This window comes from Akebia trifoliata, chromosome 15, assembly GCF_017979445.1.
Source record: "Akebia trifoliata isolate Shusen 1 chromosome 15, ASM1797944v1, whole genome shotgun sequence".
Classification (NCBI taxonomy): Eukaryota; Viridiplantae; Streptophyta; class Magnoliopsida; order Ranunculales; family Lardizabalaceae; genus Akebia; species Akebia trifoliata.
This window is the reverse complement of record NC_141389.1, coordinates 6,287,679-6,431,857: the sequence shown is the minus strand read 5'-3', so window position 1 is coordinate 6,431,857 and position 144,179 is coordinate 6,287,679. Positions and strand designations below refer to the sequence as shown.

The window sequence follows — 144,179 nt, the reverse complement described above, 5'->3', positions numbered from 1 at the left end:
TATTTCATGGAGTGCCAAGAAACAACAAATAGTAGCTCGATCAAGTACAGAGGCAGAATATCGCGCTCTTGCCTCAACAGCCATTGAAATTACTTGGTTAACTTTCATCTTGCGTGACATCGGCATTTACCTATCACAACCTCCTACTTTGTTTTGTGACAACATCTTTGCATTGCATATGAGTATCAATCTTGTGTTTCACGCTCGAACAAAACATAGACATTGATTATCATTTTGTACGAGAAAAGGTTGCACTTGGTTCTCTCGTTACACGTTATATTTCCTCCTCCAATCAAGTTGCTGACACACTTACAAAAGCATTGCCAAGAAAGAGTTTTACGGACTTAAGGACCAAACTGGGCCTTTGGTTTACTCCCAAGCCCAGTTTGAGGGAGCATGTAGAAGATCCAACTCAGATTCTAACTCAAGATCTAGAATATTCACAAGCAAGATGTGTATGGAAGACTCCTTCATTATGTGGAAACAAAATCTTCTCCTCAATCTCCTCCACTCAAAATTTAAATAGTTTCCTTTCCTTTATTAATAATCTGTAAATATTTATTTCCAATCATAGGAGGTAGTCATAACTAAATAGGAAATTACTCCAACAACTCTTTTATTGCATTCCAACGGATCTATAGTACTGTAATACTTGTTTTCTTATAAATAAAGCAAATGCCTCTTCTTGTTCTCATCTTGAGAGAGAGAGACCTTTATCCTTCTCACAACTCTCAAAGTCTTTACAAACATCTTTTAATCTTCATTCCCTATTTCATAAAAATATTTTTAATTATTTTTATACAAATATGCATGTATAAATAATTGTGAATCGAGGTTTTATCTTGTCCAAGATTAGTTGATTGGAGACAAAGATTTGAAACCATGGCATGAGTCTGTCAAAAAGTACAGTTGTTCGTTAAAAAAAGTGAGGAAAATATGAAACCAAATTTGCACAATCAATTGTACAATACATCAATTAATTCAACGAATTGGTAATTAATTCAGTGAATTAGTCTGGCTTGACCCTATATGAATTACCAGTTTTGGTCCCACTGACCCGTTCTTTATCCAATGTGGAGACGAGGCATGTTCATTAAACCTTTCATGACCCGTTTAGTAAAAATCAATTCATGGGGCTTCTTGGAATATTAAAGACGATACTATTAAATAAAATAAAAAGTGTCTAAAATTTCTACTTTTTGAAAGAATTTGAAGAATTTTGTGATGGTGGTGGTTAAGTGTCCAAAATTTTCCATTTTTTAATTATTTTTAAATATAGTTGAAAAAAAAAATTGATAGAAGCTAACTTATGATGTTTGAATCTGTAAGTGATGAAGCTATGAAGTATTACGATAAGGAGTTCATTTCTTCTTTAAACAACGAAGCATTCACAATCATGATATTTTTGGATGGTTGTGCTGTTTTAGATTTCATTTATCATATCCTGTCTGGTAGCAATGAGGACGAGTTGTTCTTGCTTGAGAACCCAACTTCCATACCCAGTTTTGAAGGTCTTGATGGACTTCCAAAAAGACCCTAGAGATCAAAGTGAAAATATGATTTATAGTTATGTCTACTAAGAAATGGAAGAGAACTTTAGGAAAATGAATAAATTAAGACAATGAGCAAGTTAAAACTAAAAAAAGGTGTTTGCCTGAATTTTTTATGAGTTAAAGATTTTGGTGAAAATCCACATGGATTTCACTTTCTTGAATCTCAAAGTTCTCTTTAAAGGTTATGTACTTAGTTGGGAGCATCTTTTTATTGGTTTAGCCTTTAAAATGTGTCAATGAGTTGGACACTACCATGGAAAGACTAGGGACCTTATGCATGAGTTGTGTCCTATTGGAGATTATGTTTTTTAGCTTAGAGAGTTAAGTTGTGTCCTATTGAAGATTATTTTTTTTAGCTTAGAGAATTAGGTGTAGATCTAGATCGATCCCTACCTTTAAACCTTAGACATTTAAAAAAAACATAGCGAGGTGTATGCACATAATGTATAAATGTAATGGACTTAGAAAGAGAAGATTGCCTCCAAGGAAGGATTATTCTCTAGCTCTTAAGTCATTAGAAAGAAATTAAGAAAAATCATATTCTATGAATTTAAATTTGTAAGGAAAGTAAATAATAACTAATCTAAGAATTTAAAGTTTATAAGGAAAATAAAGAGTAACTAATCTAGGAATTTAAAGTTTGCAAAGAAAATAAAGAACAAATATTCTAATGCACTTGAGAGCTTATTGAAGACTTATAGGAGCAGATTACTTCTAAGAGGTTTTACTTTCTACCTCCAAACCTTACTAAAACAAGTTAAGATTTATATTGCTACAAGCAAAGAAAGCATGAAAATAAACTTACTTAAATGTAAAATAAACTTAAGGATTTTTTATTTATTGTTGAGTTTATCACTTTTTATTACTATCTAACTCGACACTTTTTTATTTAGTGTAGAGCTCATAATTTTTACTATCAAACTCATTATAATTTACTGTCGAGTTCACCATTTTTTATTGACTATCGAACTTGACACTTTTTATTTATTGTCGAGTTCACCAATTTTTATATATAAAAACTGGTGAACTCGACACTGGTAAAACCTACCCATTTTCAATTTTTAATTTTATTTTGACTAAAATAGATGATAAATCAACTAAAAACTTGAGATAACTACTTGTTTAGATGATTTCAACTTAAAAGAAACATTCTTGATCGATTTTCATCTAAATATTACGAAAAGAGTGAAAAAACCCTAGTTTTTTACATACATTATCAAAATATTTGAAAACAAATCCTAGAAAACTGTTTTGGCAACAATTAGATAAAAGAAAAAAAGTCTGCTAGGTTGAAAATCTGAAAGAACAACTTAGACAAAAATTAAGGCAAGCTCGTAAGATTGAAAATCTAAAAGGACAGCCTTAACAACAATTAGAACAAACAAAAAAATAAAAAAATGTTAGCTCGTTAGATCGAAAACCTGAAAAGGTGATCTAGGCAAAAGTTAGAGCACGTTCGCTAGATTGAAAACTTGAAAAGGCAATCTGGGTAGAAGTTAGAGCTACAGAAAAAAAAAATCAAAAGAAAATCACCGTTGAGTTGAAAAGCTAAGAGGCAGTCCGAGCCAACATCAGAAGTTCGAATGACCAAGTTTTAATACCCAGCTTAAACCAAGTAAAGACTGAGAAGCCTCGAGTATCTTATCTATGATTGATCTGAAAATGTTTACTTCCCCAAGTGAACCAAGAGGGAGAATGATGGATTCTACGATGAATCTCAAAAGGAAATATTTTGTTCTCTTGAGCCTAACTCAAAATGTTTAATATAAAAAGTCAAAATTAAAAGTTGAATATTTATTGCGCTTGTGGTAATCAAATATTTCAAATCTTCATAATAAGGGGCACCTCTTTTTTCTATAGCCTGTAGCTTTCTCCTTTATAGTAGGGGCATTTATTTTTTTCCTCGAACTGTGTTCAATTATCTCCAGTGCAATGTTTCCTGTTAAACTAGGGGCATTTTGGTTTCAAGATTGATCAATGTTAATCCTAAAGGATAATGGGAACCCTGAATTTAAGGTTACCTTTTTTATAGCAATTTTTTGGAAAACCCCTGAGGTTCAAATGAAGTTAAAATTCAGGTTTTAAAATCATAAATTTTTTGAAAAACCTTGAGATTCAAACAAAAGTTTTTTGATATTATATTTGGTTTTGCCCAGAGAATAACTCATTACCCTTTCACCTAGAACAATAGATAGGGTATTCTTTCTTTCCTAGATTCATTCATTCTTTCCTAGATTTATTCATTATTTCACAGATTCGTTCATTATTTTTCAAATTTATTCATTCTTTCTCAGATTTATTCATTTTTACTCAGATACTGCTGAAGGTTTTCTCGAATTTTACTCAGACGCTATCGAGGATTTTCTCAGATTTTGCTCTGATACTACCGAGGGTTTTCTTAGATTTTTCTCAGCCAGATACGACCGAGGGTTTTCTCAAATTTTGCTCAAATAGCGTCAAGGATTTTCTCGGATTTTGCTTAGATACCACTGAGGGTCTTCTCGAATTTTGCTTAGATACCATCGAGGGTTTTCTCGGATTTTGCTCAGATACTGCTGAGGGTTTTCTCGGATTTTACTTAGTTTTGCTCAGACACCGCTGAGGGTTTTCTCGGATTATGCTCAGATTTTTCTCAGATTATACTTAAGTTTTACTCAATTTTTGTTTAGACCTTCTAAGATTTATCTTAGATTTCAAGTACACATTTGCACATTTGTTCCATTAGTCAAGGAGAATTTTCTAAAATTCAAGGATCTGATACTGTCGATGAGTGCTCGTGCTTAAGGACTTGACAACTTGGAGTTTGGGGAGAGTTTTACCCTTATGGATCTGAACGTTCCGACAAATTATTAAATCAGGCTGCAAAATGAACTGTTATTAGCCTTGGCAATCGGATATCGCACTATCTACCAAAGTAGATTTTCTATTTAGTTTGCCGCAACTCTCTACCAAAGAAGGGCATCTGTAGAGACCCCATTTTTGTATTTGCCTGATTAATTAACTCGTCAACCAATTGTGACGGTTCCCAATGATGGATGAATATTCCAATATTTTTTATTTGTTACTAGATATGTTTCAGAAATTTAGATGAGGTAGCACGTAAAACTTTAGAAATCACGCTACACTTGGAAAATATGACTCAAAAACATAGAAATCATCATTTTGAGACAAAAAGAAGCTTTACGAGAAAAACCACTAAAAAATGACTAAATTACCAAAATACCTCTGACATCAAAACATCCTTAGAGCCTATATTACACTTAGGAAAATCCTTTCGAATACATAAAATAACAAATTACAATCAAATAAATCATTTTGCCAATTTTCATAAAATTTGATAAAATTACGAAAACGCCCCTCATAAGGCTCACAATCACTTCATACCAAAAATTCATAAATGACTCAAACAGATACTCCCATTGAATTTATTACGAAAAATCGATTGAAAAATATTCCAAAATATCAAAAAATGATCTTGAAACTCAAAAGCCCTCTTTGAGGGTAAAACGATAATTTTTCGACCCTAAAAATTTAAAATTTCTAAATTAATAATTAAAATATTAATTAACTTAAAATAAAATCTTAATAAATGAAATTAAATTTTTAATCAAATGAAATCAATCAATCAAGCCCACGGGCCAAATTTTAAGTGGTGGCTTACTTATTCAAATAGGACCCACCTGATATTTATTAATAGACCCCTCCATTTAGGAGCCCAAAGAATTAAAGATATAATTAGGGGGATTCTCCAAAAAAACTTAAAAAGTATTCTTTCATTGTACGTAAGAATTAAAACTCTAATTTAAAATCCTGATTCCAAACTTTAATTCAAAATCCTAAGTAAACCATAATTAACATTTTCTTAAAGAAACATAGTAAACTAAAAAGCTCCCAAATTTTTTTTAAAATAGGAGCCTCCACAACCCAATCTCGCAGGTCAAGAAAAATCCTAGGAAAGAGAGGCCAAAAACTCTCCCAACCTTCTCAAAACCCTAAATCTGAAGTCCCAACTCCCTACTTAACACCCAAACCTTGTTTTTTACTCAAAAAACACTCATAATTCCTCAAAAAACACCCAGAAACCTTGAAAACACTCAGAACATCTAGAAAGTACTCAGATCTAGGAGGAAAGTACTTTTTCTTGGAGATTGGAAGCGGATCTAGTGATTAAGAAAAAATAGGAAAACTCACATGAGGATGCTCTCCGCCAGCTCTAAGGGAACCAATTGTCGCAATCACCCGGATAAGTTAGGTTTTTATTTTATTTTTATTTTATTTTTATTTTTTTAAGTCATTTTTAGCAATATAATAATTTTTGAGAAAAGTAGAGACCGACGTTTGTCGAACGGGATTAGTGCCTAACACCTCTGATCCTATAACGTGATCCCCCTTTTTTTTTAGATTAGAACATTTTTTTTTTCCAGTTTTGAGTCATGTTTTGTTTCCTAGACCGTAAAACTAGGTGGCAACTTTCAAAAAAAAAAAAAAAAGGATCCGCAACCCTCTGTTCCTCCCATCTTAAAATAGTTACTAAACCCGTTGTCTTAATTAAATTCAGCGTGGTCATTTTGGGATTATTATTAAGTTGACTCATCACATAAGATGACAATCAAATCCTTATGAGGAATGAAATGAGTCAACTCACCAGTTTTGTGTTGCAAAGTTTCTTTCAAAAAATAAAATAAACTATGAGTAGACTGACTGATTTTTGTAACCATTGGTTGGAAGCATAACTTTTTCAAGGTTCCTTGAATTAAAAACTTGGAATGTTTTATTTTATTTTTGAGGAAATCGTAGCCCTATGGTTCGACTGATTGATTCGATATAAAATGATGACATTTTGATTGACTGATTTCACATAAAATGATAATGATGATTGGATCCTAACTTGACTCTAGTATTTGCCCGTTGACTATAGGATTTTCTTAGATCGTAGTAGAAATCGATCACCTTGATCGGGCGGGTTTAGTGTCTAACACCTTCAAAAATCGATAACTCGACCCCTTACCCATTTTTCTTATCCGTTTTAGAGTTATTTTGGTTCTTAGACCTAACGTAGGTGGCGACTCCCCATTCACTAAAAATCCCCCCCAATTATCCATTAAATACTTTTTATTATCTAGTAAAGGGTGTCAAGGCGCTTTCATAATTATGGGTTTGCATTTTATTATTTTAGTGATTGATGAGCGTTATTCCGTGGGATGAAACTCGTTATTTTATGAGGCCGTTCATTGTCATTTTCTACAATGAAAAAGTGTCATTCTGAGTAAATAGAAATCGTCATTTTATATGATGAATTTCATCATTTTATATGGCCATATGTTTCCAAGTAAATAGAATTCGTCATTTTATGTGATGATTTTCATCCTTTTATGTTATGATAGGTGTTATTCCAAGTAAATGAAAATCGTCATTTTATGCGAAGATTCGCCGTTTCATGTGAAAGTTTGTCATTCCACTTGAAAATTCGTCATTTTTATTTTTCTAAACATTGAGGGTCTCTTGATTTTATTGATTTGCATAATTATTGGTGAAAGACTTAGTTTTATCTTGGGATCTAATTTTCTTAGCGGGGAAAAGTTTCTAATTGCTAGTCGAATGTAAGAGGCATTTTGGTCATTTTATCAATTTATGTGAATTTCGACGAGAGGCTTTTTTTCAATCTCATGTGATTATTTCTAAGTCATGATTTCCTAGCGTTACAAGGTCCCTATGTTATTGAAATGTGTAGCAATCCTAAGCATACAAAGTTGTTAAATCAAGTGTAGAGTGAGAGAGATCCTCAACATGCGTAATCTCTAAGTCGAAAGCGCCAAAGAAAGAGATTATAAATTCAAAGAGAATTGCAAGGTCAAGGAGGCGCAAAAAATGAAGGGGAAATCAGAAGATCATATTTCACAAGCTTTCAACTTTTCGAATGTATTTTGTGCTCATCATTAGGAATCTAGAGTAACCGGATGATAGATTGTCAGATCAGGCGGATGTAAAATGAGGTGTCTACAAAATCCAACGATGAAAAAAATCTCCTTTTCAAATTATGTTTTTTAGGGTTAGTAAAATTTTATGCTCTACTTACATGTAGCACCCGATGATGTATTTGGGTGCCACGTTGACATGTGGTCCATAGAGACAGTTGGTCATTTGGTCCATATAACCTAAGTTTATCCTATGTTTAGCCATACGTGGTTTGTCCTCTCCTCACCAAAAATCAGCCCATTCCAAAACTTCTAACCCCAACCACAACTAATTAAACTCTTGAGAGATGCTATTGGTAACCCAACTTTTATTTATTATGCCCCAAGTTTGAGAGATGCTATGAGGAAACAATTTGTCTCTCTAGAACTTATCATCCAACCTATAATGAAGTTGTACTTATTTTATTACATATTTGTTTTGTTTTTACAAAATATAAAGTATAGTTTTAGCATTTTATGGAAATATTTATCAAATGGAAACAAAATTTCAAAAAATATTTGGAAGGAATTCCATTATATTTTTTGATAGCAACCATTTTAGATTCTACAAATGAAAATAAAAGGTTTAAAAATAACAAAAGGAATTATTAATTAGAATTATTATCACATTGGACGATGTATTATGAATGAAATTAAAACAACGTTCTTTGAACTTTTTAATTAATAAATATCAAATTAACTTTGGTAGTAATCCAGGTCATAATTTTATTCTTTTGACACTTAGGCATGATAGAAGGGATAAAAATGGAGGTATCGATTCTTTTTGTCATGATCCATGATTTACTGATGGCTCCAAATGAGCTTTTAGTAAAGGTAGATATGTGTGAGACACGACTATTGAAGCCAGATGCATCAATCTACTATGGAGTATTGTATTTGTCTAAAGGAATGGTTAAGATCTGATAAGATGACACAATATGAGCTTGTTGAAAAAGAAGTTTGATATGAAATGGAATAAGTAGATATATAATATGATGGATGAATATTTTATTTTTAGTTTTTAAATTTTTTTTACATTTGCTATATTATTCAAATTGTTATTATAAATTTTAATTTTTGATAGAGTTGTGCAATTGATTAATAAATGAGTAAGTAAGAACCAAGTTTGGATGTACTCATCTTATTTAGATGCAGTCCCCACCCATAATTTTGTTATAATTGTTTAATAATATTTGTGATTTGTATGTTAAAATTGTTATATTCTTATTATTATATATTGTTATTTTACTTCAAATCAGCCATTGTTAATCTTAAGATTCAATTTATTTCAAGGAAAAATTACTTAAAGGAACCTCATAGAAGGGTTTCTTTCTAAATAATCCCAAAGTTTTGTGCAGTAGTTGGATAGGACATTTAGTAAATTTTTTCTTTCTTAATGGTCCTTTCTTACTCGCTAACTCACAGATTTTTTATTGACTATTGAGTTCACCACTTTTTACTACTGTCGAACTCGACACTTTTTTATTTAATGTCGAATTCACAATTTCTACTGTCAAACTCACCACAATTTACTGTCAAGTTCACCACTTGTTATTGACTATCGAACTTGACACTTTTTATTTATTGTCGGGTTCACCGATTTTAAATAAAAACTGGTGAACTCGACTTTGGTAAAAGTCACCCATTTTCAATTTTTGAGTTTTTTAGACTAAAATAGATGGAAAGATCAACTAAAAACTTGAGATAACGGCTTGTTTAGATGATTTCAACTTAAAATAAACATTGTTAGTTGATTTTCATCTAAAAATCAAGAAAAAAAAAATTGAAAAAAACCCTAGTTTTTTTACATGCATCATCAAAATATTTGAAAATAAATACTTTGAAAGTTATTAAAATTTATGTGATATCTGATCAGGGTTTTGGATTCCATGCGGAGATTGGTCGCAAAATTTTCCTTACATACTAAGGAAAGTGTTTTTCTAAGTTCTAAGTTATTAAAATTAACGACAAGCTGCACATTTTTCGTTAAAAAGTAAACTTATTTGTTAAATAAGTTAAGAAAAATATGTAATCAAATTTGGCTTTGGGGATTATTCTGAGGAGATCAACTGGATTAAATACGCTAGAGAATGAAAAAGATGTTCAGAATATATTTTAGAATCAATGAAAAAAAGCTGTTATTAGCACGCCAACTTTTACCTATTATACCCCATTTAAAAGAAGAAAAATGAGTGAGTGGTAGAGACTAAGTAAAAGTTGGAGTGCTAACAGAATCTCTCTCCCTCTCTCTCTCTCTAGCTGTAATTTGAGCTTTTTCAAAATGATATAGTACGCTCTAAAATGTTATATTTGAGATGTCCCCTGTTTTCAAAGTGATGCGATGCCTCTTGCTCCCTCTCTTTTGCAAAAGTTGTTTGCCCCTAACCAATCTTTTAGTTTTTTTGCTCTCATAAATATTTGGGGTGATTTAGACACCGCCTCTTAATTTTTTATGAATATTAGACATACCACTATTTTATAAAACTGATGACATACCCTTTTGTCTTCCTGGCACCCCCCTGCCTTCCCCTCTACATTTTTGCAAATATTGCAGATACCCCTATTTTGAAATAGATGAAATGCAGTCATGCACCCTTTGACATTGTTCTTCTATTCCGAAAAACATAAAATAATCTAAATACCCTCATATTAAATCACTAATCAATTTTTTTTTCTAAGAGATTTTCGTCCTAAAAATATTTATCTTCAAATTGTAAATTAATTTTAACCTATTTAACTTCATGTTCAATTCGTCGTTACCTCACCTTGATTACTTGTTGAAAACAATATAATTTTCTATCAAAATATCACATCATCTTCTACTCCAAAAATCTCACCTTCTTCTTTAGGCTTGAAGGTTAGGGTTAGGGTTAAAATTTTGCTCAATCAACTTTGGAAAGAAAAATCAAATGGATTTTGATTTCAAATTGAAAATGAGGTTAATGAGATCATTTTGCTTTAATCTATTAAAGAAGAGCCAGATCAAAGGGACATGTAGGTGTTTTGGTGAATATTTGAGGTACCCTATTTTTTGAACTGATGACACTTGAATTAGGTCCTCTTACATAGACTAATGAGAAATGATATAAGTGTCCATTTTCTTCAACTTCTAACAAAAAACCCTTGTATTATATCCCCAATGTCAATTCTCCTCTTACATGAAAATATTGGCTCCACCCCTGACAAGTGTTATAATGTTCTATAATGTTGAGATTATAATTTGTGGAAAACCCTTGTAATGTTTGAAGAGTGTGTTGGAAGCTTTAATGCGGGTTAGATAAATGATTGAAGAAATTGTGGTGTAATAAGTAAAAATAGGGATGGCCATAGCAACTCTCTTAATTTTATTAGAATTTTAGTATTTATTATCTAAATTAAATATGATTTTACGATTAAACATCTTTTAATCTTCATTCCCTATTACATAAAAATATTTTTAATTATTTTTATACAAATATGCATCTATAAATAATTGTGAATCGAGGTTTTATCTTGTCCAAGATTAATTGACTGGAGATAAAAATTTGAAACCATGGCATGACTTCCGTAAAAAAGTACAGTTGTTTGTTAAAAAAGTGAGGAAAATATGTAACCCAATTTGCACAATCGATTGTACAATACATCAATTAATTTGACGAATTGCTAATTAATTCAGAGAATTAGTTTGGCTTGACCCTATATGAATTACCAATTTTGGTCCCACTGACTCGTTCCTTATCCAATGTGGAGATGAGGTATGTTCATTAAACCTTTCATGACCTGTTTAGTAAAAATCAATTCATAGGGCTTTTGGAATATTAAAGATGGTACTATTAAGTAAAATAAAAAAGTGTCTAAATTTAGCGTCATAATACGCCAAAATCGACTGCCCCTACAGTCGGGAAAAACGACGGTTTTTGACAGTCGTTTATTTACAAATGCCCACATACGACTGTCACTGTTTGTATTTTTATTTTTTTATAAATAAAAAAAATATTTTTTATATTTATAAATTAAAAAAAATTTCAATAGCTAAAAAGTGCAAATTGAGGCTGTATTATCATTTGTATTATCCATTTCAATGTAATAATTTTTTTTATTAAAAAAATGTGTGAGATCCAATAGAAAACCCCACAATGTCACGACAAATTAATGCTACGACAATGACTTAATGAAATAGTTTGGGTATTACTTAATGAAAATGGTTCCATGATAGGTTTGAGTCCAGATTCCTATTGAAGAAATTTGAGAGATGCTGCTCTCTACACTTGTTATCCAATCTCTATCCAACTGCACCCGTTATTTCTTCTCAACCTCCTCCTCTTCATCATCTTCTTCAACTTTTCAGCGTCACCTCAATCGCCATTATCCGCTTAAGTTCAACAACAGCAAGCAGCACCCTACACTCTCAAGCTCGAGCTCATACACATTCTTAGCCGCTATTTCTGCAAGTTCAATGTCTCCATGATTCCTACATGCCCTTAACAATGCTCCCCACACAAATGAATCAGGTTTGATAGGCATTTTCTTAATCAAATCATAAGCTTCATTGAGATCACCTGCTCGACTTACAAGATCCACCATGCATGCATAATGCTCTAACCTTGGTTCAATCCCATGTTCTTCTCGCATCAAATGGAAAATTTTCCATCCAACTTCAACCATTCCAGCATGACTACAAGCTGTGAGGGCTGTTATGAAAGTCAGGTGATCCAGTTGTACTTCTTCCTTCACCATCCGATTGAAGAGCGCAATTGCTTCATTACAGTATCCGTGATTTGCATATCCAAAAATCATAGAGTTCCAAGTAACCGTGTTTTTCTTGCTCATCTTGTGAACAACGTCCCAGCTTCGTGTATGAAACCACACTTAGCATACATGTAACAAGAGAGCTACTCACGAATATGTCTTCTTCGACTCCAGCCACCAATGCATAGCCATGAATCTCTTTTCCACGTTTTGAATCTGCCACAGTTGCACAAGTAGGCAAGATGCCCTAACTGTAAATTGGGCTTTTCTCCTGTTAATTTCAATACCAAATCAGGTCCTTATCATATTCGAGGTAGCAATTCAGGACCCCCTGAGTCTTAAATGCAAATCAAGTTCGGGAAGATTTAGCTTCTAATTTACGCATATCCCATATGGAGTCCTCTGGCAAGGCCTGGATAATGACCATTCTACTATGATCATACGGAAAACGAAATTAGTTAAATGATATTTATATGGAAAGTGCTACTTACTCGAAGCATGGCTGCTACTTCTTCCTTGGTGATGCATCTTGTCCAGTTGTATCATACATCTGATAGCCACATAAAAAACATAGCAGATATTAAGTCATGTAACTCCAAAAGATTTAATACTCAATAATTCTGCAAGGTTCAATAAAATTTATCAATAGATATATAAAGTAGAACATCAATTAAACTCGGCTGCAGGATGGATTGATCAAGATAAGAGGAAGAACAATGGTCTCGAGATGCTTACGGAGGAACATTCAGCAACGAAATGGAGAGCTTGACAGGCACATAAAGCACCCCATTGAGATTCAAGAACCTCATCTAGGAGACATATATTTACAGATGGAAAGCAGACATATTAATACAGAAGCCAACATGGTTACTAATGTGGAGCTCACAAACATGTTAATACATTCACAAACACTTTGTGAATGTGGAAAGTGTACTGGCATTGGCTGTTACCATCCTGAGAACAAGTCTTCCATTTAATCTATATAAGCTTTGTAAAGTCAAAAGTAAGAGGTGGGAGTAGGGAAAAAAAATATCACCTAGAAACAGAGATTAAGAGCATCATCTCCTTGTGAATTCCTGAGGCTCGAGAATCCACAAAGTCCCCAGTTGTTGATGAATTGGACCATGATTCATATGGACAATAAGTTTGAGAAGCCTACAAAGCAATCATTCCCACAACTTAGAAGAAGTTCTGGCTGAAGAAGATTGCAGTGAAGCCCCACAAGTTTTGTTGTTCGAGCGCATATCCACCCTGCAAAAGCATAGGAGAATAATAGAACCCAATTCAGTATAAATACTTGTATTTTATAATAATAACTGTGCTATAATAATAAAATAAAGTGCCAAGTAAACAAAAAAAAAAAAAAGAGATTACTCACAAGTACAAATAATAAAATGGTTCAACTTCAAGAAAACCCCAACAAATTGGTTTGCTCTGTTCCCAAGCCCTATCATCACTGTGTTGCAGCAAGAGATAAATATTTGTACATTAAGGATATTCATCACCTACAAATAAAAAACCACGACACAAAAATGGAAAATATTCATATCTCATCAATTCGATCTCTATTTATTTCAAATCCCTTGGAAATGAAATTATACAATTGGAAATTGTTGCAGGTGTTAGTACTCTGTTATGAAGGAAGTAAGAGCATCGTAATAGAAGAAGTGGGAATCTGATTAACCTAAGATATCTAAAATTGTGGTTTCTTAAGTTAGAGAAGCTTCCAGAGAGTATAGGCAATCTTCGAAACCTCCAAAATTTGGATATAGATTGTTATTCGCTCAAAAAAGTACCAAGTGGAATTCGGAATCTATTACAATTAAGGCACCTTAAAATAAACAGATACAATTATGGGGAGGAATGAACCTTAGCCCTTATAGGGATAGGGCAATTGACAAACCTCCAGACCTTGAGTGGTTTATACGTCGGTGATGGCATTGCCAGTGAGTTAAGTAACTTTACCCAAATCAGAGAGCTTCGAATTCTTCAGTTAACGGAAGAAGATGCAAGTGAGTTATATGCTTCTATAATGAAGATGACTGGACTTCTCTCCTTATCTCTATCAGCATCAGCTTCGAACAACTATTGTTTCAGCCAAGAAGAGTTGCTACCTTCTTTTGAACCATTCTCGCCTCCGCCTCTCCTTCAAAAGCTTTGTCTAGTAGGGTGCTTACAGGAAATGCCTGATTGCTTCAGCTCCATGAAAAACCTCACTCGATTAGTTTTAAGCTATTCTAATCTATTGGAGACCCAGTTTCTGTCCTTGAGTCTCTTCCTAACTTGTAATTTCAACAGCTTGGCCTTAATCATTGCCACCATCTCCACTTTTTACTTTCAATGGGAAACTATAACCAAATATGCAACCAGATTTGGATTTAGTCAATAAAAAGAAGGATAAATATTACATAAGAATAATGTAATTGCCATCATCACTTATCATGGATTAAGAACGCTAAGGATAGTGAAAGAAATAGTAATAAAAATAAGCAATACAATTGCTTGTTGTAATGAAAGGGGACTTTCGACCAACATTTAGAACACCCAGAGGAGCCCTAGCCTGCCATAAATATTACACATAAGAATGTAAGATTGTCCCAAATGAAAAGGAATGTCTGTGGGACTAGCATTTCCACATAATCCGTATAAAATTTAACTTGAGACTCAAGACAAGCACATAAATAAATACTACTAAAAATGTGTCAAACTAAATAAGGAACCAAAGTACAGATATATTCTAACATCAACGACTGCAAACTACTAACAATATTGAACCAAGCAAGATAAATCTTAGGTCAGAAAATACAGTGTAAATCAAAACAAAAGCATTCTCCCGGAAGTTGATTGTATCTTTCCTGACTCCCATTCACCATTTGATAGTTGACACCAAACCTAAAGTTTCTGAAACAAAACATTTCAGCTCTATGAATCATGTACTTGACGATCACCTTATGGCAGGGGCAGCTTTACAGTGAGGGCACTTGCCCCACAAGAATTTTTAAAAACTATAACAATCAATACAAGTTACAAGATGAAAATAAACAACATTCCTACAATAAGAACCTGCACCATGGATAAATGCCATGTGGCACATTCAGGCCAACCGGTACCATGGATAAATGCCTCAGCTCTCAGTGGGCCTACACAAAATCAGTCCGATTGGTGATTTCAAGATGTTGATTCGAATACCCAAAACGCATGGTCAAATCAAATGACTGAAGACCACCTACGAGAATGATAAAATTCAAGGGCTAGAAATCACCATTCAGGCCATTGTTTGCTGTCTAGGGTCACCAAAGGGTAAGTCCAATATCCACTAGTAAGTTGGGCACAAAAGAGTGTTTGCCATGGCATTAAGGGATGCAAGTGTCAAACTTATGACACGGACATTCATATAAAAGTTGAACTCCCAATCATGTCCGACTAGTTGAGAATCTCATCTACTCACCATTTTGTTGAGAGAGTTAGGCCCCCAATTGTCTAGTGCTGGCTTCCATTGAATTACTACAGTAATCTTCCCCTTTTCTCCACACGATATGTAACTCGTCAAGAATTTTCTTCAAATTCTTCTTTATTTCCTTCTTTTTCTTTTATTTTTTCTTTTTTTTTCCCTTTTTTTTTTTTTTTTTTTGCTAAGCTACACGCTATCCATTTTCAATTTACAATCATTTCTCTATTTCTTGTGTTGCCTGCAAAAATAAAGAAAGATACTTAACAATCTCACACACCATACAACCACTAACAAGATATAAATAAACCAGAACAAAAAGGTAAAATAAAGAAACATTAAATGCTACAGGTAAACACAACACCAATGTGGAGATAAAGTGCATGCTTAACACCTTTAGGGCTTTGGATTCATGCCTGGATTGGTCTATACATAGGAAAGCTGCATGAAAATTATTTAAATTTAGCTATATTCTCCACCAATTGGGGTGGAACAGAGGGTATAAGAATGCCATCTGAACCAAGCCCAAAAAAGTGGAAAATGAGCCCCAAGCTCCCAACAAATCATTCCACTGGCAATCCTGCAGAAATAAAAAGAATGTATATACAGATGAGAGATTTAAATTTAGATTACTGAAAATATGTTTAAGAAAGTTACACGAACCAATGCTGTCAGAATCAAATCGGATTTTAAAGTCACAAGGAGTATGATTCAGATCAAATTGGAATTCAAATAAACGAAGCATACGATCCACAAAGTTTTTTCTCTATAAGTTAAACAAATGTGAACCAAGCCTAATTAAATTACTCCTGAATCAATCATATAATGACAAGGTTTTGAATAAATACTCAAATATTAACAAAACAATATACCTTGCAGCCTCTATAAGGACAATATATGAACAAAAGATGTATTCTCGAGAAAATCAAAATCATGTATCAACATGTAAGCAGTCTAAATAGGAAGGGGGGAAAGAACTATTAGCATAACCCTTGCCATCAACGGCATCACTTCAGTCTCAAATTAAACAAGCTTTGATTTCTCATCAACAATCTAAATTATAAACTTTTGAGTTTGCATGGATGGACATGCATGTATTGTCCTTACACCTCTGTGTTAGACTGTTAGGTTATCCAAAAAAACAGAATACACTAATTTTTTTATTTTGTATTATTTAGGGTCAAGAAAAACAAAAACGAATTGAACACTTCAATGTTATTAAATCCTAAGATTGTGTGAATAGAACACTTCAATATGAAGTATGAATTTCTATTAAAATTGTGTGACTAGAACACAAAAAACAATTGGCCCACTTTAGTGAATTGTATGAATTAAAATTGTAGGATTTTTTTTACTTTTTAGATTATAGCATTTAGGTTCTAAGAAAAACAAAAATGAATTTTATTCAGACCATCAAAAATGAATTGTATGTTTGGGTCAAGTTAATCTCCATTTTGAATAGAACACTTGATATCTAAAATGATCTTTACCTTAATTATCTTCGAACATCAAATGTTGATGCAAGGTGAATCTAAGATTGTCTCCCATCACTATGCAAAGGGGGGGAACCAGATACCGAGGAAATTGGAAGATGCCTCTTCACAAATGGATGGTCCAAGAGCTTAGAAGCAGAGGGCCGATCGTTTGGGTTAACTTGTAAGCATTGGTGGATGAAGTCCCGTGCATCACTTGAAAGGGTATTAGGGACTGGTGGTGGGATACCCCTGCCAATCCTAAATAATGATGGCATCTGTCATACAAGAGAAATCTTAAGAGAAAAAACTACTAAAGCTTGAAACCAATACCACATACTTGGGATAAAAACCCCTTCACATTTAAACCTACAAAAAATAAAAAATAAAAATAAAAAGAGGTTGGAAACAATATCCAAAGTGGGTGCATGCAAAATTTGTATGGAAGATTGAAAGGGTGAAATATTTGCCTAAATATTATCAGATATGTGGCACTTGAAGAATTTGGCACTCTTGACACTTGAAGTTCTGAATCATCAGATTGCCAAATAGTGCAAGGGCAGAGATAAAGCAAGTTAAAAAAAATAAACTTAGAAAAGACCAATTGCGTACACATTCCAAAGGAGTGTAAGGAAGTCGACGAGTTAACATCTCTAAGATAGTGCAACCAAGGCTCCATATATCTGCTGCAAGCCCATAGCCATGGCTCTTCTGATTAATAACTTGAGGAACAGATTTGATAATTAGAGAGACAGCTATATCATCCTCATCTGGACAGATTCCATTACAATGAGGTATCTTTATTGGCTGATATTTAACACCATGCTTTGAGATACAGATATATGTTCGATTGACCTGACACAATTGCCAGCACTTGATGCATAATATAACACTATCATAAAGACAATGCAAACCTCAGGGGCCATCCAGAATGCAGTGCCTTTGCAAGATTTCACATCGTTTAGTTTGGTTGCCTGAGAAGGTGCAAACCAGCAATGTAAGATAAAGAAGTTTACAAATAAGAAACATGGAAGAGATAGCAAGCTGAGAAGAAAGAAACCTTTGCCAATCCAAAATCTGCAAGTTTTACAGATCCATTTGCATCCACCAATATATTAGCACATTTGATATCCCTTGAAAATGAGAAGCAAAAAAGAAGATTACTTAGAGAAAAAAGAATAAAGTTTTTAATGATGTTCCTATATCATCAAACACTGGAAAACTGGCAACACACTTATACATCCAAGTCATCATATGTAAACAATCCTGAATGCTAAAAAAAAGTTCATGATTTAGATGCAAGCGAATGAAAGAAAATATTTATCGAATGCAATCCATTTGATTGGCCTAGGTAAAAAAAATTGTTTAGCGTTGCAAATGCGTAAGCCTGTTTATAGTGAGATCAGTAACTCAAAAGGTGCAGACAGATCACAAACCCAAGATCTGTTTCTCAACAACTAGGCCGTCACCTACCCAAACAAGTAGGTTTATTCTTAAATGTCTAGTATTGCCATCTCAAGTCAATGTAGGATACCAGGACATGAATCCGAGTAAAAGTTACATGAATGAAAACTAATGGTTCCTTGAACTATATCCAACCTTTCCACAAGGAAAAGCCTAGGTAGAGAAGACCATATTTCCTTAGGTAGTCGTAATCATATAGAGCAAGAAATATTGCATAAAATCAAATCCGACGGAAATGAACCTGAACCAATCACAATAACTAACTCTATATCACATAAAACTAGGTAAATCCTCATACGCTAGCAATTCAAATCATTCAAAAAAAATTATAAGAATAAACTATATGACATAAAAAAAATTTCTCCAATATTTTCGTTTTTTGTTTAGGAGTTAAATCTGTGGACATAAACAAGAAACAATAGAAGGTGACAGTAGTTGGGTATGTTGAGGCAAACAAGGTCTTGAAGAAGGTTAAATCAACAAGACACAACAGTATTTGCTCTAACAAGGAAGAAAACATTTAAAACCCTAAATTAATTAAGGAAAATCTGATATTCAATCAAAAACTTTAACATACCTGAAGATTCGATCACAAACCAAGCAAAGGGAGAGAGATCGAACAAAGCCCTAAAGCTTTCGATCAAACGCCGATCGATTTCTTTCCAAAAAAAAAAAAAATCCGATCAATTTACTTTCCAAAATGAAAAAGACTCTGATCGATTCTCAGAGAGAGAGAGTCGAGTGTGAGCGAGAGAGAGATATGCTAGATCGAAATCGAGACAGAGTCGACTAAGAGAGAGAGATAAATTTGAGAAAAGCGACGGATTCAAGAGAAAGCGCGAAGACAAACAAAGTCGAGAGAGAAGAGCAGTAGAGTGAGAGTGAGAGGAGAGACAGAGACGAGTAGAGAGAGAGAAGAGCAGTAGAGTGAGCGTGAGAGCAGTCGAGCGGGAGAGATATAGAGGAGAGCAGTCGAGTGAGAGAAGAGAGAAGAAGTTCGACAGAGATCGAGCTTCTGTAAACGAAGGTCTCGAAACAATTTTTCTTAAGAGTGACTATTGGCACCCCAATTTTTACTTATTAACGTCAGTTTCGTTGAAACGACGGTTAAACGACAGCTAAAAACTGTCGCAAAAAAGACAGCCTTTAGCAGTCGTTTTTAGCGCAATTTTGGCGTCGCAAAAACCCCAATATGACGTAGTGAAAATTTCTACTTTTTGAAAGAATTTGAAGAATTTTGTGATGGTGGCGGTTAAGTGTCCAAAATTTTCCATTTTTTTATTTATTTTTAAATATAATTGAAAAAAAAAAAAACTAATAAAAGGCAACTTACGATGTTTGAATCTGTAAGTGACGAAGCTATGAAGTACTACGATAAGGAGTTCATTTCTTCTTTAAACAACAAAGCATTAACAATCATGGTGTTTTTGGATGGTTGCTTCGTTTTAGATTTCATTTATCATATCCTGTTTGGTAGTAGAAACCATGAGTTGTTAGCATTAGGAAATGACATACATTTTATATTTAGAGATTTGTTATTGCTTGAGAACCAGCTTCCATACCTAGTTTTGAAGGTGTTAATGGACTTCAAAAAAGGCCCTGAAGATCAAAGTGAAAATATGATTTATAGCTATGTCAACTAAGAAATGGAATACAACTTCAGGAAAATGAACAAATTAAGACAATGAGCAAGTTAAAAATAAAAGAAGGTGTTTGTTGGAATTTTTTGAGTCTAAGATTTTGGTGAAAATCCACATGGATTTCACCTTCTTGGATTTCAAAGCTCTTTTTAAAGGTTATGTGCTCACTTGGGAGTAATTTTTTGTTGGTTTAACTTTTAAAATGTGTCAATGAGTTGGACTCCTCCATGGAAAGACTAGGGATCTTATGCATGAGTTGTGTCCTCTTGGGGACTATTTTTTTTAGCTTAGAGAGTTAGGTGTAGATTTAGGTCGATCCATACCTTTGACCTATAGACATTTTAAAGAAAACATAGTGATTTGTGTGCACAGTGTATAAATGTAATGGATTTATAAAGAGAAGATTACCTTTAAGGAGGGATTACTTTCTAGCACTTAAGTCATTAGAAAAGAAATTAAAAAAAGTTATATTCTATGAATTTAAATTTGCAAGGAAAGTAAAGAACAACTAATCTAAGAATTTAAAATTTATAAGGAAAATAAAAAGCAACTAATCTAGGAATTTAAAGTTTACAAGAAAAATAAAGAACAAATATTCTAATGCGCTTGAGAGCTTAGTGAGAGTTTATAGGAGGAGATTATCTCTAAGTAATTTTACTCTCTACCTCCAAACCTTACTAAAACAAGTTAAGATCTACATTGCTGCAAGCAAAGAAAGTATAAAAATAAACTTACTTAAATGTAAAATAATCTCGCGGATTTTTTATTTACTGTTGAGTTCACCACTTTGTATTACTGTCGAATTCGACACACTACAACATATCTGATCTACAACGGTGGTTTATAACAATGGATACTTTTATCTGTCACTATACATACATGTTTTGCAACGAATAATATTATCCGTTTCTATAAGTAGATTTTTTTGCAGCGGATAATTATATCCGTCGCTATAGGGACCTGACATATCATTTCCTGCTTATTCAGTGCATATAGCAACGGAAAAATATATCCGTTACTAAAAAAATTCAATTTATTATAAAAAAAAATGGCCTATTGCAACAGATATTGTAATCCGCCACTATATATGTTATATATATATTTTAATGATCTATTGCAATAGATATTAAAGTCCCTCACTATATATGTTATATTTTATTTTTCTTAAAAATGATCTATTGCAGCGGATATTAGTATCCGCCGCTATAAGTGCTATTTTTTTATTTTTTTTTTAAATTCCCTATTGCAGTGGATATTAGTATCCGCCGCTATAGGTATTACTTGCGGAACATCCCATCTGCTGCTACATTTAACGACTGAGGCAACACCTTCGGATCTCTTTTCCGCTGCTCATCGTCGCAATAGTTTTTATCGATGGAAAATCTCCCTTGTAGCAGTGGAAAAATCCGCCACTATACATCGAAAATGTTGTAGTGACACTTTTTTATTTAGTGTAGAGATCATAATTGTTACTGTCAAACTAACTACAATTTACTGTCAAGTTCACTATTTTTATTGACTATCAAACTTGACACTTCTTATTTATTGTCGAGTTCACCAATTTTTAAATAAAAACTGGTGAACTCGACACTGGTAAAACCTACCCATTTTTAATTTTCGAGTTTTTTCGACTAAAATAGATGGACAAATCAACTGAAAACTTGAGATAACGACTTGTTTATATGATTTCAACTTAAAAGAAACATTCTTGATTGATTTTCATCTAAAAACTATGAAAAAAGTGAAAAAAACCCTAGTTTTTTACATACATTATCAAAATATTTGAAAACAAATCCTTGAAAATGACTTTTTCTTCTTTCTTATTTCTTTTATGAAGGAATGAAGTCTTCGAAACTCAATTGATATGTCAATACTCCAATTTTTGGATGAAAACAATGAATTCAAACGGTTAGGGCATTCAATCGGGAGAAATGTGGGAGATGAGGTCCAAGGACACTTTAGAAAGAAAAAATTTACTAAATGTCCTTCCAAGCTATTGCCGAAAACCTATGGACTATTTAGAAAGAAACCCTTCTGCGAGGGTCATTTAAGTAATTTTTCCTTAGTTCAACCTTTAAATATCAAGGTAAGCTAGATTTTTTGGGAAAGTAGGAAATGCTAGAATTATTTTATAAAAGGGCTAAAGTGAGGTTGTAAACGATGAATTGAAGAAAATATTGATTAGCATAAAAAAAGAATAATGATTTTCTAACTAGAAAGTCTGCACTAAGTCAATACTCAGATGATGTGGCAAGGACACAGAACCATAGATGTTTTTCACCGGGATACACAAATGCACATCCCCATAAAAGATGTGAAGTTGTTTATCTCGAGGAAAAAGATCTATGGTTCTGTGTCTTTGCCACATAGGCGAGTATTGATCGAGTGGAGATTTTCTAGTTAGAAAATCAAGACTCAAAAAAAAAAAAATTATCATAGAGGTTAAAGTGCTTTAAATTAGTAGCTTTTAGGAGAAAATTCAATGATAATGTTTTATCTATAGGTTGAAGATGAGGGCTTTTATGTCATTTAATGTTGTTCTCACTATGTGAAAAAAGCTCATATTTGACAGTCTTAGTCCGTAAAATATTTTCTTGTAGAATTTTTTTTTTTTTTGACGGCCCTGGACTATCAAAATTATTAGAGAATGAACTTAAAAAAAAAATAATAAAAAAAATTCCATAGAGCATGACCATCGAATTTGGAGGTTTAACAAACAATAGCATAGTCCACTAATCACAATAAATGAAATAATAATAATAAAAAAAATCAAAAAGAAAAAACAAAAGAAAAATCATAAAACAAGTTCCAAATTAAGCTAAACAACTCAAAATTCATATTCGAAGGTCTGAAGTTTCTTACATGACCTTAGAAAAGCTTCAATCTTGAATATAAGGTTTCCTTCTTCTAAATCTTCTGTCATCTCAAGATACTTTGCAACACATCTCAACCCAGATATGTTTCCAACAGTTAGATCAACAGCTATGCTGTAACAAAATTTTGTGATGAGCTCAAAAGCTTCGAGTCCTTCTGGAAGATCATCTAATTGAATCTTGTTTAGCTCTACATCGTATGAATCATATATGATTCTGTTCATCCTTCCACATCGGGAAATCAGAGGGTACTTCAACACAACACAACACCACATCAATCAAAAAATTAAACAAACAAACAAATTTATTGAATTTTGTAGAAAAAATGAAAAAATAACAACCGTTTGTAAATGGAAACTAACACCTCCAACTTGGACAAGAAGGTCACTTGGGATTTCAGTATACACATACCTATTTATAGGAAATATATATATATAGAAATAAAACCCATCATTAATTTTGCAAATAAAATATGCCCAAAGATGTAAATCTTCAAAAATAAATAATAAATAATAAATTACCAAGATTGATCTCTTCTTTCGAACCCATCGTTTCTGACTCCATGTTCAGTCTAACTAAGGATTCCATTCCCATAATCTCTCCCTCTGACTGACTCACTCTCAGATTCCCACATAATGGTAACTACGAATGTAGCTGAGTGAAAGAAGAATTTTCTCTGGAAAAGTAGAGAGAGAAGAGTAGTAGTTAAGGAGAAGAAGTACAAAAAGAATAGACCCACACGAAGGAAGCTTGAAATCATGTGAAATTGTCGGGAATTTGAGTGGAGTGTGTAGACACCCCATTTTTGCACTCGCTTGATTAATCAACTCGTCAACTCGATTGCAACGGTTCCCAATGATGAATGATTATTCCAATGTTTTATTTTGTTACCAGATATGTTTCAGAAATCCGGATGAGGTATCTCAAACTGACAAAACTGTAGAAACTATGTTACGCTAGGAAAAAATGACCCCAGAAACATAGAAATTATCATCTTGCAAACAAAAAAAAGCTTTACGATAAAAATCACTAAAAAATGACCAAATTACCAAAATACCCTTAATATTAAAACATCCCTAGAGCCTACATTACGCTTAAGAAAATACATTCAAACACATAAAATAACAAATCGAAATCAAATAAATCATTTCGCTAATTTTCACAGAATTCGATAAAATTACGAAAATGCCCCTCATAAAGTTCACGATCATTTCACAAAAAAAATTTCATAAATGAGAAAACCCAACATTCCTATTGAATTCCTTATGAAAAATCGATTCCAAAACATCCTAGAACATTGAAAAACGACTTAAAACGCAAAAAGTCCTCTCTGAGGGTAAAACGATAATTTTACAATTTTAATAATTAAAAATTTCGAAATTAATAAATAAAATATTAAATAATGTAAAGTGAAACATTAATAAAATTAATTTAAAAATTTGAACCAAAAAAATTGATTCATAAGGCTCTCAAGCAAAATTATTGATGGTTGCCAAGATATTTATTCAAGGACCCCTCCATTTGGGGGCCCAAAGAATTAAAAATATAATAAAGGGGGTTCTCCAAAAAATTAAAGTAAGACTAAAGTCAAGATCTTAAAGTCAATCAAGTAAGACTAAAGTCAAGATATTAAAAGTCAACCAAGTAAGACTAAAGTCAAAACCCTAATAGAGTTCTAATTAAATAATAATTCTATTTAATAGAATTCTAATTAAATAATAACTCTATTTAATAGAATTCTAACTAAATAATAACTCTTTCTAAAAGAATTATAATTAAACAATAATTCTTTCTAAAAGAATTATAATTAAACCTTAACTCTATCTAAAAGACACTTAAAAAAGTTTATAAATAGGAGCCTCCACTTTCGTATCTAAGAAAAAACCTTAAGAGAAGTAAGTCAAAAAGCTTCCCCAGTCTCCCATTGAAGTCCCAACTCCTTACCTAACACCCATTCTTCGATTTTAGCTCGAAAAAATATCTAGAAGCCCTTAAAAAACACCCAGAAATCTATAAACAAATCCGAAAAATTCAAATCTAAGAAAGAGATACCTCACCTCGGAGATCAAAAATCAGATCCGGAGACAGAACGAAGTGAGGAGTACTGTATAAGGAGTTACTCTGTCAGATCTGAAGGAACGAGAACGTTGTCTTCGGAAAGGTATAAATTTCTTAATTTTTTTTTATTATTTCCTAGGTTTTTAAGCAATATAGTTTATTTGGGAATTAGTAGAGACTAGCGTTTGCCGAGTGGGGTTGGTGCCTAACACCTTCCAACCTCATAATTTGATCCCCGAACTCAGTTATTTTGGAGTAGTTTAGTTATTTTTATCCGTTTTGAGTCTATATTCGGTTCCTAGACCGTAATAACTAGGTGGCGACTCCCAAACCTCAAAGGTCAAAAGCGGATCCGCACACCCCACGAATCGAGGGTACTGTCAGTGGCGACTCCACTGGGGACTTTTGAGGATCAGACTTGAAAAACCCAAAGGTTGGGAATATTGCCATTTAGACCTAATTTTTTATCATTATTTTTGTTTTTAGTTTACTTGATTCGATTATTTGTTAGGATTATTGCATTCTCTCGGCGTTGTTTGGATTAGTTGCTATGATTTGTTTAAGGGACATTTGGGATAACCCCAAATAAAGCATGATATCAGGAGGTTAAGGACATGAGAATGGTTGATAGCCCATTTTTATTTATTAAGATATCTTATTCTTTTTATATTATCCTCTATTGATTCAATTTTATTTATAATTTTCTTATGATTCAATCGAGGGTTGTTTAGAATGACCCTAAATAGATAAAGAGATCAAGAGATTTAATTGAGGATGGAGTGATGACTAATGAATCTTGAAGTTTTTTTTTTTTTTTTTAAGGGTTCTATTTTGAGCATTTTTTTTTCTTTTTCTTAAAAAAAGTATAAAATAAAATTCGTTTAAGGGTGTGCGATGTACCCTTCGACAACTTTTTTTATTTGTTTTTTTCCAAAAATAAAAAAATAAATTTGTGTGCTATCTATTGACAGCAAGAAGGAATTAACAAAATAGTATAAAAAAAAAAGAAAATTTTTTAAGGTTCTGTCAACAGCCGTAACGTGCTGATGCGCATGGTGTGCCATGAATAAGTTGTTTTTTTTTTGTTTACACCAACAATACATGATGATATGTTTGGTGTGCCAAAAATAATACTTTTTTTTTAAATCTACACATCGTCTTCTTCCCCAATGGAAGAAACAATAAACCAGTAAGAAAAAAAAAAAACAGCAAGAGAGAGGAACGCCTCTCTCTCTCTCTCTCTCTTTCTCTCTTTCTCTCTCTTTCTCTATCCCTCTCTCAAGAAATATTTGGTCAGTGTTGATTTTCGTTGTCCAACCCAAAATCTGGTTTCGCAAAGAAAAAAAAAACGTAAATCATTGATCTTGATCAATGTATCATCAGAAGCAGCCGGATGTCTAGTTGGCATCATGAAGATCATCATTGTATATTTGGGTTTAAATCAAGTTTTGTTTTTTATTTTTTTGTTTTTCTCTTTGTTTTTTGTTTGAGGATTTTTGTTTCTTTTAGGTTCTTTAGATTCAAGTAAAATAGTTAGGAAGAGTAGAAGGAATCGGTCTAATTTCCTTACGTTGCTATTACGATTTCCTTGACCAAATCTCAAATTGAGTGTTGCAACGGCAGCATAGATTGTATGGGCACTTATCAACGTTGTAAGCCAAAGACTTACGGTTCAAGACAACAATAAATATCGTTGTCGGATCAATGTATTCTGAGTTCTGATAGGATTCGTGGTCCTTATAGGGGATTTGGTATGTCAATATAACACACCATCGAATGCGGTTTTGTGGGCATCATGGTCGATTGAACAACAACTCATTTGAGAGGGATTGGGTTGTATTTAATTTATAATAAAAAATACCTTACAATAGCATTAGTTTTTTGCCTGGTTCGAGGACCTTAGTGGCGATATAGAGGTTGAGTGATGCCATGACCGATAGTGTTTCAGTTTTGATTTAGGTGCCTCTAGATACAATTCATTTGAGATTGCATGCTAAGGACAAAAAAAGAGAAAAGTGCAGATTTGAGTCTTTTATCTCTCGGTATCCCGTGGTATAATTTTGAGACCTTTTTGCTCGAGACATTACCACACCAACTTTTACATATAGTAGACCATATTTAATTATTGACTAATGTTGTTTGTGATCGCAAACTATAAATTGGTGTGACATTAATAAAAGGTGGTACAGCAATAACGAATCATTTGTTGGTTACATAATTTTTTTTTAATTTATTATTATTATTATTATTATTATTATTATTATTTTTTAGACTTTTGCTTTTAGTGTTTTTATAAAAAAAAAAAATCTCCCCATCCTCAAAAATCATTCTATTTTCAATTTAACATCCTTGGAAAATCTAAATTATTTCCGGCCATCCAAAATAACCCTTGATTGGACCATAGAAAAAAAAATCCATTTGATGTGGATAAAAAAACAAATTTTTTGTGTGCTTGTTTCAATATCGGATTTAGTTAGGGTCACCCCAAAATAACTTTTGATTGGACCATGAAAATTACAAAATTTAAGCCTATTACGATGATTGGATCTAATTAATTATCATAGGCCATTATTCATTGATTGATTTGCTATAATTGATGAATGCTAGAGATGTGCATGTTTAAATCTCAAATTGAACCATATGAATATGTTTCTGATCAATGTATGCCTTTACCTATGTGGTATAAGACATTTGCTTGTATGGTTTAATTAAGCCCATCGGCCCATTTGTTTGAAAAGGCCCCGGGCACACCCCACCCTATTTTGCACACACCACATGCACGCTTACTGTTTTGCACGCTTGCACATCCCATATAGCCAACGTGGCACTAGTGCGTGGTCCGGTCTCTTCGGAGATGTGACGTCATTCATGAAAATCACAACTCCAGCCACGTACCTTAGGGTATATCAAACTGGGGCATCAGTACTGTCTGATTAGGTGACTTTGAAAGGTATATCGATGCACTCAGGCTGGAGCAACCTGAGCTTTTGACCTATTGTAAGCCACACAGTCACATGTCCCATTTGCTAACGTAGTACTAATACGTGGTCAGTCCCCTCGTGGGATGCCAAACCATTTATGAAAGCTACAACTCTTGACCCGTACCCGTAGGTATATCAAAGATAATCCAAGTACATCAAATTGCACTTCTTGGTCAAAACGGGTGCCTAAGCGAGATCCTACCCCACTGTACCCTACTTTATGAGGGAGATAGACTATGTCTATTCTAGACGAGAGGTATTTAAGTGGGCTCTTACTCAGCATCGTGTGCCACCTCTCAACTAGGGATCAAACTGGCTGTTTTTTGCTTCAGAGAAGTAAGTTGAAGTTTTAGATTATCACCTATACGGTATATCAAACCAAGTCACCACGTACCATTTGATTGAGTACGCTCGAGAGATATATAGGTCTACTTGGACAAGGGTAATCAGATAAATTGTATTGCACGTAGTAAACGTAGAGTCTAGAAGCCTTCCTATAGGTCACGACCTGAACTGACTATGGGTGTTTCCGGGTTGCTCTATTTAATCTAATAAACAGGTAAGTGGGTGAATTGATCCAGACTGTTCAAAATTAACCCACTATATCAGTTCGACCCAATAGGTGAAATGTACTGATCAATTTGAACCAATTAAACCAGTTGTCCTAATTGACAAATGGATCAAACTGATCAATACCAAATCAGTTGGACTAATTGGTTTCACTTTTAAAGATCCAGACCACTTTGTATAGAAAGATTCGATCTTAGGATCAAATTAATTTGTCTGATCAAAGGTTCAATTCCAATCAAGGGTAGACCTGTGTCTAACCTTTCTCACTTTCTTGGTCACCATAGACTTATAGTGTATTTTGATTTAATATTTCCCACCGGACTTGGGCTATTCTATGTCGAAACTTTAATCATGTGGTTAAGAGTCAAACCTTCAGAGTCAATGGTTAACCTTGGTTTATTTTCAATCAGGTGATAATTAGTCCTAAACGTTCTAAACCTCCATCTATACCACTTTGGGTTCGTGAAAAGAGTCATCTTTTCAGAGTACCATTGCCAAGTAGTCAGTCTTTGCCACAAGAAAAAACGAGTACCATTGATGAAGCTGCGCTCCATCAGATTTTAGAATCTTTTCAAGCACAGATTATTGCTTTTGTCCAAACACAAATTGAATCCCTAAAAATTGAAAAGGGAAAAGATAAAGCTATAGAACCTCAGGATGTGTTTGACCTCGTTGAAAACCAAGAAGATGATCAGTTACACGTCGACCCTGTCCTAGCTCATCGAATAACTCAGGTTGAAACTGCTTTGAAGAACATCAAAGACCCTGATGATCTTACTCTTGGATTTGGGGCAATGACGTTATTTCCCATGGTCCGTCTGCCAGAGAAGTTCACAATGCCAGATATGGAGAAGTTTGATGGGATGGGATGCCCTAGGACTCACTTGAAAGTATATGTCAGCATCATGCAATCTCAGGATTTGAGTGAAGAACAGATGACACAACTTTTTCAAAGAACCCTTACAGGTCCTGCCCTAAGCTGGTTAATGTCATTGGACTTATCTCGGGTAAGAACATGACATGAATTGATGAAATAGTTTATTGGTCGGTATTCATTCAACACGGATATTGAACTCACAAGACGAGATTTAGAAACTACTAAACAGTAACCCGGGAAAACTTTCACTGAGTTCATTGCTCGATGGAGAGCTAAAGCCATTCAATTGTGGGACCGACCTCAAGAGAAGGAACAAGTCATGATAATCCTCAGGAATCTCACTCCAAATTATACCAAGTACTTGATGCCTCAGTACTTTCCCGCTTTTCAATCCCTCCTTGAGGCTGGAAATCAAGTTGAGGATGCTTATTCTTTGGAACTTTTTGGTAACCTATCTGAGTCAAAACCCAAACATTTCAAACCTAATGTCAATTCCTTACAAGTGGCCAATACCTCCTTCGCACTATCTCCTCAAGCTATTCAGCCTTCACAGGCCAAGCCTATGAGATAATTTGCCAATCTTGGAATGTCCCTTAGTGTTGCTTATCAAAAATTGATAAAAAAGGGATTGTTGACACCTTTACAACATAAGCCTTTGTCTAATCCTCTTCCTTCAAACATGGATAATGGACAATTTTGTGAATTCCATAAGATGTCTGGTCATGTTCTTGACAGGTGTATTACTCTTCGTCATGCTATCCAAGACTTGATTGAACAAGAAAAGGTTACCATACCCACTCCTACCACACCCAATGTTAAGATTAACCCCTTGCCTACCTTTCAAAATTAACCCCCTCCTATTCTAAACCTAATATCCATATCCAAATCCGAATTAGTTGATCCAGTTTCCTTCATTTATCCAATTGGTTTTAACAATGCATTCGCTCCACGTCAGAATGAGCTCAATTACCCTAAGGCAGTGGCAAAACTAAAGAACAGAAAGATTATTGAAGCAACGGGTTGTCCAACATATGACAGACTTGATTCGGAATATGAAGAGATAGTAAAAGCAGGCAAGTTCAAGTCATCCATCGAAGATAATCGAAATGGCATAGACCTTAGAATTGTGTCCCTTCATTCTGAATGATGTCGTCTTTTTTTTAAGTCTTTTTTATCTTCAGTTGTTGATGAGTAGGTTTTATACCCACGAATTAACTACTTTTAGATATAATATTTTGTTAAGTTTAGAGTCTTTTAGTTGTTTTTAGTTAAGTTTAGTTTATTTTATATTTTTTATGTGATTTTATGTTTTTATTTGATTTTTATGCTTATTTTACAGATTAGGAACAATATGGAACATTGGGATGTTTGCTTACGTTTAGGAGAAATTCTGGACTCAAATTTGTTCACTCTCAGAAGAATGAAGCTAAGCATACAAGCTAGAAAGTCTTCAAGCCGCAGCTTGATAGAAAACGAAACCGCGACGGGAATTCAAGAAAGGCATAACAGAAATATAAAAATACAAGCCGCGGCATGATATATTGGGAAGCCATGACCTACTTACGTTTCTAGATTTACATGTTAATTTGTGATGATCGAATTAGAGACAGATTTTGGAACTCTTAAACCCTAATGACTCCACACCTATAAATAGGAAAGTTTAACCCTTATTTAGGGAGAGAAGTTTTGGGATTTTTCTTGGAGGCAGAAGATTGAGAAGGAGGACGGGAATTGGAGATCGGCTCTTGAATTTTATCTTCTTTAACTTTAACTCTTCTCTTAATTTTGTAATCTAAGAATGGCTAAATACTTTTATGATTTTGTTTTCTTTTCAATGAAGAACTAATTTCTATTCTAGGGTTATAATGGAACCCATTCATGATATTTGATTAGTTTTCTTTCTTTCTTCTATGATCCCACATGTGATTGTTTATTCTATCCAATGTTTAATGCGATTTGATTAACTGATCATTGATTGAATTGATTTGGTGAATCTTAATAATATCGGCAAAGTTATTTTGTGTTCATGACCTAGATAGATTAACATATGGTAACTTGAGATAGGAATATACTCAGGTTGCATGTGCATTCCTTATGAGAACTTATCCTTAATGAATTCTTCTTGATTTGATTCTCATAGGCATGTAGGGAATTAGTCTAGAAGGGTATTTTTACATGATCATCGGAAGAGACTTGTAGAGAATTTAGTGTTCTTGGATGACAAGCATAGTGGATTAATTTATCATAGAGGGAAGGAGAATTAAATCAAGTGGATTGTTTGGGGGAAATTATAAACCTAGATTTTATCACTCATTGATTTTAAATCTGCAAGTTTATTTTCTCCGTTAGTTTTCTTGTTTAGTTTTAATTCCTATTTTTACTTTTGTTTGGATAAAATTAGAGTGAGATAAATTGGTAATTAGCAATAGATTGGTATTTAGTCTCCGTGGGAACGATACTTTCTTATCACTTTATTACTTGTTTCGATATGTATACTTGCGTGCGTAAATTTAGACAATAAGTTTTTGGCGCCGCTGCCGAGGACTAATTTATTAATCTTTTTGTTAATATTAATTCAATCATATTTGATTTTAGACCAAACTTTTTTTTATTTTGTAGGAGTTTGGCTAGTGTATGCGTAGTACGGGAAATTCAGAACTTATTCCTGTGGATCTTGAGATCGAGAAAACTTGTTGAAGAAATAGAAAGAATAAGCAAGAAGCTTCTCAACACCATACAATGGCCAACCAAACTAATGGTAATGAAGGTCCTAAGTTTATGCGGGACTATGCTGTTCCATTATTAGATGGGATTCATACTAGTATTCGTCGTCCAACGATACAAGCCAACAATTTTGAACTCAAGCCGGCGATTATTCAGATGGTACAAGCATTTCAGTTTGGGGGTTCACATGTCGAAGATCCTAATGCACATTTAGCTAATTTTCTAGAGATATGTGCCACGTTTAAGTATAACGGTGTTGAAGATGATGACATCCGGTTGCGGTTATTTCCATTTTCATTAAGAGGCATGGCTAAGAATTGGTTGAACTCATTGCCAAGGGAATCTATTACCACTTGGGATGACTTGGCGAAAAAGTTCCTCACTAAATACTTTCCACCGTCAAAAACTACAAAGTTGAGGAATGACATCACTACTTTCATGCAGTTGGACAGTGAGTTTCTCTATGAAGCTTGGGAAAGGTATAAAGATTTACTTCGGAGATGTCCTCATCATGTTCTACCGGAATGGTTGATCATCCAAATTTTCTACAATGGGTTGGTTGGATCTATCAGAACAATTGTTGATGCTGCAGCAGGTGGATCTCTTATGGCAAAGACATTTGAGGATGGGTACAATTTATTAAAGGAGATGGCCTCTAACAACTTCCAGTACCATACAGAGAGGATGAATCCAAGAAGAACAGCAGGAATGCATGAATTAGATATTTTTACTACTTTGACTGCACAAGTGGCCTTTCTATCTAAGAAGTTGGATTCATTTGGAGTTCATGTCATTCAAACTCCTACTGTTATATGCGAGGTTTGTGGAGACAATCATTCAGGAGATATGTGCCATAATAATCCAGAGTTTCTAAATTTTGTTGGTAGTAGGCAAAATAATCCATATTCCAACAATTACAATCCGGGTTGGAAAAATCATCCGAACTTCTCTTGGAGTAACAACAATCAAGTTGAGGTCTTTTCATCTACAAAACCCATGTTTCAATCGGGCTATCATCCTCAAGCTCTCCCTAGAGAAAAGAAGCCTTCTTTGGAAGATCTAGTACATCAGATGGGAAACAACACTAATTAGTTCATGACAGATACTAAGCAGTTCATGACAAACACTAATCAGTTCATGACAGAGACTAGAACTCAACTCCAAAGCCAAGCAGCTTCTATTCACAATATGGAAATTCAATTGGGTCAACCTGCTTCAACAATTAACAACCGTCCTCAAGTAACCTTGCCTAGCATTACATAGACTAATCCAAAAAGAGATGGTAAGGAGCACTGCAATGCTATCACATTGAGGAGTGGAAAAGAGTTGAATGATGTTGTTAAGGAACCAAAGCAATCAGATGTTTTAGTGGTAGATGAAACAATTTCTAAAGAGAAGGGTGAGTAAGAGAAAGAAACTACAAACCAGGAGCATAACAAGCCGAGCTTAGAAAATATTACTCCCTACAACCCACCCCCACCATTTCCTCAACGTTTCAAGAAACAAAAACATGACAAGCATTTTGCAAAATTTCTGAATGTCTTCAAGAAGCTGCATATTAATATCCCATTCGCTGAAGCACTAGAGCAAATGCCAAGTTATGCAAAGTTTTTGAAAGATATCTTGACTAAAAAGAGGCGATTGAGTGAATTTGAAACAGTGGGTTTGACTGAAGAGTGCAGTGCTATCATTTAAAGGAAACTTCCAGCAAAGCTTAAGGATCCAGGGAGCTTTACTATACCATGCACAATAGGTAACCAATTCTCTGGTAGGGCTTTATGTGATTTGGGGGCTAGTATTAATCTAATGTCGCTGTCTATATTTCAAAAATTGGGATTGGGAGAAGCCAAGCCTACTACTGTGACACTCCAATTAGCAGATAAATCATTGAAGTATCCAAGGGGGGCAATAGAAGATGTGCTTGTTAAGGTTGACAAATTTATATTCCCCGTAGATTTTATTGTTCTTGATATGGAGGAGGATAAGGATGTTCCAATCATTCTTGGTAGACCATTCTTAGCCACAGGTAGAACTCTTATTGATGTGCAAAAAGGGGAGCTTACTATGAGAGTTCAAGATCAAGAGGTGAAGTTTAATGTTTTCAAAGTTAAGAAGTTCCCCACTGAAGAGCTTGAAGATTGCTATAGAATTGATGTAGTGGACACATGTGTTCGGCATAATCATGAAGAAACATCCCCATTTGATCAGTTTGAATTAGCAATAATTAATGCATACAATGAGGACAGTTTAGAGTTGGTGAATTACTTAGAGGCTACGCCAAAATTTACTCGTTCTAAGCTGAAGTTTGAATTGTTAGACATGCCATCATTGGGTTCTCATTCGAAGCCTTCAATTCAAGAATCACCATCACTAGAGCTCAAGCCTCTTCCTAGTCATTTGAGGTATGCTTTCCTTGGTGAATCATCCTCTTTGCCGGTTATTATTTCTGCTTCTCTTGAGCCTGAACAAGAAGATAAGTTATTAAGGGTGTTGCGAGAGTACAAGAAAGTGTTGGGATGGTCCATAGCGGATATAAAGGAGATTAGTCCTTCTATTTGCATGCACAAAATCCTTATGGAGGATGATCATAAGCTCTCTATTGAGCACCAACGTCAACTTAACCCAATTATGAAGGAAGTATAGAAAAATGAGATTCTCAAGTGGCTTGATGTAGGTATAATTTATCCTATTTCTGATAGCTCATGGGTTAGTTTGGTGCAATATGTACCGAAAAAGGGAGGAATGACTGTTGTGACGAACGATAGTAATGAGCTTATCCCAACAAGGACAGTAACTGGGTGGCGTGTTTGTATGGATTATCGGAAGTTAAATAAAGCTACTCGGAAAGACCATTTTCCCTTGTCGTTCATTGATCAGATGCTTGATAGACTAGCGGGGCACTCCTATTATTGTTTCTTGGATGGATATTCAGGATATAATCAGATTGCTATTGCACCAGAAGATCAGGAGAAGACAACGTTCACCTGTCCCTATGGAACTTTTGCATTTCGAAGGATGCCTTTCGGACTGTGCAACGCACCGGCAACATTTCAAAGGTGTATGATGGCAATTTTTTCTGATATGGTAGAGCATTTTATAAAGGTATTAATGGATGACTTCTCGGTATTTGGTGATTCTTTCGATATTTGCTTGGAGAACTTAGCATTAGTTCTCAAAAGATGTGAAGAAACGAATCTTGTGTTGAATTGGGAGAAATGCCATTTCATGGTAAAAGAAGGAATTGTCCTCGGCCATCGAATATTGTAGACACCCCATTTTTGCACTCGCCTGATTAATCAACTCGTCAACCCGATCGCAACGGTTCCTAATGATGGATGTTTGTTCTAATACTTTATTTTGTTACCAGATATGTTTCAGAAATCCGGATGAGGTATCTCGAACTGACAAAACTTAGAAACCACGCTACGCTAGGAAAATACGACCCTAGGAACATAGAAATCATCATTTTGCAGACCAAAAAGAAATTTCACGATAAAAATCACTAAAAATGACCAAATTATCAAAATACCCCTAACATCAAAACAACCCTAGAGCCTACATTACGCTTAGGAAAACCCATTCAAACACATAAAACAATAAATCGAAACCAAATAAATCATTTCGCTAATTTTCACAGAATTTGACAAAAATACGAAAATACCTCTCATAAAATTCACGACCATTTCACACAAAAAATTTCATAAATGACAAAGACCAACATTTCCATTGAATTCCTTACGAAAAATTGATTCCAAAACATCCTGAAACATTGAAAAATGACTTAAAACGTTAAAAATCCTCTACGAGGGTAAAACGGTAATTTTACAACTTTAATAATTAAAAATTTCGAAATTAATAAACAAATCATTAAATAATGTAAAGTGAAACATTAAAGTCAATCAAGTAAGACTAAAGTCAATCTTAAAGTCAATCAAGTAAGACTAAAGTCAAGATATTAAAAGCCAACTAAGAAAGACTAAAGTCAAAGTATTAAAGTCAATCTCATAAGGCTAAAGTCAAAACCCTAAATCAAAACCCTAACCTAAACTAATCAAGTCAATCTCATAAGACTAAAGTCAAAACCCTAAATCAAAACCCTAAAGACTAAGTACATCTCATAAAACCAAAGTCAAAACACTAAATTAAAACCCTAAAGACTAAGTACATCTCATAAGACTAAAGTCAAAACCCTAATTAAAACTCTAAAAGAAACCCTAATCAAACCCTAATGCTTCTAAAAAACTTTATAAAAAGGAGCCTCCACACCCTATTTTCGGATCAAAGAAAAAACCCTAGAAAAAGTAGGTGAAGAAGCCTCCACAACCTCCCCAAAACCCTAATTTTGGAGCCCCAACTCCTTCCCTAACACCCCTACTTTGATTTTAGCCTAAAAAATACCTAGAAACCTTTCAAAAACACCCGAAAAAACCATAATAAATTCAAAACATCCAGATCCAAGAAGAAAATATCTTGCCTCGGAGATCAGAAATCAGATCTGGAGACAGAACAAAGCAAGGAGTACGGTACAAGGAGCAGTTTCACCAGATCTGAGGGAATAGAACCTTTGCGTATCGAAGGTAGCATTTTTCTATTTTTTTATCTAGGTTTTGGTCATTAGCAATATAGTCTTACTTGGGATAAGTAGAGACCGGCATTGGCCGGGTAGGGTTGGTGCCTAACACCTTTCAACCCCATAACATGATTCTCGGATTCAGATTTTCTGTAGTAGATTAGTTTTTTTATCCATTTTAGAGTCAGTTTGGTTCCTAGACCATAATAACTAGGTGGCGACTCCCTAACCTCAAGGGTCAAAAGTGGATCCGTACACCCCGCAGATCGAGGGCGCTTTCAGTGGCGACTCCACTGGGGACTATTGAGGATCAAGCTTGAAAAACCCCAAGTATGGGAGCATTACCAAGATGACCTAGTTTTTTTATTATTATTTAGTTGGATTTATTTTATTTATTTTTTCTGTTTATTTATTTTTTTGTCTTGATTGTAGATGATTTTGGGTATTGCATTTTTTTTCCAATTAAGGATCACTTTTTGATGACCCCTAAATAATGAAAGATTCAAATTGACCTATGAAAATGATGATGAAGGTTGGATAGAAATATTAAAACGTTTTTAGAGAATATTCTAGTGAGAATTAAGTCTAGGAACCTCTTAATAAAATGTAGATCTCATCGAGTAGATTAATTTAGAATCTGAGTTCACTCGATTTCGTTATCGGAAGCCTTAGATATCATCGATGCAAGTTCAATCTGTAAATCTGAAATTATTTCTGAATGAAAGTTGGGATAGCAACGTTAAAACGTTTTTACAGAATATTCTAGTGAGAATTAAGTCTGAGAGCCTTTAATAAAACATAGATCTCATCGAGTAGATTAATTTAGAATCTGAGTTCACTCAATTTCGTTATCGGAAGCCTTAGATATCATCGATGCAAGTTCAATCTGTAAATCTGAAATTGTTTCTGAATGAAGGTTGGGACAGCAATGTTAAAACATTTTTACAGAATATTCTACTGAGAACTAAGTCTAGGCTTCTCTTAATAAAATGTAGATCTCATCGAGTAGATTAATTTAGAACCTGAGTTCACTCGATTTCGTTATCGGAAGCCTTAGATATCATCGATGCAAGTTCGGATAGTATTTTTCTAATTCACAGAAAATCCGAATTTATATAATGTTAGCACAATTAATGTTCTTAAGAGTGAGCTCATCTCAATCATTGTCATTCTATCATCAATGTAACATCTATTGGAATCTCGATTTATTTTGGATCATCCAAAAGTGATCATTGATTGGACCTTAAAAATTATAAAAATTATGCCTATTGCAATGTTTGTTTGATCAATTATTATATGCCATTCTCATTAATTGATTTGCCATGATCTTGACAGATATATTTGTGATGTATTTGCTTTCATCTTAATTTCGATGTGATGGGCTTTGTATTATTTTCTTGATCAATATTCATTTGATATCCATATGTGATGACATAATCTGGCCCATGGGCCCATGTGTTTGAAAAAGGCCCCGGGCACACCCCACCCTGTGTTGCACACACCACATGCACGTTTACTGTTTTACCCACTTACACGTCCTATATAGCCAACGTGGCACTAGTGCGTGGCCCGATCTCTTCGGAGATGCGACGTCATTCATGAAAACCACAACTCCAGTCACGTACCTTAGGGTATATCAAACTAAGGGCATCAATACCGTCTGATCAGGTGATTCTGAGAAGTATATTGATGCACCCAGGCTGGAGCGACCTGAGCCTTTGACCTATTGTAAGCTACAAAGTCACATGTCCCGATTGCCAACGTAGTACTAGTACGTGGTCGGTCCTCTCGTGGGATGCCAAACCATTTATGAAAGCTACAACTCTTGACTCGTACCCATAGGTATATAAAAGATAATCCAAGTATATCAATGGCACTTCTTGGTCAAAATCGGTGCCTAAGCAAGATCTTGCCCCGATGTAACCTACTGTATGAGGGGGATAGACTACGTCTATTCTAGACGAGAGGTATTTAAGTGGGCCCTTGCTCAGCATTGTCCGCTACCTCTCAACTGGAGATCAAACTGGCTGTTTTTGGCTTCAGAGAAGTGAGTTGAGGTTTTATATTATCACCTATACGGTATATCAAACCAAGTCACCACGTATCGAGAGGTATATAGATGTATTTGGACAGGGGTGGCCAAATAAAATGCATTGCACGTAGTAAGCTTAGAGTCTAGAAACCTTTCCTGTAGGCCACGACTCGAACTTATCGTGGGTGTTCCTGGGTTGCTCCATTTAATCTAACCAAAAGGTAAGTGGGTGGACCGATCCACACCGTTCAAATTAAACCCGCAATATCGATCCGACCCAACTAGTAAAATGCACCAATCAATTTGAACCAATTGAACCAGTTGGCCCAATTGACAAATGGATCTAACTGAACAACATCAAATCGGTTAGACCAATTGGTTTTTAGGTTCAAAGATTCAACCTAGCTCATATCGAAAAGATGCAATCAGGAGGTCAAACTAATTAGTCTGACCCAAGGTTCAACCCCAACCAGGGGTAGACCCGTAATTAACTTCTTTCACCCTTGTAGTCTTTATAGACTTATAATGCATTTGGACTTAATGTTTACAACCGGACTTGGGCTAAATCATGTCAAATTTCTTTTTATCATGTGATTAAGAATCTAACCTTCCGAGTCAATAGTTGATCCTGATTTACTTCTAATTAGGTAATAATTGCTCAACGACATTCTAAACCAACCGTGCCACTTTGGGTCCGTGAAAAGAGTCGTCTCACCAGAGTACCTTTGTCAAGTCCAAATAGTCAACACTTTCCACAAGAAGAAACAAGTACAATAGATGAAGCAACACTCCGTCAGATTTTGGACTCCTTTCAAGCACAGATTATTGCTTCTGTCCAGACACAAATTGAGGCCTTGAAGACTGAAAAGAAAAAAGATAAAGCTGTAGAACCTCAAGCCGTGTTTGACCTGGTTGAAGATTTTGAAGATGATCAAGTACCCTTTGACCCTGTATTGGCTCATCGAATAACTCAGGTAGAAACCGCATTGAAGAATATCAAGGACCCTGACGACCTCGCCCTTGGATTAGGGGCAATGACATTATTTCCTACAGTCCGTCTATCAGAAAAGTTCACAATGCCAGATATGGATAAATTTGATGGGACCAGATGCCCTAGGACTCATTTGAAAATATATATCGGCATCATGCAGTCTCAGGGTCTAAGTGAAGAACAGATGGCCCAACTTTTTCAGAGAACCCTTACAGGTCCTGCCTTACGCTGGTTAATGTCACTGGACTCGTCTCGAGTAAGAACATGGCATGAATTGATGAAAGAATTCATTAGTCGATACTCCTTTAACACGGACATTGAACTCACAAGAAGAAATCTAGAAACGACTAAGCAGAAGCCTGGGGAAACCTTCACAGAATTCATTGCTCGATGGAGAGCTAAAGCCGCTCAGTTATGAGACCGATCTCAAGAAAAAGAGCAAGTTAAGATCATCCTCAGGAATCTTACTCCCAATTACACTAAGTACTTGATGCCTCAATACTTGCCTACCTTTCAATCTCTCCTTGAAGTCGGAAACCAAGTTGAGGATGCCTATTCTTCGGGACTCTTTGGCAACTCGTCTGAGTCAAAACCCAAACACTTCAAACCCAGTACAAATTCCTTGCAAGTGGCCCACACCTCTTTTGCTCTAGCTCCTCAAGCTAGTCAATCCTCACAAGCCAAGCCTAGGAGACAATTCTCCAGTCTCGGGATGTCCCTTAGTGTTGCCTATCAAAAATTAATGAAAAGGGGACTGTTGACACCGTTACAACCCAAGCCGTTGCCTAACCCTCTCCCTCCAAACTTGGACAATGGGCAATTCTGTGAATTCCATCAGATGCCTGGCCACGTTCTTGATAGGTGCATTACCCTCCGCCATGCTATCCAAGACCTTATCGAACAAGGAAAAGTTACCATACCCGCTCCTACCGCGCCTAATGTCAAAACTAACCCTTTGCCTGCCTTTCAAAATCAACCCCCTCCTACTTTAAATCTAATATCCATGTCCAAACCCGATTCAGTTGACCCAGCTTCTTTTATCCGCTTGAGTGGTCTTGATAGTGCATCCATATCATGCTAGAATGGGTCCATCTACCCTGAGACAGTGACAGAATTGAAAAGCAAAGAGAGTATTGAAGCATTAAACAAGCTTGAATCAGAACATGAAAGTATGACAAAAACGGACGAGCCCGAATCATCCCTTGTGAAGATATCCAAAGTGGTATAAACCCCAGCATTGTGCCTTTCCATTCAGAGTCACATCCCTATTTTGAGTTTTTTCTTCTTAAGTGTCAGTTGTGTCAGTCTTTAAATTCAATTGATCAATTCCATTATGTTAGGATTTATTATTTTTTAACTTTTAGTCAAGTTGGTAGGTCTATGTCTTTTTATTCCAATAAAGTAAAGAAGCTTTTGATTATCATGCGTGCAATAATAATGTGAACATAAAATCTAACATGAATAATGACTCAGAGCTCACTAATTGAACTTGATAAATATTGGAATAGGAGAGTACACTCAAGAAGTGCATATTGGTACTACATTATCCTCAAAAGAACATGAGAAAATGATGAATTCATTTAAGAAATTCAGCAGTGTTTTCGCATGATCTCATGAGGATATGGTAAATGCGAACACTATCTTACCTTTCGGATTGCACCAAAATGGATCAGAACTTACTGTCAAGAGTCAACATCAAAGTCAAAGATCATCAGGAATGATGTAATTGAAACCGTCGACAAAGATGCCAAGATTTGCAAGAAGGAATCCTTCATAAAGGATAAAGGATTTTCTCGGAGTTATAGAAGAAGTGAACAGTCGAATGCGGAAAACTTTTACAAAAGAAGATTGAAAGCAGTTCATTCTCAAAAGAAGATTGAAAGCGGTTTATTCTCAAAAGAAGATCTCGCTCGACAAAGTAATCAAGACATTGAGTTCCCAGAACCTTGACCAGATCAGGTAACTTTCACTAAAGGAGGCCTTCTTTGGCCAAACTATTCTCTTATCTTGCCAAGAAAGAAAAATGACCCTCTTTAGCCCCTTGCAGCCTCTAAAAAAATTCAATAATCTTTCTCTTTCTAAACCATACCAACTAACCTTGGGAGGGAAATCTTGTATGAACTACGTTTTGACCTGATCCCAAAAAGAAAAAAAAAATGATTTGGGGTACGTAGGCAACCTGAGAAGTTACTTCAGGCCCGGTCACAACAAAAAACAAAATATACATTCTCTTAAGGAAAGTGTCATCGAAAGGGAAAACCCCTGTTGAAATGTGCAAAAGAAAATAATACAAAAAAAGGGGTATTAGAAGAAGAGAATCAAAAGAATTGAAGGAAAAGAAAAGAAACCCAAACTAGGGGCATTGAAAAAAAAAGAATAAAAAAATGATGAAAAAAATGCCTAATTAGGGGCATTAGAAAGAAAGAGACTTAAGAGAGTTGTCTAAAAAAGAGAATGTCATACTAGGGGCATTTTGGGAAGTTGAGCCTTATACATTTTCTTTCTAAACCATTTCCTAAGCCCACCTACTAAGTCCTCCTGAATGTTAATTGATTTGGTTAAGGTCTAGAGAACCAAAGGTTGTCAAGTTGAGTATCCAAGATCATCAAAAACAAAGAAGCCCGCTAAGTTGAAAATTCGAAAGGACGACTTAGGCAAAAGTTAGGGCATAACAAAAAAAAAAAAAAAACAAGACTGCTAGGTTGAAAACCTGAAAAGGCGATCTAGGCAAAAATCAAGGCATCTTCAAAAAAAGAAAAACAAAGCCCGCTAGATTGAAAACCTGAAGAGGCGATCTAGGCAAAAATTAGGGCATCATCAAATCGAAGGAAAGATCCCACTAAGAAAGAAAATTCAGAATAAAAGCTTACACAGAAGTTGGAGAATGTAAAAAATTATTCAAGACAATGTTGAAATTGAAGAAACTCAGAAGCCTTTCTTTTGAACATTGCAAGATCTTTAGTAGCGTCTGCTAATGGGAAATGTAGATTCATTGACCACTTTAAAGAGGAAGATCTTATATTTCAATATTTATCAAAGTCCAGCTCAAGCATTTTTCAAAAAGAAATTCGAAAGAGAATGATCATTTCCTTATTGCACATATGATAATCTCAAGAGTCTTGAATTTAAAGGAATGTCAATTCTTTTGTCTTTCATTTATTGGAGTCCGTAGTCTCTTTTCCATACTTTTCAAATGTAATCCAGTCCATCAGTTTCACACTCAAATTTCAGATGTAAGTCAACCTTGAAACTAGGGTCATTTTTTAGACTAACTTCGATTCTGAAATTTGCATTCTTGATCCCATGATCAAAAGGAAAAATCTTATTCAAAAGCTTAAAAGTCCGACGAAGCCCAATCATAATTATGAATCCAGATGCATGATAAGCCAATAAACGGTCAATTTCTTAATCGTTGAGTTCGATAATACTGAATCTTTAATTGATCCAAGCCCGAGAAGCGTGGCTCTATTGAGTTCGAGTCCGAGAAACAAGACTCCAGCTCCTTTGAATCATAAAATGAGTTAATAGGATTGTTTAAGTTCCTACGAACCCAAGCCTGAGAAACGTGGCTCCAGCAAGTTCGAGTCCGAGAAACGAGACTTTAACCATTTTTGAATCATAAAATGAGTTAACAGGATTGTTTAAGTTCTTGCGAACCTAAGCCCGAGAAACGTGGCTCCAGCAAGTTCGAGTCCGAGAAACGAGACTCTAACCGTTTTTGAATCATAAAATGAGTTAACAGGATTGTTTAAGTTCCTGCAAACCTTAACTCGAAAAACGTGGCTCCAGCAAGTTCGAGTCCGACAAGCGAGACTCCAACTGTGAATTAACAGGATTTTTTAAGTTCCTATAAACCTTAGCCAGAGTCCGAGAAACGAGACCCCAGCTTTGTTTGAATCATAGAATGAATTAACAGGATTGTTTAAGTTCCTGTAAATAGTTCGAGTCCGAAAAACGAGACTCCAACCATTTGAAATAGGATTGTTTAAGTTCCTATAAACCTCAGTTCGAGTCTGAGAAACGAGACTCCAATTTTTAACAGGATTTTTAAGTTCCTATCAACCTTGACACGAGTTCGATAAACGAGACTCAAACTTTTTCTCACTCTAAAAAAAAAAGAATTTTGATAGGATTTAATGAAGTTCCTATATTACCTGATTCTGATTCTGATTGTGTTATGATTATCTCATTTTTTCAAACTTGTCATAATTCAAATATCGTATGATTGATTTCATTGCATATATACATTCCAGTTTGAATCATCATTGTCGGCGAGAGAAGATCTCTAGGACCTGACATTTGTTGTTATCGAGGAGGGATTAATCTCAATGATCCGATAGATTATTTCGTGAGCGTCACACCATTGCACACACGTGCATGTTAGCATAAGTCAAGGAGAATTTTTCAAAATTCGAGGATTTGACATTTTTAGTCCAGGGAGAACTTACCTTCAAGGATCTGGACGCCCTGACTAACCACCAAATCAGGCTGCAAAAATGAACTGTCACTAGCTTTGGCATTCGGATATCGCACTATCTACCGAAATAGATTTGCTATCTAGTTTGCTTCAACCCTCTGTCAAAGAGGGGCATCTGTAGACACCCCATTTTTGCACTCGCCTGATTAATCAACTCGTCAACCCGATCGCAACGGTTCCCAATGATGGATGTTTATTCTAATACTTTATTTTGTTACCAGATATGTTTCAGAAATCCGGATGAGGTATCTCGAACTGACAAAACTTAGAAACCACGCTACGCTAGGAAAATACGACCCCAGGAACATAGAAATCATCATTTTGCAGACCAAAAAGAAGTTTCACGATAAAAATCACTAAAAATGACCAAATTACCAAAATACCCCTAACATCAAAACAACCCTAGAGCCTACATTACGCTTAGGAAAACCCATTCAAACACATAAAATAATAAATCGAAATCAAATAAATCATTTCGCTAATTTTCACAGAATTTGACAAAATTACGAAAATACCCCTCATAAAATTCACGACCATTTCACACAAAAAATTTCATAAATGACAAAGACCAACATTCCCATTGAATTTCTTACGAAAAATTGATTCCAAAACATCCTGAAACATTGAAAAATGACTTAAAATGTTAAAAATCCTCTACGAGGGTAAAACGGTAATTTTACGACTTTAATAATTAAAAATTTCGAAATTAATAAATAAATTATTAAATAATGTAAAGTGAAACATTAAAGTCAATCAAGTAAGACTAAAGTCAATCTTAAAGTCAATCAAGTAAGACTAAAGTCAAGATATTAAAAGTCAACTAAGAAAGACTAAAGTCAAAGTATTAAAGTCAATCTCATAAGACTAAAGTCAAAACCCTAAATCAAAACCCTAACCTAAACTAATCAAGTCAATCTCATAAGACTAAATTCAAAACCCTAAATCAAAAGCCTAATCTAAACTAATCAAGTCAATCTCATAAGACTAAAGTCAAAATCCTAAATTAAAATCCTAAAGACTAAGTACATCTCATAAGACCAAAGTCAAAACCCTAATTAAAACTCTAAAAGAAACCCTAATCAAACCCTAATGCTTCTAAAAAACTTTATAAAAAGGAGCCTCCACACCTTATTTTTAGATCAAAGAAAATATCCTAGAAAAAGTAGGTGAAGAAGCCTCCACAACCTCCCCAACACCCTAATTTTGGAGCCCCAACTCCTTCCCTAACACCCCTACTTTGATTTTAGCCTAAAAAACACCTAGAAACCTTTCAAAAACACCCGAAAAATTCATAATAAATTCAAAACATCCAGATCCAAGAAGAAGATATCTTGCCTCGGAGATCAGAAATCAGATCCGGAGACAGAACAAAGCAAGGAGTACGGTACAAGGAGCAGTTTCACCAGATCTGAGGGAATAGAACCTTTGCGTATCGAAGGTAGCATTTTTCTATTTTTTTATCTAGGTTTTGGTCATTAGTAATGTAGTCTTACTTGGGATAAGTAGAGACCGGCATTGGCCGGGCGGGGTTGGTGCCTAACACCTTCCAACCCCGTAACATGATCCCTGGATTCAGATTTTCTGTAGTAGATTAGCTTTTTTATCCATTTTAGAGTCAGTTTGGTTCCTAGACCATAATAACTAGGTGACGACTCCCAAACCTCAAGGGTCAAAAGTGGATCCGCACGCCCCGCGGATCGAGGGCGCTTTCAAATATCAAGTAAGGGAATCGAGGTGGATAGAGCAAAAATTGAGACTATTGAAAAACTACCACCGCTATCTTCCATCAAGGGTGTTCGAAGCTTTCTTGGACACGCTGGATTCTACCGGCGTTTTATTAAGGACTTCTCGAAGATCTCTAAAACGCTTTGTAGTTTGTTGGAAAAAGAAGTGGTTTTCAAATTTGATGAAAAGTGTCTTGAGGCATTTCAGATCTTGAAAGCAAGATTAGTGTCAACACCCATCATTGTTGCCCCAGATTGGAATCTCCCGTTTGAGCTTATGTGTGATGCTAGCGATTTTGCTGTTGGCGCGGTTCTAGGCCAACGAAAAAATCAAAATTTTCATACTATATATTATGCTAGCAAGACATTAAATGATGCACAGTTGAATTATTCCACCACTGAGAAGGAGTTGCTAGTAGTTGTGTTTGCATTTGATAAGTTTCGTGCATATCTCGTCGGGACAAAGGTAATTATTTTTACTGATCATGCAGCTATCAAGTATTTAATTGCCAAGAAAGATGCAAAACCTCGACTTATCCGGTGGGTGCTCTTGTTACAAGACTTTGACTTAGAGATTCGGGACAAAAAGGGGATTGAAAACCAAGTGGCGGACCATCTCTCAAGGCTAGATAATGGGGGGAAAGCTAATGATGAGACTACGATAAATGAGTCATTCCCAGATGAACAACTATTTGCTTGTAATCAAAAGAACTTGCCTTGATATGCAGATTATGTGAACTTCATCGTTAGCAAAGTGTTCCCTCCTGAGATAAGCTCTCAACAAAAGAAAAAATTCTTGCATGATGTCAAGTATTATGTTTGGGACGAACCTTTCTTGTTCAAGCAATGTGCAGATCAGATTATAAGAAGGTGTATTCCGAAAGAAGAAATTGAAGACATACTTCGACATTGTCATTCGTCTGAATATGGAGGCCATTTTGGGGGAGAGAGAACCGCAGCCAAGGTGCTACAATCAGGTTTCTATTGGCCTACATTATTCAAAGATGTGCATTTCTTTGTCTCAAGGTGTGATCGATGCCAAAGGGTTGGTAATATTTCAAAGAGACATGAGATGCCACTTAATAACATTCTAGAGGTGGAGATCTTTGATGTGTGGGGAATTGATTTTATGGGACCCTTCATCTCTTCTTATAATAATCTCTACATTCTAGTGGCAGTTGATTATGTCTCAAAATGGGTGGAAGCGGCTGCATTGCCCACGAATGATGCTAAGGTGGTGCTGAATTTTTTGAGGAAGAACATTTTTACCCGTTATGGCACTCCTCGAGAAATAATCAATGATGAAGGCACTCACTTCTGCAATAAATATTTTGAAGCCCTTCTAACTAGATATAGGGTAACACATAAGATCGCTACGGCCTACCATCCGCAAACTAGTGGTCAAGTAGAGATTTCAAATAGGGAAATTAAGCGGGTTCTGGAGAAGACTGTGAACCCATCTCGCAAGGATTGGTCCAAACGATTAGACGACACATTATGGGCTTATCGGACCGCGTACAAAACACCAATTGGAATGTCACATTACCGATTGATTTTTGGCAAGGCATGTCATCTCCCGGTCGAACTAGAACACAAGGGATTTTGGGCAATAAAGAACTTGAATTTTGATTTAAGAGCCGTAGGTGAACCAACAGTCTCTTCGTGCCTCAACGATAGAAAACTCTTTATTCTCTCCCTCTTCTCCAGCATTATTTTTATATCTCCCTCTCAATATCCCAGGGTAACGAAAGAGAGATCAAATTCGTGAGCATGATTTCACTAAATTTCAACGGATATTCCGAGTACTTTCTTTGCTGATTTGACCAAATCAAGTGAAGCACCATCAGGTTTTGTCTATAAGTCTTACATTCAATTAACCTATGTTGCATATTGTGAATAAATATTTGATTATTTGGATTGAAAAATTTGAGTTTTGATTACACTTGTGGTTGTGTGGGAGTGTTTGATGGATTTAATTGGTGATTGATGTTGAGTGATTGGTAGAGTGATTGATGTTGGAATGGGTGTGTGGAGTGTTTGATTGGTGGAGTACTATGTGCTGCAATATGTACGGTCTTTTGTGACAGTAGCGGGTATTACTAAATTTTGGGGAGATCATTAAATTTTTGTGCACACCAGGTGTTTGTGAAAAGTTCAATGACAATGAGAGAGGTTGGGAATGTTAAGTTGTTGAAAATTTTGGGGGTTGTTTGATATACATGGTGCTTGCTGGATATAATTAAGTGCAGCTGCGATACTTGTCATTTTGGTTGTGGGTGATTGGGTTACTATTACTTATTGTGGAGTCGTGATTTTTAACCACCGATTGTGAAAAGTAACAGAACACGAACTTCAACATTTCATCACTACCACCAGGACTGCATGATAATAACAATGAAGATGGTACGGATGATGCTGATGATTCCTGACCGCCAATAAATATTTCAGGAAAGTTCTTTCACCTACCTTTGATTCTAATTGATTACATTGGGGACAATGCAATAACTAAGTTTGGGGGTGGGAGTAGTATTTTTCTGAAATTTTTTTTGATTTGCTGGTTTACTTTCATGTGTTTAAGTTTAGGTTTTGGTGTGTTTAAGTTAGTTAAAAAAAAAAAAAAATTTGTGATGATTTTTGCTTGATAATCTGTAGCCAATGATAATGATCTTGATTTAGTACATACATGATTCTTAGAAAATGATGGAGGTTGAACTTGTCTGTGTGCTTAACTATGATGAAATTCAATCTTGTTTTGAACTCTTTTACATTGAGCTTATAATCTTGATGCACTTGGTTGTTTGATACACTTGAAAAATGTTTATGCCTTTGAGTATGATCCATGATCTCAATGAACTCTAGAACTTATTTGATTGTTACACGAGACGAAATCCTAGGTTGCACTTGATTAGGGACATGATTTAGGCCATCCTTGGATCGATTGAGCCTTTTAAGCTTACCTATGTTGATTTTATCACTAATCTTCCCCATTGAGCCTTGTTTCCAATTTTCTTTGGCACCCACAACTCTAACCAAGCCTTTTTGTCTAATTTTTCCAAGATTTGACCCATCACCTCTTAGGCATATTGATTGCTACTGGATAATTTTGAGCTATGTAAATAAGGGTTGAAGGTGAAGTTCATGGAATGTGAAAGGCAAAGTTTCAAGAATATTTAGTTGAGGGTTCAGAAATCCTTACGTTGAAAAAAAAAATTAAAATTCTTATTACTACATCCCTTCTTGTAAAAGAATGCATTGAATCAGATAAGTTTGGGGGTGCAGTGGACTATAAAAAAAAAAGTATGAAAAAAAAAATGGTGAATAAAAGGTTGTCAAGAGAATGAAGTGAGAATGAAGTGAAACAAGATTGAGAATGCAGAGTGACTTGATGTTGAAATGTAAGTTTGCGCTCTATGAGAATTCTAAGAGATTAATGTGTCTAAGGGGTGATTTGAGCTACAAAATTTTCTTTTATCCTACCTTTAACCCAGCCATACATTACAAGCTGAATAAAAGTCCTATTGATTTTTGATTGAGTGACAACTTACATTAGTGGAGAATAGCATGAAAAGTAAGCCTATGGAGTTCATCAATTTTAATATCTAGAGATTACTCGTATTTATTCTTGATTGCATAAACTGATTTGAGTTGAAAACTGATTAAGTGATAAGGGGTTGTTTGCACATATGTGGATGGTTCAAGGTGAGGTTGAATGACATTTGGGTTGAAAATCTAGACTGTTTCAATTTCTAAAGTTTTTCTTGAGAATTATGAAATTTACGTAATCTTTGAGGCAAGTGTGGAGAATCAAGCTAGTATCATCATTTTTGTTTTATTTGTGTTTTAGATTTCTTTCTCGTAATTAGGTTTTTCTTTGTTTTTGTTTTGCTTGAGGACTAGCAAAATGTTAAGTTTGGGGGTATTTAATGAGTAGGTTTTATACCTACGAATTAACCACTTTTAGATATAATATTTTATTAATTTTAGAGTCTTTTAATTGTTTTTAGTTAAGTTTAGTTTATTTTATACTTTTTATGTGATTTTATGTTTTTATTTGATTTTTATACTTATTTTACAGATTAGGAACAATATGGAACATTGGGATGTTTGCATACGTTTAGGAGAAATTCTGGACTCAAATTTGTTCACTCTCAGAAGAAGGAAGCTAAGCATACAAGCTAGAAAGTCTTCGAGCCACAACTTGATAGAAAACAAGGCCGCGGCGGGAATTCAAGAAAGGCATAACAGAAATATAAAAATACAAGCCGCGGCATGATATATTGGGAGGCCATGACCTGCTTACGTTTCCAGATTTACACGTTAATTTGTGGTGATCGAATTAGAGACGGATTTTGGAACTCTTAAACCCTAATGACTCCACACCTATAAATAGGAAAGTTTAACCCTTATTTGGGGATAGAAGTTTTGGGATTTTTCTTGGAGGCAGAAGATTGAGAAGGAGGACGGGAATTGGAGATCGGCTCTTGAGTTTTATCTTCTTTAACTTTAACTCTTCTCTTAATTTTGTAATCTAAGAATGGCTAAATACTTTTGTGATTTTGTTTTCTTTTCAATGAAGAACTAATTTCTATTCTAGGGTTATAATGGAACCCATTCATGATATTTGATTAGTTTTCTTTCTTTCTTCTATGATCCCACATGTGATTGTTTATTCTATCCAATGTTTAATGCGATTTGATTAACTGATTATTGATTGAATTGATTTAGTGAACCTTAATAATATCGACAAAGTTATTTTGTGTTCATGACCTAGATAGATTAGCATATGCTAATTTGAGATAGGAATATACTCAGGTTGCATGTACATTCCTTATGAGAATTTTTTCTTAATGAATTCTTCTTGATTTGATTCTCATAGGCATATAGGGAATTAGTCTAGAAGGGTATTTTTACATGACCATCGGAAAAGGCTTGTAGAGAATTTAGTGTTCTTGGATGACAAGCATAGTGGATTAATTTATCATAGAGGGAAGGAGAATTAAATCAAGTGGATTGTTTGAGGGAAATTATAAACCTAGATTTTATCACTCATTGATTTTAAATCTGCAAGTTTATTTTCTCCGTTAGTTTTCTTTTTTAGTTTTAATTCTTATTTTTACTTTTGTTTGGATAAAATTAGAGTGAGATAAATTGGTAATTAGCAATAGATTGGTATTTAGTCTCCGTGGGAATGATACTTTCTTATCACTTTATTACTTGTTTCGATACGTATACTTGCGTGCGTAAATTTAGACAACAGTTGCGTCAGTCTTTGAGTTCAGTTAGTCATTGTTAATTTTAGGCTTTAGTCAGGTACGTCAGTCTATGTTCTTTTTTATTCTAATAAATAAAGAAGCTTTTAATTATCTTATATGCAATAATGATGTGAACATAAAATCTAACATGAGAAATGACTTAAAGCTCACTAATCAAATTTGATAAATATTGGAATTAAAGAGTACACTCAAGAAGTGCAAATTGGTGATACATTATCCTCTGTAGAACATGAGAAAATGGTAAACTTACTTGAGAAATTCAACAATGTTTTTTGCATGGTCTCATAAGGATATATGGATAGATCGCATAAAAATAGATCAAGACATAAAGTCAAGAATGATTTCAAAGTCAAAGATTATTGTTCAAAAATGATATAGCTGAAAACATCGATAAAGACGTTAAGACTTACAAGTGGATCTACTATGATTTTCATTCAAAAGAGGAGAGTTTTCATTCATAAGAGAATAAAAGATTTTCTCGAAGTTTTAGAAGAGTTGAATAGTCAGAAAACTCAATCATACTCAATTTCACAAAATAAGACTGAAGAATATTCATTCTCAAAAGAAGACCTTACTCAACAGAGCAATCTAGATATCGAATTCCTGAAACTTTGACCAAGTCGAACAATAATCATCAAAGGAGGCCTCCTTTGGTCGAACCATTTCCCTGTCTTACCAAAAAAAAAAACTTTTTTTAGCCCCTCGCAGCTTTTAAAAAAAAAAAAATCAATAGCCTTTTCTTTATAAATAACACCGACCGACCTTGGGAGGGAATCTTAGTATAAATCACGTTTTAACCTAATCCCAAAAGAAAAAGAAATATTTGGGGTACGTAGGCAACTTGAGAAGTTACTTCAAGCCTGGTCACGCAAGAATAAGTGTATTCTCTTAAGAAAAGTGTCATTTAAAAGGAAAATCCCCTATTGAAAGGTTCAAGAGAAAAGAATGCCAAACTAAGGGCATTAGGAAAAAGAATCAAAAGAATTGATAAAAAGAAAAGAATGCCAAACTATGGGCATTTAGAAAAAATCAAAAGAATTGACAAAAAGTATATAATATCAAACTAGGGGCATTTTGGGAAGTTGAGCCTAAGTCATATCCTAAGCCCACCTGAATGCTAATTGACTTGGTTAAGGTGCAATGAACTAAGAAGTTGTCGAGTTAGTTATTCAAGAAAAAAAAAAGCCCGCTAAGTCGAAAACCCGAAAAGGTGACTTAGGTAAAATTTAGGGCATAACCATAAAAAATCCTACTAGGTTGAAAACCTGAAAGGTGACCTAGGCAAAAATTAAGGCATCATCAGAAAAAGAAAAATAAAGCTCGCTAGATTGAAAACCTGAAGAGGCGATCTAGGAAAAAATTAGGGCATCATCAAATGGGAGGAAATGTCCCATCAAGAAGAAAAATTCAGAAGGAAGTTTGTATAGAAACTATAAAATGCAGAATCATTCAAGCCATAATATTCGTTTTTCAGCCGAGAGCTCACATCCGATGAAGACAATGTTGAAGTCGAAAAAATCAGAAGTCATCTTGAACATTGTAGGATTTTCAAAAGTATGTTTACTTGTTCAAGTATTCGTTAATGGAAGATGTAGAATCATCAACCACTTTGAAGAGAAAGATCTTCTATTCTAATATTTATCAAGATTTTTTAAGTCCAGCTCAAGCATTTTTCAAAAGAAATTCGAAAGAAAATGATCAATCCCGTATTGCACATATGATAATCTAAAGAGTCTTAAATTTAAGGGAATGTCAATTCTTGTATCTGTCATACATCAGAGTCTATATTTTTCGAGCGTAATCCATTCCATCAGTCTCATAGTCAAGTTCCAGTTAAAATCAACCTTGAAACTAGGGACATTTTTGAAATTCATTTTATCCCAAAGTTTTGTTTTTAATTACATGATAAAAAGAAAATCTTATTTAAAAATCCGATGAAGTCCAATGACAATTATGAATCCAGATGCATGGTAAGCCAATAAAGGCCCAATCTTTCAAACTTTGAGCTCGATTTTGAATCATATAATGAATTAATAGGATTGTTTAAGTTCCTATAAATCTAAGCCCGAGAAACATAGCTAAGTTCGAGTCTGAGAAACGAGACTCCAACTTTTTGAATCATATAATGAATAGGCTTTTTGAAGTGCCTATAAACCTAAGTTCGAGTCTGAGAAACGAGACTCCAACTTTTTGAATCATAGAATGAGTAGGCTTTTTGAAGTGCCTATAAACCTAAGTTCGAGTCCGAGAAACGAGACTATAACTTTTGGAATCATAGAATGAGTAGGCTATTTGAAGTGCCTACAAACCTAAATTCGAGTTCGAGAAATGAGACTCGAACTTTTTAAATCATAGAATGAGTAGGTATTTTGAAGTGCGTACAAACCTAGGTTCGAGTCCGAGAAGCGAGACTCCAACTTTTTGAATCATAGAATGAATAGGTTTTTTGAAGTGCTTATAAACCTTAGTTCGAGTCCGAGAAATGATACTCCAATTTTAATAGGATTGTTTAAGTTCCTATAAACCTTAGCCAAAGTCCGAGAAACGAGACTCCAGTTTTGTTTGAATCATATTGAATTAAAAAGTTTGTTTAAGTTCTTTAGCCCAAGCGTGACTACAATAGGTTCGAGTCCGATAAACGAGACTCAAACTTTTTCGAACTTTAAAAAAAATTTCAAAGAGGATTTAACGAAGTTCTTACAATATTATGACTTCAATTACCTCATTGTTCAACCTTGCCATGGTTGCTTTCGTTGCATAAGCACATTTTAATTTTGAATCATTATTGTTAATGAGAGAAGATCTCTAGGACCTGACACATTTTTACTCAGTAAGCATCACACCATTGCACATACGTGCACTTTTGCATTAGTCAGGGAGAATTTTTTAAAATTCAAGGATCTGACATCGTCAGTAAGAGTTCAAGCTCGAGAACCTGACAACCTTTTAGTTCGAGGAGAGTTTTACCCTCAAGGATCTGAACGTCTCGACGAATTGCTAAATCAGGCTGCAAAATGAACTGTCACTAACTTTGGCATTCGGATATCGTACTTTTTACCGAAATAGATTTATTATCTAGTTTGCTTCAACCCTCTGCTAAAGAGGGGCATCTGTAGACACCCCATTTTTGCACTTGCCTGATTAATCAACTCGTCAACCCGATTGCAAAGGTTCCCAATGATGGATGATTATTTCAATACTTTATTTTGTTACCAGATATGTTTCAAGAATCTGGATGAGGTATCTCAAATTGACAAAACTATAGAAACCACGCTACGCTAGGAAAAAATGATCCTAGAAACATAGAAATCATCATCTTGCAGACAAAAAAAAGCTTTACGATAAAAATCACTAAAAAATGATCAAATTACCAAAATACCCTTAATATTAAAACATCCCTAGAACCTACATTACACTTAAGAAAACTCATCCAAACACATAAAATAACAAATTGAAATCAAATAAATCATTTCACCAATTTTCACAGAATTTGATAAAATTACGAAAATACCCCTCATAAAGTTCACGACCATTTCACACAAAAAACTTCATAAATGATAAAAACCAACATTCCTATTGAATTCCTTATAAAAAATCGATTTCAAAACATTTTAGAACATTGAAAAATGACTTAAAACGCAAAAAGTCATTTCCGAGGGTAAAACGATAATTTTACAATTTTAATAATTAAAAATTCTGAAATTAATAAATAAAATATTAAATAATGTAAAGTGAAATATTAATAAAATTAATTTAAAAATTTGAACAAAAAAAATCGATTAATCAGGCTCTCAGGCAAAATTGTTGATTGTTGCCAAGATATTTATTCAAGGACCCTTCCATCTAGGGGCCCAAAGAATTAAAAATATAATAAAGGGGGTTCTCCAAATAATTAAAGTAAGACTAAAGTCAATCTTAAAGTCAATCAAGTAAGACTAAAGTTAAGATCTTAAAGTCAATCAAGTAAGCTAAAATCAAGATATTAAAAGTCAACCAAGTAAGACTAAATTCAAAATCTTGAAGTCAAAACCCTAATAGAGTTCTAATTAAATAATAATTCTATTTAATAGAATTCCAACTAAATAATAACTCTTTCTAAAAGAATTATAATTAAAAAATAATTCTCTCTAAAAGAATTATAATTAAACCTTAACTCTATTTAAAAGGCACTTTAAAAAGTTTATAAATAAGAGCCTCCACACTCTATTTTCGTATCCAAGAAAAAATCCTAAGAAAAGTAGGTCAAAAAATTTCCCTAGCCTCCCATAAACCCTAATTTTGAAGCTCCAACTCCTTACCTAATACCCATACTTTGATTATAGCTCGAAAAACATCTAGAAACCTTTAAAAAACACATATAAATCCATAAACAAATTCGAAAAATTCAGATCTAAGAAAGAGATATCTCGCCTCGGAGATCAGAAATCAGAGCCGGAGACAGAACGACGCGAGGAGTACTGTACAAGGAGTTACTCTGTCAGATCTGAGGGAACGAGAACGTTGTCTTTGGAAAAGTATAAATTGCTTAATTTTTTTTATTATTACCTAGGTCTTTAAGCAATGTAGTTTAGTTGGGAATTAGTAGAGATTGGCGTTTGCCAAACGGGGTTAGTGCCTAACACCTTCCAACCCCGTAATTTGATCCTCGAACTCAGTTATTTTGGAGTAGATTAGTTGTTTTTATCCGTTTCGAGTCTATATTCGGTTCCTATACCATAATAACTAGGTGGCAACTCCCAAACCTCAAAGGTCAAAAGCAGATCCGCACACCTCACGGATCGAGGGCGCTTTCAGAGTGATGGGTTCTTCCTAATCTTTTGGGTTCATTAGACTCCATTTTTATTTTCTTTAACTCTAGAGTCTAGGCTTTCTGGCTTTCTAACAAACTTTTTTTCCTACTTGAAGTCCATTGTAATAATGAGTTTCCTCTCTGTCACTCTGATCTTTTTCTTTCTTTTAGTATCCCCATCTCATTCTACTACAAGATTTTCTTGCTTTACCACTTACCAGTTGCCACTACTGCTATGGTTATAATCCATCAACTCCATCTAGAGCAAACAAAGGAATGATTAAAAATAAAATGATGAAATTTAAGTGTTGGTGATAGGAATCGAAATGGACACGATATTTTTATGTAATAGAACATTGATTTTTAAATAATGAAACTCATAGAAACTTCCAATGGTATACCTTGCTATCAACTTTAAGAAGAAGTTTGTTGCTCATATAAATTGCACCCATCAATTGAAGAGCAGGAATCTCTAGAGGAAAATTGAAAGGAGTAACAATTACTACCTGCATGTTTCAAATTGTCAAGGAAAAAATATCATGGAAAGGTGATATTGAAGTTACGAAGAATAGCAAATTTTAAGAAACATACAACTATACTTATAAAATAGAGTGTTTTCATATTTGTGTTTCACAATGTTGATTAACCTTTCATCATCTCAAGACATATTTCTGAACAAATATTTAGTTCTTAAACATCAAATGGGTAAAGGAGTTACTCTTGGATTTCTTTCACAAGTTCTTAAAAAAACTAGTGTTAAAATGATAGAAAACCCTTTTCTTTATAGGTTAAGTGTCGAGGCAAGGTTTTGATCCCAGTTCTGTAGTATTATCTTTCACAGACTTTACCACCTCACCAAGGTGGCACCATCCCTTAGCATAACCTAACTATACAATATGTGATTTTTTCTTCCTACAAAATTGAGACTTGTCATTGTTAAAGAACAAGAGGATTGTTCTTCTACAATTAGTAATGCTTTGGGGTTTCTTTCTTTATTGGCTGTCCTAATTGCTTGAGTACCTGTACATATTCCACAAAGGCGCACCTTCCTTGTCAATCAGACCTACCCTTTGAAAACACATCTTTTCACTCAGCCAAATAATATAGGAAGTGTCCTAAAGAAAAAGAATGCAAGGAAATATCCCAAAGGATATATGTGGAAAAAAAAAATTCCCCTAGTGAGAATAGAATACATGAAGTACTAAAAAAAAAAAAAAAGAGTATAATGCACTCCATAGTCCATAGTATGTATTTCCATGTGTCTATCTAAGCATCATTAATGAATGGAAAACATGCAAATTACTATTAAGCCGTGAAATACAAAAATACATGTCTTCCTTAGGAATTCAAACATCAATTTTTTTTCCAGGATTTGCTGGAGAAATAAAAACTTCTTATAAAGGCCTAACAATAGAGCTGTTAATAAGATAAAATTAAGTAGGTTTAAAGAAATTGGGTTTTGGTGGACCATATGGCCAACGGAAACCATGACTTTGTTGCTCAAGATGATTACCAGGTATCGCAAAAGACCTTGCCAGGAAATGAACCTGACAAATCAGTAGAAAAAAGAACAACTTCATTAAAGTCATAATAGAGTTTACTACTGAATGATGTTCACTGGATAAAATAAAATTGGTCATCACTTTGTTCATGTGTAACATGGGCTTGATAAAAATCAAAGGGGGAGAAGACAAAGTGAAAAAATATAACTATTCTACACGTGAATGATACATAGTGCTATTAAGCAAAGCTGATAAAGAGGGCTTGACCATATCTAGCTAATGTGATAATATGTAAACACCACCACCAACTAGGTTGGGCACCTCCAACACATAAATACATGAATTGACAAAAAGAACCTTGAATGGGGAAAAGTCTAAAAACAAGTTTCCGTGAAACACATCTTCATCTTATATTTCTGTTTTAAGTTCTCCAACACCTACGGATGCAAGCACAGCTTATTTAGCTGTAAAATATTGATATATTAATATTTCACTAACTATTCTCTTCATTTACCTGGTCACCACAAAAATTCTCCGAGAATTTTTGGGTAACATAAACCTCACCAAGGGCCCGCTGATAACTCTTTGGAGAAACCCTTTGAATTAGCCTTGTGAAGAAATTGGACACTGAAAATCATGGAAAATCTAATCACTACAAACTGCAGATGTGGATGCCCGTGATATTGCAGAATCTTATTCTAAAAGGTTTTGAATATGGAAAAGAAGACATTCCACCTTTACTGTAATTGGTAGATGTTACCTCTAGTTGAGAAAGTATGTGAGCATCAGCTCTTGAGAAAGTATCTGAGAAACACATTATTTATGAGTAATTACAATATTAGAGATTTAGTCAAATACTTGGAATGTCATAATCAAGTTAAACAAAATATATCAAGCAAATTTTCTATTAAAAGATCTGTAAAACTATGAATTGAAAAAAACAAAAACAAAAAAAAACAATACTGTAAAATTTTAACTCTTACTAAGAGTCCTTGAGCTCAAATGGATTACCACATTGGCAATCCAACAACACCGCCCTCTAGATTTCATGGAAAAACTCTAATTAAAAAAATATGTATCAATTTTTTTTTTTTTTTTTTTGGTGGGGGGGGGGGGGGTGGGAGGGGGACTTGATTCAATGTTCTGAAAATGGATGGCTACCTAACTTCCACAGAACTCCCAAATTTCACATTAAAATTCAACGGCAACAAATAACATTTTTCTGAAATTTTTTTTTTCAAAGTTCATATAATTTTGTCCTCTACAACCCTGTGTCATCCGATCATGCTTTTGGATGCCACAAGGTGAGCTCAACGATACTTAGTAAGATTTCAAATCTAACTAAATTAGTAAGGCTAGTCGGACTGAACCATAAAGTCACTTCTTCAAGAAATTTCTGAAGTACCATGAAAAGAAAAAGAACTTCAAAAATAATAAGAATGAGAAAATTAAACCTCTCTGGAGCTTGAAATGGATTGTGAAGACCATATTTTGGGCACATGGACAAGTTCTCCACGAATGGCTACACAAATAGGCGTGTCAACCAGTTGGAAAGATTTTCTTAAGGCATGTACCGTAAGAGATATGCCAGATCTATATGAATTTAAATTTCATAGATGTAAGAAAGAATGAAATTAAACAAGATATGATTCTGACATGAATACCTGTACCCCTGTTTCATCCACTTCAGCAACTTTGATGAATGACTCTCCATTTAGCGGATCAACAAGTGTACTCCAATTAGACAATTCCTTCCAACTATCCTGCATTGAACAAAATTGAAATCCATTTTCATGCCATTTGAAATTTTAGGGGTAATTTTAGAGGAACAATGATCAAGAACTAAAAAATCTTCTAGGGATCTCTTGAATTCCAGTAATAATCTATGCCGAAGGGAATTTGATTACTCTGTCTTGCCGATTGGACAAAATAAATCAAAAGTTAATTAGCATAATTTTATAAAGAAATGAACTAAATTAAAGAAAATGAAAAAGGCGATAAATGAATTAATAGGACAACAAAATTTTCAGAAATTCAATATAATTAGTTTGCACATAGAATTTTATTTTTCATATTCTATTTATGGTTAAGGATGATCTCAGAATAAAAGAGTTGCAGTAAAGTAGAGAGATATTGGAGAGAAAAAGAAGAACTTGCATTATATTCCTTATTATTTCTTTTTTACATGAATCAGACCTCTATTTATACACATACATTGATAGCTAATTATCATAATAGACTAACAAAACAACCAACTAACATAACTGATTAATAGACTGATTTATATAGCTAACTAACATAACTGACTAACAGATTTGTACAGCCAACTGACTAACAGACTGATTTGTACAGTTAACTAACATAACTGACTAACAGATTTGTACAACCCACTAACATAACTGACTAACAAACTGATTTGTACAGCTAACTATACTGAATTTTGACTTATAATTTAATACTCCCCCTCAAGATGGAGTGTAAATGTTAATAACACCCATCTTGGAAAGAATATTAGAGAAGAGATTGTAGCCAAAAGGCTTAGTCAAAATATCGGCTAGTTGCCCAATTGAAGAAACATGTAATGTTTTCATAGTTCTTGCCAACAGTTTTTCTCGAACAATATGACAATCTATATCTATATGTTTTGTACGTTCATGAAAAACTGGGTTGGCTGCTATGTGCAAGGCAGCCTGATAATCACAAAAAAACATAACTAGTTTGGACTGTGGTACAAATAAGTCTTTTAACAAGTGTTGCAGCCAAGTAATTTCATATGTTGTTGTAGCCATAGCACAGTATTCAGCCTCTGCTGTAGACCTAGACACTGTATTTTGCTTCTTGGATTTCCATGAAATGAGTGATTGTCCAAGAAATACACAGAAACTAGTAATAGATTTTTTAGTATCTCTGCATGCAGCCCAATCTACATCATAGAATGCCTTCAGTTGTAGATCATTTGCTGAGGGGAAGAGTAAGCCTTGGCCAGGATTGCTTTTGATGTATCGTAGGACATGATGAGCAGTTGCCAAATGAACTTCAGTGGGATTTGCAACATACTGACTTAATTGTTGAACAGAAAATGATAAATCAGGCCTTGTAATGGTTAAGTAGAGAAGTCTACCCACTAATATCCTGTAACAAAGTGGATCTGGAAGAGGTTTTCTGTCTGTTTTGGATAATCTCAAATTCTAGTCCATAGGAAATGAGGCCGATTTACATGCCAAATAACCTGTATCAGACGATATTTCAAGAGCATACTTTCGCTGTGAAACTGTAATGCCTTTTGTGGAACGAGTAATCTCAAGACCAAGAAAATGTTTCAAAAGCCCAAGGTCTTTGAGCTTAAATTGGGAAGAAGAAATCTCTTTAAAACATCTACAGCAGCATCATCATTACTGGTGATGATTATATCATCTACATAAACCAATAATGCAATGAATGAATTCTTTTTCTAGCGAGTGAATAAAGTTTGATCGGCTAAAGATTGGATAAAACCATGAGCTATCAAAACAGAGGAAAACTTGGAAAACCATTGTCTTGATGCCTGCTTGACGCCATATAAAGACTTACTCAGTTTACACACAAATTGAGAGCTAGTGGAATGAGCGTGAGCAGAAGGTAGAAACTCCCCCTGAGCAAATGATTCCTTTGAATGGCAATGAAATCCAGGAGGTAAAGACATGTACACCTCTTCTTCTAAGTCTCCATGCAAAAAGACATTGTTGACATCCAATTGGTGCAAAGACCAGTTTTTGGATGCAACTATAACTAAGAGAACTCGTACAATGTCAAACTTGGCAATTGGTGAAAATGTTTCCAAGTAGTCCAATCCTTCTTATTGTGTATAGCCCTTGGCAACTAATCCGGCTTTGTATCTTTCCACAGAACCATCTGATTTATATTTGATCTTGTAAACCCACTTACATCCAACAACTTGCTTATTGGGAGGTAAGTGAGTTATAGTCCAAGTTTTATTATAGCCCAAGGCTTTAATTTCATCAACCATGGCATCACACCACTGAGTATGTTGAATGGCTTGTTTAAAAGATGTTGGTTCTTGTTGAGAAGAAAGGGAGAATGTAAATGCTTTATGAGCAGAAGAAAGATTAGAATATGATAATAAAATAGGATATTGGATATTGAATACCTTTACTCAAAGAATCAGATGATGAAGTGGCCTCTGCTGCATTGGCTAAGTTACAATGATAATCTGTAAGATATGATGGAATTTTGTGAACTCTAGTAGATGTTCTAATTTTAGGCTGTGGAGTTACTGAATTTGGCTGAGAAACAATTGGAACTGGTATGTGATTTGGAATTGGATTATTTGTGGATTCATTCATGGAGTTCGGAAGAATATCTTAAACAATCTGAGTTGTAGGAGATGTGAATGTATCAATAGGAATAAGAGCATCTGTTTGAGAAACGAGTATGACCACTGATTGAATGGAAAGATCATGTCCAGTTTTGAATGGAAAAACAGATTCTCGAAAAATGACATCTCTAGATAAGAAGATGGGCATTTGTTTCTAAATCATAGAGTTTGTATCCCTTGGTGCCATATGGATATCCAAGAAAAACACAGGGATAAGCTCTAGGTGCAAATTTAGAACGATTATGAGATAAGGTTGATGCAAAACAAAGACAACCAAATGCTTTAAGATGAGAATAATTTGGTGATTTGGAGAATAAGACCACATATGGTGTTTTATTGGGTAGTAGAGGAGAGGGTGTTCTATTGATTAAGTAAGCTATTGTGAGAACACATTCAGTCCAGAATAGAAGGGGTAAATTTGCATGGAATCTAAGAGATCTTGCCACATTTAAGAGATGTTGGTGTTTACGCTCAACTACACCATTTTGTTGAGGCGTGGCAACACATGTTTGTTGATGTAAGACTCCTTTAGAAAAATAAAATTCGGGCATATCAAACTCAGCCCCTTTATCAGTCCTTATAGTTTTGATATGAATATCAAATTGTGTCTCTATGAGTTTAAAAAATGACTGAACTAGAGAGCGAGTGTCAAATTTATTTTTATTAGATATATCCAAGTACAACGTGAATGATCATCCACAATTGTAAGAAAATATCTAAAACTAGTGATTGACTCAACAGAGAAGGGACCCCAAATGTCACAATGTATCAAGTCAAAAAATTTATTTCTGATAGAATGACTAGTATTAAATGGCAATCTTTTATGTTTTGCCAATGGACAGATATTACAATTGAAATTTGAAGAAGTATGTATATCAGGCAACAACTTTTGTAGTGCTTGAATCTTATCGAGAGAGGGATGGCCTAGCCTAAAATGCCAAAGATCAAAGGAAGAAAGGTTTACAACAGAAAATACACTAGAATCCATAACAGATGCTTGCAACAAATATAACCCAGCTACTTGCTTAGCCACTCCAATCATCTTCCATGAGTGTAGGTCCTGTATGAAACAAGAATGAGATAGAAACAAAAAACAATAAGAATTTTCTGTGAGCCTTTTGACTAAGATGAGATTAAAAGAAAAAGATGGAACATATAGAACATATAGAACATATAGAACATTATGAAGAACTAATGAGTATGAAAGTTGTATAGTTCCAACATGTGTGACAAGGACACATGTTCCATTTGGTAATTTTATTGAAGTGTTTATAAAAGAGGTAATTGTAGTGAGATGCGAAATATAACTGACGATATGATCAGTAGCACCACTATCATTTATCCAAGAATTTGATTGCTTAGAAATAAAATAAGGTGAATTAATCATACTTGATAAACTCAAAGAGTTTGAAATAGAAGATAAGCTGCTCATAGCATTCATTGCTGTAGGCGGAGTTGTTTGTGAGGAAGGTTGTAGAAAGGAAAGAAGTTATTGACATTGTTCTTTGGTGAAAGGGAAATGAGGAGTTGAATCTGAAGTCATGGATGCTTCATCAAAACCAGTGGAAGATAATGAAACTTGATGTATAGAAGATGTTTTGGTTCTTGGATTCTGACGATATCCAAGTGGATATCCATGTAACTTGTAGCATCTATCAACTGTATGCCCAGTAAGACCACAATGAGTACAAATTGGCTTAGGACGTTGCTTCTGATAATTCTTGATCATTGCGCCAAGAACATTAATATTCTTGTTAAACAAAGCAGCATTTTCAGTCATCAAAGATGATCCCACCACCTTTCTTTGCTTTTCTTCTTGTAAAGTAAGGGATAAAACTGTATCGATGGATGGCATTGGATCCATTAATAGAATTTGCCCTCAAATGTGTGCAAAAGAGTCATTTAGACCCATCAAAAATTGAACAACATATTCTTTTTTATGTTGATCTATTACTGTATTTAAAGCTCCAAAAAAACACCCTGGATTACAAGAACAACTAGGAATTGGTTTCATAATAGAAAACTCATCCCATACAACTTTCAATTTCGAGTAATATGAACTTATTGAAGAGTGATGTTGAACTAATGAAGCAAGATCTTTCTTGAGTTGAAATAGGATAGGACCATTACCTTGAGTGAATCTTGTTTTTAGATTCCTCCGGACTTCTTCAGCAACTGAAGTGCTGATGACCCTGGCAACAATTTCTCTTGTAAGAGAATTAAGGATCCATGAAAGGACCATGTTGTTGCAACGAAACCACAAAATATACAATGTATCAGATTGATTTTGAGGTCGAGAGAACGTTCCATTCACGAACCCCATCTTGACAATAATTATCACATAAGATGCACGTGATCCATGATTCTCTCCTAAACTCCATGACATAAATTCTATCTGATCCCCCAAAATTGGAGTTTTTATCTTTACTTTTGCCTATCAAGAATGCACACACACATATGATCCAAAGAAAATCACACACACAAAAAAGACAAGACCTAGGTAGGGTGCCTAACTTTAGACAACTCCTCATTATTTCAAATGGATAGTCTAAGTCTCCAATCCAGTTCTCTAAAATTAAAGTCAATCAATTCAACCCAGTTCTCTTCAAGCACCTTCTCGTCTAGAATAGACATAATCTATTCCCTTCGTACAACAAATTACAATGGGGCATGATTTTGCTTAAGTACTCACCTTAATCAAGAAGTGTAATTTGTGCAACTTAAATTAGCCTTGCATATTGAACTCGATGGGACCTAAGGTCAAGTCTAACCAGATTTTAATTAATTTTGATTTATTGTGAGTTCCCTTTCCTAATAGGGCAAGAGTTCGATAATGAAAGTCGATTCTTATATTATAGCGCCATCCTCATAAGGGTGCCCTGTTTACTAAGTGCAAATTTGGAATGTGGAGATAATTCAACCAAAAGCAATACAGAAACCCACTTACAAGAGCTACATGGGAGTTCGAGTCTTACTTCCCGTTTTAGATGAGTGATAAACTAATTGAGTCGACTTAGGCCCCCAACACCAATCTAGATGTACGAATTTGAGAGGCCGAGATAGTTACTTCCTATTATTATACTTCCCTAAATCTATTACATTATGAGCCTTCTTGAATAAAATAAAATTTTCAATTTGTAAAATTAATACAAGTTTAAATCTAAAAAGAAAAGAAATGAAAAGAAAAGAAGAGAAAAGTTTTTTTTTTTTTTTTTTTTTTTTTTTTTTTTTGCGGTTAAAGAACCAGATTTGGGTGGTCGAATAAATTATCCAATTACATCATTCCTCGTCAAGTAAAAAAAATTTAAAAGTTTACTAGTTCATTAAATTCCTATAATCTGCAGAAAGTTACTGTCAAAATTCAAGATGAGAATTTTAAGGTTTGATCGCGCCCCGATAAAATTCTAATGAAAATCAAAAATATTTTAAGTTTTGCTTGCTCGTGATTCAGAAATCCAATGAAAGTTTTTTTTTTTTTTTTTTTTAAAACAAAACTTCAATTCCTAGAAATCCTAATCGAAATTCTGTTAAAAAATATTGGATCAAACTGTTGTCCCCGGTAGCGGCACCAATTTATTGATTGTGTAAATTATCAATGAAAATAATAGAACAAAAATATATAAATCCTGGTAAGCAAGGGTTGATTCACAAAGATAATGTTATCGAATTATCCTTCTAACTTAAAAATTAAAAACTATGAGTAACTAATTAAAAACTTATTTAAGAATATTAAATTACACTAATGAAATATAAAAATTATAAAAGAAAGGTTAGATCAGTCAAATCGACCTTAGCAAATATAATAAATAAAACAAGTTCAAATCGTTTTTATCTCAATCTGCTCAAACAAAACTAATGCCCATAGATCGAAAAGTAAATCTGGTTTAATACACATAATAATTAAAAAGTATAATTTCTTTTAAATTAAACAAATATAGACATCTAAATCAATTACCGGAACTAAGCATGATTTAAATTGACCTTATCTATGATTAAACCATTAGAACTCTCGATAATTTAAAATAGACATTCAATACTTACAAACAAAAAGTAAATCAATTAAGAACAATAAAACATGATAGATTCAAAACAAGTTCATTCATTATATTTTACTTCGGCTTCATTGACTTCTCTAACGTTGATTTAGCCAAGAAACATTGAAAAATCAATTTAAAAAAATTAAATAAAAATGGAGAGATGAGAAAAGAAGAATTTATTGATCTTGGAATCAAATCTAGTAGAGTCTCTTTCTATTTATAAACCTTCCATAGAAACTTACCTAAAAACCTAAAAAATAGAAAATAGAAAATAGAAAAAAACTAGAGAAGATGATCTCAAAGGAGATGGAATAATTTGTCTCTAATCTGGTCTCTTATTTATGAAGATCAAATTAGGGTTTCTTTAGGATTCGAAACACTTTCGTGTTTTACAAAAACTCAAAAACCTAATTCGTTTGGATATAAATCATGCTGCTTTACTGATGTACAAATCTCGAGGAAATTATGCACTATTCATTGCACTCCCCAAGAGGTTCATCATGCCCCGATCCATGAGGGACCACTGGGTCTTGGTCTTTTTTAGTTGACTTTGTTCGGATCTTGGATCATAATGAATGCCTCAAATTTTTCTAATTCGTTTTCAAAAATTTATAATTTTTCCTGTTATACAAAAATAATTGTAATTAGTGCAAAAATACACAATATATTTAAAAACAATAATAATTATGGACTATCAACGTATTTTGTCTATTTAAAGGATTTTATGAATTTTTCAACCTTAAAGTCTCTATATATAGGGCCATAGCTAGAATCAAATTTCTAAGCCCTGATCATAGATAATGGTTTAGTTCTGGATTTAAGTTTTTAAAAATCAATTGATTCGGTTCGATTCTTGATTTAATTATGTCCTAGACGTGAATCAAACTAAGAATTGAACCAAAATGCTTATAGGGGATGGTTTGACAGTTTGGTGCAAAAGATAATAAATGATTTTTTTTATTGTAATGGGTCTCACTTTAAAGTAGGTAGGCTGCTTCAAAATTATGAAGAAATCTCATTACATGACACGTGGTGTCTTGAATTTATTTTACGCATTTATATTTTCATCAAAATTTGGAATACCTCCTTAGAAATGCCACGTGTAATCCAATGGAGAAGGTGTCATCAAAATTTTGATACGATATATCGATTTAAAATTTTTTCTTCATTCAATCATTGTACACAATTGTAACCCAAATTAAAAGAAACAACTTTATGTCAAATCAAACCCAACCGTTACCCAATTAAAAGAGACAACACAACTTCATCTCAAATCAAACCCAACCGTGTGGACCCTAATTACACTTTCATCTATAAAATTCTAAGACAGCTCTTTTTTTTTCGACATCTGAAAATTAGGATACAGGGGATGGTTTGACAAACTGAGAACCGAACCAGAATGCATATAGGGGATGGTTTGACTGTTTGGTGCAAAACATAATAAATGATTTTTTTATTTTAATGGGTATCACTTTAAAGTAGGTAGGCCGCTTCAAAACTATGAAGGGACCTCCTCATTACATGACACTTGCTGTCTTAAATTTATTTCACGCTCTTATAGTTCCATCAAAATTTGGAATACCTTCTTAGAAATGCCACATGTAATCCAATGGAGAAGGTGTCATCAAAATTTTGATACGATATATCGATTTAAATTTTTTTCTTCATTCAATCATTGGACACAATTGTAACCAAATTAAATTAGACAACTTTATATCAAATCAAATCCGACTGTTACCTAAATTAAAAAAGACAAAAACCCGTGTGGACCTCTAATTACACTTTCATCTATAAAATTCTAACAGAGCTCTGTTTTTTCGGACTTCTAAAAATTAGGATTTTTGTATTGTGTGTAAACCTAAACAGTTCGTAGGCATGAATGAGGGTTTTAATGAGGGGAGTTCACACCCGAAGACCAATGAGTCTCAATCTTATAGTAGTCAGTAAGTTATTTATATTCTATTATATTTTTTTTTATTCTTTTTTTTTTTTTACAATTATATTTTATGTTAAATGTTGTTAGAAAGATTGTTTATTCAATTATAATTAGTATTAAATATTGTAATAAAGAATTTATAATTTATAATTAAAATAGCTTCATGTCATGTTTGGGGCTCCTCATTAAACAAATGTTATTAAGTGAACTTTGTAACCCCGACCCAAGGTTAAGACCTGGAAAGTCCTCCTTAATGGATATAATTTATGGGTCTTTTAGAAAGTCCCTCTATTAAATTAATGATATTAAGCTTATCCCTTGCAAAATGCTACATTAGGTTTGCACCTTACCTTAAGTTAAGGTTGCATTTTCTTAATGATTTAACAGGTGAGATATTTGTAAAGTACCCTAGATTTATTTAAGGTGTATTTGATTATCTAACAATGGAGGAAAATTGTACTTCTTTTATTATGAAAAATAACATCTTTTATAAATAAAAAATGATATTTTTTATATGTTTGATTGATATTTTTCATGAAAAATGAATTCAACCTAATCTAAAAATCCAGCTAAGGTTTTAGATTTCATTTTCCCACCGTGTCAATGGAAAAATGAAAGTCACCCAACCCTGAGAAAAACATAGCTCATCTTATTTTTCCCCTTTACCTTTCCACCACCACCACCATCACTGCCACCACAGTCATTAGCAAGCACCGCCGCCGTCGAGATCCTCCCTCTCTCTCTCTCTCTCTCCTTATTTTTCTTCTCCTTTGCACCTTTATTCACTATAACCCTATTCCGCCTTCTCTCCTCCTTTCACTCTTCTATTCTTCTTGTTCTTGTTCTTCTCTTTGTTTTTTTTTTTTTTTTCCAAACACAAATCAAACACTCTTTTTAAATTTTCACCCTACAAATTTTTACAACCAGTTTTACACATTATTAATAAAGGATCTCATACGAATTATTTGTTTTTGTTGGTGTAATGGTAACTTCTCACACACAGTTTTATACAGTGAACAATAAATCTCCATTCCTTGTAGGCTGACACAGAATATAACCACAATTAGGATGAATTGCTCTTTTCCCCTACTATTAAATTTTCTTTAGAAATGGAAAAAATAACTGAAAGAAATCAATTTTGAGTTCAATTTGTGTTTTCTCACATGCCTATTTTATGCCCTACTGAAAATTCTAAATAAATCCCCCCCCCCCCCCCCCCCCCCCCCCCGCCCCACCCTTATTCAAATTTTAGAGGTGATACGTAGCGTAGACTGTCTGTAGAAAGACTTGAGATTTTCTATTAATAAATGATAGTTCTAAGTTGCAGTTTAAATTAACGACAAGCTGCATGTTTTCTGTGAATTTGGACAATTGATTAAAACATTCATCAATTAATTCAGTGAATTGCCAATTAATTCAGTCAGGTCCTACATGAATTAACAGTTTTTGATATCTCTCTGACATGTTCTTGATCCAATGTGGAGACAAGGTATGTTCGTGACAGGTTTCATAACTCGTTTAGGAATAACCAATTCATGAGACTGTTGGAATATTAAATACAATACTATAAGAAATCTCGGTAATTGGAGTTATGAAGGAGGTGATTAAGTGTCCAAAATTTTCCTTTTTTCGTAATTTTTATATTGATTGGAAAAAAAAAACAAAACAAAACAGAGTGATAGAAAACAACTTTTAGTTTTAATTGTCTCCTCACATGCCATTTGTATCCCAGTTCCATGATCACAGAAGAATCTATCAACCGGCTACGAGGTCTGAAGGACGAGTTGTCCCGCACAGACACGGACACCACAAACAAAAAAATGGAACGTTGCATTCATATTCCTAGAGTACCGCTATGGATGCGGGAGAATAAAGCTTACAGTGAATGCTTTGATCCTGCAGTGACCTTATCACCATGGCAAACTTAAGTTAGCAAGGATAGAAGAGCTCAAGTTCACGTCTGCTCGGCAATTTGTTGCTAATTATGGTTCTAGCATGAAAGATATCTACAGTAAGCTTGAATCTAAAACTAGTGAGGCTAAGATGTACTACGATGATTCCATCATGGCTAGTTTTGACAATGAAGCATTCACAGTCATGATGCTTTTGGATGGTAGCTTTATTTTGAATTTCAGTGAACAAGTCATGTATGGTATTGGATCGAACATGTTCATGACATTAGAAAATGACATACCCTTGATATCTAGAGATTTGTTCTTGCTTGATAATCAACTCCCGTACCTAATTTTGAAGGTGTTGGTGGACAATAATGATGACCTTAAACATGTGGTTAATAAGTATATCAACTCAGAAATTGGTAAAACCTATGGGATGAGTTCATCACCATTTGGTGTTCTAAATCATTTTCACATCCTAGACCTTTTTCATGCCAAACTAGTCGGTGGCAAACCTATTTTCATCCCCAGCGTAGGCTGAAGCGATCGAAGTGATCATACCCTCCAGTCAAGGAGCTTCTAGCTATGGGGATTACATTCAAGAGAAAGAATTCAATTCGTTTATGTGATGTTGAATTCCGAACTCATTTGCTAAGTGGAGAGCTATTACTTCTTCAAATAGAAATCAACCACTACACCAAAGACAGGTTTCTCAATTTAATTGTATGAATTGAGCTATGATACCATTGAAAAGCTTGCATTCATCACCTTCATTTGTTTCCTAGATACACTCATTGAGAATGCTGATGACATGAAAGTGTTGCGCTCTGAGGGCATAATTTGCAATTACCTTGGCAGTGATGAGGAAGTGGCTAATCTCATTAACCAATTGGCAACAGGATTGATTCATGATCCTTCTGCCTATTCAAAAGTTGTAGATGAAATTCATTCATATATACAAAAAAAGTGAAGGGTCCACATAGATGAATTCATGCACACTTATTTTCGTAGCCCATGGACCACTATCGCTTTAATTGTTGCAGGCTATGTTATCTTGCTAACTTCCATCCAAACCTTCTTCACAGTCTTTCCCTGGTGAAATCAAGCAAACTTATTTAGTAATCTTTCGACCAATATCACTTTCTTTGTTCCAAGTCTCAAACTCTACCATTATCTTAAATCTAATATCAATCTGTTTGATGTATTATTTGTTTTGGTACAACCTAATGTATAAGGGTTATTATTGCTTTAATCCCACTGTCCAACAAATATTTATCTCTCAAAATGTCATTTTTTTGTGAGATTTTTTCAATTTGGAGATTCAATCCCATGTTCTTATGCCACAATCAATTACTCTCACGTCTAGTGTGTCCCAACCACATATCTTCATGGAAGAATAGGTTTCCATATTGTTGTGCATGTGCCTTGCATTTTGTTGGGGGTATGACATGGATATTGAGCCCGTTGAATTGCAGAGGTGCAGGGAGCAACGCCCCTGGGTTGGGGATGTAGGGGAACAATGCACCCTTCCTTATGGGCTCTAGGGCAGAGTCCCTGTAACCAAAAAATTTAGGGTTTACAGAAAGGGCAAATACGTAATATTTTTCTTAAGGTTACTTATGTTATTTTTTCTGATATACACACTTGTTGTGAAACTCGAAATCGGTTAGAATGAGTGACTCGGTTTCTTAGAGAAGGAGAGAGATTGTAAGTTTATCAAAGTCAAAAGGATTCTCTTTGCAGTCATGGACATAGACAATCTTGTTGAACCACACAAAGCTTGTGTTCTTTGCTTATTTACTTCTATTTTATTTATTATCTTTTGTGTTTGCTATCTTGGCTTTCTCAACACATATCTTTGCTCCTATTTATGAAGCAGAATAATTCAAGTGGAAAATGAGCCTACAACTGTTCATAAGTAAGCTATTTATTTTAATTATGTACCTTCATTTCTTTTTTTTTTTCCTTTTTATTTTTATATTTTAGTTGTATTTCTTACTTACAAGATATTTATTAAGGTTTGTTTAATGGAGAGCCTCAAATGCGGTTTGAGACACTATAAATTATGAATTATTTTCGACAAAATATTATTTTATTTTTAAAAGTCTAGTGTGTCCCACTTCCCTTGGGAAGTGGTACTTGGAAACTTTTTTTATCCTCTCATTACTCACCTTTTTTCTTTGAAAACAAATAAAAATTTATGGGTGAAATGAAATTTTTTTCGCTCATAGTCAACTCATTCAGAGATTTAATAGAATCCCATGTTGACCAATCTCACGAAGCCGCATGTATTGAGAGTGTTCCCAATTTACAAAACTACACACTTTGGCATCGTGTGATTGGTTGATCATGCTTCTGTCAAATCTGGAATCAACTTTTCCATGAGCAAAAAGTTTCTTTGTGAGGTGTAGCCTACACTGTTGCAATTGTAGATTTAATACCTCGACTTTTTAGAGCATCCGGCTAATCCTATAAGTATTTGCAATTTGTTCCCTCCACCCACACGCATCATATAATTTATGGGATAAATCCTTGAGGGTGACTCTTAAATTAAAGGTAAAATGTGAAAAAAGCCTATATTTGACAGCCCAAGGCCGTCCAATTTCATAAATTTGACTGACCAAGGAATCAAAATTTTCATTGTCAAATTTTCATTTTTGATGGACCAAACTCGTTAAATTAATGGAGAATGGGGAGAAATTTGATGGCTCTAAGCTGTTAAATTGGGGATCATCAAACTTTCCAATGGCCATAGGTTGTCAAAATTTGCCTTCTAAAATTTGTGGACTTTGGCCCGTCTAATTTTCCTATCAAATTCTTTAGTTTTCACATAGTGAGGGATTCGAATTCAATACCTTGGTAATTTGGTAATCTTTTAGTGATTTTTCTCATAAAGCTTCTTTTTGTCTCAAAATGATGATTTCTATATTTTTGGGTCATATTTTCCTAGAATAGCGTGGTTTATAAAGTTTGCTTATTTGAAATATCTCATTTGAATTTCTGAAACATATCTAGTAATAACAAAAAAATATTGGAATATTCATCCATCATTGGGAACCATCGCAATCGAATTGACGAGTTGATTAATCGGGCGAATATAAAAATGAGTGTCTACAAAATCACGCAACTTTACTGATGTACAAATCTCAAGGAAATCATGCACTATTCATTGCACCACCCAAGAGGTTCATTGCACCGCGATCCAAGAGGGACTATTGGGTCTAGGACTTAGTCAATTGACTTTGTTTGGATTTTGGATCATAATTATGGATACGATATATTAATTTAAAATTTTTTCTTCATTTAATCATTTGACACAATTGTAATCCAAATTAAATGAGACAACTTTATGTCAAATCAAACCTAGACCCCTAATTACACTTTCGTTTATAGAATTCTAAGAGAGCTCTCTTTTTTTTGGACATTCAAAAATTAGGATATAGGGGATGGTTTGACAAACTGAGAACCAAACCAAAATGCATACAGGGGATGGTTTGACAGTTTGGAGCAAAACATAATAAATGATTTTTTTATTCCTATGGTTCTCACTTTAAAATAGGTAGGCGGCTTCAAAATTATAAAGAAAACTCCTCATTACATGACACATTTTGTCTTAAATTTATTTCACGCACCTATATTTCCACCAAAATTTGGATTACTTCCTTAAAAATGCCACGTGTAATCCAATAGAGAAGGAGTCATCAAAATTTTGATACGATATATCAATTTAAAATTTTTTTCTTCCTAGAAGAGCCTCATCTTTTAATTGTTTTCTAACCCAAGAGACATATGGTAGTGGTGGCTCTGATCATGGATTGGCCTTACGATTTCTTACTCGCGTGTGTCCATGAAGATTGTGTGTTTGAAGGTATTCTTGATACTTCCTGTTAAAAATATTGTAAGTTCATTGTAAAAACCTAAATTAAATATTATAATCAAATTTGAATTTGACTTACTTTTCCCATTTTGGATTCTCAACAGATTGTAAGAGTACCCACTTGCGGGTTTGTTAGTACTGCACATCAGTAAGAACATATGGCTTTCCATTTTTATCGATAGAGTAGGTAGGGTAGGCACGCTCACTATCATCATCCATGAATCTTCCACTTCATTTCTTATGACTTCCTAAAATACTTATACTTTTCGGCATATAATGCATATAATACATCATTGCTTCTTCTAAGAGATAACATTCTGAAATAGAACCATTTGGATATGTATGATTAACAAGATACTGTTTAAAACTCCTCATCATCTTGATACATGTGTCACATATAAGGAAGTATTTTTTTAAAAGAAAATAATTAAAATAAATTATAAATTATATTATAAAATTACCGTTCAAAAGGATACATCCATCGGTATCAGATAGGTCCACACATTTTTTTGCTCTGCTAAGTGCACAACAACGTGTATCATATAAACAAAAAATGCAGGGAGAAAGTATTTTTCAAACACACAAAGTGTTTCTACAACACCTTCTTTAATACTCTGCAACTCCATACGATTGACTTTTTTCGAGCACAAGACAATGAAAAATAATGATAATTATAAAATAGTAGCATGCAATGGCTTCTGCTTCTGTGTTTTGAATGCATGCATTAACAACATCGATAGTAGTTATTGCATAAAGATGTGATAATCATGTAACTTTAGATTTTTCAACTGAAGCTCTTATAAATTCACATTATGTTTCTAATTTGAACTGTACCCCGTAGGAACTTTCAAATTGTACAAAGTTTCATAGATTAAATCTTTTTCCTTATGGGACAATTCATACAAAGCTTTGGGTAATTCCTCTTTGTCATTGATGTTCACCGGCCATAAATTTTTCTTTATCCTCATTTCTTTTAAATCTAACTGAGCTTTACAACAATCCTTAGTCTTATCTTTAGTTTTTATTATTATTGCAAGGAGGTTTTCTATCACATTCTTTTCAACATGCATCACATTTATATTATGGCGAATAAGAAGTTCTTTCCAATATGGTAAGTTAAAGAATATTGACTTTTTTTACCACAGAGTCTCATCATTTGCAGATATCTTCCTCTTCTTGCTAGGGACTTTTTCAAATTCGAACAGAATAATTTTCATTTTGTTTAATAATTCGATACCACTCAAACGACAACTCAGCTTCCTATGTTCTTCCATTCCATTAAATTGTGATTTTTGACTTCTAAAACAATGTGTTGAATCGGCTAAGAATTTTATGTGTCCCATGTAAGTAAACTTCCTTTCATGTTTTAACCAGATTGATTTGGTCGCTTTACTACAAACAGGACATCCAAACTTACCTGTGGCCCTATAACCCGACATATAACCATATGCTAGAAAATCATGTGTAGCCTATGTCAAAATTGCTTTCATGATAACCATACTCTTAGTGATACAATCATATGTTTCAATTCCTGTCGACCATAACTCATCCAACTCCGCGATCAATGGTTGCAAGTAGACGTCAATGTCATACCCTGAACTAGTTTTTCGAAAAATCAATAATGTTAACATCGTAAATTCTTTCCGCATACATAACGATGGTGGAAGATTGTACGGAACAACCATAACTGGCCAACAACTGTATGAATTATTTTTTATTCCAAATGGATTAAATCCATTTGTTGCAAGTCATAACTGTACGTTACGTGGCTCAGCAGTAAAGTCTTTCCATTTACAATCTATTATTCTCCAACAAGTAGAATCCCTCAGATGATGCATGAACATCTTGTTTTCATTTTCACCGACTTTGAAATGCCATTTCATATTCTCTACAATTCACAATATGGTATACATCCATTTCAATCTTGGTGTTAGTGAAAAATATCTTAAAATTTTCTGTGATAGACACTTGCTCTTCGACTTTCTTTCATTAATCGGTTTCCATCTGCTCTCATCACATTTAGGATAGTTATCCCTATGTTCATGCTCTCTCCAATACAATATGCAATCATTAGGGCATGCATGAATAACTTCACACTTCATTCTCAGAGTCTTAATCATCTTCTTTGCAGAGTAGGTGTTTTCTGGTAAAGTGTTCTCTTTCGGTGGTATTCCTTTAATAGTTTGCTATAACTCATCGAAACTCTTGTGAGACTATTGATGTCTACTCTTCATACTCAATAATTCAACTGTAATTGACAATTTTGTATCTTCTTCTCGACACAACAAATATAGGGGTTGTATCGCATCTTCTATTGTTCTCTTATATAGAATACCATCATTTCCTTCACGACATTCATATACAAAAGTATCTACATCATCTTCAACTTCTTCATTAGGAAAATGGCTAAGTGCATCATTTAACATATTAGTCACTCTTGGGTGTGCATCTTTGTCATATTGACTAACAGATGCACTAGCCCCAACTGTAAAATGACTTTCACCTCAATGTTCACCATAAAAACTACATGTCGTGTAAGATGTATCAATACCGTCACAGATTAGGTGTTCTAAAATTACGTCTAGTTTTTTCTTCCTAAACGTGTTACGACATTTGATACTAGAACAATAATAGTAACCATCATCCCCCAAACTCAGACTATTTTATTTCAAATGCGCGAGGAAAGAATATACACCTTTGAGGTATTCATTTGATAATTTAAGTTTCGTTATCCACTCTTTACTTGGAATCATCAACGTCGAAGACATCTACAAGTAGAATGAATAGAACGACATAGTTTAATGGAACTTTCAATAAATTGAAAATAAAATGTATCTTGACATAATCTCTTAGAGTGACAAACTATCTAATTTTGTAATAGGATAAGATTTGAAAAATAATGTTGGTAATAGGAATCTAACCACAATCAATCCAAAAATGGCAAATAACATGCAAAGTTAGAATAGTATATAGAAATTATGAGTAAGCGTTCTCAAAATAAATAAATAAATAAAAACTTGTATAATGTCATGGTTCAATTACACCACAACAATAAGGCAAATAAATTAGATAGAGCAGAGAGGTGCTCAAGCATAAAACAATGTGCTATGTACACTCCCAAAAGAAAGCATAGTAGCATGCTTCAGTAAAATCATATTCTTTAGTAGTCTATGGACAACTAGGTACATTTATCAAAAACACAAACAAAAAAGGTCATCAGGTGCAATTTTGTAGACACCCCATTTTTGCATCCGCCTGATTAATCAACTCGTCAACTCGATTGCAACGGTTCTCAATGATAGATGATTATTCCAATGCTTTATTTGTTACTAGATATGTTTCAGAAATCCAGATGAGGTATCTCGAACTAACAAAACTGTAGAAACCACGTTACACTATGAAAATATGACCCCAGAAACATAGAAATCATCATCTTGCAGATAAAACGAAGTTTTACGATAAAAATCACTAAAAAATGATCAAATTACCAAAATACCCCTAATCTTAAAATATCCCTAGAGCCCACTTTACGCTTAGAAAAATCCATTCAAACACATAAAATAACAAATCGAAATCGATTAAACCATTTTGCCAATTTTCACAGAATTTGATAAAATTACGAAAATGCCCTTCATAAAATTCACAATCATTTCGCACAAAAATTTCATAAATGACACAAAACAATATTCTCATTGAATTCCTTACGAAAAATTGATTCCAAAACATCCTGGAACATTGAAAAATGACTTAAAACGCAAAAAGTCCTCTCCAAGGGTAAAATAGTAATTTTATAATTTTAATAATTAAAAATTTTGAAATTAATAAATAAAACATTAAATAATTTAAAGTAAAACATTAATAAAAATTAATTTAAAATTTTGAACAAAAAAAATCGATCAATCTGACTTTCAGGCAAAATTGTTGATGGTTGCTAGGATATTTATTCAAGGACGACTCCATCTAGGGGCCTAAAGAATTAAAGATATAATAAAGGGGGTTATCCAAAAATTAAGTCAATCAAGTAAGCTTAAAGTCAATCAAGTAAGACTAAAAGTCAACTAAAAAAGACTAAAGTCAAAGTATTAAAGTCAATCTCATAAGACTAAAGTCAAAACCCTAATCTAAACTAATCAAGTCAATCTTTTAAGACTAAAGTCAAAACCCTAATCTAAACAAATCAAGTCAATCTCATAAGACTAAAGTCAAAACCGTAATCTAAACTAATCAAGTCAATCTCATAAGACTAAAGTCAAATCCCTAAATTAAAACCCTAAAGACTAAGTCAATCTCATAAGACTAAAGTCAAAACCCTAATTAAAACCCTAAAAGAAATCCTAATCAAACCCTAATTCTTCTAAAAAACTTTATAAATAGGAGCCTCCACACCCTATTTTCGTATCTAAAAATAAACCCTAAGAGAAGTAGGTTAAAAAGCTTTCCTAGCCTCCCATATACCCTAATTTTGAAGCCCTAACTCCTTACCTAACACCCCTACCTCAACTTTAGCTCAAAAAACACCTAGAAACCCTTCAAAAACACCTAAAAATCTATAAACAAATTCGAAGAATTCAGATCTAAGAAAGAGATTCCTTGCCTCAGAGCTCAGAGATTAGATCCGGAGACAAAACAAAGCAAGGAATCCTACACGAGGAGCTATTCTATCAGATCTAAGGGAACAAAATCGTTGCGTTCGGAAAAGGTGAGTATTTTTATTTTTTTATTATTATTTAGGTCTTGTTAGCAATGTAGTTTTATTTAGGAATTAGTAGAGACCGTCGTTTGCCAGGCAGGGTTGGTGCCTAACACCTTTCAATCCCGTAACGTGATCCCCGGACTCGTATTTTTCTTTCGTAAATTAGTTTATTTGCCTTTTAAAGTCAAAATTCGGTTCCTAGACCGTAATAACTAGGTGGTGACTCCCAAATCTCAAAGGTCAAATGCAGATCCACCCACCCCGCGAATCGAGGGCGCTTTCAAATTTCAATTAATGAGTTGAATTCGTCATTCGTTAGAAGTAAAGGCAAATTTCTCATTGCATGTCTTAGAATTCAAAGAAAGAAGATCTAAAAGTGAAGAGAAGTTCTATATATGATAAAAAATATATAAAAGTGAAGAAAAGTAAAGGCAAATTGCTCATTGCTATCCGACGAACTACTTCAAAGCAAGAATTTGAAGACTTTCAAGACATTTGTCAGGAAAATGCATGCTAATCAGGTTGGACACATTAATAATAAAACAATGTGATATGTACTAATTGGGATTTGTTAATTTCAAGATGCTGATTGGGATTTGCCATGACATATCTCGGGAAATTGCATGCTGGTTGGGATTTGTTAATTTTAGGATTACTGTCCAGAACCAAATAGTATGACATCGAAGATCACTTCCATCTTCAAGTGAAAACTAAGGCTGGGATCAAAAAAAAATTATGCTAGCCTAAGTGGTTTTGGACTCAATGAACTTAAATAAAGTTGCATAAATTGAGATTAATAAATAAATGTACATTTATCTATGTAGAACAGTTTCAGATATCTATCTACATTTTAAATAAGAGATATATATTTCCCTACTTTTTGAATGTGCAAAACAAATAATTACTCACCCATGAATATTTAGATCTATGAGCTTGGACAAAAATTTGAACAAATAAAACTCCATTAACAACCTCTACATACAAGACAAGAACCAAAACTCCAATAACAAGGACATAATAAATCGATCCGGAGGCCCAAAAACTCAATCCAAAAATAGATGAGAACTCCTTCATAAAATTCAAAAAAATAAGAATACCCAAAACTTCATTAACAATGATAAGGAAGATATCGATCCGAAGACCCAAAAAAGGGGATCCAAATAAAAAATAGATAACCCATTTCCTAAAGATTTAAAACAAGAAAACCCAAGACTCCATTAACAATAGAGAACGCTCCAAAGGCCCAAAAAAAGTATTCTAAACAAAAAAGAAAGCATCAAATTACATGCTTCCCCTTGTTATGGTCATTCAAACATTGTCAGAATAAGAACATACAAAACGAAACGCAGTACAGAGCAAAACTAGTGCTTCTACTATCCCAATTAACCTTAACTGATATCAAGGATGAAAATTAGGAAGATTGTATAGACATTAACTCAGTTCAAATCAAATTGATATTGTAACAGCCCTAAGTTATGGATTAGTTTGGTTCCATGGCTGCAAAAGTGCAATTTTATAAATTTTTTGGATTTTGATTAGACGTATTGGACAATGCAAAACATCAATTACTTTGCCTCTATTCGAGTAGGAACATATAACAAGTTTGACATTCGACGGTCCAAACATCGAACAAATACCAAATGAATGAAGGATCATCCATCAAAACCACCTTGATCAAACTATAAGCTATATATATTCAGCTATTGTTACTACACAAACTGCTTGCAGAATTAATGAAAGAAGAGTGCTAAACAAATAAAATATATTCTAGTGATCCCATCTACAGAAACAGAGAACATAATCAAAAGCTCAACCATGATAAGAACTAAAGAGGGTGGCTAGAGCACAGTAACACCATCAATAGAACACAAATGTAGTTCAAGATATGACTAATAACACAATCAATTATTATTTTTAAAATAAAATATAAGTCACTTTTAGTGATTTTAAAACTTCAACACACACACATCAATAAAATAAAATAAAAGTGTTAATTTGATATTCAGAAATAACAGAAACCCAATATAAGAACAACTTAGATTGACGAACTCATCAATACAAAGCTGATCAAATCTTAACACATACTCCAAAAAATTAAAAAGCAAAGAGAAGAAGCTCGAATCATTCTCAACATTGAAAAATGTCAGTGTTTCAAGATTTGCCAAATTATTTTATTGTCAAATATTTCATATTTTCACGTTGACATTTATCTTTAAATCTGTTATTTTTCTCTCAAAATCCATTCTTTCTCTAGAGAATTGAAAGTTGAAGTAAATACAATCTCAAGGTTCAAGATGAGAGTTAAAATTTTACCTTAAAGGGTGCATTATGACGGCTTTTGATGAGAAAAATACAGAATTTTCAAGACATTTAGGTCATTTAAATTAGTCTCTTAGAGAAGACCAAGTTGAAGGGATATATTTCCCCTTGTAATGGTCATTGTTTCAATTCATCCCCTCCTAATTTTATTATGTTTCAATTTGTATCAGAATTTTTCGATTCTAAGACAAACAAAATAAATTAGTCTCAATAAATTCTCACAATTTCGTAATTAGTCTCAATAAATTCTCCACATTCAGACATTATTTAGAAGCCTTTCCATAATTTACTCTTCTCCACATTCAGACATTATCTAGAAGTATCAAATTACATGCTTCAAAATATAGGAATCTATAGGTATCGAGATTGATACGAAATATATCGGATAAAAAACCTAAATCTGCAATTCAAATATAAATATATCGGATAAAAAACCTTAATGCAGTCTATATAAAGAAAAGAGAGATTAGAGAGAGTACGTAGCCCGTAGTCGCAATGATTCCTATCTTATCGCGTAAGGTGATGCAACAGCTAAGAGTCCCCTTGTGACCAATCTGATCACTTCGAGCTATCAGAAACAAGTAGCGAGATTGATAGGTCACTTCTAGCTATCAGAGACAAGTAACGATGAGATACAGATATAGATGAGATACAGAGAAAACGAGGATCAGATCTAGATCGAGATCGATTGATTAAATAGAGTAGGAGATGAGATCTATCGAGGGAGACAAATCAATCGAGAAAGAGACTGTGAGACAGAAAGACTGTGAGAGGTCGATCGATTGGACTATGTGAGAGAGACAGAGAAAAAGAGAAACAGTGAGAGAGGCAGAGAGAAAGAGAAACAATGAGTGAAAGAGAAGATGAAAACGTGGTCCATGGGCCGTGGAGTTTTGGGTTTTAAAATTCGAAAGGCCAGGCCCAACAAATTTTTTTTATACAAATTTGGATTTTCACGTAGTGGATACAATTGTAACTCAAATTAAATGAGACAACTTTATGTCAAATCAAGTCCAATTGTTATCCAAATTAAGAAAAGACAACACAACTTTACGTTAAATCAAATCCTACCCTACCTCCTAAATATAAAATTAAAATCCAACAATGATATATATATATATATATGGATTTGGATTCGTATACACATAAAACTACTCATAAAGCTACAACGTGTTTTGTCTTATATGGGCAAAAATGTTTGGAATGGGCTGATTTTTTGTGAGGATGATCTCTATGGTGAGGAGATCATCCTTGCCAAAAATCAGCCCATTATGAAGCTTCTAGCTCCATGTTTACAAGTTGAAAAATTTTAAACCGTCCAATTTTTCTAAACCATTTTTGATGGGGTTAGAAGTTTTGGAATGGGATGATTTTTTGCAATGATGATCCCCTCATCATAGAGATCATCCTCACAAAATATCAGCCCAATTCAAATCTTTTTAACCATATAAGACAAAAATGTTATAGCTTTATGTGTCTACGGAACCCAACCCTATATATATAGGGGGCGGTTCAAGGGCCATATATAAAAACATATGAAAAAACAATGGTTTTTCAAAATATGGGTTAAAGGTTTTGGATTGAGCTGATTTTTTGCACACTTCGAGCTATCAGAAACAAGTAGCGAGATTGATAGGTCACTTCTAGCTATCAGAGACAAGTAACGATGAGATATAGAGAAAACAAGGATCAAATCTAGATCGAGATTGATTGATTAAATAGAGTAGGAGATGAGATCTATCGAGGGAGACAAATCAATCGAGAAAGAGACTGTGAGACAGAAAGACTATGAGAAGTCGATCGATCGGACTATGTGAGAAAGACAGAGAAAAAGAGAAACAATGAGAGAAGCAGAGAGAAAGAGAAACAATGAGTGAAAGAGAAGATGAAAACGTGGTCCATGGGCCGTAGAGTTTTGGGTTTTTAAATTCGATAGGCCAGGCCCAACAAATTTTTTTATACAAATTTGGGATTTTCACGTAGTGGATACAATTGTAACTCAAATTAAATGAGACAACTTTATGTCAAATCAAGTCCAATTGTTATCCAAATTAAGAAAAGACAACACAACTTTATGTCAATTCAAGTCCAATTGTTATCCAAATTAAGAAAAGATAACACAACTTTACGTTAAATCAAATCCTACCCTACCTCCTAAATATAAAATTAAAATCCAACAATAATATATATATATATATATATATATATATATATATATATATATATATATATATATATATATATATATATATATATATATATGTATATATATATATATATATATAGGGTCGGGTTCCTACGACACACATTGCGACACACATATAGACAACATGTTTGTCTTATATGGGTAAAAATGTTAGGAATGGGCTGATTTTTTGTGAGGATGATCTCTGTGATGAGGGGATCATCCTGGCAAAAAATCATCCCATTCCAAACATTTTTGCCCATATAAGACAAAACACGTTGTAGTATGTGTGTTGAAATGGTTGTCCTTTGAACCTGACCCATATATATATATATATATGGGTCAGGTTCAAAGGACAACCATTTCTACACACATATAGACAACGTGTTTTGTCTTATATGGGCAAAAATGTTTGGAATGGATTGATTTTTTGTGAGGATGATCTCTGTGATGAGGGGATCATCCTGGCAAAAAATCATCCCATTCCAAAACTTGTAACCCCATCAAAATTGATTTACAAAAATTGGACGGTCTATAATTTTTCAACAAAAATTGGACGGTCTAGAAGTTTCATAATGAGCTGATTTTTGGCAAGGATGATCTCCTCATCACAGAGATCATCCTCACAAAAAATCAGTCCATTCCAAACATTTTTGCCCATATAAGACAAAACACGTTGTCTATATGTGTGTAGAAATGGTTGTCCTTTGAACCTGACCCTATATATATATATATATATATATATGAACAGCGTTCCTAAGACTCATATTGGGACTCACATTGCGACACACCGTTTTGTCTTATATGGGCAAAAATATTTGGAATGGGCTGATTTTTTGTGAGGATGATCTCTATGGTGAGGAGATCATCCTTGCCAAAAATCAGCTCATTATGAAACGTCTAGACCGTCCAATTTTTGTTGAAAATTTATAGACCGTCCAATTTTTGTAAATCAATTTTGATGGGGTTAGAAGTTTTGGAATGGGATGATTTTTTGCCAGGATGATCCCCTCATCACAGAGATCATCCTCACAAAAAATCAGCTCATTCCAAACATTTTTGCCCATATAAGACAAAACGGTGTGTCGCAATGTGAGTCTCAATATGAGTCTTAGGAACGTGACCCTATATATATATATATATATATATATGGATTTGGATTCGTATACACATAAAACTACTCATAAAGCTACAATGTGTTTTGTCTTATATGGGCAAAAATGTTTGGAATGGGCTGATTTTTTGTGAGGATGATGTCTATGGTGAGGAGATCATCCTTGCCAAAAATCAGCCCATTATGAAACTTCCTGCTCCATGTTTACAAGTTGAAAAATTTTAGACCGTCCAATTTTTCTAAACCATTTTTGATGGGGTTAGAAGTTTTGGAATGAGATGATTTTTTGCAATGATGATCCCCTCACCATAGAGATCATCCTCACAAAATATCAGCCCAATTCGAACCTTTTTAACCATATAAGACAAAAATGTTGTAGCTTTATGTGTCTACGGAACCCAACCCTATATAGGGGGCGGTTCAAGGGCCATATATAAAAACATATGAAAAAACAATGGTTTTTCAAAATATGGGTTAAAGGTTTTGGATTGAGCTGATTTTTTGCAAGGATGGTCACTATGATGAGAAGATCATCCTCACAAAAAATCAGCTCAATCAGAAACTTCTAAATCCATCAAAAGTGATTTACAAATTAGTGACAAAAATTGGCAAAAAATCGATGGTCCACATTCTAAATCAGTTTTAATGGGGTTAGATGTTTCAGATTGGACTGATTTTTTTTTTTTCTTGGATGATCTTCCCATCATAGAGATCATTCTCACAAAAAATCCGCTCAATCCAAAGTTTCTTACCCATATTTGAAAATTTTATTAATGTTACATTATTTTTACATATGTTTTCTCATATGTCCCTTGAACCTGATCCATATACATATATATATATATATATATATATATATAGGGGGACATTCAATGGCAAACTTTTTAGCAAACTTTTTGTCAAAACATTTTTCAAAACATGAGTTAGAGGTTTTGGAATGGGCTGATTTTTGGTGAGGATGATCTCTATGATGAGGAGATCATCATCACCAAAAATCAGCCCATTCCAAAATGTCTAACCCCATCAAAAACAGTGTACAAAAAATGGACGGTCCAAGAGTTTTCAGCTTGTAAACATGGGTTAGAAGTTTTGGAATGGGCTGATTTTTGGTGATGATGATCTCCTCACCGTACAGATCATCCTCACCAAAAATCAGCCCATTCCAAAACCTCTAACTCATGTTTTGAAAAATGTTTTGCCAAAAAGTTTGCTAAAAAGTTTGCCATTGAACGCTACCCATATATATATATATATATATATATATTATTATTATTATTATTATTAATTTTTTTTTTTGAAAGTTGTTAAAATTTATTTTGTAATTTATAGACATGCGGCAATGAATCATGGTTTTGGATGCTACATGGAGATGTGGTCACGGAATTTAAAATCAAAATTCAAAATTCAAAAGCAAAGATTATTTTTTTATTAACATTTTAGAAAGTCCTTAAAATTTATTTTGTGATCTATGTGTGAAGCTCATGATCGATGGACAACGGCTTGACAATTGAAGAATGATGAGCAATGATATTACGAAGACCAATTATGGCTTTGGTGATTATTCTGAGGGGATCAATTGGATTTAATTTGACAAAGATGAAAAGAAAAAAAAAAAAAAAAAAAGTCCAGATTATATTTGAAGATCATAAAAGTGATGTTCTAGCCACCAAAATAGGTACATGAGTTCTGGTTTTAAGAGGTGGAGAGTGGTTAAGTTCAGGGCTGATTTAATTAAAAACTATGATTGAATAATCCATCAATTAATTCTGAATTAATTAGACAACTCCTTATTCTTATAGTTTTTTTCTAATTTTTTTAAAGAGTTTGAAGAATTTTTTGATAGAGGAAGTTAAGCATCTAGAATTTTCCTTTTTAGTGGATCTCTATCGCTATTTATTTCAAGGGTTATGTATTTTATCCTAAAAATTGAAAATGAGGGCTTTTATGTCATTTAGTATTAGTCTATAAGAGATGACTGAGGTTAAGGGGCATGTCATCTATTTTAAACCACGGGATTTCTCAAATATTCTCCAAAAACTCAGAAAAAAATAAGAAATAAAAATAAAGGTAATTTTGACATACCCTCATATTTAATGCATATTAGAGATATCCCCTCTGTTTTCAATCTAAATACATGCAACCTTTGACTTCAGTCTGCCTTTAACGACCAACAGTTGAAAGGACATTCCCTTTCAAAAGGACAAAACTTCCCCTCTGGTCTTTTATATGCACTTAATGGGAAAGGTCACTCTTCACATAAAGACCAATGGCTAAAATTACCCTCTGGTCTTCATGTGCACCACGAGAATAGATGCACGATTCTCACTCCAAGGCATAAACTTAAAAAGACGAAATTACCCTTTCTTTATTTTCAAAAGTTAAAAAATAATAATTTTGAACCAAACTTATTTAGTAAGGGTCATTGGACCCACATGGATTACCACATCAAAAATCCAACACCACTTTCTTCTAGATTTTATGGAAAAACATATATTAACCAAAAAAAAAATTCCTTACTATAAATTTAACTAATATATGTTTAGAAAAAAAAAAATTAAGTCTGTTTAAATGCTTCACACATCCAAGAAAAAGTGGCTTGAACAAGTCAACTCAATTTCTTTTTTTGTCTAATCAAAATTGGTTTCAAAACTCCTCTAATGTTTTTAGGGAATAACTCAAATCTTACCATATATTTTTAATCTAATATCCATCATTGTTAATAATTTAAATATATTTTTAAAGGTATAATATGGTTAGATACTTTCTTTAAACCAATTTTAGCTTAAGACAAGTCGTTTCATTCCATAAGTTGTACAAGTACAACAATGGATAAAAGTTTCATCATCTTGTGCATCAAAAAATTGGGGAAATCAGTTGAAGTCCATAAGTTTAAGTTTTTGTAAATAGTTCCTAAGTTTTGAGTAGGTTCTAAATAGTCTACTTAGCAAACTTTTCTTTTCTCAATAGTCACTGAACCTCATCTCCCATATTTCTCATGATTGAATGCCCTAACCGTTCGAACTCATCGTAATCATAAAAAGAAATTGGATTTTTGACATCTCAATCAAATTTCGAAGACTCTATTGTGTTGGAAATGATTTAAAAAAGAAGAAGTCGTTTTCAAAGGTTTTTTTTTTAATATTTTGAAGATGCATGTGAAAAGTTTGGGTTTTTTAAAAATTTTTTCCTTAATTTTTGGATGATAATAGATCAAGATAGTTTTTTCGGTTCGAAATCATATAAAGTCGTTATCTTAAGTTTTAGTTGATCTTTCCGTGTATTTTAGTAAAAAAACTCAAAAATCGAAAATAAGTGTGTTTTACCAACGTTGACACTAAATAGCGATGAGTTCAATAATAAAAGTTGTGAACTCGACAATAAATAAAAAGCGGTGAGTTTGACAATAAATAAAAAGCAGTGAATTAGACAATAAATAAAAAGTGGCGAGTTTGACAATACTAAGGGACCATTAAGAAATAAAAAAAATTATGAAATGTCCTATCAAGCTACCGCCCAAAACTTAGGGACTACTTAGAAATAAATCCCTCCACCAAGGTTCTTTACAAGATTTTTTGCATAAAAATTTGATCCAATGTCACAAGGTTCTCTACAAGACAAATTTCTCAAAACTTCAATTTTATTTTTTTTACAACAAAAGGTAAATTTTCATAGTTGTAATTAATTTTAAATTTGGGAGTTCGGTAGCTGTCAATTTTCAACACCTTGGATCAAGCATTCTTTTTTTTTTTTAATCTAAGTTTTTTTCATGAAATCTAGAAAGATGTATTGTTGGATTTTCAATGTGATAATTTATTTGAGCCCAATGACCCTTTGTAAGATTTGAAATCTTACGAAGTTGATAAGGCTAACCGATTCAAAATCGATTCAAGTGAAGAGTGAAGTCCAAGTGTGCATGGCACTGGATTGAAAACATAATGGCATCATGTAAGGACGGCCACTAGCAACGATATTTTTTGAGACGGATAACGACAGTCAAGCTGGTCTTTTGCTTTATCTTTTTATTTATTTATTTATCCATAGAGACACAGAGAGAGAGAGTGAGAGAGAGAGAGAGGCAGGCATGGAAGGAAGCTCGCACACAATGACCACTGAACCTCTACCAGGAGATTCGTAAGCTTTTCTATAATTCTATAATATAATTTTATTTTAATTTTTTTTTTTTTTTTTTTTTGGCTTTCTTCCTTCCTAAGCCTTTTAAATGTTAAACATTATTGTGAGAATGAATTTTATAATTTATGATATAAGTCGCCGCGCTCAACCCATGTTTCCTTTACTGAAAGGTTGAGACCTGAAAAGTAAGTAAAAAAGAGTCCCACTAGACTTACTAAGTTAGTAAATATTTTACCTTTACTAATGGTCCTTGGACTCACCTTATGATACCCAAAAAAGATAATCCAATGCTTCACGGTTGTAGAGGACACAATTCTATCAATTTTGAAAAAATAAATTTCAAACAAAGTTATTTTTTCACCGTTGGATTTTAATTTTAAATTTTAAAATCAGGTTAAAATATTATTTTATTTATTTTTTTAGATCTAAGTTTTTTGATTAAATTTAGAGGGCAGTGATGTTGGATTGTTAATGTGATAATCCATTTCAGCAAAATGACGCATTGCCTTAAGAAAAAGTCTTGAAATGTAGTTTATATTGTCACTCCACCTAGAGTTAATATTTCTGACATAAAAAAAAAATACTATTTTTATTTTTGAACTTGATGCAAGGTTTTGAATATGGACGGCCGAAAATAATTTTAAATTTTTTTTAAAGTTCATAAAATTCATTTCGTGATCTACGTAAGTCTGTCATCCGATCATGGTTTTTGGATTCTACATACAGAATTTTCCTTTGTAAGGAAAGTGCTTTTCAAATATCTAAGCTGTTAAAATTAATGACATAAAGTTGTTGAGAGCTGCTACTGGCACCCCAACTGTTACTCATTACACCCTAATTAAAAAATAAATAAATGATTGAGAATAAGTAAGAGTTGGGGTGCCATTAGGAGCTCTCCTATTTTTTTTTTTTTGTCGGAGATCTATTTTTAGGTTTTGAATTTAATATGAGTCTAATCCTAATTGTAAACTAATTAAAACAATTATAGAAATTGTTTGAATGATAATAACTTGAACCAAAACGGGTTGTACAGTTTGGATAGTTTAGCGTGTGATAAGTAATTTAAGAAATTTGGGTGTAATAACTAAGAGTTGGGATGCTAATAGCAGGTCTAGGGATGTTTCTTAAACCAAAACATGAGAAAAATACACAATCAAATTTGGCTTTGGGGATTATTTGGATGGGATCATTTGGATTTAGAATACATTTGAGGATCATAAAAAAATTAAAAAATATATATATATATACTAACCCATGAGGAAAATTCAACAGACTACCCTGACGTGACAAGTTCAGGAATCATAGATCTACGCTCCTCGGGATACACAACTGCACTTCCCCATAAAAAAAGTGTATCTCAATGGAACCGTGTATCCCGAGGAGCATAGATCTACGGTTCCTGAACTTGTCACATCAGGATAGTTAATTGAGTTTGCAACATGGGGTAGTTAGATTATCGCGACTGAAAAATAAATGATGTTGTAACCAACAAAATAAGTACATGAGTTATGATGTCAAGAGATGGAGAGCAGTCAAGATTAGGGCTGATTTAATTAAAGAAAATGATTGAACAATTCATTTATTGATTCCATGAATCTCTAATTAACTCAATGAATTAAGCAGGGGACTCCTTATTCTTAAATAAATAAAAATCTAATTTTTGAACGAGATTGATGAATTTTGTAACATCTATACTCCTTTCTTCTATTGATGGGAGTTTAGCCTTAATGGCACATGCATTTAGTTCTATTTCAGTTTTTGAAAGTTGAAACAACCTCTTCCGAACTACTTCTTCGAACCAAACTAAACTACCATTTTCAATATAAAAAAATTGGTTGTGCTTGCTTTCCCAGTCTCTAACTCTTACCATTCTCTTAAATCTAATATCATTCTGTTTGATGTATTACTTTTTTTGGTACAACCTAATGCGTATGGAGTATTATTGCCTTAATCCCACTGTCCAACAATTAGTTCTCTCTCAAAATGTTTTTTTTTTTTTTTTTGTAAGATTTTTTCAATTTGGAGATTCAATCCCATATTCTTATGCCACAATCATTTACTCTCACCTTTAGTGTGTCCCAATCACATATTCTCATAGAAGAATAGGATTTCAAGATACTGAGCCCGTTGAATTGCGGAGGTGCAGGGAGCAACGCCCCCGAGTTGGGTATGCAAGGGGCAACGCACCCTACTCATGGGTTCTAGAGCAGAGTCCCTATGACAAAAAATTTAGGGTTTACGAAAAGGGCAAATACATAATATTTTTCTTAAGGTTACTTGCATTATTTTTTATGATATACACAATTATTGTGAAACCCGAATTGGGTTTGAATAAGTGGCTCCGTTTCTTAGAGGGAGGAGAGAGATTGTAATAGTTTTTTTCTTAGTCAAAAGGATTCTCTATGCAGTCATGAACATAGGCAATCTTGTGTTCTTGCTTATTTACTTTAATTCTATTTATTATCTTTTGTGTTTGTTATCTTGGCTTTTTCAGTACATATCTTTGTTCCTATTTTTGAATCAGAATAATTCAAGTGGAGGAAATGGAGCATTTAAATGAGTGGAATTCACAACCAAACAGCAACAAGTCTTCACTTGATTTTAGGTAAGCTATTTTTCTTAATTATGTACCTTTCTTTCTTTTTTTCTCTTTTTTTATTTTATTTTATAATTTAGTTGTGTTTCTTACTTGCAAGATATTTATTAAGGATAGTTTAAAGGAGAGCCTCAAATACGGTTTGAGACACCATAAATTATGAATTATTTCCGTCACAATATTATTTTATTTTTAAAAGTCTAGTGTGTCCCTCTTCCCCTGGGAAAGTGGTCCTTGGAAACTTTTTTATTCTCTCGTTGGTCACCTTTTTTTTTAAAAACAAATAAAAATTTAGGGGTGAAATGAAATTTTTTTCGCTCATAGTCATGTCATTCAGAGATTTAATAGAATCCCATGAAGCCACATGTATTGAGAGTGTTCCCAATTTACAAAACTAAACACTTTGGTATCTTGCAATTGGTCGATCATGATTCTGTCAAATCTCAACTTGACTTTTCCATGAGTAAAATGTTTCTTGGTGAGGTGTAGCCTACACTGTTGCAACTGAAGATTTAATACTTCAGCTTCTTAGAGCACCCGACTAATCCTAGATGTATTTGCAATTTGTTCCCTCCACCCACACACACCATATAATTTTTGGGATAAATTCTTTGAATCCCACATTTTGGAGACCCCATATTTCTATTAGTCCACATGTATTTAAGGATATCTGAATTTACAAAATACTTATATTTTACCCACGTTGAGATGCCTTCCACATACATGGACAACTGAGAATGACGAATCTCTGGGGGGTGTCCGATATTTTATCCACGTTGGCAATCTCACCAACCTTTGTGGATTGACATAGATATTTTTTTATTATGCTAAGCTGTTAAAACAATGGAAAGCTGCACTTTTGCCACAGGGGAAATTTCATCTCTTTTTAATGGGTTATAAAATCATAGCAAATTTATTCTACCATTTAATTGCTGAATTTTGATTTATTTATTTATTTATTACAAGTAAGAGATTGTAGAGATTACAACCAGTTTTACACGTAAATAAAGGATCTCATCATCGCCCATGAATAAAAAACTTATTTTCAAATTTTAGAGGTGATATGTAGCCTAGACTGTCTGTAGAAAGAATTGAGATTTTATATTGACAAATGATGGTTCGAAGTTGCTGTTAAATTAAAGACAAGCTGTGTGTTTTCTGTGAATTTGGACAATTGATTAAAACATTCTTCAATTAATTCGACGAATTACACTTTCGCCTGTAAAATTTATAATAAAAAATAGCTTCATGTCATGTTTGAGGCTCCTCATTAAACCAACGTTATTAAGTGGACTTTTCTAACCCCAACCCAAGGTTAAGAGCTGAAAAATCCTCCTTAATAGATATAATTTATGGGTATTTTAGAAAGACCCTCTATTAAATTAATGATATTAGGCTTATCCCTTGCATTTTCTTAATGATTTAACAGGTGAGATATTTGAAAAGTACCCTATATTTTTTTAAGGTGTGCTTGATTACTTAAAAATAGTGAAAAATTGTATTTCTTTTATTATGAAAAATGACATTTTTTTTATGTGTTTGATTGATGTTTCTTATGAAAAATGAATTCACCGTAATCTTAAATTCTAGCTAAGGTTTTAGATTTAATTTTCCCACTTTGTCAATGAGCCCAAAAATAAAGAAAAACATAACTCATCTTATTCCTTGGAAACATAGCTTGTGTTGTCCATGCAGGCAGAGTATAGATTTTCTCTATATAAAAAAATTAAAACCCTACTTTAGGTTTGATCCAAGGTTTTGAATATGGACACTCACAAATTTAAAATTAAAATTTAATAGTGAAATTTTTTTTTTTTTTTTAAAGTTATTAAAATTTATGTGACATCTGATCAAGGTTTTTGATTCCACGTGGAGATCGGACTCAAAATTTTCCTTACATAGTAAGGAAAGTTTTTTTCTAAGTTCTTAAGTTGTTAAAATTAATGACAAGCTGCACATTTTTTGTTAAAAAGTAAAGTTATTTGTTAAATAAACTAAGAAAATGTTCATAATATGCTAGAGAATAAAAAAACTGTTGAGAATATTTTTGAGAATCATAAAAAAAAAAAGCTGTTGTTGGCACCCCAACTTTTACTTATTATACCCAATTAAAAAAAGGAAAATGCGTAAGTGGTAGAGAATAAGTAAAAGTTGGAGGCTAATAGAATCTCTCTCTATAGCTGTAATATGAGTCTAGAGGTAGTAATTGCCCACCCTGAGCTTTTTCAAAGTGATATAGTACCCTCTAACATGTTATATTTGAGATGTCCCCTGTTTTCAAATTGATGCCATGCCTCTTTCTCTTTCTCTTTCTCCTTCTCTTTTGCAAAAGTTGTTTGCTCCCACCAATCTTTTAATTTTTTTGCCCCCTTAAATATTTGGGGTGATTTAGACACCGCCTCTTAATTTTTGATGAATATTTGACATACCACTATTCTATAAAACTGATGACATACCCTTTTGTCTTTCTAGCCCTCCCCCTCTCCTCCCCTCTACATTTTTGCAAATATTTGAGATAACCCTATTTTGAAATAGATGACATACAGTCATGCACCCTTTGACATTGTTCTTCTATCCCAAACTAACAAAAAATAATCTAAATACCCTCATATTAAATCACTAAGAAATTTTTCTAAGAAATTTTCATCCTAAAAATATTTATCATTGTAAATTAATTTTAACCTATTTATCTTCATGTTCAATACGTCATTACCTCGCCTTGATTACTTGGTGAAAACAATATACTTTTCTATCAAAATATCACATCATCTTCTACTCCAAAAATCCTATCCTCTTCTTTAGGCCTGAAGGTTAAAGTATATCAATCTCAAGGTTGAAGGTTAGGGTTAAAATTTTACCCAATCAACTTTGGAAAGAAAAATCAAATGGATTATGATTTCAGGTTGAAAACGAGATTAACGAGATCATTTTGCATTAATCTATTAAAGAAGAGCTAGATCAAAGGGACATGTAGGAGTTTTGGGGAATATTTGAGGTATCTTATTTTTTAAACTGATGACAATTGAATTAGGTCTTCTTACATGGACTAATGAAAAATGATCTAAATGTCCATTTTCTTCAACTTTTAATATAAAAAAACCTTTGAATTATCTCCCCAATGTCAATTCTCTTCTTACAAGAAAATATTGGCTCCACCCCTGACCAGTGTTACGGTGTTTTATAATGTTGAGATGTTGAGATTATAATATGTGGAAAACCCTTATAATGTTTGAAGAGTGTGTTTGAAGCTTTAATTTGGCTGAGATAAATGATTGAAGAAATTGTGGTTTAATAAGTAACAGTAAGGGTGGTAATGGCAACTCTATTAATTTTATTAGAATTTAAATATTTATTATCTAAATTAAATATGATTTTATGATTAAACATCTTTTAATCTTCATTCCTTATTTCATAAAAATATTTATAATCATTTTTATACAATTATGCATGTATAAATAATTGTGAATCAAGGTTTTATCTTGTCCAAGATTAATTGACTCAAGACAAAGATTTGAAACCATGGCATGAGTTCTGTCAAAAAGTATAGTTTGGTTGTTAAAAAAAGTGAGGAAAATATGTAACCAAAGTTGCACAATCGAGTGAACAATACATCAATTAATTCAACGAATTGCTAATTAATTTAGTGAATTGGTATGACCTGACCCTATACGAATTACCAGTTTTGATCCCACCAACTCGTTCTTGATCCAATGTGGAGACTTCATTAAACCTTTCATGACCCGTATGGTAAAAACCAATTCATGGGGCTTTTGGAATGTTAAAGCCGTACTATTAAAACACATAAAAAAGTGTCCAAATTTTCTACTTTTTGAAAGAATTTAAAGAATTTTGTGATGGTGGTGGTTAAGTGTCTAAAATATTCCTTTTTCATTATTTTTATATATAGTTGAAAAAAAGAACAGAGTGATAGAAGACAACTTATAGTTTTAGTTGTCTCCTCACATGCCATTTGTGTGTTAGTTCCATGATTACAGATACATCCATCCCAAGAAGTCAAAAGGACGAGTTGTTGGACAACATAAAGAAGGGCACCACCACCGAAAGGACCAAGGGCAACATTAAAATTCCTAGGGTACCAGAATGGATGAAGAACGAAGCTAATAAGAAATGCTTTGAGCCTACAGTGGTATCAATTGGACCTTATCACCAAAAAAAATTAGTATCATCGACGTTACAAGAACTCAAGATCACAATTGCTCGGCGATTTGTTAGTGAAATTGGTCCTAACATTGATGAGGCCTACAAAAATGTCTACAGTATGGTTGAATCTGTAAGGGATGACGCAAGGAAGTGCTACGATGAGGAGTTCATTTCTTCTTTAGATGACGAAGCATTCACAATCATGATGTTTTTGGATGGTTGCTTTGGTTTAGATTTCATTTATCATATCCAGTTTGCTACCAGTAACAAGGAGTTGTTAGCATTCGGAAATGACCTGCATTTTATATTTAGAGATTTGTTCTTGCTTGAGAACCAGCTCCCATACCCAATTTTGAAGGTGTTGATGGACTTTAAGAAAGACCCCGAAGGTCAAAGTGAAAATATGATTTACAGTTATGTTGACTTAGAAATGAATAACAAATAATAGACAAAAAAAATAAATAACAAATAATAATAAATAGAAAATTACCTCGCGAATTACAATGATTTCCTCAGTACTGGCGGAAAGTATCCTCGTATGTATTTCCTTGCTATTTGCCCGTCATCGGATCTGATTTCTAATCTCCAAGTTGAGGTATCTTCTTCTTAGATCTGTGAGTTTTCAGAATTTTTTTATGGATTTCAAGGTATTTTGGAAGGGTTTTTGGGTGTTTTTTGAGCTAAAGTTGAGGTATAGATGTTAGGTAATGAGTTAGGACTTCAAAATTAGGGTTTTGGGAAGGTTGGGGAGGCTTCTTGACTTACTTTTTCTAGGATTTTCTCTTGGATATGAAAATAGGTTGTAAAGACCATTATTTATAGATTTTTTTTAGGTACTTTTTAGATAGAATTAGTGTTTAATTAGAATTATTTTAGATAAAGTTAGTGTTTAATTAGAATTATTTTAGATAGAATTAGTGTTTAATTAGAATTATATTAGATCGTTTTAGAGTTTAAATAGAATTTTATTAGGGTTAAGGTGACTTTGGTCTTAATGCTCTAGGATGTTTTGGAATCGATTTTCGTAAGGAATTCAATGGGAATATTGATTTGTATAATTGATGAAATTTTTTGTGCGAAATGATCATGAACTTTATAAGGGGTATTTTTGTAATTTTGTCAAAATTTGTGAACATTGGGGAAATGGTTTATTTGATTTTGATTTGTTGTTTTATGTGTTTGAAAGGATTTTTTTGAGCATAATGTAGGTTCTAAGGGGTGTTTTGAGGTTAGGGGTATTTTGGTAATTTGATCATTTTTTTTAGTATTTTTTATCTTGAAGTTTCTTTTTGTTTGAAAAATGATGATTTCTAGGCTTTTAGGGTTATATTTTTCTAGCGTAGCACGATTTCTATAATTTTATTAGTTTGAGATACCTCATACGAATTTCTGAAACATATCTGGTAATAAACAGAGTATTGGAATAACCATCCATCATTGGGAACCGTCATGATCGGGTTGACGAGTTGATTAATCAGGCAAGTACGAAAATGGGGTGTCTATAGATATTATGGTTATCTAACCCAACTAACTCTCTAACAACCTATAGTTAATCTAGTCTTTGCTCACAAGTTCTAAAGAAATCTATAGGTTAAGCAAAGTTGTTAAAATATCTAGAACTTAGTCTAATTGCATTGACCATTCTCAAATCAACCCTAACTATATTGGTTCGGTTAAGTTTAGTTCTCGATTTGGCTCGATGCAATGTGCACCTCTGATTTAAACCACATATGTAGTTCTCAAATATTCTCCGTGCTAATCTGACACCCACCTTTAACATGCGCCTCTCCACGCCTCCATCACAGAATTGTAGATCATTTGCCTCAGGATACACAAGAAAAATATTTATGATTATGCATATCACGAGGCAAATGATCTACAGTCCTGTGATGAGTGTGTAGGGAGGCATATGTGAAGGTGCTGTTGAAATTAAAATGATTATTAAGTTGGACAATGTAATATAAATGAAATTAAAACAAAAGTATTTGAACGTTTTAATAAATATCAAACTAACTTTGGTAATAATGCATGCAATAATAATTTGATGGTTTTGATACTTTGGTAGTAATATAGAGACATCATATGCTTTCTGCCATGACCCCATTCTCTACAATTGTCTCTACTTGTTGAGAAAGAAATTAGATATGAAATGGAGCTTGAGGAGAGTTGATCCTGTGAAAGTTAAGAGAACTAGGGTTTCTTATTCCAATAGGACTGAATAATGAAATTACATAATAATCGTGTTTTTATAGACTCACTAGAAAATAGGAAACTTACCAATAATAGGATATCTACAAATAATAGGAAAGAAGAAAAATAAATAAATAATATAATCTAACACTCCCCCCTAAATTCACGATGCTACTGCTAGATGCATGGAGAGTTTGCCAAACAAGAAACGAAAAAGCAAAGTGGAGTACGCCTTGGTAAATATGTCGTCAATTTGCACGGAGGAAGGAATTAAAGGCAATGTGTGATGGTTCCAAGTTGAAAATGATGTCGAGTGACGTGACAATCGATCTCAATATGTTTGGTCTGCTCATGAAATACCGAATTACAAGTAATCTGAATACCACTCTTATTATCGTAATATAAGGGAGTAAGATGATGAAGAAAAATACCCATATCTACAAGTAACCAACGTAACCAAACTATCTCACAAGGAGTAGAAGCCATGACACAATATTTTGTTTTTGTGGAAGATCTAGAAACAACATCTTGCTTCTTACTCTTTCAAGAAATAAGAGAATCGCAAAGAAAAATACAAAAGCCAATGGTGGACTTGCGATCTGTAGGATCACCCGCCCAATCAGCATCAGAGTACGCACGCAGCTCTAGGGGATGAATTAGATGGAAGTAAAAGACTCTGAAACTGCGTGCCCCGAAGATATCTTAATATACGAAGAACAACAGCCCAATAAACTATAGTAGGCGAAGTAACAAACTGACTAATTACATGAACAACATGTGTAATAACTGGATGAGTGATGGTGAGATGAATCAAGCTGCCAACAATAGTACAATATAAACTAGGATCTAGCAAGGGAGAACCATTAGACGGAGAGTACCAAGCATTAGTCTCAAGAGGGGTATCAACAACCTTATTATCAGTAAGATGTGCACATTCAAATATATCAGCTATATACTTGGACTGGGATAAAATATAACCTTTCGGAGATGAGGCAACCTCAATGCCTAGAAAATAACATAGCGTGCCCAAATCTTTCATTGCAAATCAACGAGCTAACTCAGACTTCAAAGATGCAATGCCGTCAACATCATCACTAGTAATAATCATATCATCAACATATAAAGAGAGCAAAATACGACCTGCACCAGTACATTTGACAAACAATACCGAATCATGATGACTAGGATGAAAGCCAAGCGAAGTAATCACAGTAGAAAATTTCTCAAACCAGGCTCGGGTTGCTTGTTTGAGACTATAAAGGGCTTTTCGAAGCTTGCAGACTTTACCAGGTTTGTGAGAAACACCAGGAGGAGGCTCCATGTAAACTTCTTCATGAAGATCACCATTCAAAAATGCATTTTTGACATCCATCTGAGATATGTGCCATCGACGAATAGAAGCAACTGCGATACAAACAGTAGTCATTTTTGCAACATGTGCTAAAGTCTCCTCATAATCCATGTCATACTAGAATAACCCTTAGCAACAAGTCGGGCTTTATATTTTTCAATAGATCCATCGGATTTAATTTTGATTTTGTAGACCTAGCGATAACCAATGGTGCGTTTTCCTGGTAGTAAAGATACCAAGTCCCAAATACGAGTTTGATGCAGAGCAATAAGTTCCTCAACCATAGCATCCTGCCAAAGTAGGTCATGAACAACCTCTATATAGGACAAAGGCTCAGAAAGATGATGAATATAAGCTAAAAATAAAGCAAAAGAACTAGAATAACAAGAATAAGAAAAATCTAGTAGCTTAGTAGACTTACGAGGACGTGTAGACTGGCGAATAGAAAGATGAACCGCAGTCTTAAGAGATGATTGGTCAACCATAGGAGGAGGAACAGCTGTATCAGGAACCAAGAGACCAAAATCTACTGAGTTGTTAGTGGGAAGCTCCTATGTTTCCTTTCTGCAACACCATTCTATACGGGGGTATCTGTACAAGAGGTTTGATGAAGAGTACCATCGGAAGCAAGCAAATAAGAAAAATCGTTAGAAGTGTATTCTCCTCCCAAATCAGAACAAAAATATTTTATGACAGCTAAATGTCGAGTTTTTACAAGAGCTATTAAATTATTGAAAATAGAAAGAAAATTAGAATGACGTTTCATAAAATAAACCCAAGAATAACGAGTGTAGTCATCAATAAACGAAACATAATATCATGACCCCTTTTTTGTGGTTATAGGGGAAGGTCCCCATCCATCAGAATAAACAAGATCAAATGGATCAAGAGTAAACGAAAAATTTCTATAAAATCGTCAAACAGAAAATTTTGGCAGTTTGCAACCACTACAATTAGAAATATCATGAGTTTTTAAATTTCCTAATGCTCCAGTAAAAGCTAAAAACTGTAAACGAGACGCTGAGACATGACCTAAACGAGAATGCCATAAATAAAAATCAGAAAAGGAACGAATCAAATGAAAATATGACAAATCCATACTTGAAGCTGAAACTTTCGGTACTTTGAGCTGATCCAAAACATAGAGTCCCCCTTACTTACGGCCTGTCTCAATCAGTTTCTGAGATCGCGAGTCCTGCACATAACAAGTAGAAGAAGAAAAAGAGACTAAGTATCCCGATTCACATAATTGACTAACAGAAACAAGATTCAAAGTAAGACTAGGAATGTAATAAACATTTGAAACAGACAAACACGATGTAACAATGGAACCAACACCTACTAATGGCATAGGAGTGCCATCAGCATTCACAACTAACACAATTGAATTGAGAGATAAAGAAATAGATGATGACAGATTAGGTGATATATGATGAGAGGTGCTAGAATCTAAGATCCACAAGGAGGGAGATATACCTGAAGTACTAGAAGATGACAAACCTATATGAGAGGCATCAGACATGGCATGTGGCTGTGAGGCAAAAGACTGTTGAAACTGCTCAAACATATATGGATCTAATGATGGTACAGCTACTACATTATTAGGCTAGGGTGATTGATTACCAAATTTCGATGGAGGAATCTGAGATGGCAGTGGTGGCTGCTGAGGTCGTCGTCGTTGTTGTTGCTACTGTTGGGGTTGTGGTGGTTTGACTTTATTCAACAGTAACAGGTACTGAGCCTTCCAGTCACATTTTTCTTACATAAAGCACATTCATCAGGAAAAACCTTCGAATTTGACCTATTTTGATTAATATTCGAGGGTATTTGAGTAGCAACAAAAACAAATGGAGTAGGCGTTGGGACAGTTCGTTTGTTTGCCTGAGACATAAGATATATCTCCTCAGCTAAATGTTCATTGACCACTGAATCAACAGAAGAGAGTAGCTACGATGTAAAATTGTCCCACACAATCTTTCAAAATCATCACGGAAGGCCATCAGAAATTGTACCAGTCGTTGCTCGTCTCTGAGTGTGATGTAAGGTGGGAATGCTCCTAATTCAATGGATTCTGTAAGTGCTAACTGGTCCAATAATTCTGACATGACAGAATAAAAACCTTGAATACTCATATCCTTCTGCTGAAGAGCACGGATATCTGTCTCTAACTGATACTGTCTTGCAAAGTTAGACTACGTGTATAGTCTTGCTAGATGATCCTAAACCTCCTTGGCAGTCTCATACTTTGCCAACTGAGCACCTATAGAGTGCGTAACAGAATTATTGATCCAAGTGATGATCTTCGAATTATCAGTCTCCCAAGCATCCAACGATTCTGTATAATCAGTATCCTTGTCTGTAGGTTGAATTCTTGTACCCGTAACATAACCTCACATAGATTTATCCCGCAAAAAATTCTTCATAACATAACTTCAATATGAATAATTTTTTTCATTTAATTGCACACTAATCGACTAGAGAGAATCATCTTTACAACCAGCCATGATGAGAAAAAAAATAAAGAAGACTAACAAATAGTCACCAAACAATAAATGAAATCAAACTAAGATGCGAAATCAAACCAGAATCCAATGAAAACGTCAAACTAAGATGCTAAGATGCGAAATCAAACCAAAATTCAATGAAGATGTCAAACTAAGATGCAAAATCAATCCAGAATCCAATCAAGATGTCAAACTGAGATGTGAAATCAAACCAGAATCCAATCAAGACGTGTGGGAGCAAGCAAACATTATCGAAAACGATTATACAACAGTTCGATCCACGAAAGCTGTGACTAAGAATAATCTTTCTTCAACAAGATGAATAAAATCCATAAAATGGTGGCTCTGATACCATATAAAAGTCAAGAGAACTAGGATTTCTTATTCCAATAAGACTGAATAATGATATTACATAATAATTGTGTTTTTATAGACTCGTTAGAAAATAGGAAACCTACCAATAATAGGATATCTACTAATAATAGGAAATAAACAAATAAATAAATAATATCATCTAACAGATCCCATGACCTAGGTTCAAATCCTGTTAAACCCATCTTCACCCCTATCCTGTTTATCAAATTGTAATTTTTTATTTTTGGATAGAATTGTGTACCCTTAATTTTGTAGTAATGTTTTAATTATTTTTGTGTTTTGTAATGTAAAAATGGTTAAATTTTAAATTCTATAAGGTATAATGTTTTGTTTTTTTCATGTTAGGTTTTATTTTTACTAGTAGGTGGCATGTGCAAATGCACAGCACAAGTATCACCAAAGTTAGGATTAGTTGATAAATTTTCTGTAATTTGTTCTAATGGGTCTCACTTTAAAATAGGTAGGCCGCATCAAAATTATGTAGAAACCTCCTCATTACATGACATGTGGTGTCTTGAATTAATTTTACGCATCTATATTTCCACCAAAATTGGAATACCTCCTTAGAAATTCCACGTGTAATCCAATGGAGAAGGTATCATCAAAATTTTGATATGATATATAAATTTAAAATATTTTCTTCATTCAATCATTGAACACAATTGTAACCTAAATTAAATGAGACAACTTTATGTCAAATCAAGGCCAACCGTATGGACCCTTAATTACACTTTCATCTATAAAATTCTAAGAGAGCTCTTTTTTTTTTTAACATCTGAAAATTAGGATAGAGGGATGGTTTGACAATTTGGTGCAAAACATAATAAATGATTTTCTTATTCTAATGGGTCTCACTTTAAAGTGTTAGGCCGCTTCAAAATTGTGAAAAAACCTCTTCATTACATGACACGTGATGTCTTGAATTTATTTCACATACCTATTTTTTTCATCAAAATTTGGAATACCTCCTTAGAAATGCCACCTATAATCCAATGGAGAAGGTGTCATCAAAATTTTGGTACAATATATCGATTTAAATTTTTTTCTTCATTCAATCATTCAACACAATCGTAATCCAAATTAAATGAGACAACTTTTTGTCAAATCAAATCCAAACGTTATTCAAATTAAAAAAAGTCAACACAACTTTATGTCAAATCAAATCAAACCCAACCGTGTGGATCCCTAATTACACTTTCGTCTATAAAATTCTAATAGAGCTCTGTTCTTTCGGACATCTAAAAATTAGGATTTTTGTATTGTGTGTAAACCCAAACACTTAGGCAGGCATGAACGAGAGTTTAAATGAGGGGAGTTCACACCCGAAGACCAACGAGTCTCAATCTTATAGTAGTCGGTAAGTTATTTATATTCTATTATATATTTTTTTTATTCTTTATTTTTTAGAATTATATTTAATGTTAAATGTTTTTAGAAAGATTGTTTTTTCAATTATATTTAATATTAAATATTGTAATAAAGAATTTATAATTTATAATAAAAAATAGCTTCATGTCATGTTTGAGGCTCCTCATTAAACAAACGTTATTAAGTGGACTTTTCTAACCCCAACTCAAGGTTAAGACCTGAAAAGTCTTCCTTAATAGATATAATTTATGAGTACTTTAGAAAGACCCTCTATTAAATTAATGATATTAGGCTTATCCCTTGCTAAATGCAAGATTAGGTTTACACCTTATCTTAAAGTTGCATTTTCTTAATGATTTAACAGGTGAGATATTTGAAAAGTACCCTAGATTTATTTAAGGTGTGTTTGATTACCTAAACATAGAGGAAAATTGTATTTCTTTTATTATGAAAAATGACATCTTTTATAAAAAATGATATTTTTTATGTGTTTGATTGATATTTTTCATGAAAAATGAATTTACCCAAATCTAAAAATCCAGCCAAGGTTTTAGATTTCATTTTCCCACTGTATCAATGGAAAAAATTCACCTCCCCCCCTCCTCCCCGAAAAATATAGCTCATATTTTTCTTCCCCTTTACCTTTCCACCACCACCACCACGGTCATTAATTGGCACCGTCGCCGTTGAGATCCTCTCTCTCTCTCTCTCTCTCTCTCCTTTGCACCCTTATTCATTATAACCATGTTCTTGTTCTTCTCTTTGAATTTTTTTCCAACACACTTTTTAAATTTCCACCCTACATATTTTCTACCATCATTTTTTCAAGGATTTCAAATTCGTTGTAAATTCGGTTTCCATGCAATCAAACAGACCTCTTTTTTTTTTTTTTTCTTGTTCCTTTTAGAGGTGAAGTGTAGCTTGTGTTGTCACTGTAGGCAGAGTATAGATTTTCTCTATATGAAAAATAAATCAAAAAAAACCTATTTTAGGCTTGATCCAAGGTTTTGAATATGGACAGTCACAAATTTAAAATTAAAATTCAATAGTGAAAAATTAATTGTTTTTTTAAAGTTATTAAAATTTATGTGACATCTGATCAAGGTTTTGGATTCCACATGGAGATTGGTCACAAAATTTTCCTTACATAGTAAGGAAAGTGTTTTTCTAAGTTCTAAGTTGTTAAAATTAATGACAAGCTGCACATTTTTCGTTATAAAGTAAAGTTATTTGTTAAATAAATTAAGAAAAATATGTAATCAAATTTGGCTTTGGGGATTATTGTGAGAAGATCAACTGGATTAAATACGCTAGAGAATAAAAAAATGTTCAGAATATATTTGAGAATCATTGAAAAAAAGCTGTTATTGGCACCCCAATTTTTACTTATTATACCCCAATTAAGAAAAAAAATGAAAATGAGTTAGTGGTAGAGAATAAGTAAAAGTTGGGAGAGCTAATTGGATCTCACTCTCGCTCTCTAGCTGTAATATGAGTCTAAAGGTAGTAGTTGCCCACCCTGACGTTTTTCAAAGTGATATGGTATGCTCTAAGATGTTGTCATATTTGAGATATTTCCTGTTTTCAAAGTGATGCGATGCCTCTTGCTCCCTTTCTTTTGCAAAAGTTGTTTGCCCCCACCAATCTTTTAGTTTTTTTGCCCCCTTTAATATTTGGGGTGATTTAGACACCCCCTTTTAATTTTTGATGAATATTTGACATACCACTATTTTATAAAACTGATGACATTTTTGCAAATATTGGAGATACCCCTAAGTAGAAAGTCTTCACTCAGTCAATACTCAGATGTGGCAAGGACACGGAACCATAGATGTTTTTCACCAGGATACACAAATGTACATCCCCATAAACGATGTGCAGTTGTTTATCCCGAGGAAAAAGATCTTTGGTTCTGTGTCTTTGCCACGTCAGCCAAATATTGACCGAGTGAAGATTTTCTAGTTAGAAAATCATGACTCAAAAACAAAATTATCAACTTAAATGTGCTTTAAAACTGTAGCTTATGGGAGAAAAATCAAAGATAATTTTTTATCTAAAGGTTGAAGATGAGGGCTTTTATGTCATTTAATGTTGTTCTATAAGAGAAGACCATGGTCAAGGGGCATGTCTTCTATTTTATACCACATGAGGTTTCTAAAAATATTCTCCAAAATGTGGATGTGTATCGTTAGATTTAATTGATGTAGCATAGGACATTTATATGTGTCACCATCTATTTCGTGAACTGAAAAATTAGGAGAGAGAAAAAGAAAAGTTAGATTACGCGTAGGAGTGCACATTGGATCAGTCCAAACCTAGAATCGAACCGAACGTTAGGATTGGTTTGATTTGGTTTTATAGACAAATGGTTCAGTTCTGGATTAAAAATTTTAAAAATCAATTGATTAGATTTGATTCTCCATTTAAGGATGTCCTAGACTTAAATCAAATCTCGAACCAAAATGCATATAGGGGATGGTTTGACAGTTTGGTGCAAAATATAATAAATGATTTTTTTTTACTAATGGGTCTCACTTTAAAGTAGGTAGGCCGCTTCAGAATTATGAAGAAACCTCCTCATTACATGACATGTGGTCTCTTGAATTTATTTCACGCACCTACATTTCCATCAAAATTTGAAATACCTTCTTGGAAATGTCATGTGTAATCCAATGGAGAACGTATCATCAAAATTTTGATACAATATATTGATGTAAAGTTTTTTCTTTATTCAATCATTGGACACAATTGTAACGTAAACAATATCTATTAAAACCCAACCGTTACTCAAATTAAATGAGACAACTTTATGCTAAATAAAACCCAACCCTGTGGACCCCTAACTAGGATTTTTTTATGTGTAAACCCAAACAGCTAGGCAAGCATGAAGGATGTTTTAAACGAAGGGAGTTCACACGCGAAGACCAACGAGTCTCAATCTGACGATGATAGGTAAGTTATTTATATTCTATTATATTTTTTTATTCCTCTTTTTTACAATTATATTTAATGTTAAATGTTGTTAGAAAGATTGTTTTTTCAATTGTGTTTAATATTAAATGTTGTAACAAAGAATTTATAATTTATAATAAAAAATAGCTTCAAGCCATGTTGGAGGCTCCTCGTTATATTAGCCTTATCCCTAGCTAAATGCAAGATTAGGTTTACCCTTTACCTTAAGCTAAGGTTGCATTTTCTTAATGATTTAACAGGTGAGATATTTGAAAAGTACCTTAGATTTATTTAAGATGAGCTTGGTTACTTAAAAATAGGGAAAATTTGTATTTCTTTTATCATGAAAATGAAATTTTTTATGTGTTTGATTGATATTTTTCATGAAAAATGAATTCACCCTGATCTAAAAATCCAACTAAGGTTTTAGCTCATCTTATTCTTCTCCTTTACCTTTCCACCACCACCACCACCACCACCACCATCATCGTCACCATGGTCGTCAACTAGCACCACCACCATCGAGATCCTCTCTCTCTCTCTTTCTTTTTATTACCAAAAAGCAATAATCATGTAGGGACTGCCACTAGCCACAGCTGCTGTAAGACCAATGTTGTTTATTTTTGAAAATTACTGTATAGTGATGGGTTTTAACTGGTTGTTGCTATTTTTTTTTTTTAAATATCTGAAAATTAGGGTTTGTGTGTTAACCAGAGAGAAAGGCAAGCATGGAAGGAAGCTCGCACACAATGACCAATGAGCCTCTACCGGGAGATTCGTAAGCTTTTCTATAATTCTATAATATTATTTTATTTAATGTTTTTGGTTTTCTTCCTTCGTAAGCCTTTAAATGTTAAACATTGTGAAAATGAATTTTATAATTTATGACAAAAGAGTCGCTGTATGTTTCCTTTAGAGAAAGGTTGAGACCTCAAAAGTAAGTAATAAAAAGAGAAAGAGTCCGACTAGCCTTACTAAGTTATTAGTAAAGATTTTACACTTACTACTAAGGGTCATTGGGCTCACCTTATTATTAAAAAAAAAAAAAAAAAAACCATGATCCAATGCCTCACGGTTGTAGAGGACAAAATTCTATCAATTTTGAAAAAATAAATTTCCAACAAAATTATTTTTTCACTGTTGAATTTTAATTTTAAATTTTAGAGTTAGGTTGAAATTTGGTAGCCGTCCATTTTTAAAACCATAGATCAAGCCCCCAAAATATTGTTTTATTTATTTTTTTAAGATCTAAGTTTTTCGATTAAATTTAGAGGGCTGTGATGCTGGATTGTTAATGTAGTAATCCATTTCAGCAAAACGATGCATAGCCTTAATAAAAAGTCTGGAAATATAGTTTATACTGTCACTCCACGCAGAGTTATTATTGACAAAAAAAATAAAATAAAATTACTAACTTGATTTTTGAGCTTGATGCAAGGTTTTGAATATGGACGGCCACAAAATTAAAACTAAAATCAACTGTGAAAATAATTTTAATATTTTTTTAAAGTTCTTAAAATTTATTTCGTGATCTCCGTAAGTGTGTCTTCAATCATGGTTTTTGGGTTCTACATATATACAGGATTTTCCTTTGTAAGAAAAGTGCTTTTCAAAGATCTAAGGGTATTACGAAAATTTACCAAACCCAAAGCCAAACCTAATCCATTTAATAATCGTGTCAAAAACTTAAACTCAAACCCAACCCATTTATAAATAGGTATACCTGGCCCAACCCCTATATTACATCTTTAATAAAATTATAATCTTTATTAGAAAAAAATAAGTCCCATTTCCACCATAAAAAATAAACTATCATTACTAAAAATAAAGTCACACAACCGTAAACTAAATTTAATGGTGAAAAATAACTTTCTTTTTAATTTTATTTTCAAACCATGTATCATCAGATCATGGTTTTGGATGCCATAAAGTGATGTGGTTAGAAAACGAAGGAAAGTGTTTTTCAATATTATTATTATTATTATTCACTAAGCAAAATGTATTTCATTATTATACATTTTTTCAATATTAGGAATCAAACACTATATAACTTTGGATTTTAATGAAAAAAATGGAGTAAAAAATATAAATATAAATAAATAACTTATTAGGAAAAGTGTTTTATCTTTCTCAAACTAAAGTTTAACTATTTATTAATTCAAAAATATCTTAAAACATCATTTATATTTTATAAAATTTGATTAAAAAAATTAGGAAAAAAGTTCTAGGAAATTCTAGAAAAAAAAAAAATGAATACTTTAAAAAATTGTTAATATATTTAAAATTACACGTTAATGACAGAATAACTAAATATGTTTAAACGGATTAGGCAGGTTGACACTCAGAACCCAAACCCAACCACTTAATAATCGTGTTAGACTAGTTGACACTATTATGACCTAATCCCAATTAGGCATGACCCAAGCCCATTAACTTCGTGTCATTTTCGAGTTGTGTTGAGATTGCCACCCCTTTCTATACTCTTGTCTTCTATTGATAGGAGTTTAACCTTAATGGCACATGCATTACTTCCATTTCACTTTTGAAAGTTGAGACAATCTCTTCCAAACTCTAATCCTCTTGAAAACTCTTCTTTGATTAGACTACCATTTTCTAGGAAAAAAAATTAGTTGTGATTGCTTTCTCAGTCTCTAACTCAACCACTCTCTTAAATCTAATATCAATTTGTTTGATGTATTATTATTATTATTATTATTATTTTGGTACAACCTAATGCATAAGGGTTATTATTGCCTTAATCCCAATGTCCAACAATTAGTTCTCTCTCAACCACATATCTTCATTGAAGAATAGGGTTTCATAACGTTGTGCATGTGCCTCGTATTCTGTTGGGGGTATGACATGGATTCTGAGCCCGTTGAACTGCAGAGGTGCAAGGAGCAACGCCTCCAAGTTGGGGATGTAGGGGGCAATGCACCCTTGCTCATGGGCTCTAGGGCGGAGTCCCCTTAACCAAAAAATTTAGGGTTTACGGAAAGGGAAAAATATGTAATATTTTTCTTAAGGTTACTTATGTTATTTTTTTCTGATATACACACTTATTGTTAAAGCCGAATGGGGTTAGAATGAGTGGCTTGGTTTCTCATTGGGAGGAGAGAGATTGTAATCGGTTTTTCATAGTCAAAAGGATTCTCTTTGTAGTCATGGACATAGGCAATCTTGTCGAACCACGCAAATCTTGCGTTCTTGCTTATTTACTTTTGTTCTATTTATTATCTTTAGTGTTTGCTATCTTGGCTTTTTCAACACATATCTTTGTTCCTATTTGTGAACCAGAACAATTCAAGGGGAAATAGAGCATTTAAATGAGGGGAATTCCCAGCCAAACAACAACGAGCCTACACCTATTCATAGGTAAGCTATTTATCTTAATTATGTACCTTTCTTTCTTTTTTCCCTGTTTTTTTTTATTTTAGTTTAGTTGTATTTCTTACTCGCAAGTTATTTATTAAGGTTTGAGACACCATAAATTATGAATTATTTCTATTTATTTTTAAAAGTCTAGTGTTTCCCACTTTCCTTGGGAAAGTGGTCCTTGGAAACTATTTTTTTGGGGATTGAAAGCTATTAAAACAATGGAAAGCTGCTCTTTTGTCACATGGGAAATTTTATCTCTTTTTAATGGCTTATAAAATCATAGCAAAATTATTCTACCATTTAAATGCTAAATTTTTATTTATTTATTATGAGTAATGGTTACTTCTCATACACAATTTTATACAGTGAACAATAAATCTCCATTCCTTGTAGGCTGACACAAACCATAATCACAACTAGAATGAATTTCTCTTTTCCCCTACTATTAAATTTTCTTTTGAAATAGAAAAAATAACTGAAAGAAATCAATTTTTAGTTTAATTTGTGTTTTCTCACATGCCCATTTTATGCCCCATTGAGCCCCCCCCCCCCCCCCCCCTATTCAAATTTTAGAGATGATACGTATCCTAGACTGTCTGTAGAAAGAATTGAGATATTACATTAACAAACGATGTTTCTAAGTTGTAGTTTAAATTAACGACAAGCTACATGTTTTCTGTGAATTTGGACAATTGATTAAAACATTCATCAATTAATTCGACGAATTGCCAATTAATTCACTCAGCACAATGTGAAAAAAGCTTGTAAAATTTTACGGACCATGGCGTCAAAATTTCCATTGTCAAATTTTTTCTCTTGTCAAAACGAAACCGTCAAATTAATGGACGGTGAGAGAAATTTGATGGCTCTAAGCCGGCGAATCTAGGGAAAATCACAAGTTATAATGGCTCTATGCCATCAAATTTTGGTCTCTAAAATTCTTAGGCCTTGGCCCGTCAAATTTTCTTGTCGAATTTTTTAGTTTTCATGTAGAACAGGCCCTATACGAATTCCCAGTTTTTGATCTCTCTGACATGTTCTTGATCCAATGTGGAGACAAGGTATGTTCATGACAGCTTTCATAACTCGTTTAGGAATAACCAATTCATGGGCTGTTGGAATATTAAATACAATACTATAAGAAATCTCGGTAGTTGGAGTTATGAAGGAGGCAATTCCTTGTTCTCCTAATTTTCTAACTTTTGAAAGAATTTGAAGGATTTTGTGATAGTGGCGGTTAAGTGTCCAAAATTTTCCTTTTTTCGTTATTTTTATATTTTTTGAAAAAAAAAAAAAAAAAACAAAGTGATAGAAAACAACTTTTAGTTTTAATTGTCTCCTCACATGCCATTTGTATCCTAGTTACGTGATCCCAGAAGAATCTATCAACCGGCTACAAGGTCTGAAGGACGAGTTGTTCCGCATAGAAATAGACACCACAAACGAAAAAATGGAACATTATATTGATAATCCTAGGGTACCACTATGGCTGCGGGAGAACAAAGCTTACAGTGAATGCTTTGATCCTGCAGTGGTATCAATTGGACCTTATCACCATGGCAAACCTAAGCTAGCGAGGATAGAAAAGCTCAAGATCATATTTGCTCGGCGATTTGTCACTGATTGTAACTCTAGCATGCGTGATATCTACAGTAAGCTTGAATCTTTAACTAGTCAGGCTAAGATGTACTATGATGATTCCATCAAGGCTAATTTCGACTTCCGTGATGAAGCATTCACAGTCATGATGCTTTTGGATGGTTGCTTTATTTTGGAATTCATTGAACAGGTTGTGTATGCGAGTGGATGGAACATGTTGATGACATCAGGAAATGACATAGCTTTGATAACTAGAGATTTGTTCTTGCTTGAGAACCAACTCCCGTACCTAATTTTGGAGGTGTTGATGGACTTTCGTCATGACAATCACTTTGGTCTTATGGTTTCCGACTATATCGACTCAGAAATTGGCGAAACCTATATTTCATCACCATCTGCTAGTCAAAATTGGTATCCCTTGCACATCCTAGACCTTTTTCGTGCCAAACTAGTCGGTGGCAAACCTATTCTTCATCCCCAGCCTGGGTCAAAGCGATCAAAGCGATCATACCCTCCAGTCAAGGAGCTTCCAGCTATGGGGATTACATTCAAGAGAAAGAATTCAATTTGTTTATGTGATGTTGAATTCCAAACTCATTTGCTAAGTGGAGAACTATTACTTCCTCAAATAGAATTTAACCACTACACCAAAGATAGGTTTCTCAATTTAATTGCCTATGAATCGAGTTGTGGTGTCCCTAAAAAGAGTGCATTCATCGCCTTCATTTGTTTCCTAGATACACTTATTGATCATGCTGATGACGTGAAAGTGTTGCGCTCTGAGGGCATAATTTGCAATTCCCTTGGCAGTGATGAGGAAGTTGCTAATCTCGTTAACCAATTGGCAACAGGATTGATTCCTGCTCCTTCTGCCTATTCGGAAGTTGTACATGAAATTGAATCCCATCTTCGGAAAAAGAGGAGGGTCTACATAGGTGAATTCATGCACACTTATTTTCGTAGCCCATGGATCACTATCGCTTTAATTGCTGCAGGTTATGTTATCTTGCTATCTTCCATCGAAACCTTCTTCACAGTCTTTCCTCGGTGAAATCAAGCAAACTTATTTAGTAATCTTTAAACCAATACCACTTTCTTTGTTCCAAGTTGTGCGTATGTATGTAATAAATAATACTGTGCAACTCTGTGTCTAATTAAAGTAGTTTTCATCTAATGTTTGTGCTTGCAACCCAATTGATTGATTTCTGTTATAACAACTGAGCAAGTACATAAATTGTTGAGCAATGTTAGGCAAAAATTAATTTCAAAGAGACAGGTACATTCTTGCAGTTGAGATGACTAGACTTCATTAGTGAAACCTTTTTCTTTTAACCCAATTGACTTGAAGATGGATTTGGAAATTGAAGTCTGGCTTTGAACACTCTGAATTACATGTTATATATAAATTTTTTTTAAAACATAATTACAAATTTTAGAATATTTAATACATTTAAGAGAACTTACATTGCCAAATCAACTTTTACTTGTAGCACACTAAATCAAGTAAAATATTTAAATAAATTAAACCAATATTATAAACTTGCAGTTGAGATGACTAGACTTCATTACTGAAACCTTGTTTTTTTTTTTTTTTGACCCAATTGACTTGAAACTAGACTAGATGGATTTGGAAATTGAAGTTTGGCTTTGAACTCTCTGAGTTACATGTTATATATAAATTTTTTTTTTTTAAAAGAGGCAAATTTACCAAAACATGCACCACATTTCGACTATTTACGAAAACTGTAAACTGTAGCAATTAATTCCAAAAACGGTAATTTTACCGTTTTTGGAATTAATATTTTTTACCAAAACGGTAAAAACAGTAAAATGTAATTTTTTTTTTATAGAAAATACCCTATTTGATTTTTTGACTAAAATTCCGAAAAAATCCTCTCCTCTTTCATACTTACATTGCCAAATCAACTTTTACTTGTAGCACACTAAATCAAGTAAAATATTTAAATAAATTAAACCTATATTATAAACTTGCAGTTGAGATGACTAGACTTCATTACTGAAACCTTGTTTTTTTTTTTTTTTTGACCCAATTGACTTGAAACTAGACCAGATGGATTTGGAAATTGAAGTTTGGCTTTGAACTCTCTAAGTTACATGTTATATATAATTTTTTTTTTTTTTAAAAAGGGCAAATTTACCAAAACATGCACCACATTTCGACTATTTACCAAAACGGTAAACTGTAGCAATTAATTCCGAAAACGGTAATTTTACTGTTTTTGGAATTAATATTTTTTACCAAAACGGTAAAAACAGTAAAATGTAATTTTTTTTTTTTATAGAAAATACCCTATTTGATTTTTTGACTAAAATTCCAAAAAAATCCTCTCCTCTTTCATACTTCTATTTAGTGTTGGCAAGATTAAAAGGAAGAGAAAGATTTAGTTGGATTTTAATTTATTTCTAAGGTTAAAATGGTAAATACATATGTAAAACAAAAAAGGGTATTTTGGGTAAAAAAAAATTACATTTGACTGTTTTTATCGTTTTGGTAAAAAATATTAATTCTGAAAACGGTAAAATTACCATTTTCGGAATTAATTGCTACAGTTTACTGTTTTGGTAATTAATTTCGAAAACTGTACCATTTTGGTAAATTATTCAAAAAAATAACATAATTACAAATTTTGAAAGCTTTTTTAGAATATTTAATACATTTAAGAGAACTTACATTGCCAAATCAACTTTTACTTGTATCATATCACAGTTAATCAAATTGTAATTATTTTTATTTTTGGATAGATTTATGCAAATGATGTTTATCATTAGCTTACAACCTAGTTTAGATGTACTCATCTTATTTAGATAAAGTCCCCACCCACCCTTAATTTTGTAGTAATTGTTTAATTATATTACTCCAAAGATTTTTTTTTTTTTTTTTTTTGCTCCTCTTTTATTTTCTTAGTCGTCCGACTTCAGTTGAGAAGAAAAAGGAGAGATGAAAGAGTTCTAAAGAATGTGGAAGGTTGTGATGATGACGTAGGTGATAGAGGAGTTGAAGTAGAAAATCAGGAAGAGATAGATGGTGGACCACGTGTGGCATAGGGGGCTCTTCATTTTTGTAAAATTGATAACAAAAAATAGGTTTTAGTGTCAACGTGTGGAAATAAATTGTGGAATGGGGATCACGTGTAAGCCATCGAAAATATTTATATATATATATATTTTGATCGGTTTGACTTTTTTTAATTGATTTTTGGATTGGTTTGGATAGTATGATAATTTGTAAAATTTGGGGGAATTCTTAGAAAACATTGATTTTGAGTTTGGGGTGTGCCTATAGTCGTTCCTAGGGTTTTTCAATGTTTTGAATATGATTTTGAAGTTATTTTCAAAAAAAAAAAAATGGATGTTCAAAGCCGAGTAAAAAATTGTCGATGGTATTTTCGTAGCTTTGTCGAATTTTGGAGATTTTGTGTAAATTTTATATATTTCAACGATTTTGGTCACATTTCGAAAGCAAAGGTAATATTTTTAGATCGTTTTGAAATATTTTGGCTTCGCAGCTCTCCTTTGCCTTAATTGGTAGAGTGAAGAGTTGGACGGCTACGCTCTGTCTCGAGTGACAAAGTATAGAGATAAACTCTTTAAAAGTTAGGTCTTCACAGCTCTCCTCTGTCTTAATTGGTAGAGTGAAGAGTTGAACAATTACGTTTTGTCCTGAGTGACAAAGCACAGAGATGGACTTTTTTGAGAGTCAGGTCCTTGTAGCTCTCTTCTGCCTTAACTGGTAGAGTGAAGAGTTGGATGATCACGCCTTGTCCTGAGTGACAAAGCACAAAGTTTGACTTCAGTCTTCCCTTAAAGACCAATAGTTGAAATGAAAATCCCTTTAAAAAAGACAAAACTTCCCTTTGGTCTTTCATATGCACTACGTGAATTGATGGACGATTCTCACTCCAAGGCATAAACTTAAAAAGACAGAATTACCCTCTTTTTATTTTCTTAAGTTAAAAAAAAAAAAAAATTTGAACCAGGCTAACTTACTAAAATCTTACTAAGGGTCATTGAGTTCACATGGAATATCACATTAGAAATCCAACACCACAATCTTCTAGATTTTATGGAAAAACATATATTAATAAATAAATTAATAAATAAAAAAATAACTCCTTACAACAAATTTAACAAATATATGTTTAGAAAAATAAAAAAGTCGATTTAAATGATTCACTCATCCAAGAAAAAGTGGCTTGAACGAGTCAACTCAATTTCTTTTTTTGCCTAATTAAAATTGATTTCAAAATTCCTCTAATGTTTTTAGGGAATAAGTCAAATCTTAGCATGTATTTTCTAATCTAATATTCATCATTTTATTAATTTAAATATATTTTTATAGGAGTGAGAATCTTACATCGATTGACGTGATTGCATGTGGAAGACCAAAGGGTAATTTGGCCATTGGTCATTAAGGGAAGGGAAGGAAAGTTTCCCTTCACCCTGTTTGGATTGAAAGAGAAGAGAAGAGAAAAAATCAAATTTCTCCTGTTTGGTTAGGATTCATAAGAGAAGAGAAGAGAAATTATTCTTGTCAAATGACTATTATACCCTTTATAGTCTAAAGAAGAAAATTTCACTTGTACAATGATACAAAATATAAACAATCAAACGTTCAAGATTAGTTTGAGGGTACCTTTCGTTTGAATGCTTATAAATGAGAGTTTCTATTGCCACACCCACTTTTACTAAGAACATCCCAAGCAAAAGTTGGTGTGGCAATAGAATCTCTCTAATATACGGATTTTGTTAACAATTGTCCTAATGAAACATGTTAAAGTGCAGTAAATACACTTTGAAAATTATATTTTGTATCGAAAATGCCCTTAAAAGAAATTACCCAAGTTTGGAGTACTAAACTGATGTAAAGCTGGGCTCTTGTCTATAAAGAAAATGGCCTAACAGCCAGTATCTCTGGTGCAGTTTTTAACCTCGCAACATTGATCATCGGTGCTGGAATTATGGCCCTTCCAGCTACCATGAAAGTCTTAGGATTGATTGTTGGGTTGGTTTTGATAATCTTAATGGAAATTCTTTCGGAGATTAGTGTCGAATTGCTTGTTCGGTTCGCTGTTCTTTCCAAAGCATGTTCTTATGGAGATGTTGTTCAATCTGCTTTGGGTCATCCTGCCAGGATTTTATCCGAAATTTGTATAATTGTGAACAATGCGAGTGTTTTGGTAGTTTATTTGAGAATTGGTACGACCTACAATTGTATTTTATCATATAGATAGCATTTGGGTGGGTGAGATGAGCTTAAAAAAAACGTGGGTGCAAATAGTCCAGCCCATAAGATCATCTGAAGAAAATGCTTTCAAAAGTGTACAAAATTATCTTTTCCAGTAAACAACCAAAAAAACTCCAAGTTGTGCCAGTTTTCTCAAAATTTCTTCAACAGTAACCAAAGAAAAAAAAATTATTTCAAACATCATCTAGGCTAGCAAGCCAAAAGCAACAATCCTGCTAGAAATCACCCTTTCTTTTTAATAGCCAACCTTCGTCTTTCAACCTCTCTCTCTGCAGTTTGAACGTAAAACTCGGCTCCAAGCATTTCATGTATGTCAAGATTCAGATAGGCACTCACGTCAACTGTTTCCATGATAACTTCAACAGCCAGATTGAAACCCAAACTAGATAAGACCCTGACTGCATTTGCAATCCTACATATGTTCTGCCTTGTATCTAGAGGAGTGTAACTCTTTTCTTGTTCTTCAAGACTCATAGACCGTCTATTCGATTTGCTGTTCTGTTGTTCTGAATTCTCTTGACCGTCTATTCGATTTGTTGTTCTGTTTTTCTAAATGCTGGAAACCACGGACTTTAGCCTGAAAAAAAAGATTGATAGAAGAAATGAATTTATTATTTGCCACACATAACTGTCATAAAATCAAACATTAGCCAATAATAAAAAGTTGGCAATCATGCAGGCATGTACACAGGCAGGCAGGCACACACACACACATCCATTGTTCACTTTAGTTGAAATTAGTTCTCGAGTGTACTCTAGTTTGACACTTTATCTTCTGGTAAAGTCACTTAAGACAACATTAATGAGAGACCGGGAACACATTGAAGTGTGCTAAATTGTAAGATTTCTCACTCATAGCATACTCCTTGAACTGCAAAAACTCAAAATCTTTTTGTTTGGATTGTCAAAGCTAGACTACAGCTTTAACTCATTGGCTACAAAACATTGAATTCTTTTTTTCCTTCTAATAAGTATAGAAAGAATTTTATTAAAAGGAGCTGAGATCCACCATAAACTACAGAAACAGAGAACAACAAAGAGGGAGCATTCTACTAGGCCCCACAAAGGCTATCTCTAAGAATCAAAGATTCTACAACATCATCTCCCTAGAAGATCCTCAAACATTAGCTTGCTGGCTTGTGAAGCTCATCAAAAGCTTGTAGAATTGTCACAGTTGGCCTCTGGTAAACTTGCTTCACACATTACTCCTTAAACAGTTGACAAACACATGAAGATTGAAAAGTTGGTGACTTATAACCTGCTCCTCTGCCAATATATTGTCAAATCTGGTCTCAACCAATCAGAGTACACAATAATGAAAGTGCAAGCATATGATCATCATTCCATGTATATTGGGGATTCTATGTATAAATAGCAAATATCTTTAGCAATAAAACATCAACTTATTACAATTAAAACAATACAAAACTATACAACAACATTATCACCAAAAATCCATGCACTATACAACATAACGATGTCAATATTTATGCATTTTAAAAATAATAAAGATTTTCATACCTGGATACCATCAAGCAAATTCATCAAGGAAAGCATCAATACTGCATCTTGACTAAAGTTTATCTCTATTCTCCAATGCTTTGGGGCAATCTATAAGATTAGTTGAGACATGAGTTGATTAAAAAAATAAGAGTAAACAAAAATAAAAAACCTCCAATAAAGCTATTTAGATTGAGTTAGCCATCAGGTTACTTTGCAGATTACTCAAATGAAAGCAAGATAGAATGACGCCAAGAATTCCACTATAATCGAAGAACTCGAATTTGATTCAGAAATAATTCGAACCTAACTAGAAACACTCATCAAAATCATCTAGCTTTGGTAGCACAAAGGCCTGGTTTTTCCAGCAAATATATTGGGGTGCTTCTTGTTTGCGCACTATACACATCACAGGTGGGTGTTAACTCTAATCCCCTATCAAGCTTTCCAATTTGTATCATTTTTCTCCATGCTGGCCTGTTTTTCCAAAATATTTGAAAGGTTGATAGGGAATTCCTTTGGAAGGCAAGGAGGATAGTTCATACATACGTCATATTTCACAAAAAACGACGGGCCAAAGCCGTCGTTTTTTAAGAAAAATGACGGCCCCCGCCGTCGCAAGAGCAGTTGTAAATAATGAAGTTGTTTTTGGTGAACGACGGTTGGCACGCGTCAACAAACTGTTCTAAAAAACGACGGTCATAGTCTGTCAAAAAAAAACGACGGCTCAAACCCGTCATTTTTATTCGTCAGTTTAAATTAAATTAGTAGAAATAAACGACGGCTTAAAGCCGTCGTTTTTTTGTGAAACTTTTTTTTTTAAATTTTAGCCAATATTGTTTGTTATTTTTATTATTTTTCACCTAAAAAGAAAATGACAATTTTCATTGGACAGAAAATTAAAATCTAACAAAATAAATAAATACGCCAAAAAAACAAAATTTTACATTTTACATTTTTTAAATGGAAACCATATTCATTCAAATTTTACATGTGCAATCATAGTCCAACATGCCCCGTTTTCATGGTGTCGATTTTAATATACATCCCAATGTTTAAAGAAGTTTTTCAAAAAATATCTTCTACCAACTTCACTTCTCTTGTAGAAATCAAAACCAACATATGTCTTTCTCGGTCCTTGGAAGAATGACGCAGCGATTCTTAAGGATAATATACATTTCTACTTCTTGCGACATATTGCCGAAATCTGTGATTGAAAAATTAAAAAACATTGTCAGATATATAATAATGATAACGACTACCTAAAGCAATCCAAGTAATTATGCAAGAAAGATGAATATACTAAATTACAAAATAAAAGAGTTCTCATAACTATCATGGTCAAACATTTAATTATTTTATTATAATTTTTTATGTTTAGTGTCTATCTACCATATAAAGTAAGAAAAGTACCTCTATTCAGTAAAATTTTATTCGAAATTTGGGCCAATCAATAATATCACTGCATGTCAAATCAGCGAATGTTTCTTCTCCACTCTGTATAATCACATTCCCATCAAGGATCTCATCTATAAGAATATCGTAACTATCTAAATAGATGCACCTATCACTCTTTCTTCGGCAACACAATCACGTGGTTGTTGTAAGCGATTCACCTTACAAGGACCTGTCTATATGCTTGGTGGATTAGAATATAACTCATGATGTGGAGAATCGGGCCTTACCTATAAAATAATGTAGACAATATCATTGCAACAATAGAAGCTCACTCATCTATCAAAAGTAAAATGCCAATGTAATACCTGTGAAAAACTACCGAGATTGGTGGAAGACCGCATTGGTGTTCTAGCAGAAAAATTTGATTGTTGTAAAGTCTCATTCATCTTTTGCACCGCTTCCGTCAACTTATCCACTCTATTATGAAGGATTGTCGTCTCATACGCCAAGGCTTGCTTATAAGGAATTGAAGCACGCACGGAAGTCTTGGAAACACCTGAACCCATTCCCCTAACACGACCCCGACTATCAGGATCACAAACCTGTACAAAAAGTGTCTAATATCAATATCTACTAACGATATGATATCATACTTACTAATATCAATGCCTAGTACACAACATTATATCATAATTACAAAATATCCTAATTAAAATAATGCACATACCACAGCCACAGGGTCATGGTCTAGATCGTTATGTTTATTAGAAGGGTCATTAGCAATCATTCTATTGATGGCCTCCTGTAAAATAAATAATAATTAAGAAATATAAAGAATAACAACTATTAAAAAAAAAAAAACAAAACAAATCCCTTTAAATTTGATTTGTTTCTCAACATGATTAGAAAAGACCCACAAAAAATCAAAACCAATTGAGCTAATTAAATCACATAAAGAGATTCATGAAAGGTCAGCACTAGCCTCTTTGAACACATACACACCCACAAACACACAAAGCATTGAGTTTCGATATGAAAAGAAACTATTATATTCAAGCAAGTCTCAATGACGCTATTGTAACCATTACAGGTGCATGGGATCAAACAAACACATGACAAAATAACTTCTACAGACTTGTGAAGTGTCCAATAAATATATTCATGTGAACTCATGCATGATCTTTCAACAGTTACAAACATCTGGATCTACCAAGCCTGTAGTATCACTAATATCGTCTTAAACATCCCTGAAAATATTGAATTTCAATATTGAATTTCTATGGTTGAACTAGTTCACAACATTAAGCATACCAACAAAGAGAAATCTTAATTTGTAATCCAAATTTATTATAAAAACATAACGTTTTATATATCAAAATTTTCACCAATGAGAGATTGGGAGGCAAAGAATCCAATCCAATAACAAAGTTTAAATTGGCTAATAAACACATTACAAATAGGTTGGTAACTTCCAAGCCCATTTAGAAAGGTAAGCTACAATGCTCCAATCTATGTATTTTTGTTATTAAGGCCTACCATAAGGTTGACCAATGTCTGCCACGTGGTGGTCAAAGGAAATTGAACTTTGTTTGCAAATCAACTACAGGAAGTACATACTTAGACTGTTTACAAAATATATAATCGTAGATATGGTAGCTTATGAGCGACATCTAAAGTCAGAAATCAAGAAATTATGTATGTGTCGTTAATGGATACTTAAGGCCTAATCTAAGTTCAATAGTCAAAGCTCCGTATTTGATTAGTAGGAATGGTGGCTTCTGATTGGCTAGGAGCATCTAGGAGGAGATCCTAGCTCCTTGTCATGGGGCCCTCTCAAGTCTCAAGTCCTTAGTTTAATATGAAACTCTCTGTCTCTCTCTCACACACACACACACACACACACATAAAGAAGTAAAGAAGTCTCTAGCTGACATTAGAAATGATAAAATTGGGGGACAATTTTTTAAAAAATAAAAAACAATAAGCCTGTTTTAATAAGATGAGTAATTAAAGGCAGAAGACAAGATCAGATGTGACAGGCTCTTGTGGATTAATTAAATAGAAAGGTTAATTAAATACAATTAGTGTCATTTATTGAGTGTCCCATCTGCTTAATCACAGAAAATGTCCATGCAAATATTCAATCATTCTCTTTAATCTAAACACTAAAATATTTAAACAAATGAGAAAATGTGTGTATAAATATTGATTGCTGGTTTTCTTTGTCAATCTTGTGAACCTGTATTACATCATCATACCCCAGTATCTCAACATCCTTCTTTGTGATTTCTAAAGTTCTAAAGACTATAGAAACTTCTTCACTTCTCTTTTATCTTTGTTATCTTCTTTACTACATAAACCACCGCCAATTACATACCCTTCCCCCACACATAAACCACCACCAATTACATATCCTCCCCCAAAACAGAAACCACCACCAACACAGCCGCCACCAATTACATACCCTCCCCCAGCCCATAAACCACCACCAAGTACATATCCTCCCCCAACACATAAACCAACACCAATACAGCTACCACCAATTACATACCGACCCCCAACCCATAAACCTCCACCAATTACATACCCTCCCCCAACAAATGATGAATTTAAGAGCATTTATTCCATAGCTCCACTAAAGAGAAATAGTGTACAATGTGCACTATAATTGAAGTAAATCAAGCCAATTCTGACACTCAATTATAATAACAATAATGCTGAAGTGTATCATAACAATAATTGAAGTCAAGTCAAGTCTTGGGGTCAATTTCAATAATGTTGAAGTGTCAATTTCAATGCTGAAGTGTTCACATTCAGATTACAAGATGAATTCAAAAAATATATATATATATATAACAAATCAGTCAAACACTAGAACAAAGAGGTGTTCACGAAAATCACGAAAATAAATAAATAAATTATTCTCACCGTTTGTTGGCTTTTAGCATGGCTGGCAATGTATATGTCTGTCCTGGTAATCTCCTTATGAGGATCTTCTTTACTCTATAAATGAAACAGTCAAATATGTAAATGAACAATATATACATATTTCATTCCTAACATGATATTAAACTTACCAATTCATCAGCAAGCCGGGCTTGTCCCTTTCTACCAGAGGTATGAGTGTTTTTATTTTCTTGTCTAACACGCTTCCCAGTAGCCCTCAAAGCTTGGCCCTCAGGTGTCGAGTTGAAGTCGACAAACCTCTCCCAATCTTCTTTTCTCACGTAATGAGGTACATGTTTTTTCCTTTCCGTATCCGTTGGATATTTATCATATACGTTCCGACGGAGATTACTTTTCCATTCTTTCCAACATAAGTTTGCTTTTTTTATTACCCAATCCTTATGCCATTTTTGAATTTGATAGGTGCCCTACAAAGAAAATTAAATAAGATGTGTTATATTTGTAATAAGTCATAGTTACAATTTACAAGTAAAAATAAATCATTTAATACACATGCACTCACACTGATAGACTCCCAAATTTGGTCCTTGAGCTTAGTAGGCACATTAGTCCACCTATCATATATAAGTGGCACATGTGTCTTGACTACCCGCCCAATAGTAGTGCATAATTGAGATGAGTTAGGACCGATTGGTTGCCCATTTAAATTGAACTGAACTTGGATAAGCCCACCTAAGAAAAATGAAAAAAATTAATAAAAACGTGATAAAAAATATTGAACAAATGAATACAATCTATTCACCATTTATACATACTCTCAATCGTAGATGTAGATGCGGATGTTGATGCGGATGCAGATGCGGATGCGGATGCAGATGCGAATACTGATACGAATGCGGATGCCGATGCCGTATTAGGAGCGGATGAAGATCGGCCAAATGACATAGTGCTGGAATCACAAATAGTATTTTCAAGTCAAGTAATTTAAATAAAGGCAATGACAAATTTAAAAATAAAAAAATTTCACATTTTTACTTTAAAAATTTAAAAATTTAAAAATTTAAAAATTTCACATTTTCTTTATATTTTAATTTTACTTCAACAATATTTACTTTAAGAAATCTCTTTGTAAGTATTTAATTAGACTACTAATTTTATTATAATATTATAAATTTAATTATAGTATGAAATATTTATTTGTCGTTGAAATTATATAAAAATATAAAAAATGAGTGGGACTACACGCAGAGAAAAAGTAAAAATTTTAAAAATCCACATTTTCTTTATATTTTAATTTTACTTCAACAATTATGGACATCGTTAAGGGTTAAACAACTAACAAAATCCGTCGTAAATAAACAACGTCCTTAGTCCGTCGTTTTTTGCGCCATATTTAGTCGTTTTTTCCGATTTGTGACGTAGTGTGAAAGAGAAAAATTAAGAATAAGCACAGATTCCAAACATTAGTGGGGAAGAAGACAATCAAAGATCATCAAATACATAAAATTCTAAACGCTTTTACCTGGCAAACATGATTATGGACAACTAGATGGGTCTCAAATGATCTTATAGTGTTGATCATTATTATCATATCAACTAGTGATCTCTTTATGAGGATCTTCTTTATTCTATAAATGAAATAGTCAAATATGTAAATGAACAAGATATACATATTTCATTCCCAACATGATATTGAACTTACCAATTCATCAGCAAGCCGGACTTGTCTCTTTCTACCAAACTGCAAAATGAACCAAATATCCATCTTTTGAATCCCCCTAACTACTAGGCATTCCCTGGCTTCAATGTTATTAATGGTTCCTTCCATCCAGCATGGAAGTATGAAGAAATTGTAAGATACATGTGTCCCTCCCCACTATATATAGGATGTTGATATACAATATTATATTGGCATGGAAGCGTTGCTCATCATATCGCTATCATTGATATAGGTTGGTTATAATCCCACTTAAAAGAGTATTGTTCCATTCAATAGGTTCTATTGTTCTATTGTCAAACTTTCTTCCATTCAAAAGGTTTTCCCTTACATGAAGAACCCTCACCCTTTCTTCTCCTCGAGCTCTCTGACCTACTTTCTCTGTTTAAAACTTCTCCCTCTCTTTCTCTCTGTTTTCAGCTTCAATCATTCAAAAACACAAGTACCCAATTCAAATTTTCATTACCTCTAGCTTCAAATTTTCACGACTTTCATGCTTATTTCCTGATTTGGAATGCTAAATTCAATCTTTTGGAACTAATTTGCAGCCGAAACCATGATTCTTTCTGTTCCAAGTTACAATTTTTGTGGAACTTTATAAATGGAGGTGAACGAGAATTGGGAACGAAAGCCATTGATAAATGAGCTAAAGTTGGAAGTCTTGAAGATAAACTATTTGACTAGCAAAGAACACACAATTATGTTGTTAGACTCTTGTCTTGTGCACACATACACACCCACAAACACACAAAGCATTGAGCTAACTTCTCTTCTTTTGTCCCTTTTCCTGCAGATTCTGACATCACTAAACTAAAGATACTTTACATTCACCTCTCCTGGTCCCTGAATCCAAAAAAAATTTAAAAAAAAATCCAAATCCCATACATACTTTTCCTCTAAAAGTAAAACCATGGTTTCTAGATCAGAAACTCTCATCAAACCAGAAGAAACCCCAATGAACAATGCAAGGAATTGAAGAATATGGAACAACTGAAGATGGGACTGAGTACTGGATATTGAAGAACTCATGGGGAGAACAAGGTTACATAAGAATGCAATGTGGTGTGATCAACAAAGAGGGATTATGTGGAATAGCCATGGAAACTTCATATCCAATCAAGGCCTGAGCTAACTGAAGGACCATTCAAATCATCTTTAAAATTTTACTTTTTCAACATTCAAATCATCTAACGATCAAGATAGGAATTTTAATTAGATTTAGGATTAACCTAAATTATCAGAAAATAAAACAATTTTGAATTTCAATGGTCTGGGTCAGCTAATGAGAAATTGCAGAGAGAGAGAAAACACACCAGAGACAATTTTGACTGTTTAGCTCTTAGAATCCAGGGTTGTTGAAGATCCGGATGCGTCATTGGACCTCAATATCTCTGCAAATCTGAAATAAGAAGTTCAGGAGGGAAGGAAAAGAAGAGAAGCTCCAGATCAATAGCTACTAATGAAACTCTAGTTTCACCGGATAGAAATTTGTTTCTCACAGCTGAAAAAGGGGGAAAACAAATAACATTTATGAAAGAAACTTTAAATCTCAAATAATTTAGGATACATTAAACTATTTGAGATTTTAAGTTTAAAAGTCAATGTCTCTCTTAAATTTCAGATACATTCGTGGATAATCTCTTGGAGACTTGAGATCTGCCATTAGATCTCCAAAAAACCGAAATTGAAAGCTAAAAAGGTCCAGAACTTCAAATTAATAATACAAAAATATGGATCCAAACCTTGAAATTTCTCAAAAACCTCGCTCACTCGTTCAATAATCCTGACTTCAAACCTTCTAGTTCGCCATTATTAAAACATCACAAATCTGTCGCATAAAAGGGGAAGTTGAGAAATCACAACTGTCTGATTCTCAAACAATAATCAAAGAAGATTACCAAATGGATGTAGAAAACATTATGCCTGAGTGAGAGAGAGAGAGAGAGCGAATGAGAACTACCTTGCGAAGCTCGCTTGATTTCGTAAGTCCGAAACTGAAAATCGCGAGAGAAGAAATCGAAAATGCGATTTGTTCTTTTGAGATTTAAAACTCTAGGGTTTTTTTAAGAGGAAGAAGAAACAAACGAGCGAAGAAATCGAAAATGCGATTTGTTCCCTCTAGGGTTTTTTTTGAGGAAGACGATACAGAGAAAGAGATCGAAAATAATATTTGGTAAAAGTTGGTGCGAAAATAGTGTTACTCAATTTTTATTAACGCCACACCAATCGGTGTAACATTAGTAAAAGTTGGTGCGGCAATAGTGATTCTATTACTAATTAAATGACGGATTAAATTAGTTGTTTATAATCGACTTTCATAAACGTCATTAAAGATTACACAATCGGTGAAAACCGTCGTATATAAACGACGGCTTTAGTCCGTCGTTTTTTCCGCAATATTTAGTCGTTTTTAACTGTTTGTGACGTAGTGCATCCACCTATGGGTTGGAAATATTTGCCCATTCCTAAAAACAATTGGGTCTTGGGGTTGAGATTGTTCAATAACATGAACATTGTTCTCTTAGGAAAAAGGTTATGGAGGTCTAGAGAAGAATGTGAGGTGCTTTGGACAATGGTTATAAGAGGGAATGGGAGCGTGACATCCTAGTCCTTATGGTTTGGGTGTTTTGAAGAGGTACCTCCAATATTTATGGAGAATTCAAGAATGGTGCCATTTTGAAAACTTCCTTCCGTTCCATTGTGCCATCTTAGAGGAAAATGGTGATTGTGCGAGGGATTGTTATGTCATAGAGAATGGCTTTGGTTCTTGTGATATACACCAAAATAGAATTTTAACAATTGGGAAATGGAAAATTTGTGGAGGCCTTTGGAGATTATCCAAGATACGATGGTGAACATCGATGAAGGGGACTGACAACCATACAAATGGAATCCTTGCTTAAATTCCTTAGTAAAATCATTCCACCAAAAGATACAATTTAGGGGCAATATCTCCTTTCCATCCAAACTTATTTGGAAAATTGAGGTTCCATCTAAAGTTGTTATCTTCATGTGGGTTGTAGTCTTGGGCAAAATTGTTGTCACTGATCACCTTATCTAGAAGAAGATTACCATTTTATGTTAGCATTATACGTAAGAGCAATGAGAGTCTTATAAGTCATCTCCACTTCTAATTGAAGAAATTTGAATGGAAAGAATACATTCTTCTAAACTATAAATTCCCAAATCAGCAATCTATTTTACTAAGCAAAACCCAAATCTCTGATACCAAATCAGCAATCTATTTTATTAAGTAAAACCAAAATCTCTAAACTCTCAACTACAAATTCCCAACCACCAAACACTCATAAACCTCCAAAATCTAAAGAAAAAAATTCTAACCTAAATCAACAAACACGTTTTTAAGCACAACCTTGATTACCAAACACAATTTTGGGTAATTACGAATATGTGAGGTTGCTACTCCTTTGGTCGAAAATGCCACCTATTGAAGCAAATGAAAACCATCCAAAGTAATGTTACCAAGTAGAAAAAATCAATATTTTCAACCACGAAGAGGTTTGGTTCCATTGTAATTGTCGACAATAAATTTCTACGGATCTACCTCGAGATTCGTGAAATAAGATCGTAAATGATTTTATTGATTTCGATGAAAAAGGATACAGATCTCAGTGTTTCCTCTAATTAACAGTCAAATACAAAATAGTGATGATGACGTATGTAGCTTTTCTTCTCTCCGTGCTTCACGCTTTATTGGCTGAAAATGATGCTTTGATGGTGGCTTTGCTTTGTGTTTAATCTTCTGTAGAGGCTTCTGTAGATTTTCTTCTCTCTGGGCTTCGCGCTTTATCGGCTGAAAATGTTTTCTTGGCTTTCGGAGAAGGGCTTTATGCTTGATCTTCTCTATAGTCGGAGTCCGGATCTCTGAAGAACCTTGCTTTGTCTCTGGAGGAGGGCTTGAGAGCTTCTTCTTCTCTAGAGGGAGAGCTTTTATCTTTTGAGATAAAGTGATCCCGGTCCCCTCTCAATGAGAGAGGCTCTTGTATTTATAGACTTAAAGGTAATTTAGCTTTCCAATTATACCCCCAATTTAAAGAGGTTTAATTGATTTGTTTAAGAGGCTAAATTTGTCCAAATCCAATTTTAAGGATTCTATGGATCATTATTAGGCCAAACTCATTTACTTGATTTGAGACCCAATATTTAATATGTGGATCACTTGGATTTGTTGGATTATGGGTTTTATCTACGGAACCCAAATCCAAACTATATTAGGCCCGTCCCGATTAACGGATACCCGATTTAGATTTGTGGGCCCAAATTTGATTTGGTGGGCTTTTTGGTTAATTTACAAGGCTGCAGGGGCCCGTTTAAATTTTGATACCTACAAATGCCCCCTCAAGGATGCGTTATCGAATGCGTATCTAATGATGATGCATTTTTGATATGTTGACATGAGTGATTATTTGGGGAGAAGCACTTTCCTTTGGCATTTCTGTGTTTTGAACCCCGGTTTAATGTTGGGATCTACTTCCCTTACCCCACTTTTTTTTTTTTTTTTTTGGCTCGATTTCTTTTACAAGATTTACTTGATGGAATGCGAGGATTGACGATTGTAGGTATTGGCGATGTGTCAGTTGAACATGTTGAAAGGAGTGCGGATACTTTGGCGAAGACAAACGACCCTTTTTTTTTTGTTGGTACTTCCATTTCTAAATCGAGTAGAACCTGAAGACCCCTCTTTTTGTTAGTGCTTTTGTTTTTTTTTCAAGTTTTGAAACTTAGTCAATGTCCAAATTTGGAAGGGGTTGATCGTGTCTGGCTTCTTCTAAGAAAACTTGTAATAAGATCAAGCAACCAAGAATTGTGATACCCTTCTATTTTTCCATGTTGGATGGCGATCCGTAGTGTACAACAAGTTCTCACCTTTTTTCAAACTCATTGTTACGTTGTTGGAACCGCAATTGGAGACGATTTATCCTTGATCACGCCGATAGGAACATTATGCTTTGATTAGGTTGACTGCTTTTCATTTGTGCTTCCATTTTCCACCCAAGTCAAACATTAAGATCCTAGCTTTCGTCTTTTATTTATTTATTTATTTTTTTAAATTGGCTTCTTTTGTAAGACTTTGCGAGTTGCCAATATGTAAGCTTTGAGGAGTTGCCAATGCACAACTTCAACTTGCAATCTTTTGGCACTACGATATCACCACTAGTTTTACTGCACATTGGGCCCTGTGGTTAGATTTCAAGCCCACTACATACACCATTAATGTGTGATATTGGAGCTTGCTTCTTGGACTTGAACTGGAGACCCACAACTCTAGCAACCTCACAAGAGAACCTGAAGTGGAATTTTAGATTTTGGTTTTTTTTTTTTTTTTTTGAAATTTTTTTTTTTATATCAACCGAACCAAAGGGTAGAGTCTTGATTGGGATAAATTAAAGGGAAGACATTTGATAAAAGTTATAAAACAGTCCTGATTGGGACTAATGTTGATCTTCAAGTCGTTGACCTCACCTCAAAAAACACAATGTATTTTGAGAACCACTACCTCATATAATCAGTCATTGTGGAAATTATCGTAAGGTTTTCATCCCTCGTAAGCCTCTCATCTCTTTTTGAATTGGGTTACCCATATTAATGGCAGCACCAAGGCTTGAAGTTGATAAAAGTGGTAAAGTGATGGGTGTCTTTCCTTCATCTCTTTTACCCGTGCACGGTGGCAAGGTGGAGCTTTGAGTATAAAAAAAAATCAAGGTTTTTGTTATTTACAGACTCGACCAATTTTTTTTTTTTTAAGTAGACATGCCCAAGCTTTTTTTTTTTTTAATCTTTATCCGAAGTGTTCCCATAACAAGTTTTGTAACCGGGTTTCCTTAATATTCAGCCGAGTTGAGTTGATATGGACTCTGGGCCGAATTAATAAAGGTTCTCCAAAAATGAAGAGTCCCTTTAAACCTTGAGATCCAAGAAGTTGATTGTGCTCAGGAAGTTTTCTGCTCACGTATTTCCCTAATTCGTTAGAAATCTCTTAAAATAGACTTCTCCTCTAACTAAATCTCTATAGATTTTAATCCAAATCTAACAACGGATCTACGAAATTGAGTATGTTTAGATAACTCTTTTTTTTTTTTTTTTTTAAGTTGCCCATGAGATACCAATCACCTTCTTTTAGGGCTTGGAGATATGCAATCAGATCGTGTTTCTAGATGTCACTAGGCGAACTCAACAACCTTAGTAAGATAAGGAATCTTACAAGTTGGTAAGGCTAGTCTTTGCCCATGAAAAGTCCAAATGAAACTGATTTCAGCATCTTTCTTTTTGAGTAGTGCTGGGGTGACACGGAATTTACGGTAATTCTCACAACTATGACGTGGACATGCATACATAACCGTTGATGGTTTTTACTCGTATCGCGAGGAAGCACATCTATGGTTATGTGCACATCCCATGTTTTAATGAAACTCATTTCAGCATTTTTCTTTTTTTAAAAGCCATGGAAGCTTTTCCATTTCGTCTTAAACACCAACTACGGTTTTAAGAAGGATTCTTCTTCTAACAAACAGAATGCGTGGCTGCCATTGACGATTAGTCCAATCGAAACAAATCTACCTTGGATGGTAAATTCAACTCATTTAAAACTCCATTTCAAAGAGAGTTCAACTCGTTTAAGGCTCTGTTTTAATGAAATTGCGGTTGAGATCGCCATTGTTTGCGTCAACAGATTGGATTTTAAGTTTAGAAAATTATTTACTTGAAGAAAAAAAAATTTCCCTTGCTTTCCAACGTATCAAAGAGTCCGACTTTGATTATGTTCTTCCACTTCGACCAAAACACTAACGTAGAGTTGCAAAACTCCACGTATTTTTTCTTTATAAATTATCCAAGATGGCTGCAGCAGGTTTACTTTCAGCGATTCGTTTCAGATTTTGAAGAAAGAACATCAACAGGTATGTCCTCTTTCCTCTTCCTCTTCTTTCTTTTAATTTCTTTTATTACTAACTACCCACATCAATGGCAGCAGCAAGATCTGGGTGAGTTGCTTGACAGATGAGAAGGTAATGAAGAAGACGGTGGCGTATCTCAAAGCCATGCAAATCCCTGACTTTATTCATGGACTTCCTCTTGATGACTACTTCAATCAGTTGTTCAGCGGCTCTCCAAGCTGATGTTGGTGTAAGAGGCTCTCCATTCTCATCAAGAAAAATTGCCTCTCTCTCTCTCTTGTTCTTTGGCGAGTAACGACGGTTCCCATCGTCTCATCTCTCTCCCACCTTCTTTTCTCCTCTTCTTCTTCACATCTCTGCCCCACAACCGTGTCCAAGAAAGGCGTCTTCTTCTACAAACTAATCGAGCCGATTAGACGAACATCTTTCTACCCTTCTGCTGTTAGTGGCTGATCCTTAAAGGAATTTGCAGAAACAGAACGAATTCTTGGGTTACTACATGCCCTCAGGTACCCTCCTCTTCTTCTCCTTCTTCTTAAATTTTTTTTTGTTTCTTTTTGCCCAAAACAGGGGCTGCGGTCTGTACGTTAGGGATTCGTAGCCAGATTTTTAATATCAAACATCTATTTAGAACTTGATTTCCGCTTATGAGCTCTTCGTTTGCTAATCAAAAATAGCAAAACTCACATCCCTCAAAGACACCAAACGAGAGAGAGAGAGAGAGAGAGAGAGAGAGAGAGAGAGACAGATTAAAAAAACAAACTCATAAAAACCCTCTCTTAGATTTCATGGTTTCAACACCAATTCATTAAAAAAAAATTATTTCTCCGATTTGGAGGAAGAAACATTAGTAGGTAACTCCTTTTGCTACCACGTTTCATTTTTATCTTCATATTTCTCTTGTTGTTGTTGATCAACTTCATCTCTTATACATGCTTGAAGATCGATCCAACAGTCAAAGCTTCCTTGCAATCTTATAACAAGATCTGAGTTCAATTTTTTTTTTTTTTGTTCTTTGTCAGTAAACCAGAATTTTTTATCCAGGAAGAGAGTATGCCACACCATCGTGCCTTCATCGTTGCCGTAGGTATGTCTCTTTCTTGTTATTTTTCTATTTTCCAATTTGATTTTACTGTATATGGAAACTAGAACAAGGCTATGCCATCTTTGAGTCATGTTACCCTTACTAAGAAAGTGAAATCTCAAATCCTACCAAAGGTTGTTAAGTTCAACTGTCACTTAAAATCTGGGAGTTATGTCCATCCTGAAAACCTTGAATGAAGCCATAAACAGAAAACAAAAAGTTTTTAAGGAGCTTAGGGGTTTATTTCTTGAAGATTTTGTGTTTAGGTGGGATGGGATTTGTTGTTCTGTTTCGTGAGTAATTTTGTCTTGTAAGGTTCTCCCAGATTGGTCATCTCGACCGATTTGTTTTTGATACATGAATACAATGCTATTTATCAAAAAAAAAAAAAGAAAACAAAAAATTTCATATTCTTTTAACCGTCATAATGGTTCATAACTTACAGATTGGAAAGCTTTAATCGGCTTTTGTTGTCTCCTTCTTTGAGCAAGTACCCATTATTCCCTATTAGATGCATATAGTGCAAAGTCACAAAATGTTGTAGTCTTTTAAAAAAAAGGACTCGATGAGTTTGATTCATTGTTTGAATCATCATAATCGAAGGAAAAGAAGATTGTTTGATTGATCAATTCAAGTCAAATAATATTAATTAATTTGACAAGAAGCTTGATTCTAAAGGTGCATTCTTAACCTCTTCCTTTAATTTCTTTTTTTTAATGAAAACATCGCCTGACCACCCATGACGCAGTGACTTTTGCTGAAAGTATAACAAAATCCTTTTTCTTTTAAAAAAAAAGATTTGTTCAACAATATGATTAGAAGTCTTGGATATATATATAACCTTCTTGAATCAATTCCAACTTTGATTACTTTGTCATACTTTGTCTCTTTTCCTTATTGGGTCTTTTTTATGATTCAGAATTTGAGAATGAAATAACATTGAAACTTCTCCTTTTTTTTTTTTTACAGATCCAAGACTATCAATAATATTGATATAAAGATCTGATTCTTTTGGGTCGATTGCAGCTCGATTATAGCTTCGAAACCACAGGCACGTATGGATCTTAATCATTCTTCCCATATATTTTCTTTGAACTTTGTCATCCTCGCATTTCCTTTCTTATGAATTGTAACCAGAATTACAAATTGAGAACTTATAACCCTTATCAGTCAACCTTTAGAACATTTATCTGTTAGTCTGCTTAGCGGTGGCCAACGTTGAATTGTTAAAAGTATTGCTTAATAAACGGTGTACACATAGAAGAACCATGCGACGACCCATTTGTCCAGCTAGTTGGCTGACCTCTAAAGCAACTGTTTATCAGTAATGCTTAGGAGGGGATGACGTCAACTGGCTAACAAACGTCAACTGGCTTGCAGAATTATGGGACACAAGATTTATGCACGTAGAAGATCCATGCGACGAACCATTTGTCCAGCTAGTTGACTAACCTTTAAAGCAACTCTTTATCAGTAACGCTTAGGAGTGGATCACGTCAATTGACTGACAAACGTCAACTGGCTAAAAGAAACGCGGTACGCAAGCTTTATGAATGTAGAAGATCCATGCAACGACCCATTTGTCCAGCTAGTTAGCTGACCTCTAAAGTAACTGTTTATCAGTAACGCTTAGGAGGGGATGACGTCAACTAGCTGACAAACGTCAACTGGTTAAAAGAAACGCGGTATGCAAGCTTTATACACGTAGAAGATCCATGCGACGAACTATTTGTCCAGCTAGTTGGCTAACCTCTAAAACAACTATTTATCAGTAATGCTTAGGAGTGGATGACGTCAACTGGCTGACAAACGTCAACTGGCTAAAAGAATCTCGGTATGCAAGTTTTATACACATAGAAGATCCATGCGATGAACTATTTGTCCAGCTAGTTGGCTAATCTCTAAAACAACTGTTTATCAGTAATGTTTAAGAGTGGATGACGTCAACTGGCTGACAGACGTCAATTGGCTGACAAAGGTCAACTGGTTAAAAGAAACGCGGTACGCGAGCTTTATACACGTAGAAGATCCATGCAACGAACTATTTGTCCAGTTAGTTGACTAACCTCTAAAACAACTGTTTATCAGTAACGCTTAGGAGTGGATGGCGTCAACTGGCTGACAAACGTAAACTGGCTGAAAGAATCGCGGTATGCAAGCTTTATACACGTAGAAGATCCATGCGACGAACTATTTGTCTAGCTAGTTGGCTAACCTCTAAAGCAACTGTTTATCAGTAATGTTTAAGAGTGAATGATGTCAACTGGCTGACAAACGCCAACTGGCTAAAAGAATCGCGGTACGCAAGCTTTATACACGTAGAAGATCCATGCGACGAACTATTTGTCCAGCTAGTTGGTTAACCTCTAAAACAACTGTTTATCAGTAATGTTTAAAAGTGGATAATATCAACTGGCTGACAAACGTCAACTGATTAAAAGAAACGCGATACGCAAGCTTTATGCACGTTAAAGGTCCATGCGACGAACTATTTGTCCAGCTAGTTGGCCCACCTCTAAAATAATCGTTTATCAGTAGTGCTTAGGAGTGGATAACGTCAATTAGCTAACAAACCTCAACTGGTTAGCAGCATCACAACGTCAATTGGCTGACAAACGTCAACTGGTTAGAAAAACCATGCGACGAATCATTTGTCCAGCCGGTTTGGCCAATCTTTAAAGCAATTGTTCATCGGTAATGCTTAAGAGGTATTTGCAATTTGTTCCCTCCATTCACACGCACCATATAATTTCTGGGATAAATTCTTGAGGGTGGCTCTTAAATTAAAAGGATTCAAACTCAATACCTAGAGTTCATTTTTGAAATCTCACATTTTGAAGACCCCACATTTCTATTGGTCCACATGTATTTTGTGGATTGACATTGATATTCTTTATTATGCTAAACTGTTAAAATAATGGAAAGCTGCTCTTTTGTCACATGGGAAATTTCATCTCTTTTTAATGGGTTATAAAATCATAGCAAATTTATTCTACCATTTAAATGTTGAATATTTATTTATTTAGTTATTTATTTATTTATTTATTACGGGTAAGAGATTGTAGAGATTACAACCAGTTTTACACATAAATAAAGGATCTCATCATACACAGTTTTTATACAGTGAACAATAAATAAATCTCCAAATAAAAAAAACAATAAATAAATAATATTTGCTACCTTGCTGCAAATATTTGTAGGAAGCATCATTAAATTTTTTGGTTCCATCTTATTATTATGGACAGTATAACATTATTAATGCGGGCCTTGGTTTAGTCTGATTTATTCAAATATTATTTAAATAATGGATTTTTGGTGGTTTAAGGCAATTTTATTTACTGATGTACAAGGGTTTAAAGTTGAAAGAAATAATACTTGGTATTTAGCTCTTTTTGTCCTTTGTCGGGGAATTTGGTTAGAGTGAAACAATAGTCTTTGAAGGAAAGGAGAATTCTTTACAGTGGTGGTGTTATACATTTTCGGGTTGCTTTTCTCTTGGAGTTGGCCTTTTAAGAAATTTTGAGGTTTCTTCTTTGAGGACTTTTTGTATAAATGATGGGCTATTTGTACTGATTAATTGTTTGTGTTTTCTTGTTCTTTTATTTTTAGGTGGCCTCCTTGGCCTAAGTACGAGTTATTTGGATTCAATGCACGTCGTCCAAGTCGAGTTGATTAGACTCGTAGAACCAAGCAGTTCCAAAATCTGGTTAGTACAACACCATTGTGAAAAATATACCCAAAAAAAAAAACCACAAAACAATTTTGTTTTAAATGTAAAGGTTTCAACTTTCAAGTAACCATAAAAGCTAAATTCATAAAAACGAAAAACCCACAAAAAATATAAAACATGCAAACTCTTAACACTATTGAAAAATAATAAGTCTGAAAACCTTGTAAATGAATGGTAATTATAAGGATACCATCGCAGTCCAACCAATTGATTGATCACACTACTATTGAAGAAGGTGCTAACATAAGGGAATTACAAAAGAACTTGATCTTAGTTCTAATGGCTATAATGTTTTGTAAATGTCTTGTATTTTGTTGTGCTACGCAGAACTGCAGTGGTGGAGGGGGCAACGCCCTTTCCCAAGGTTTTGAATATGGATGAACATACCTCCTAAATATAAAATTAAAATTCAACAATGAATTTATTTATTTTATTTTTTTAAGTTCTTAAAATTTATTTTGCAATCTACACATGTGTGGCATCTGATCAAGGTTTTGATTGTCACATGGAGATGCGGTCACAAAAAATTAATTTCTTAGAAAGTAAAGTGTTTTTCTTTCTAAATTGTTAAAATTAACGGCAATACACTAGTTTTGTTAAAAAGTAAAGTTATCCGTTAAATAAATAAAAAAATGTAACCAAATATGGCTTTGGTGATTATTCTGAGGGGGTAGGTTGGATTTAATTCTACAAAGATTAAGTTTAGGGCTGATTTAATTAAAAAAATATGATTGAACACTCTGTCTGTTAATTCTGAATTAATTAGGCAAGTCCTTATTCTTATAGTTTTTTCTAAATTTTTAAAAGAATTTGAAGAATTTTGTGATAGTGGAAGTTAAGCGTCTAGAATTTTCCTTTTAAGTTGATCTTGATCTCAATCTCGATTTATCAAGGGTCATGTCTTTTTTTCCTAAAAATTGAAAATGAGGGCTTTTACGTCATTTAGCATTAGTCTATAAGAGATGACCAAGGTTAAGTGGCATGTCATTTAGTTTAAACCACAGGGGATTTCTCAAATATTCTCCAAAACCTCGCAAAAAAAAATTATTACAAAAAAAAAATGTAATTTTGACATACCCTCACATTTAGTGCATATTAGAGATATCCCCTCTGTTTTCAATCTGATTACATGCAACCCTTGACTTCAGTCTTCCCTTAAAGACCAACAGTTGAAATGAAAATCCCTTTCAAAAAGACAAAACTTCCCTCTGGTCTTCTATATACACTTAATGTGAAATGGCCAAAACTTCACTACGAGAATTGATGCACGATTCTCACACCAAGGAATAGCCTTAAAAAGATAAAATTACCCACTGTTTATTTTTCAAGTTAAAAAAAAAATGATTTTTGAGCCAAGCTAACTTACTAAAATCTTATTAAGGGTCATGGGCCCACATGAATTATCACATTGAAAATTCAACACCATAGCCTTCTAGATTCTATGTAAAAACATATATTAACTTAAAAAAAAAAAAAAAAAAAATTCCTTACTACAAATTTAACAAATATATGTTTTGATAATAAAAAAATTAAGTCAGTTTAAATACTTCATTCAACCAAGAAAAAGTGGCTTGAACGAGTAACTCAATTTCGTTTTTTGCCTAATCAAAATTGATGTCAAAACTCCTCTAATGTTCTTAAGGAGCAACTCAAATCATTCCATATATTTTTTAACCTAATATTCATCATGTTTATTAATTTAAATATATTTTTATAGGTATAACATAGTTAGATACTTTCTTTAAACCAATTTTAGCACAAGATACGTATCGTTTCATTCCGTAAGTTGTACAAGTACAACAATGGATAAAAGTTTAATCATCTTGTGACTTCAAAAAATTGGGAAAATTACATGAAGTCCATAAGTTTAAGTTTTTTGTAAATAATCCCTAAGTTTTGGGCAAGCTCTAAACAGTCTACTTAGCAAACTTTTTTTTTTTTCTCAATAGTCACGAGACCTCATCTCCCATATTTCTTACAATTAAATGCCCTAACCGTTCGAACTCATTGTAATCATCTAAAAAAATTGGATTTTTTACATCTCAATCGAGTTCAAAGACTCCATTCTCTTGGAAACGATTTAAGAAAGAAGAAGAAACCATTTTCAAAGGTTTTTTTTTTCAAACTTTTTGAAGACGTATGTAAAAAAGCTAGGGTTTTTTCTCTCTTTTTTTTCCCTTAGTTTTTGGATGACAATAGACCAAGATAGTTCTTTTGATTTGAAATCACATAAAGTCGTTATCTCAAGTTTTAGTTGATCTTTCCATGTATTTTAGTCGAAAAAACTCAAAAATCGATAATATGTGTGTTTTACCAGTGTTGACAATAAATAGCGATGAGTTTAATAATAAAAGTTGTGAACACGACAATAAATAAAAGGAATTGAATTAGACAATAAATAAAAAGCGGCGAGTTCGCCAATACTAAGGGACCATTAAGAAATAAAAATATTACGAAATGTCCTATCCAAATACCACCCAAAACTTAGGGACTACTTAGAAATAAATCCCTCCGCCAAGATTCTTTAAGTAATTTTTCGCATTAAAATTTGATCCAATATCACTAGGTTCTCTACAAGAAAAATTTCTAAGAACTTTGATTTTATTTTTTTTTTCAACAAAAGGTGAATTTTCATAGATGTAATTAATTTTAAATTTGGGAGTTCGGTAGCCGTCAATTTTCAACACCTTGGATCAAACATTATTTATTTATTTTTTTAGAAGGACGTAGTGTTGGATTTTCAATGTGATAATTCATGTGAGCCCAATGAATCTTTGTAAAATTTGAAATCTTACGAAGTTTGTAAGGCTAACCTATTCAAAATCAATTTTTTTTTCTTAAAAAATAAAAAAGGGTAATTTTGTCTTTTTAAGTTTATACCTTTGAGTGAGAATCGTACATCAATTCATGTGATTTCATGTGGCAGACGAGAGGGTAGTTTTGGCAATTGGTCTTTAAGTAAAGAGTGAAGTCAAAGTCTGCATGGCATTGAAAGTCTGGTTGTTGCTATATCGTTTTCGTCACTAAATTCCCTCCCTTTCTTCGGTCAAGCTGGTTGTTGCTATATCATTTTCGTCACTAAATTCCCTGCCTTTCGCTTTATTTATTATTATTTTTTGTGTGTGTTATCCACAGAGATAGAGAGAGGCAGGCATGGAAGGAAGCTCGCACACAATGACCACTGAGCCTCTATGGAGAGATTTGTAAGCTTTACTACAATTCTATAATATAATTTTATTTTATTTTATTATTTTTTATTCTTTTGATTTTCTTCCTTCGTAAGCCTTTGAATGTTAATAAAGATTTTACCCTTACTAAGGGTCCTTGGACTCACCATATGATACAAAAACAAAAAAAAAAAAAGCATGATCCAATGCTTCACGGTTGTAGAGGACAAAATTCTATCAATTTTGAAAAAATAAATTTCAAACAAAATTATTTTTTCACCGTTGGATTTTAATTTTAAATTTTGGAGTCAGGTTAAAATATTATTATATTTATTTTTTTAGATATAAGTTTTTTGATTAAATTTAGAGGGGTGTGATGTTGGATTGTTAATGTGGTAATCCATTTCAGCAAAATGATGCATAGCCTTAATAAAAAGTCTTGAATGTAGTTTATACTGTCACTCCAATTAGAGTTAATATCTCTGACCAAAAAAAAATACTATTTTTATTTTTGAGCTTGATGCAAGGTTTTGAATAACGACATAAAGTTGTTGAGAGCTGCTACTGGCACCCCAACTGTTACTCATTACACCCTAATTAAAAAATAATGATTGATTGGGAATAAGTAAGAGGTGGGGTGCCATTAGAAGCTCTCCTATTTATTTTTTTTGGTGGAGACTTATTTTTAGGTTTTGAATTTAATATGAGTCTAATTCTAATTGCAAACTAATTAAAACAACTATAGAAATTGTTTGAATGATAATAACTTGAACCAAAACGGGTTGTACAGTTTGGATAGTTTAGGGTGTGATAAGTAATTTAAGAAATTTGGGTGTAATAAGTAAGAGTTGGGATGCTAATAGCAGGTCTAGGGATGTTTCTTAGACCAAAACGTGAGAAAAATACACAATCAAATTTGGCTTTGGGGATTATTTGGATGGGATCATTTGGATTTAGAATACATTTGAGAATCATAAAATATATATATATATATATATATTTTTATGATTCTCAAATGTTCAGCAACAAACATTTCCCTATATATATAGGGAAATGTTCAGCAACAAACATTTTGGCAAAACATTTTTCAAAATATGGGTTAGAGGTTTTGGAATGAACTAGTTTTTGGTGAGGATGATCTCTACGGTGAGGAGATCATCATCACCAAAAATCAGCCCATTCCAAAACTTCTAACCCATCAAAAATGGTTTATAAAAAATGGACGATTCACGATTTTTCAACTTGTAAACAAGGGGCTAGAAGTTTTGGAATGGGCTGATTTTTTGTGAGGATGATCTCCTCACTGTAGAGATCATCCTCACCAAAAATCAGCCCATTCCAAAACCTCTAACCCATGTTTTGAAAAATGTTTTGCCAAAATGTTTGTTGCTGAACGGGACCCATATATATATGGGTCCTGTTCAGCACCAAACATTTTGGCCAACATTTTAGCCAACCATTTTTGTCCTACATGGGTTAAAACTTTTGGAATGGGCTGATTTTTGGTGAGGATGATCTCTACTGTGAGGAGATCATCCTCACCAAAAATCAGCCCATTCCAAAACTTTTAACCCCATGTTTACAAGTTGAAAAATTGTGGACCGTCCATTTTTCGTAAACCATTTTTGATGGGGTAAGAAGTTTTGGAATGGACTGATTTTTGGTGATGATGTTCTCCTCACCGTAGAGATCATCCTCACCAAAAATCAACCAATTTCAAAACTTCTAACCCATGTTTTGAAAAATGTTTGGGGCCGAACATTTCCCTATATATATATACCAACCCATGTGGAAAATTCAACAGACTACCCTGACGTGACAAGTTCAGGAACCGTAGATCTACGCTCCTCAGGATACAAAACTGCACTTCCCCATAAAAAAGTGTATCTCAATGGAACCGTGTATCCCGAGGAGCATAGATCTACGGTTCATGAACTTGTCACATCAGGATAGTTAATTGAGTTTGCAACATGGGGTAGTCAGATTATTACAACTCGAAAATAAATAATGTTGCAGCCAACAAAATAAGTACATGAGTTATGATGTCAAGAGATGGAGAGTAGTCAAGATTAGGGCTGATTTAATTAAAGAAAATGATTGAACAATTCATTTATTGATTCCATGAATCTCCAATTAATTCAATGAATTAATCAGGGGACTCCTTATTCTTAAATAAATAAATAAAAATCTAATTTTTGAAAGAGTTTGATGAATTTTGTGACATCTATACTCCTTTCTTCCATTGATGGGAGTTTAGCCTTAATGGCACATGCATTAAGTTCCATTTCACTTTTGAAAGTTAAAACAATCTCTTTCAAACTCTAATCCTCTTGAAAACACTTCTTTGAATCAAAGTAAACTACCATTTTCTATATAAAAAAATTGGTTGTGCTTGCTTTCCCAATCTCTAACTCTTACCATTCTCTTAAATCTAATATCAATCTATTTAATGTATTACTTTTTTTGGTACAACCTAATGCATAAGGATTATTATTGCCTTAATCCCACTGTCCAACAATTAGTTATCTCTCAAAATGTCATTTTTTTTTGTGAGATTTTTTCAATTTGGAGATTCAATCCCATATTCTTATGCCACAATCATTTACTCTCACCTTTAGTGTGTCCCAATCACATATCTTCATTGAAGAATAGGGTTTCAAGATACTAAGCCCATTGAATTGCGGAGGTGCAAGGAGCAACGCCCCCAGGTTGGGGATACAAGGCGCAAAGCACCCTGCTCACGGGCTCTAGGGCGGAGTCCTTGTGACAAAAAATTTTGGGTTTACGAAAAGGGCAAATACTTAATATTTTTCTTAAGGTTACTTGCATTATTTTTTCTGATATACACACTTATTGTGAAGCCTGAATTGAGTTTGAATAAGTGGCCCCGTTTCTCAGAGGGAGGAGAGAGATTGTAATAGGTTTTTTCTTAGCTAGAATGATTCTCTTTGCAGTCATGAATATAGGCAATCTTGTCGAACCACACAAAGCTTGTGTTCTTGCTTATTTACTTTTGTTCTATTTATTATCTTTTGAGTTTGTTACCTTGGCTTTTTTAGTACATATCTTTTTCCTATTTTTGAATCAGAATAATTCAAGTGGAAATGGAGCATTTTAATGGGGGGAATTCACACCCAAACAACAACGAACCTACACTTGTTCATAAGTAAGCTATTTTTCTTAATTATGTACCTTTCCTTCTTTTTTTCCTGTTTATTTTATTTTATAATTTAGTTGTGCTTCTTACTTGCAAGATATTTATTAAGGTTAGTTTAAAGGAGAGCCTCAAATGTGGTTTGAGACACCATAAATTATGAATTATTTCCGACACAATATTATTTTATTTTTAAAAGTCTAGTATGTCCCTCTTCCCTTGGGAAAGTGGTCCTTGGAAACTTTTTTATTCTCTTGTTGGTCACCTTTTTTCTTTAAAACAAATAAAAATTTAGGCGTGAAATGAAATTTTTTTCACTCATAGTCAAGTCGTTCAGAGATTTAATAGAATTCCATGAAGCCAAGTGTATTGAAAGTGTTCCCAATTTACAAAACTACAGACTTTGGTATTTTACAATTGGTCGATCATGATTCTGTCAAATCTCAAATTGACTTTTCCATGAGTAAAATGTTTCTTTGTGAGGTGTAGCCTACACTATTGCAACTGCGGATTTAATACTTCAGCTTTTTAGAGCACCTGACTAATCCTAGAGGTATTTGCAATTTATTCCCTCCACCCACACGCACCATATAATTTTTGGGATAAATTTTTTGAATCCCGCATTTTGAAGACCCCATATTTCTATTAGTCCACATGTATTTAAGGATATCTGAATTTACAAAATACTTATATTTTACCCACGTTGAGATGCCTTCCACATACATGGACCAATGAGAATGCCGATTCTCTGGGGGGGTGTCCGATATTTTACCCACGTTGGCAATCTCACCAACCTTTGTGGATTGACATCGATATTCTTTATTATGCTAAGCTGTTAAAACAATGGAAAGCTGCTCTTTTGTCACATGGGAAATTTCATCTCTTTTTAATGAGTTATAAAATCATAGCAAATTTATTCTACCATTTAATTGCTGAATTTTTATTTATTTATTTATTTATTTATTATGAGTAATAGATTGTAGAGATTACAACCAGTTTTACACATAAATAAAGGATCTCATCATCGCCATGAATAAAAAACTTATTTTCAAATTTTAGAGGTGATATGTAGCCTAGATTGTCTGTAGAAAGAATTGAGATTTTATATTAACAAATGATGGTTTGAAGTTGCAGTTAAATTAAAGACAAGCTATGTGTTTTCTGTGAATTTGGACAATTGATTAAAACATTCCTCAATTAATTTGACGAATTACACTTTCGCCTATAAAATTCAAAGAGAGCTCTCATTTTTGGACATCTGACAATTAGGATTTTTGTATTATGTGTAAACCCAAACACTTAGATAGGCATGTACGAGGGTTTAAATGAGGGGTTTCACACCCAAAGACCAACGAGTCTCAATCTTATAGTAGTTGGTAAGTTATTTATATTCTATTATATATTTTTTATTCATTTTTTTTCTAAATTATATTTAATGTTAAATGGTGTTAGAAAGATTGTTTTTTCAATTATATTTAATACTAAATATTGTAATAAAGAGTTTATAATTTATAATAAAAATAGCTTCATGTCATGTTTGAGGCTCCTCATTAAACAAATGTTATTAAGCGGACTTTTCTAACCCCAACCCAAAGTTGAGACCTGAAAAGTCCTCCTTAATAGATATATTTTAGAAAGACCCTCTATTACATTAATGATATTAAGCTTATGGGAGCGGTTCAACATATGAAAAAATATATGTAAAAACAATGATTTTTTAAAATATGGGTTAGAGATTTTGGATTGAACTGATTTTTTGCAAGGATGGTCACTATGATGAGAAGATCATCCTCACAAAAAATCAGCTCAATCTGAACTTCTAAATCCATCAAAAGTGATTTACAAATTATTTGCAAAAATTGATAAAAAATCAACGGTCCACATTCTAAATCACTTTTAATGGGGTTAGAAGTTTCAGATTGGACTGATTTTTTTTTCGGATGATCTTCCATCATAAAGATCATCCTCACAAAAAATCAGCTTAATCCGAAACTTCTAACCCATATTTTGAAAATTTAATAATGTTACATTGTTTTTACATATGTTTTTTCATGTCCCTTGATCTGTTCCCTAAGCTTATTCCTTGCTAAATGTTAGATTAGGTTTACCCCTTACGTTCGGTTAAGGTTGCATTTTCTTAATGATTTAACAGGTGAGATATTTGAAAAGTACCCTAGATTTATATAAGGTGTGTTTGATTACTTAAAACTAGTGGAAAATTGTATTTCTTTTATTATGAAAAATGATATTTTTTTATGTGTTTGATTGATATTTTTTATGAAAAATGAATTCACCATAATCTAAAAATCCAGCGCATCTTATTCTTCCCCTTTACCTTTCCACCACCACCACCACGGTCATCAACTGGCACCGTCACCTTCAAATTCCTTTGAAATTGGGTTTCCAAGGATTTCAAATTCCTTGGAAATTGGGTTTCCATGCAATTGAACAGGCTTGATCCAAGGTTTTGAATATGGACAATCACAAATTTAAAATTAAAATTCAATAGTGAAATTTTTTTTTTATAAAGTTATTAATATTTATGTGACATCTGATCAGGGTTTTTGATTCCACGTGGAGATTGGTCGCAAAATTTTCCTTACATA

The 144,179-nt window shown here is 33.7% G+C and overlaps 3 protein-coding genes, 2 long non-coding RNA genes and 1 other non-coding gene across 29 annotated transcripts in view; 3 read left to right on the top strand and 3 right to left on the bottom strand.

Annotated features, from left to right (window-relative positions):
* Positions 1-11,654: 11,654 nt before the first annotated feature.
* On the bottom strand, positions 11,655-19,701 carry LOC147384120 (uncharacterized). 17 transcript variants are annotated; one of them, XR_015172577.1, is made up of 10 exons: positions 19,197-19,701; positions 18,216-18,288; positions 17,768-18,129; positions 17,174-17,433; positions 16,078-16,263; positions 15,684-15,924; positions 13,614-14,583; positions 13,272-13,486; positions 12,727-12,785; positions 11,655-12,647 (listed from the first exon to the last, which is right to left on the bottom strand). It is a non-coding gene; the product is annotated as an uncharacterized LOC147384120 (long non-coding RNA). The 17 variants fall into 17 exon arrangements; XR_015172573.1 differs by having other exon boundaries at positions 13,614-15,375; positions 19,197-19,697; XR_015172569.1 differs by adding an exon at positions 17,496-17,524 and having other exon boundaries at positions 13,614-15,924; positions 17,174-17,416; positions 19,197-19,696.
* A 13,052-nt stretch (positions 19,702-32,753) lies between these two features.
* Positions 32,754-32,860, bottom strand: LOC147384119 (small nucleolar RNA R71). The gene has a single exon (XR_015173157.1). It is a non-coding gene; the product is annotated as a small nucleolar RNA R71 (small nucleolar RNA).
* Positions 32,861-68,003: 35,143 nt separating this feature from the next.
* LOC147384118 (UPF0481 protein At3g47200-like) lies at positions 68,004-112,025 on the top strand. 4 transcript variants are annotated; one of them, XM_086425410.1, is made up of 5 exons: positions 68,004-68,055; positions 105,682-105,759; positions 106,474-106,537; positions 109,057-109,134; positions 110,500-112,025. In XM_086425410.1, the coding sequence occupies exons 2-5, from the start codon at positions 105,753-105,755 to the stop codon at positions 111,785-111,787; spliced, it is 1,437 nt and encodes a 478-aa protein (XP_086281536.1). In that variant the 5' UTR covers positions 68,004-68,055; positions 105,682-105,752; the 3' UTR covers positions 111,788-112,025. The 4 variants fall into 4 exon arrangements, with proteins under 4 accessions (XP_086281536.1, XP_086281533.1, XP_086281534.1 ...); XM_086425409.1 differs by lacking the exon at positions 68,004-68,055 and adding an exon at positions 102,649-102,796; XM_086425407.1 differs by lacking the exons at positions 68,004-68,055; positions 105,682-105,759; positions 106,474-106,537 and adding exons at positions 88,176-88,262; positions 90,787-90,867.
* Positions 112,026-118,425: 6,400 nt separating this feature from the next.
* LOC147384117 (uncharacterized) lies at positions 118,426-125,942 on the bottom strand. Of its 4 annotated transcripts, none has more exons than XM_086426553.1 (10): positions 125,485-125,942; positions 125,267-125,352; positions 124,838-124,923; positions 122,623-122,756; positions 122,370-122,539; positions 121,978-122,274; positions 121,829-121,903; positions 119,628-119,702; positions 119,266-119,502; positions 118,426-118,709 (listed from the first exon to the last, which is right to left on the bottom strand). In XM_086426553.1, the coding sequence occupies exons 4-10, from the start codon at positions 122,750-122,752 to the stop codon at positions 118,683-118,685; spliced, it is 1,011 nt and encodes a 336-aa protein (XP_086282679.1). In that variant the 5' UTR covers positions 122,753-122,756; positions 124,838-124,923; positions 125,267-125,352; positions 125,485-125,942; the 3' UTR covers positions 118,426-118,682. The 4 variants fall into 4 exon arrangements, with proteins under 4 accessions (XP_086282679.1, XP_086282678.1, XP_086282676.1 ...); XM_086426552.1 differs by lacking the exon at positions 118,426-118,709 and adding an exon at positions 118,899-119,187 and having other exon boundaries at positions 124,838-124,915; positions 125,485-125,937; XM_086426550.1 differs by lacking the exon at positions 118,426-118,709 and adding an exon at positions 118,899-119,187 and having other exon boundaries at positions 125,485-125,936.
* A 4,321-nt stretch (positions 125,943-130,263) lies between these two features.
* Positions 130,264-132,987, top strand: LOC147384116 (uncharacterized). 2 transcript variants are annotated; one of them, XR_015172865.1, is made up of 4 exons: positions 130,264-130,441; positions 130,516-130,947; positions 131,461-131,525; positions 132,492-132,982. It is a non-coding gene; the product is annotated as an uncharacterized LOC147384116 (long non-coding RNA). The 2 variants fall into 2 exon arrangements; XR_015172864.1 differs by having other exon boundaries at positions 130,278-130,947; positions 132,492-132,987.
* A 5,361-nt stretch (positions 132,988-138,348) lies between these two features.
* The window catches only part of LOC147384115 (UPF0481 protein At3g47200-like), a 9,130-nt gene continuing 3,299 nt past the window's right edge, over positions 138,349-144,179 (top strand). The window contains exons 1-2 of the mRNA XM_086426334.1: positions 138,349-138,455; positions 141,508-141,585. Of these exons, the coding sequence (XP_086282460.1) occupies positions 138,406-138,455; positions 141,508-141,585 (128 nt within the window). The 5' untranslated portion in view covers positions 138,349-138,405. The remainder of the gene's footprint in view (positions 138,456-141,507; positions 141,586-144,179) is intronic.

Excerpts from the sequence above, each read along its gene's own strand:
- LOC147384118 (XM_086425407.1), top strand. The coding sequence starts at position 88,213 with ATGGAAGGAAGCTCGCACACAATGACCACTGAACCTCTACCAGGAGAT. Across the intron at positions 90,868-109,056 it reads AAGTCTTCACTTGATTTTAG|AACAATTCAAGGGGAAATAG; the intron begins GTAAGCTATTTT and ends TTTGTGAACCAG. Across the intron at positions 109,135-110,499 it reads GAGCCTACACCTATTCATAG|TTACGTGATCCCAGAAGAAT; the intron begins GTAAGCTATTTA and ends TTTGTATCCTAG.
- LOC147384117 (XM_086426551.1), bottom strand. The coding sequence starts at position 122,752 with ATGTCATTTGGCCGATCTTCATCCGCTCCTAATACGGCATCGGCATCC. Across the intron at positions 122,275-122,369 it reads AAATTTGGGAGTCTATCAGT|GGCACCTATCAAATTCAAAA; the intron begins GTGAGTGCATGT and ends TTTTCTTTGTAG. Across the intron at positions 121,904-121,977 it reads CCCGGCTTGCTGATGAATTG|AGTAAAGAAGATCCTCATAA; the intron begins GTAAGTTTAATA and ends TTTCATTTATAG.